At 38.2% G+C, this 144,179-nt stretch overlaps 4 protein-coding genes and 2 long non-coding RNA genes across 9 annotated transcripts in view; 4 read left to right on the forward strand and 2 right to left on the reverse strand.

Annotated features, from left to right (window-relative positions):
• Positions 1–11,681, reverse strand: part of LOC104608182 (putative E3 ubiquitin-protein ligase RING1a) — a 12,206-nt gene extending 525 nt beyond the window's left edge. Inside the window, exons 1-9 of one of the 2 annotated variants that reach the window (XM_010274085.3) lie at positions 11,286–11,681; positions 11,111–11,153; positions 8,905–8,963; positions 3,390–3,471; positions 3,103–3,223; positions 2,965–3,006; positions 552–1,067; positions 338–445; positions 1–228 (exon numbers count right to left, since the gene is read on the reverse strand). The exon at positions 1–228 is cut by the window's left edge and continues 6 nt beyond it. In XM_010274085.3, the coding sequence (XP_010272387.1) occupies positions 1–228; positions 338–445; positions 552–1,067; positions 2,965–3,006; positions 3,103–3,223; positions 3,390–3,471; positions 8,905–8,963; positions 11,111–11,153; positions 11,286–11,421 (1,335 nt within the window). In that variant the 5' untranslated portion in view covers positions 11,422–11,681. Of the gene's footprint in view, positions 229–337; positions 446–551; positions 1,068–2,964; positions 3,007–3,102; positions 3,224–3,389; positions 3,472–8,904; positions 8,964–10,856; positions 11,064–11,110; positions 11,154–11,285 lie in introns of those variants that run through there. The other variant, XM_088894263.1, reaches the window with a different exon arrangement.
• A 27,314-nt stretch (positions 11,682–38,995) lies between these two features.
• Positions 38,996–83,236, forward strand: DEG15 (protease-like protein). 3 transcript variants are annotated; one of them, XM_010274086.3, is made up of 14 exons: positions 38,996–39,264; positions 39,354–39,400; positions 39,493–39,679; positions 39,815–39,862; positions 39,989–40,063; positions 71,479–71,625; positions 74,005–74,127; positions 74,302–74,405; positions 80,417–80,502; positions 80,589–80,683; positions 80,771–81,491; positions 81,595–81,817; positions 82,512–82,603; positions 82,700–83,236. In XM_010274086.3, the coding sequence occupies exons 1-14, from the start codon at positions 39,199–39,201 to the stop codon at positions 82,963–82,965; spliced, it is 2,280 nt and encodes a 759-aa protein (XP_010272388.1). In that variant the 5' UTR covers positions 38,996–39,198; the 3' UTR covers positions 82,966–83,236. The 3 variants fall into 3 exon arrangements, with proteins under 3 accessions (XP_010272388.1, XP_088750390.1, XP_088750392.1); XM_088894264.1 differs by having other exon boundaries at positions 39,062–39,264; positions 39,815–39,856; XM_088894266.1 differs by lacking the exons at positions 38,996–39,264; positions 39,354–39,400; positions 39,493–39,679 and adding an exon at positions 39,718–39,739.
• Positions 83,237–90,583: 7,347 nt separating this feature from the next.
• LOC148803837 (uncharacterized) lies at positions 90,584–101,650 on the forward strand. The gene is made up of 2 exons (XR_016080155.1): positions 90,584–97,897; positions 101,527–101,650. It is a non-coding gene; the product is annotated as an uncharacterized LOC148803837 (long non-coding RNA).
• Positions 101,651–109,241: 7,591 nt separating this feature from the next.
• Positions 109,242–113,704, forward strand: LOC148803838 (uncharacterized). Its single transcript, XR_016080156.1, has 2 exons — positions 109,242–109,465; positions 109,659–113,704. It is a non-coding gene; the product is annotated as an uncharacterized LOC148803838 (long non-coding RNA).
• LOC104608184 (squamosa promoter-binding-like protein 13) lies at positions 113,503–115,920 on the reverse strand. The gene is made up of 2 exons (XM_010274087.2): positions 115,065–115,920; positions 113,503–114,033 (listed from the first exon to the last, which is right to left on the reverse strand). The coding sequence occupies exons 1-2, from the start codon at positions 115,394–115,396 to the stop codon at positions 113,802–113,804; spliced, it is 564 nt and encodes a 187-aa protein (XP_010272389.1). The 5' UTR covers positions 115,397–115,920; the 3' UTR covers positions 113,503–113,801.
• A 21,059-nt stretch (positions 115,921–136,979) lies between these two features.
• Positions 136,980–139,414, forward strand: LOC104608185 (dof zinc finger protein DOF1.4-like). Its single transcript, XM_010274088.3, has 2 exons — positions 136,980–137,459; positions 137,652–139,414. Exons 1-2 carry the CDS (start codon positions 137,382–137,384, stop codon positions 138,627–138,629), a joined length of 1,056 nt encoding a protein of 351 aa, XP_010272390.1. The 5' UTR covers positions 136,980–137,381; the 3' UTR covers positions 138,630–139,414.
• The last annotated feature ends 4,765 nt before the right edge of the window (positions 139,415–144,179 follow it).

Raw genomic sequence — 144,179 nt, forward strand, 5'->3', positions numbered from 1 at the left:
GCCCTGACTAGTGGTACAGTTAGCCTGAATCCCTGCCAGAGTTTCCTGTTCTTCCAATATTTGCAGTTCATCTTTGCAAGGATCAACCAGGAACTTGGGAATTGAATGATCCTTCGAAGTCGAAGGTTCGAGCATGGACCCACATTCATCGGCAGTTTTATAGCAGGGTTCTTTTACCACCAGTATTTCAACTTCCTCTGCATGCATTGGAGTCTGGAGAGCAACATACTGTGTACAGACATGCATTACCAGCACCATTGTTGAGTTAAGTAGGATAAAATCTCAGTAAATTTAGAAAACAAAATGAAATTACAATGAAGATGGTGGAGGTATTTACTTGGCATAGGTGTCTAACTGACAGTGTTGGCCTGCAGCAAAGGTAAGGACGCTGCAAAATTGGTGTACTTTGTTTGTCTAAAGGAAAAAGCATGAGATGTACATCCAACTGAATAAAGAAACCACAATTGTGATTTGTGAGTAATCATGCCAGTGTGAAGTGTAAGGTGAGAACCCAAAAGGCATATAACCAAACAGTTTCCTCTTATACCTACCTCATCTCCATTTTCATCCAAATTTCGCAGGTAATCTACCAATCTAGATAGGCGGCTTCTGGCATTCTTACCATTGCTACCACTTATACTGCCATATCTCGTGTGGCTTCGTACACCACCCTTACCCCAAGCTAGCACTTCAGGATTCCCAACACGGCCAGGAGATGCACCTGTGCTTTCTCTGCTCACTTCTAAATCATCATTTTCATCAACTCCATCTGCATTGGCAGCTGCTGAAGAAGGCTGAGAGAACCGAGGTCCTCCCCATCTCCTGCACCTTTTTGGCTTTAACCGCTCATCAGAAGAAGATGAATCTTTTCCTCCATCACCATTTGCATCATCATCATCATCAGATCCTTGAATTTCAGGGCCACGGGAGCTTCTTCTCCCTCTTAAATTTCTATAGTTCCCCTGAGATCTCCTTGCAAATGCAACTGCAGTGGCTTTAGCTGTGGTGCGTCTCCTGCCAAGTGCTTCTGATTGCCTTCGAAAAGTTTGGGCAATAGATGCTTGGATCTGTCCAAGAAACGCAGAATATAGTTTACTCGTTTCTGTGCTCAAAGGTATCCCTCCAAAAATAATGAGCATCTTCTCTATTATGATAGGGAATATAACAAATACGTAAGCATACATGCATTTTGTGCCTGAGGATGTGCATATGTGCATGAGAAAAGGTTTTCCAATTTAAGGTCATGTATGTTCTTAGGCAGAGAACTGAAATTGTCATTTTCCAAGGTCAAAAATAAAAATCGTTGTATAGGAACTTTTCAATTGAGGGATTGATATAATGTAATGATATATGCATATCATTGAAGAGAAAAAAAAAAAAAAAAAAAAACATCATGCCGCGCACAACAAATGGCAGCAGGCCTATAGGCTATAGGTACATGAAGGCTTTTCACAACATAACCTCAATACAACAAAGATAAGCAATAATAAGCAAATTTAACAAAGATAAGCACTAAAGCAGGAAATTAAGAGATGGAAGAAAGAGAACTTCAGAAACATCGAGAATAGAATGACTGAATGTCTGGATCTGGGAACAATAAAGGAGATGGATCAAGCAAATTAAAGAGGTCAATTATTGAGGGAAGAGATAGATGTTCACAGGGAGAACATATGGAAGTATAATAAATTGGGAGATCAAGAGGAAATCAAGTGGAGACAAAGGGCTCGGGTACAATGGATGAAAGAAGGTGATAATAAAACAATATTCTTTCATAAATCTTGGAAACAGCCTCTCTGTGTATCTACAGGGGTATGGCTGCATACATCTATCCCTCCCCAGATCCCACGTTGGCAGGAGCCTCGTGCACAGGGCTGCCCTTTCATAAATTTGCAGATGCTAGAATAAGGGAGAACACCATTAAAAGGTTAGAGATAAATGAAAGAATGGTGGAGGATAGGTTGAGGGTGGAGATTTCCAACTACTATATAGATCTGTACAAAGAAAAACGGAAGGTGACAACACATCTGGATGGGCTGAATTTTGGTTGTATCTATGATCAGCAAGCAATGGGACTCAAAACAACATTTCCTAAGAAGCAAATTGGGCTATAGATGGTATTGTGGAGACAAAGCACCAAGTCCTGACAGATTCACTATGTTGTTCTTTAAGAGATGTTGGCATTTCCTAAAGGAGGACTTAATGAAGGTATTAATGGAGTTCCATGAAAATGCATCCTTAGAAAGAAGCTTGAACTCAACATTTATACCCCTCGTATCTCAAAAAGGAGGGGCAATGAACATAAAAGACTACTGGACAATAAGCTTAATTGGCAGTGCTTAAAAGATTCTGTCAAAGGTGTTGGCTCTGTGGATGAAGAAAGTAATGAATAATGTCATCTCTTATTCTCAGGGTGCATTTCTGGAGGGGAGATTGATCCTTCAATTAACCATCAGTCCATCCATCAAAAATAAATAAAACATCAATCTTACAAAAAGAAAAACAAGTTGCAAACGTACTATTTTTAGCATGTTGTTGATTTACTATGAGGGATGGCCCAACTATGCATGTACATATTCCATGATTGTAGAAGATCCTAAGAGAAGCTAAATTTCATCACTATAAAGGTAAAACTATTACTACTAGAAATAGAATTTTTAATATCAGATTTGCAATAATATTCTTTGGTTCACTCATCCTGATGTCCAATTAATTTACCCACCAATCCAAGAATGGCATCTTTTGCATCAAACGCATTGACTTATCAGATGGTAAGATGGTCTGTACAGCTTTTTTTGGACATTGTCTTGCACAATTTGGGAAGTTAAGAAATACAGAATTCATATTTCAAGAAACAGTGCTCTTCATTCACAATGGAGATGCACATAAAGACATACATGTATACATACATATGTAATAATAGTTAAGCGTGCGCAAACATGTAAAGCTGCTTTGTAACCATCTCACCTGCTTATTGCGATTCTTCTCCTCTTCGTGAAAAGCCAGTTCCTGAAACCAGATGTTCAGCAAAGAATGGATTCTCATGAGATGAATGGCATACAATGAGAAATACAACAGAGAATAAATACTGCAGTCAATTTTTACCTCCTCTTCATACTTATCAATATCTGGATATAAAGCTGCAATTAGAGCATCATAATTTGGGTCATCCCTCAGAGAACGACGACTAGCACAATGCGTGCGGCAAGCAGGACACTCATTGTTCCTGCAGCAAAGACCAGGTGGCAATCCACATAAGACTAAGATCCATGTCAACAACTAGTTCTTTTTAAGATGCAATCCAAATAAAGACATATAAGGAAAATGGAAACTTTAATTCCAGCATGCCATTGTATTGAATAAAGACAGAACTTGGTAGTTTCATGGTATACCCCAGTCGCATTGATTTATCAATGCATTCTCTGCAAAACCGATGCAGGCATTCCATTACGGTTCTTGTCTTCCGAATTATTCCTGACCAAACAAATAGAATAATCATTAGATTTTTCTTCTTCCAGAATATTGTCATTAAGAGGGAAAATAGGAAAACAACTCAAGGAAAATCATCTGGTAGTTACAGTTCCCTACAGTCCCACTCCCACAATAGAAACCAACTAGCAAACCAGCTTATAGAATTGTCAGATCATCAAGATTGCTCCTGACCTTGATTCAAATTCCTAGGGATGGATACAAAAGATCTCAAAATACTAGCAATTCATTCTACTAATATTGAGGAGATCAGTAAATAATAAGGTCTAGCACCTGAGTTCTACATTGAAATTTTGAAAAAAAAAACAGCAAAAGAGTTGCTCACTGAGTTCTAGATTGCTTTTCAAGCATTTGATTAAGATCAAACATAGGAAAGGATTAGCTATTCAACTTTCAGCAACTAAAGCTTCATTCAAATTGGAACATCAGCCAAATCCAAGAGGGATTCTTTGAGTTGGTTTTATAAATCCTGCGAGTTGGTTAAAAACAAGTTCAAACTCTTATCATTTAACTGAAGACTTCAGAGGTGTGGCACTTGCCTGATGAGCCTACGTTTTGTCCATCGTTTGACTTATTTTGATTTTACATTTGTTTTCATATATACAGATGGACAAAGTCCATAAAGGGTTTTGTTCCATGTAAGTTCTAGTTCAGAGTATTGAGTCAAGTTTAAGCAAGGGTTTTAGAAGAGTTGTGTCTAGTTATTACTAAGACTAACCACATATAAACACTGATATAGGCAATATGAGAGTGACCCTTGACTTCTCAGTATCCAGGCCATGGATACGAGTAATTTGTCCAATATACTAATGCCTATACCTTCAGTTTTTTAAGTTATATACCCTCTCCAATAGCTTGTTAAACACAATGACATTTTTAATAATTATGAACTTGCTTCTATAAAGTTCTCTTAATATGTAGCATTTAACATGGTAGTATCAGCATCTTACATAATCAAGAACCATCCCCTCCCTCTAAAAAGAAATCCATCAATCCAGAATTCCTTCAGATGAAGAAACAACCAAACAATAGAGAAACTACATACATTATTGTCAAATGCCGACTAGAACCTTTAAAATTTTTTTCAATCAGTAACAAAGCAAATTTTATTAAATATAATGTAATGAATGATGTACAAAGAGATAAGCTAGATCTTCCACAGTATTTGACCAAACCCAGCCCCCCCCCCCCTTTTTCTTTCTTTCTACATTACAAATCCCTTCCTTGAGGGATCACCCCCCAAAATATTTTCCCTACCCACTCCTTGTCTCACAAGAGCATCAGCTAAACAGTTTATCATGGAGTCCACATGTAAGTAATTCCCAACTTTCTCTCCAATTTCTTTATTTCTCAGAACTCATTCCTAAACTGCCAGGATCCCAATACTTTTCCATCCGGCCAATAAAAACATAAGCATCTCCGTCCACTAGTAAATTCCAGTAATTTAGACTATGGGCCAGCCTCAGCCCTTGTTGAATTGCTAACAGTTGTGCTCTTATGGAGTTACCAAAGCTGCCAATGGAGCCTGAGAAAATAGCCATTCTATTTCTCAACTTCATAAACCCCAGATATTAGATTATCCCCTTTTACCCCAATTTATTTCCATTTTTAAATAAGTCATTAAGAAAGTGCACAATCAAGGGTTGTTGCTTGGTGTGACAGTAGAAGTCTCAGGTTGACAAGTGTTAAAACACAGGTTCAAGTCAAATAGCTGTCAATTCGTGCTAATGCTAGAGATCAAGTCTGCATCTAGTCCACCCTTCCCAAGACACTGGATAGCTGGGACCTAAACTAAGTAATGGCCTTTTTACTAAGAGCATAATAGATAAATTAGATAAAGTAAACCAATATATGCATGCATGAATCTGTACAAAATTGGAGAACTTAGAGTTTTGTAGTGTTGTACATTATTTCTGTATATCCAGATGTGTTTTATCACTTTATTTTGACTCTTTGTATGTGCTGTAACCAGAAGGGTAATACTATAGTTTCCCCATCTTTTAATATAAAGAATCTCTTTTCTCTTGGGCTGGTTGACTTGACGATAGCCCTTTCCAATCATGAGCCTCTCTCTTTCTACTTTCTCTTCCAAAACAGCTTACAGAGTATCAAAGCTATGTTATAAGGGTCTTTTATCTGATCAGACATCAAGTATATGTTTCTAGATATCCAACTGTGACAGAAGTAATCCTTGGTCTGTACAATTTGAAGAGAAGAGAAGACAGCAATCTAAGGCTTGGAGTTTGCCTTCTGTAAGTGATAGCAGGCAAACATGAAGCCAAGAACATGGATGGGAATCAAACACTTCCTTGGAACCATATGGCTAAAGTGTTTGGCATGGAATTACTAATCAATCCATAGATCCTCAGAAGACATATCTTTTGAGGTTGACAATGGAAGTCATGTTACCTTTTCGGGGGATAAGTGGTGTGATAGCCATGTTTTGTGGGAATCATTCCCTTCATTATAAGAAATAGTAGTGAATAACAATGCTTCTAAGCAGGAGTGCTATGAGATCATTGGAAATCATGTCATTTGGAGCCCCTGGTTAATGGTTGGGAGCATAGTTATCAAGATGTATGGGTCAATCTTATAGTGGAACACCTAGCTGCCTAGATGGGTACTTGGACATTTCCTGGGTGATAGAATTTTACAAGGAAAAAATAAAATATTTAATGCAACAATTGCATGTTGAAAAAATAATAGTGACTAAAGAGGGCTATAATTTTGCAGTAATAAAAAAATTTAAGAGAGAATAACAAAAATGGAAAAAGGAGCAAAAACCCTATTCTATTTAGTATAAGAGAGTAATTGTATTAGAAAAGAAGAAACACTTTTTTACCCTTATCATCTTTCTTTCTTTTTCCCTTTTTAGAACTCTTGGATCTTTCATGTTTCAATAGTAAAATTTTAAAGCAAAGCATATTTACTATATATAAATATATGATAGGATGAATCAACACGCATTCTAATAAGATTCAGATATGGTAATGATATTATAATAAAGAGCTCACCTTGTGATTTTTCTTGCCTAGGTTAGAGCCTCATCACTTAAGTGGGTGTCTGGTCACTTAGACAGGAACATTTTCACAACTCATGGTGTTCAGGCTATCAAGGGAGCCTTGTTGCCAATCACCAACTGGGAGGCTGATTTCCTGATTGCATTTTTAGATGATTTTCAACAAACTATTGATTGGGAAGATAGAAGAAATATGGGGGTCCAGATTCTAATGACATGTTTTAGGGGCCATCGTTTGGTGTATGGTAAAATCTCTGGTTGACAAGCGTGAGAATAAGGGTTTGAGATTGAAAGTGGCCACCCCACAAGAACCCAGATAGCTAGGACCAATATAGAGTAGTGGCCCTTTATCCCAATGACCTGTTTCTAGTCAAATCATTTTATGCAGCATTGCTAGAAGGGGAAAAATAAAGATCCTCATGGCACTAGATTTGCTTTCTCCACATTACATGAAAGGTTTGCATCTTCATACGATAGCTTATCTGTATAAAGCTTTGACAATTGATGATCTAGTTTCAAGGGGTCATGATATTAGAAATATTCATATGCCCTATGAAGCATTCTAAGAATCAGTTCCACATATATTAATCCATTGTAGTTCCTCAACCCAAATATGGAGGCACTTTATCAAATTATTTGGAAGGCAATGTATGTACCCAGGTGATTTAGTTGGATTGATAGTCTTGGCTAGATTCCAGTTAGGTGATTTAGTTGGATTGATAGTCTTGGCTAGATTCCAGTTAGGTGATTCAGAAAACAAGGATGCACCTTATGAATTTAAGACTATTTGCAATATGTGGGTGTTATTGAGAGAGAAATAGGATAATTTCAATGGGAAGAGAATCAAAGGTTCAACAAGTGACAGAAAGATGAAACACCTAAAAATTCCTCGGTCTTCTGCTTTAGCTGATTTTGATAGATTAAGCTTTTCTAAAATGATTGAAAAAGCATGAAATTTTTATTCTCAAGTAGGGGTTAATTTTTTATGCTGTATAGGGATAAAAGCCATACACGTATCCTGAGTCCTGACGTATAGGGGGAGATGCCCCTGATTTCATTAGGGGGTCTTACAACTTTAATATTTGGTGGCGAGTGTTGTAAGGTGAAGGAAGAGAACTTAGGTGATTAATGATGAAGAATAGAGGTGTACAAGCAAGTGCAAAGGTAGCAAAGAGAGAGGTTACTTAGAGGAAGAATTAAGAGAGAGAAAGACTTGGCCACAACCAGAATTCACTAAGGCCATGTTTGGTTTGCTGCTCTAGACCTCATTTTTTAAATTCTTGCTCATTCTGGGCAAGAATGAATAACATTAGAGCGTTTGGTTATTTAAAATTTTTCAGAAACAATACTGAATTTTTTTCCATAATATGTAGGTTAAAGAGCCATTGTACACCAGTTATTTGACTTAACGTCACACTTGAATACTTGATTATACCTTTTCAGGCTTCTAGTGTACAAGTGGTAAACTCTATTGTCCATGTAGTAGCTTAGTAGGTGGTGTAATACCAGATACATATCCCTAGGCTTGTCCATGTAGTAGCTGGTGTAGTACCATAAAGGCAAAAACATGTCATGACCAACAACAGATAAATATGATACAGGTATCAAGTAATCAAATTTTTTATCATTGGGTATCAAGTCATCGTAGTTGTATCAAGTTATCATGGTAAACAGAAATGGTTTAAGCCAAATAAGCAAACCTGCAACTATTTTCTATCTTGTGGATCTGAAAAAGAGCACAATGATAGGATTTTATGAAAAGGAGCTGATCCCTAAATTCTCCAAGACACAAGAATCAAGTACACATTACCAGGAATAAACTAATCTTGTAGAAGAGAGCAATGAATAAAAGTATTGCTTGACCAAATTCCAAAATATAATTCTGTAAGCGAAGAACAGGTGCAGAGACTAACTGGGTTTTCATTGCTCATAACTTATTAAAAAATAACTGGTTTAGAGGTTCTAATGTAGAATTGTAGGTTATACAGTCAAAATCCATGTGAGTTTCAAATGATCTTACTGTAAAAAAAAAAAAGAGTTGACACCGTAATTACCAAAGAAGAAGTGCTTAAGCAGATGAACAATACCATGAACAGGTAACTGGTATCAGAGGCTACCAAATAATGTACAAAAAAACCATATCAAAAAAAGGGGAAAAAACTCATCTTCAAAGAGTGAAGTAGAGTTAGTACACATTGATAAGTTATGGTGTATCTTCCTCTTCCAATGTGTACGATGCAATGTTTCCCATTTATATTTGTGAAATATCTAAGCATGTCATCATATAGAATGAAAGTGATTACCATTATTCTTAGTGAAACATAAATTGAGCACTTCTATGTTTACCAGTGCATTTGTTGGCACCAAATTTTATCAAGAAACTACCCAAATAACCATACCTAGGCATATCGGACATTGTACTTCTTTGCGTATGTCTGACAATTTCACTAAAACATATCTGCAAACAAGCAGCAAGACACAAACATCAATTAGGATAAACACGTAATAAAATATGATCATCGGTTGTTTAATTGAATAGAAGAAAACCAACGAAAATTTTAGCAATCTTTTCTTATACTTGTGCTAACCATAACTTTAATCTCATTGATAGAAGAAAGCTCAATGGAAGTGGAGAGAAAGAAGATATGTAAATGGCCCCCACCAGACAACAAGCTAAGCATCTAAGGAATGCCTTTACATCAGAAAAGAGATTTCCTTATACAAATCCTATCTCAAAATCCCCTAAATTGATTGTAAATTTGTATACATTCATACAGAAATACAGATCATGCATGAATACATACTAGTAGCATATGATTCCATGAAGCATCAATAGGTGAGAGAATATAAGTTAAATTCAATTACTTGGTCAAGGGTAACAAAATAAAACAAGGACAACAAGAAGCAAGTGCTAAAGGACTCTGGAAAAAGCCAAAAGAAAAGATCAGAATGAGGAAGTAAGAAAAGACTGCTAGATTCACCACATTAACAAAGTGAAATGGTGGAGAGTATTTAATGCATCTGGCCCCAAAAATGTTGGGGTAAGGCTTGAAGGCTTGCATGATGAAGAGTAATGAAGTTGAATTGAACGATATTTTACAAAAATAGATTTTGAAATAGCCATATCTTTTGAACATACATAAAGCAAATAATCTACCTTTTATTCATTTTTATACATTCTAGAAAGACAATTATTATAACACACGTCTTTACACATAAAAGTGAAACTAATGTAAACTATAAATGTAAATAAATGGTAAAGACCACCACTCAGCATAGACAAAAACATGTATAGAATGTTTTGAAAAGACACTTGACACCATTTCCCTGTGCATGGCTTTACGGTTACCAATGATGACACATGCAGAGATATGTTATATGGACCTGGACTACCATCTGGAAACATGAAGTGATTTCCAAAGGCAGCACACACAGTTCTCAGAGCAGTATGATCCTCTCGTAGTATTAACCGACAAACATACAACTGACGCAAACAAGCCGAAAGAGAACACAACTGAAACATTTGATCACAGAAAAAGACCATGTACTGAAGCCAGTTGAAGAGAACAATGGTTTAAAGCAAGCATTGTTTCAGATAATTGTGTTAGAGATGCATAGTGTGAAAAAAAAGATACACATTCCGGTTCATATTGCATCAAATATTGATACATTTAAAACAACAGTGAGTATATCACTGAACAAAACAAGAAGTGACCAAGCAGTAAATCTTGTTTCAGTAATTTAAGTTGAAAAGCCAAGAACAAGTTGAGCAGTTAGATGATTCCCCTTTTATCGAATTTCTCTACATTCTCTTTCAATAAAAAAGAGAAAAAAATAATATATCCACAGATATATGTATAAAGACAAGCTCCCCGTATGAAAAGCAATATTGTGCTTTAATTAAAAGGGGGAAATGAAAATAGTAAGGAATTCCCATAATTGTCGCATAAGACTGTAACTCAGTCCATGAAAGATCCGCGCAAACACATTCACCAATTTCCTGAACAATTCAGCCAGAACAACGATGGGTTTATATGAAGCTCTTCGTGCCATAAATCACTGCAACCGTCCTTAACAGAATTACTGAAGACAACGTACTTCAAATGGGCTACTCCTCCGTGCTCAGTTTGATGCATAACTACCCATGACATGAGTTCGCTCGAGCATGTAGCTCAATTGGTTGACAACCAGTATCGTAACTACAGGGTTGAAGAAAGGGAAGAAACCTTAAAGACTGGGCTGTGAAAACAAAAAGAAAGTTCCGAATTGGAAGCATTCGAACAACCAAATATAGATAGATCAAAGCATGCAATCAAAACAAACAGAGTCAAGACGTCAAAACGAGAACCACCGTCGACAAGATCCAAATCCAGACGAAGATACCACCCACATTCATCACAAGCTAACATCTTCCCGCAACAGAGGAGATACGGAAAACTCAAGTCAAAGGAGCTATGAAAAAGAAAGTTGGTACGAAAATCCAAAGACGATAAGCAAAACAGTAGCACATCGAGATCTCCATACGCACCCTCCACCCATACAACACAAGAACAAAAACAATGGACACAAAAGAGAATACAAGGGGAAGGAAATGAGAGAACGTACTCGTCTTTGTCCCCGCCACTAGATGAAGGACTTCCATCGGAATCTGAGAAATAGACAAGATACCAAACAATATGAACGAAAATAGCAACCGGAAAAACAAGCTTTAATTCCTGCGTGGAAACCAAAAACAATCGAAAGTTGATTGTTTTTACATGAGATGAGATGGAATACGTACCCTCTCCTCCATCCTCATCTTCGTCCACCGGTTCTTCCTTCTGTGGCTGGTTATGGTGGTGGTTCTGCTGTTGATAGTGATGCCGCTGTTGGGTTTCCTCCTCCAGATTCTCCGAAGAACGCTTTTGGGCAGGCATTGCGTCCTCCCGTAGAAAGAACACGAAAATAGAAAGGCGAAGTCTCCTCTCCTTCTTCCGAGCTTTCGCAACTCTCTACCTCGTGTTCATGGCTTCCCTTTCGCAGGAGGAAAGGATGCAGAGAGAGAGAGGAAGAGAAGCAGATGAGGGGAGAGAGAGATAGAGAGAAAGAGAGAAGATGGAGAGAGAGAGAGAGAGGGGGGGAGTTCGCGAGCGAGAGAGCGAGCTCGAGCGGTCTTGCCGGAATTATATATCAATTTATTACGGCGACGAGCACATGCACTCAATTTCTTGCTTCTCTCATGCCCTTGGCTCGCTGGACGGCCTTGTCGATTGAGGACAATTTGGTAATTCAATACAACTTGCGTCTTCAGATTAGAATCGTTTAAAGATGAGTCACCGGCGGCCTTGTCTTTTTGCTCTCTTTTTCTATTTGTTGTACGTGGGTTGGAAATTTAGGATGGGTGTCTTTTTTTTTCCAATTTTGAAAAAGACGAGGGTAGATTTGGAATTGTGGTTGTAGATGACACGCACTGTGCACGTGACATTTGGGTTCGTAATTGTACACGTGGCAAGGTTCCTGGTTGAGCATCGGTGGAGAGTTTGGGTATTGGGTGAGAGCTCGACTGCTTGAGCTAGACCGGGACAGCAACGGCTATTGTGCTACCATGTAGTCTCGTTCTTTTGTTTTTCCGTTTTTTTTATTTTTAATTAAGCCGTTTGCTTCGTATTGTGTGCTGTTGAAATGTTCAAGTTCAACCCATTCTTACACCAAGTGGACTTTGGACAGTCTTTGAGCCAATTTGGTAAATATCGATTTCTTCACGCGTCACTTTGGAGAAGGCCCAATGGGCCTAGCTGTTAAAATGATTTCAACCAAAAAAAAATGAAATATCTTGAAATTTTTGGAATATTTCCAAAGTAACAGTTGACAAAATGCATGGTTGAGACTCGAGACTTTAGACTTGAATTCAAGACCCGTGTTCAGCCCACCACACCATGGACCTGAAGATTAATACAAATCCAAGCCCATTTATTCAAAGACATTGATTCACCCAACAAAATGGAAGAATGGGCCAGACATGGGGCAAATTCTTGTTGGCTGGCACTCACTTTCTTCTGACTGTTCTGGTTGGTTGGTGAAAACAAGGAAATGAAATTCTAGAAATATGCTTCTAGGGTGTTGATTTCTTGTTGTTTGGTTGAACACACGAAGCAATCTCTATTGTTTGCATGACCACTCACAGAAATGCTGGTTGATCTAAAGACAAGGTAGCAGGAGAAAACTATTTTATTCACTTTTTCCCAGTAAAGATGGGTAAGTTAGGAAATGGGTATCCCACAAGAACTTTGTTTTCTACGTTCCAAATAAATGTCATTTTCCGTGGAAATCAGTTTCTAAAATTTGGTTTTTCTGCCCAACCAAATAGAGATGACATGTACTTTCTCTAAGAAGTAGTTTTATTTCCTTTTTTTTCTCTAATCTTATGACTATGTGAGGATGGTGTCATCCCATGTTTTTATTATAGGGAAGTTGGGTTGGAGACACATGAAGCCCACTAGGATAATTGGCACTGCTGACTGCCCTTGTTCTGAGATGGGTTTATGCTTCCGCAAGGTGCCATTTGCTAAGGTTTTCAGCTGGTAGTAGTAGAGACTTGGGATCAAATTCCGTCTATATCAGAGTTGAGGGATTAAGGGTTTAGAGGATGAATGATCACATTTTATGGACCCTCCAATTGTTGCTCGCCACATCATCTTAAAGATGGGATCAGGACTTAACTGCCATTAAAGGTGGAAGATAGAGAGGAAGGGGGAGGAGAGGTAGGTGGCCAAATTGGAGTTGAAGGTTGTTGTCGATCATGGGGTATGATGAGTGATGACTGGTCACTAGTTACCCTTTCCGGTTGAAGGTTGTTGCTATTGCGCTCCTAGATGACATGGCGAAATATGAGTGGAGCCCATTTATAAGGTGGACTACTGAAGGGTCGGAGATGGATTATCCCCTTCTCTTTTTTGTACCCCGTGGAGCCAAAAAAAATATCATGTAATCAGGATTGTTAAAAAGATAATAATAATTTTTCATAATATGACTTTTTTCTTGGTTTTATAATAATAAATTATCTTTCATATTAATAATTTTTATTGGGAAAATCTATGATATGAGAAAGATATGATATGGAAAGAATTTTGACCAATCAAAGCCCACCCATGAATTTTCATAAATGACACCTGATTTACTACCACGTTTTTTATTCTAATTTATTGATCAATTATTTTTCCAATATCATATCTTTTCCATATCATAGTCGAACCCATTTTTATTATTATATATTTTTACATTAGAATACATGTGCATAACACATGCCCTTCTACTTACTTTTAATTAAAAACAAAATTACCCAAAATCTATGAAACTTGTCACATGCTAATATAAACTTGGACCTTAGCCCTAGGCTTCAAAGTAGGAGGTTACTAAAGAATTAAAAAATTAAAAGGTTTGAGATGAAAAGGATTTCAAGCTGAATTTGACCCGAAGTAAACCCAAACTGGACCTTATCCAACTTGGTTAAATGAAAGAGTATAACAAAAACGAGCTTAACCGCCTATAATACACTTGTACTCAAACAAGCATGTAGCATATGCATTTCAGTGCTGTAATGTCTACCGGTTGGGTACTTCAGCTTGAACCCATCTCAACCCTAACCAAATAGGGAGGTTGGATCAATGGGTCATGAGTACAGGTTTACTACTTAACCAGACTTCACAAACATTCCTACACATAGTATCTCGATTAAATTGGGCCAATAAAAGTAAGGGTGTCAATGGACCAGTTTTGGATTGGACCCCGTCCAATCTAAAATCAATTTGGACGGATTGGACAGACCAACAAGACATATTGGATTAGACCAATTAGGTTCAAAATATTTATTAGATTGGATTGGACCCGATCCATCCATAATAAATTTATATTGAATTGGGTTGGATTAAGCCAATATCTGGTCCATTAATATAAGATAGGGTAAATTACAAAGACCTCTATACTATGGGGTCTGTGACAAAGACCCCCCCCCCTCTACTTTGTTTTGCGACAAAGACCCCCTTGTACTATGACCGTGAGACAAAGATCCCCTTCCGTTAACTTTCCATTGAAATCCACGGTTACAATATTTTTTAATTCCTATACTACCCTTTAAGAAAAACACTGTTCATCTTCCCTGACCTCACTATACAGGAACAGCAGGGCTGAATTCCTTCACATTTTCTCTCTCTTCCCCTTCCCCTTAGAAAGGAACTCCGTAGAAAGCAACGACAGCATCAACCTCAGGAATCAAAATAGAACTTGCAATTGAGAGAGCACCGCCCATGCAAAATCCTATCACACCTACCATATGTGAACCATTTGCCTTGAGCCAACTAATTGAAGCACAAATTTCCTTAGCAGCACCTTGCCAATCAAGACCATCCATTAAATGTTGTGCTTCAGCAACATCTAGACCAACCTCTTCACGATACATATCTGGGATGAGTGCTTTAAAACTAGGATTCATGTGGGAAATTTTCAAACCATGGTTCTTGACCTCATAATCAACCCCCCACCACTCTTGCAACACCACTATGCCAGGAGCACCTTCTTTGTCCACCGCATAAGCATCAAATGTAATATCGTCTCTCTATATCTGAATTTTCTTCAATTTGGAGGTCGCAGAACCTGCCATCGAGCGAATTTGGAATCTTCAACGAGAAGAAGAAGAAGATGAAGCAAAGAGTGGTGTGGGCCCTCAGGCAATGATGGAGGCTGTTGATGCTGGTGCTAGATCTGATGAACAAGGTGAGCCCAGTTCGGTGTCACCTGTTGATGTGCTGAAGTAGCTCGATCGTTGCCCGAACAAGTTTGTGCTTTACGTTTGTTTTGGTAGTCAGGTGCTACTGCCGAAACGGCAGCTGAGGCCTTAGGAGCCGGGTTGGAACGAAGTGGGGTCAGATTTATTTGGACCGTTATGATGACGATGTCGAGACAGGAAGCGGATGATCGCGAGGTTATCATTAAAGAGATAGAAGACTGGGTGGCGGGGAGAGGTTTGATCATAAGGGGATAGGCCCTACAAGTCCCAATACTGAACCATGGAGCCACGGGCGGGTTCCTGACTCACTACGGGTGGAACTCGGTGATGGAAGGGATTACGGCTAGGGTGCTGTTGCTAACCTGGCCAAGAGAGGCTGATCAGTTCGTGAATGCTGAGTTGCCAATGGTTGAGAGGTTTAAGTTGCAAATCCTTTTCTTCTCTTCTTTTTCTGACTTTTCTCAGCTTAGCACAGGCGGTGGAGAAAGAAGGCCAAAGAGAATCTGAGGAAAGGGGAGGAGAGAAAGGGGAAGGGGAAGAAGAGAGATCCGGAGAGAGAGGGAGAGAGAAAGGGAGAGAGAAAGAGAGAGAGAGAGAGAGGTGTGAAGGAATACCGCCACTACTATTCCTCTATCCTAGGTTGGGGAAGATGAACAGTATTTTCTTACAAGGGTAGTATGGGGATTAAAAAATATTGTAACACAAATTTTAACAGAAGCTAACAAAGGGGGTCTTTGTCTCATGGTCATAGTACAAGGGGGGTCTTTGTCGCAAAACAAAGAACAGAGGGGTCTTTGTCACAGACCCCATAGCACGGGGGATCTTTGTAATTTACCCTATAAGTTATGAATATAGGTGTCAATGGACCAGATTTGGATTGAAACCAATCTAAATCAAAATAAATTTGAATAGATTGGATGGTCCAGACATTGAATTGGACTAGGGTTGTTCATAAGAAGACCAACCCGACCAACCCGGACCGACCCAACCCGAGTCGGCTGGGTTTTCTTCAGCATCGGTCGGTTTCAGGTTGTAAAAAATCATAAACCGATGGTTCGGGTCGGTGGTTTAGGTTTTCACACATAAAAACCAAAACTGACCCGAACCAAACCGACTTAGTAGTTAGTAGTTAGTTCCTAGTTAGTAGTTACAACCTACTTAGTTCCTACTTAACTAAGTTGTCTCTATCATAGTTACAACCTAACTTAATTTCTAGTCTTCTAGTTAGGAATGACATTAATGGCAAGTATTGTAAGACAACTAGATAAGGAATTTTTTTGGAAAACTTTAAAGAAAAAAATCAAAGGATCCTAGTTTCTATGGTCTTTTACACCAAATAGGCAACCAATTACAATTAGAATTAGGTGTCATTTTTTACTTAGATTAGAAGGTTTCTTGAAATATACAAATTTCAATTTTCTTTCTCTAATACAGTTTGACTTTCTATTTTCTTGATAACTTGATTGGGGGGTGCTCCTACTTCACAAAGTTATTGGCCTGTTTTCTCTTAATTTATGTGCTTTCCTTGCTGGATGATGTTGCTATCTACTTCTCTGATGCCCAATCTACCAATTTATTATCATGGTTGAACTTAGAGCCGAAACTGACCCAAACCGACCCAACCCGACTCAAACCGACCAGGTCGGTTTTGCTTAACATAGGGTCGGTTTCGATTTCAATTTCAAGTAACCTGACCAGGTCGGGTTGGTTGGAAAAATCTCAATAAACCGACCCAACCCGATCCATGAACAGCCCTAAATTGGACCGATCCATAATGGTCCAAAATATTCATTAGATTGGATTGGACCTGGTCCATTTATAATGGACTGGATCAGATTGGACCAAATCCAGTCCAATTGACACCCCTGAATAAAAGTGTCATGGCCTGAATAACTAGATAATGCTAACAAATTCTACACATGATATCATACATAGATTAAACTGCAGAATGACTAAAACATTACATTTTTATTAATAAAACAAATTATAAATTACTTAAACACTATTTATTGTTAAATGAATTAAAAGTAACTTTCACCAATCTGAATTTATAAGCCTTCAAATAAGAATGTATTCATTTTATATAAATATATCCATATATTTATATATACATATAACATATGTAAAAAGAGGGGAAAATGTAAAAAGAGACAAATTCGCGTCCCACCTTTAGGCTCGATTTGGGAAGTGTTCAACTACAAATATTTACGACGTAAATACAAGGTTTAGAAATATCATATATAAGGTTTTACAATAATTAAACATATTTGTATTTGAAATAACCTCAGTTTGGAAAGAGTGCAAATACAAATGAGCACAGTGTATACATACATATATATATATATATATATATATATATATATATATATACACACACACACACACAAAAATAATACAAAATACAAGGTGTTGCACTCTATATATTTGTATTTGTACTCCTTCCATATTGTGCCTTAGGGGGTGTTTGACAATATCGTTGGTTTTGTTTTGAAAACAAAAGCAATTGCCATTAAAGAAAAAACAAAATAATTTTGTTGATGTGACAATTGTTTTTGTTTTCCAAAACAAAATCAATCATGTTGTTAAATACCCCATTACTAGTAATTAAGCACATGTGTTGCACGTGAGAAATTTTTTTTCATGTTAATTACTTGAATATTAGATATATCATAGTTAAGATAGAAATTCAAAATTAACAAAAATAACAATATGATTAAAAATAAAATTAAATGCTTGTAGAAAATAACCATTACTATTATTATTATTAGTATTATTATTATTATTATTATTATTATTATTATTATTATTATTATTATTATTATTATTATTATTATCATTGCACTTTTATCATAAATAAAAAGAACTTTATTTTAACAATTATTTTTATTTAATATAATGAATATATAACATCATAAATGTTCTCAAATGTTTTTGACAAAATTTTGTACATTTTTATTTTTGTGTTCTATCTTTTTTTAAATATTTATTATTCAATTATGACATCATGGGTTTCTTTGAAAAGTTGGATCATTGACCCACCATCTAGATAAGAAAATAGCTTTGCTTTTGGATTAGTTTTAAATTAGGGAAAATTATAGTTAGAGCCGGTTGTACATTTAAAATTAGACTACAAGTTGATCCATAAACCAACAAAACTCTAACAACCAACTCTACATTTCAAATTATAAAAACCCTTTCCATGTCATTGGAGGCTTATACGACTAATACCAACAAGGCACTCTTAATCCATATTGGACACAACAAAAAGCTTATACTGAAATTTCCCTTTAATGTTGGATGATTGGAAAATAAAAAATGGGTTTTTACTCTCTCTCTCTCTCTCTCTCTCTCTCTCTCTCTCTATCTATCTCCCTCTCCTTACACTCTCTTACCCTCATAGTCATCTTTATCTGCTCAATGATTGTGTGATTTGAAAATAAATAAAAGTGGTTTTTGATTTCTATGTTTATGTTCTCTATGCCAATTTCTCTTATTCTCTCCCTCTCTCTCTACCTACTGTTCTTCCTCAATCTTTCTTAGTTGATTTCTCCTTTTCCCTTAACTTCTATTGTTCTCCCTCAATTTCTCTCCCACTCCCTCTCTCAGTCTTTTTATTTTTAATTTTCTTACACACTTATATGGTATTAATCAGATTGTATAAAAAAACATCAGACCAACTTGGTATGGTTCAAAAATCATTACACCAATGTGATAAAAATTCACAAGAAACTCTTGGCTATGAAATTTACACCAACTGTAGAATGATAGAGAGTGAGGAAGAAGAAAATCAGAGATTAAGGGAGAATGATAGAGAGAGAGAGGTTTTGATTTGGCTACAGGCCAAAGATGAAAGAATGGGAGAGATAGAGAGAGCGAGAGATCAAGAGATGATTGTGAAAGTGAGAGATAAGGGAGGGAGATTGAGAAACAAAGGGAGTAAGAGAGAAACTAAAAATCTATCTTTGGTATAGGCATTTTGATGTGTCCAACATGAATTAAGAGTCCCACGTTGGCAATGGCCACATAAGCCTCCGATGATATGATAGGGGGTTTTTATAATTTGAAATTTAAAGCAGTTTGTCAGAGTTTTGTTGGTTTCTAGACCAATTTGCAATCTAATTTTAAATGTACAACCAACTTTGACTATAATTTTCCTTTAAATTATATATTCCATTTATATTATATAAAATATTTGTTACTTATCGCACTTAATTTTTATTTATCTATGGTATCATTTGACTCAATACACAAATCCACCATATTTAAAAAGAAAAATAGTTTGATTTCTAGGTTGACATTAAATTTGTATTATATTTCCATCATTAATAAAATTATTTCTTATGTATAAACTTATTTTGTTCAATATAATGAATGCATAATATTAGAGATGTACCCAAAACTTTATTTTTTATAAATATATAACATTAGAAATGTGCCCAAAATTTTCTTTATCCTTTTTTTGTAATTCTTTGTATTTTCTATTATAAAAAATTTTATTATTTGAATATGAGATCATTTCATTTTTTAGGTACATTTTAAATTTGACATTCCATTTTCATCATTAATTAAAACAATTCTTACATTTCATAGTTATTTATTTTAATTTTAATTTTTATTATTTAATTATGACATTATTTATTAATCCATTTGAGCCCAAATGGTCAAATTGCTTGCCCACCACTGGGAAAGAAGAAAATGGTTTTATTTTCAAATTACTTTTCAAAATATTTATTTTTATACTGTTAAAATTAATATCATGAATTTAATTATAAGAATTTAATGATGAGAAAAATATATCTTAAATATAGGATTTCATGAGGAGAATAGGAAAATATTTTTTATTTCTAATTGGTTTTAAATTTTACATTCCATTTCCATCATTAATAAAAACATTTGTTATTTATCATACATATTACTGTTTAATGTGTGTGTTAAAAATATTCCCAATTTTTTTTTAATTTATATTTTTTTCATTTTATCTATTTTTGAATTTTATTATTCAATCATGGCAACATTGATTGACCCATTTGGCCCAAAATGATTTAATTTCTTACCATCACCTAGATGAAAATACTATTTTTTCTAGGTGGACTTTAAAAGTATAAGCTTTTATGTTATTGGAATTATTAATTTATTAAGTACGGATTTGATTAATAGAACTTAATGATGAGAAGAAACAAAAATGACTCAAATATATGATTCAGTGAATAAGAATGCAAGTTAATAACTTAAATGTTGGATTTAATGAGAGAGAATTGAATGCAATGAATATAGAGGGGTAAATTTTGTACTTAGAAAATTCCAAAAATATTTTTGAGGCCATTTATGCCTTTTAAAATAGTATAGATATGCCCATAATACACTTGGTATTTAATCACTTTTCATTTTTATCCTCATCTATTATCTCCCCACTCTCCTCTTATTGGCCTCTTACACATGCACTTGTAGATTCCACTAAGCTGGTATGTTGTTGTTGTTGTACTTTGGGCTCAGTTTGTGAAGGGTGCAAATACAGATATGTACTCATCCCAAACTTTGTATATTATATTTGTATTTGTACTTGTCCCAAACTAAGCCTTGAATTTGAATATCATTCAAATTAGAGTCTCTACAGGTCTATAGGCTATATGTGGCAAAGGAATTAACTAATTTCAAAAGGCCTTTTTGGTAGTTCAGATATTGGGTTTTACTTGACATGTTGCTTTGCATGGCCTAGATTTTTTGGGATGACAGGATACATCATTTAAATAGGCATAACTAGATGAAATTTTGGTAAATTATTATTATTATTATTATTATTATTATTATTATTATTATTATTATTATTATTATTATTATTATTATTATCATCATCATCATCATTATTATTATTATTATTATTATTATTATTATTATTATTACACATGTTCATGGGTCGGGTAGCCCGACAGGTTGGCCAACCCAACCCATTTTATATCAGGCTTGTACAAAATTTTAAGCCCATATGCTCAGTCTCAAGCTCCAAACACTGGGCCTGACTGTGTTTTGGGTCAGGCTCAGGCTTTTCCAAATAAGCCCGGGCCGAGCCCAAGCCTGACTTGATAATACTATATATAATAAAAATATAATATATGTTATATAATATTATGTAATAATATTATTAGTAACAAAAAAGTTTATATATAGAATATTATATAATACATAATGTATTATTAATAAAATATTTTATAATTTTTTTGTTCAAATTAGGCATGGGCTTCATGCTTTATATAGGGTGGGCTCAAGCCCAGTTATTTGGGCTAGGCTCAGGCTTTTCCAAATAAGCCCAGCCCGAGCCCAAGCCCAACTTGATAATACTATATATATATATAATAAAAATATAATATTATTAGTAACAAAAAAAGTATTATATAATATTCTATATATTATAATATATTGAATATTATATCATACATAATGTATTATTGATAAAACATATTATAAAATTTTTGTTCAAATCAAGCTTGGGCTTCATGCTTTATATAGGGCAGGCTTGGGCTCGAGCCTAGTCATTTTTTGTTTATAAAGAGGTAAAACCCAACTTGAACCTGGCCCCATCCCATCCCATGAACAGGTCTAATCATAAAATTATTTGATAGATTTTGGGGTGCCATTTTTGAAAGCCTAGATTTTAGATGTGACTTGTGAATGGATAAGAGATCCATCATATGGGTAGCTGAACCCTACAGGTAGGTAGGGCGAAATTTCAAAAGTTTATCTCTCTCCCATGTGGGAATCACATTCCCTGTTTTAGAAAATCTGCATTTTCAAAGATCAATCTTGAACTTAAACCAGATCAGATCTGAAACCAAAAGGTAGGAGAGGTATATCTGATACGGGATATACCTGTTTTAGAAAATCTGTCACTATGATCACCCACTCAGATGAATTCTCGGACTGTCCCAACATACCCAGGTTTTGATCCCCTCTAAAGATCTCATTGATTGGCATATCAAAGACAGCCCAATCCGACACCTAGTGCAGTATCATAATCGAGTCTAGGGGTCAGGTGTAACATTCCAGTTTTGCCCATCAATCTCCAAGGTCCAGGGCAATACTGGAATTCTGGTCCAGTTCAGGGTTTCGAGAAAACCCACACTACATGTACCTCAGTTCTCACCCTGGCAACTGAGACAAGCCACCCCAACCAACTTGGCGGCACATCAGTGTCAGCCTTATCAGGATAAATCTCCCAGATCTATCCAACGGCTGTGAACATTCTAAACTAACATGAGTCTCATATGTGTCCAGTTTAAGGGTATTACACAGAAACACACCATAATAACATGAATCAAATATGTACTTATATTCATTTACAATAAATGCCATAATGTACATCATTCTGATTGGAGCTAAGGGCATACACTGTCTAACAGCTCCCACTTGCACTTAGGTCCAATCTAATACAAGCCGGAGGCCCAGACTTTCCACGTGTTTCTCAAACACTTTCTGTGTCAGTGGCTTAGTCAATGGGTCTGCCACATTCTCCGCTGATGCTGCCTTTTAACATCAATCTCCCGTAGATCTAGTGTTGCCACACAACAGTGGAATGGGTGATGTGCTAAATTCCAAATTCCAGAATGAACACCTTCATTCATAAGGCAGCCTCACTTACAGCAATGTGTTCGGCTTGGGTCGTGGACTGTTATTCTAACTACTTAGGACCCCTGTTTGCTGACTTTCAGCCAATAGCACACGATCCTATCATGAAGACATACCCAGATGTAGACTTTCTATCATTTGGATCCGATTGGAAATTGGCATTAGTATACCCCTGGATCTGTAGTGAGCTACCATCGAATACCAGACAAAACTCTTTTGTCCTTCGAAGGTACTTAAGTATATTTTTCACAGTAGTCTAGTGCTCCTACCCTAGGTTGGTCTGGAATCTGCTTACCACACTCACTGTCTGAGTAATGTCAGGAGTGCACAGCATGGCATACATGATGCTCCCTACGGTTGAGGCATAGGGAACGTCCTTCATGCCTTCAATCTCCTCGGGAGTCTTGGGAGACATCCCCTTGGAGAGAGTGACTCCGTGCCTGAAAGGAACATTTCCTTTCTTAGAGTTCTGCATGTTGTGTCTCTTGACTATTTTGTCAATGTAAGTAGATTGGGATAATCCTATTATCCACTTCGATCTATCTCTATAGAGTCGAAGACCCAGTATATAGGAGGCTTCTCCAAGATCTTTCATGGAGAATTGCTGTGAAAGCCATACTTTCACCGTAGTCAACAATCCTACATCATTCCCAATGAGCAGAATGCCATCTACATACAGAACCAAGAACGTAACCTTATCTCCACTGGATTTCCTATAAACACAGGGCTCATCCGGGTTCTGCTCAGAGTCGAACCTTTTGACAGTAGAGTCAACCCCATCAGGGGTAGTAAAGTCCTTACCTCGCCTTGACCTTGATTATATATTAAATATATATTTATATTATATTATATATAGTATTATCTATACTATATATATCAACATATATTTTAAACATTATTTATCTTTTAAACATTTCCCTTATTTTGAAGTAAATTTATTTTCTAAAACATACTTTTAATTAAAATTTCTAGGGCTTTGAGTCATCGTGGGGAACCCATCTTTGTCGTAACTTAGGGATGGAAGGTAACTTTTATCTTGGGGGATTGAGGTTGAGGACATGGATTTGCTTCAAAGTTAGGATTGGGGATGGGGAATATGGTCCCTGCCCATTGCCATTCCTGGGTGGCAACAAGATTTGATCCCAAGTATCCACTATAGTTAGCCACCATTATTTGGTTGATAAAAGATATATGATTTATGGAGTCAAGTATATACCACCAAAGTTACATGTCACCCCATATTTGGGGGGTTTGTAACTTGTGTGTGTGTGTTAAATTCCCTCCTCTTTGAACCAGAACTGCACTATTTTATCATACTTGGTTAGCATTCTATCAATGAAAGGAGCGTAACATATGTTCATATGCCTTGCTAAATATTTTAAATTCCCTAAAATTTCTTTTTTTTTCTTTATTAATTATAGGATGATTTTGCTCTTTCCCATTAATATTACTAGTGTGAGGACATATGCTATGCATGTGTGCAAATGCAAGTAAGGTAAAAAGTACAAGGTAACAATATGTTTATAACCTTCACTAAAACCAAGGCAAATATCTTCTTTATAATAGTATGTTAAAAATTAAATTTCAGTCATAATAATGTAAGAAAAATATCCAAACCATTAAAATGTTATGTTTCCTCCAAACTAGTCAACTAATTTTGAAAATCCAATTGATCTGTAGAAGGTTCAACTAAACTAGGCCATAGAAATGGAATGATAGATGAAATCTTGGTGTAATGGACAATTTCGTAATTGCCCACCTATTGTTAACACCCTTAAGGTGTATAAAATTTGGGGGGAATCATATAAAATTAATTTAAGGAGTTGAGTGATAGACACTCCCCCAAACTATTAGGGTGGCAAACAATATCTAATTGTTCAAATTTGAATTCAATCCTATTAAAGGTGACCTAATTTCAATTCGTTATGATGGTGTTCAAGCAAAGGTGGACTAGCAGTCAATGAAGTGTCTTGATGAGCTGGACAAATTGAGGAGAATTTAATGACTTGGCAAAGATAGAAGCCAAAGACCCTAAGGTGGTTTCTCAGGGAGGAGCACTTTGACAATTAAGTCAGTAAGGGATACGAAGTGGTTGGCTAGTACAAGTTAGTCGTAGCTGAGTTGGAGAACTGAAGAGATTAAAAGAGGTAGAGAACAAGAGAGCTGAAATGTTGGGGATAATGGAAGAAGAAAATACCTTGGATGGTGTGCCCTTAAATATCTATAGGGGAGTATCGTTGTGCCCCTCACTATGTGAGACATATGGAGTGTCCCAAGGCTTTAGGAATTCGTTCCACACTCCTCGAGTGAAGGAGGTAGGATGAGCATGGTATTTGCCACGTGTCCCTCTTCATCTAAAGTCCACGGTGAACTAGTTATCATGTGTGGCAAATGGTAGTGTGCCACGTTAGTAATACTGATCGAACAATTTGGCCATACCGAAGTGGTTTACGCCCCAATGACGTTCACAGTTGGATCAAATATGAATCCACTCCAATTTCATCATATAATCAAATTCAATTCCATTTAAATATATACACTTGTATATAATTAAATTTATATTATATATTAATAAAGTTGGTGATATTGCGCGATCTTGTTGCTCCCTCGTGTCAGGTGATTCGGACTCTGACTTGAAAGGTTTCTTGTCAGGGCCGAGCTAGAAGTTGTCAAGCTGATGTGTTTCTGCAAGAGAGAATGTTAGAGTGCCCGGGTTGTCTTTACCTAGCGAGGGCACTCCGATGCTTAAGTCAAAAGGTGTTTAGAGAATTCTTGAGAGAATGAGAGAGCTTGAGAGTGTATTATCGCGCATACCTTCTCAGGTAGAAATGAGTGCTTTATATAGGTTTCGATGGTCAGAGCCCTTTACAACGGGTTTCACCTTCTTGCGGAGCTGTTTCCACTTAGTTAGGCGCACTAATATGTCGATTGTGAGATCTGTGCGGAGGTTACGAACTACTCGAATAACTCTGAGGCATGCGATGTGGTAGGCTAATCTAACATTCGAGGTATTAACGTTTAGAGATTTTGGGCTGGTTACGCGATATCGGTCTAAGTCAGTGGGCTCTCCTCGCAGGTTGTTGTGGATTCCTACAACTCAGCCAGTCTCTGAGACAGGTTGCCGCGAGTTAAGGGCCTGTCAATTCGTCCCAACCGAGGTGGAGGTCGACTTAGGCAAGGTGCTCTAGGCTAAATTTCTGAGCTAGCTTGCTTACTCAGCGCTAAGGTGTTACTTGAAAGCCACGTGTCGCAAGGTGATTAGGAGGACCGAATTACCCTTCATCAATTGCCCCCACTCCCGAGCCTACGTCAGCTCAACAAAGAGAGTAGCTCTCAAATAGGTAATTGGTCAAACTAGTTCATAGGTCGCCCGACTTGCTTTCTTGATCCAGCCTGAGGTCGGGCGAGACCACGGAAATCTTTCAAATTCAAAATTTGGAATTTGAAATTTTTGAAAAAGAGGCGCACTCAACGAGCATGTTGTTTTCATATTCGAAAAGAGGCGCACTCGGCAAGTGTGCAAAATTTGAATTTGAAGTTACCCGCGCGCGCCGCCAATCGTTGACTTGCTGTCAAAGCATCTCAGCCATTCACTCTTTTGTCCGATGGACTATAAGTATGGGGTCCCCACTTGCATTGTTTTTGGAGCTTTCTAGGGTGGTGTCTGATCGGAGGAGGTCATTGTCCGAGTTCCTTGTCCACTCCATTGAGGTTCTATTAGCCGTTGTCCGGTCTCCTTTATCCTTTCCAGTGAGTATCTTACATCTTCCGATGTCTCACAGTCCGTCTAGTAGTAGGTAGTCCGACCAAAGGTCGGATGACAATGTGAGTTCCTTAGGGGAGGACTCCTTTGGGGAGTACTGTGTTGGGTCTTTAGTAGGAAAGAGAAGTGAGGTTGAGTGGGCAATAGCTGTTTTCAGCCTGATCGAACTATCTGGGGAGCGAATTGTGGAGTTGTGCCATATTTATCAAACCCCTAATGAATATAACTACATTGAGTTGCATGTTGATCAGTATCCAAAAGGCATGACCAGGATGTTGTCTGCGTTTATGAGGAGGCACTGGTCGCTGGTCTTCGATTTCCTCTACACCCTTTCATTCTTTTGGTGTTGAGGTTCTATGGTGTCTCTCTGGTTCAGCTCGTCCCCAACACAATTCGGACCTTGGTGGAGGCTGATCAATTTGTGCCACTACTATAACTTTCCTCTGAACCTAGACATCTTTTGTAGCTTGTGTAATATGAAGAGATCCGTTATTCCTTTCTGCTTCTATCTCCCTTTCCGAAGTGGTTACAAGGTGTTGGCCGATTTTCCTAATAAAGTTAAAGAGTGGAAGAGTAGTCTTTTGTTCTTTTCTAAGGATGGTGGTCAGGGCACAAGCATCGCTTATTATAGCAATTGTCGGAGCTTCAAGGAGTGTTAGGATGAAGAGCTGTGTGCTGCGGTTCAAGAATTTGTCCACCAAAGAGTAAAGGTAGAGAGTGTTATGGCCGAGCCCATGCTTATACAGGCTAGCCTGAGTTACGTAGGTAGGTCGCCCATTGAGTCCTCTGCATTTTCATTTGGTATTTCATTGATTTTTTATCTCGGCTAACTTTTCCTCTTCTTCAGATATGGCGAGCATGGCTTTAATGTTGTCAACTTCTAAGGAAAAAAAGGCTTTAAGGAAGAAGCGAAGGGCGGATCGTCGCTCCTTGATGGAGGAGACCTCGACCAGTGTTGAGGTGAGGTTGCCACACCCCACTCCTCCTATTGTCAACCTTGAGGGAGGCAACGAGCTGATGAGCACTTATCAGTACTCAATGGGTCCTGCTGCCTTCCAACCTTAGGTTGGCTAGGAGGGGTGTAAGGCCGGCCCTTACGTCTTCTTAGATGCTCCTCACTTCATTCCTAACGTCGATGTCTCTGTACTAGATCGTGTGTTTGATCCTCGTGTAGCTATTTGGATGGCTAGGGGTACGCTGCATCCTAAAGATGTTCGTTTTTACCGTCGCTTAGACCCAATTGACGTCGGAGCTCATATGGCTCACCACATCATTTAGGTTCATCTCCTTCTAATATTTCTGTCTTTTTTATTTTTGAAGCATCTATTATGACCATGCTTTTCTTCTTTTGGTAGGTGAGCTCCATCGGGCATGTTTTACTAGACCATGTTCATGTTGAAGGGATGAGAGATCCATCATATGGAGGGCCGAACCCTGCAGGAAGGTTGGGCGAAATTTCAAAAATTTATCTCTCTCCCATGTGGGAATTACATTCCCTATTTTAGAAAACTGCATTTTCAATGATCAATCTTGAACCAAAACCAGACCAGATCTGAAACCAAAAAGGAAGTGGAGGGATATACCTAATACGAAGTAACAATAACCTCCAATGAAGGTGTTCACGCCCAAGGAAAAATCCAAAGACTACTTCCACCGAATATGACATGGTGCAGGATGAAGCAGAATCAGTAGGGTGGTTCTTCAGCAAAAACCGAATTCTTCAGCAAGAATCTAATGGAGGGCTAGTGAGCACGACTTCAGATTACCTTTTTCTGCCAAAAGGTAATATCAAGAACCTTTCTTGATCGCTCCCATAGGTGGAGATCGAACTGGTATGGCGGCAAGAATTGGAAAGAGTAGAAGACAGGAGTAGTCGAACTGCAGATTCTTCTCTCTTTGTAATCTCTAAAGTAAGAATTGTGTATTGGAGGTTCTCCCTGCTCCTCTATTTATAGCCTTTAAAGAGAGCATCTCCTAATCCCATTAGGAATTTCCTAATCCAAATCTTGTATTTGGATATGGACTCTCTTTAAGAGATAAGGATAATCCCTTATATTATCTGTAGATAAAAATCAGCCTTCCTAATCTAATTAGAAATTTCCTTATCCAAAAATTTATTTGGATCTGGACTCTTTGAGTGGATAAGGGTAATCCCTTATCCTATATGCTGATCTAAATCCCAGAACTGCCATCTTTTAATTAATCTCATTAAGCCAGCTTGAATTGGGCTTTAGGCCCATTAAGTTCATCTGCTCACTTAGCCTCCTAACTGTTGCCTAGTTGGTTATCCTTGTATGGCGTAGGACCCAAACATTAATCTACACATCAGCCACATGGGTTAAGCCCAGCCTTTGTTACAAGGCCTGGCTGAATTCACTGTAGAAAACAATGAACCCCCGAGTCCGTCACCATGGGCTCTTAATGGGCCCAACATTTACACTAAATGATCATTGTGTCAAGCCACCTTATAAAAACCCAAGGACTGTGGGCAGATGCAAGATTAGCCCATCAGGTATTACCCTTAATGGTCTTACACTTAACCTCTCAGCCCATAATGATCAAACATTGTCCGACAAGAGAGGACATCTCCCTCGGCTGCAAAGTACAGTACTACACTCTCTACTCACATGGATCCCGGGAATTAAAACCTTTTGCAAACATTTTGAAACCATAATATATATATATATATATATATATATATATATATTGCAAAAACAAATTTCAATGGTTGAAATCAACTGCCGGTAGTTTAGGATTCCATCAGAGAGAGTGCATCTCCGATCATTCACTTTGTCTGACAAAGGGGTTGATCATGTCACTATGATCACCCACTAAGATGAATTCCCGGACTGTCCCAACATACCCAGGTTTTGACACCCCTCTAAGGATCTCATTGATTGGCATATCAAAGACAACCCAATCCAACACCTAGCATAGTATCATAATCGATTCTAGGGGTCAGGTGTAACATTCCAGTTTTGCCTATCTATGTCCAAGGTCCAGGGCAATACTGAAATTCTGATCCTTTTCATGGTTTCAAGAAAACCCACACTGCATGTACCTTAGGTCTCACTCTAGTAGTTGAGACAAGCTACCCCAACCAACTTGGCAGCACATCAGTGTAAGCCTTGGTAGGATAAATCTCCCCAGATCTATCCAACGGCTATGAATATTCTAAACTAACACGAGTCTCATATGTGTCCAGTTTAAGGGTATTACACAGAAACACACCGTAATAACATGAATCAGATATGTACTTTATTCATTTACATTAAATGTCATAATGTACATCATTCTGATTGGAACTAAGGGCATACACTGTCTAACACATTCGAGCCTGAAGGAGGGAGGTGAGATACAGGCGAACATTAGTGCACTGCAATCCGAGATGTAGAAGGTTTAGCTCAATTCGGAGGACCGCCGGTGCTTTTATGAATTGAACCAGAAAATGCAATGTGAGTTGACCGAGGCTCAATGCGGACTATTTGAGGCTTAAGACAATATTGTTGTTTAGGTGTGCCAATTGAAGGAAAGGCGGTCGAAGTATACACAAGACATTTGTCGGGCTGAGTAGGCAGTCGTCACTCGCTTTTTGGTGTCCTTGAGTATGAAAAGAAGAAAGCGGATGACACCCTTCCTGCAATGAAAAAGGGTTTCAAACTTTGTCGCCACTATCTGAAGATGTTGCATCCTCTCTTCGACTTCAACTCTCTCTCTCTCTGTGAATGATGTACTAAACGAGCTTGCTAGATAGGTTGATGAGGAGCCTTTGACTCCCAATGAGGATGAGCAGGAAGATGGCGAAGAAAGGGACGAGGAGAGCGATGGTGTCGATGACGAGCTGGAGGGCGGCTAGGAAGAGTAGCTTGACTTGTCTGGTGGTTTCTGTTTCTTTGATGATTATGGGGGCCTATGTGCTCCTGTAAGTTGTTTTCTTGGGCCTGCATGCCTGTTATCTTTGAACTTAATGACACTAAGCTTTTTTTAGATGTGCGGTCGTTGGGCTTTCTTTTCTTAGATTATAATGAAACTTTGGCTTTTACATTTGGTGCTTTTCCTTTGGATGGAATTCTTTCCTGTTGATTGGTCGAGAGGTCGACCCAAATGCCTTAGATTCTTTTTGTAGTTGTTGTTTGGAACTTATCTTCTGCATTCTTTTGGCCAAGCTGTTGGTAGGTTGGCTCAAATGCCTTGGTGAAGTTAGATGCAGCTCAGAACACTTCTTCTCAATGGTAGTACTTTTGCAGGTTGTCTATGCTCCATGCTTGGGCTACCACCTTCCCCTTAGGTGTTTCGAGTTAGTATGCATTTCCACCTATTATCTTAGAGACTCTGTAAGCGCCTTCCCAGTTCGAGCCTAGCTTTTCTACACCAGGCTCAAGCACTATAACTTTCTTGAGTACCAAGTCACCAACTTTGAATTGCGTGTCTTGACTCGGGCGTTATAGTATTGAGCCACCTGTTGTTGGTATGTTGTGGTCCGAATGTAGGCCAGGTCTCTAACTTCTTCTACCAAGTCGAGGTTAGCCAATAGGTTGTCTTCATTGGTTTCTTCACTGAATGCCTCAGATTGCAAGGTCGACACTTACATCTTTGTTGGTATCACTACTTCGGTTCCATACATTAGGTTAAAGGGGGTTTCACCCATCGCCGTTTTGATGGTTGCTCAGTAGGCCCATAACACACTGGGCAGCTCATCTACCCACAAACATTTAGCTTGGGAAAGTCGAGCTTTAAGGTTGTGGAGGATTGCCTTGTTAGTTACCTTAGCCTGACCATTTGCCTAGGGATGGGAGACCGAGGTGAAGTTTTGCCTTATACCCATTTTTGTGCACCAATTTTGAAACTTAATATCCTCAAACTATTTACCATTGTTTGAGATCAATACCCTTGGCAACCCAAACCTTCATACAATGTTTCTCCAGAAAAAGTTCTGCACAATCCGAGTTGTTATGGTAACTAGTGGCTCGACCTCTACCCATTTTGTGAAGTAGTCGACTGTTACAACTAAGAATTTCTTCTATCCTGTTGCTGGTGGGAAGGGGCCTAGTATGTCAAACCCCCATTGTGCGAACGACCAAGGACTAATCAAATATTTCAGGTCGACCGTTGGTTGGTGTAAAATGTTGGCATGTCATTGGCACTTGCTGCATTTTTATACTAGCTCGATTGCATTTGCTTTCATTGTGGGCCAGTAGTACCTTTGTCGCAAAGCTTTTTGGGTGAGGGCTCTACCCCAAAATGTCCTCTACAAAGTCCTTCATGAATTTCTGGTAATACTCGATCTGTTTCGATTTAGCATAGACATCTCAGTTAAGGTAGTGTGAAAGACCTTCTATATAGATGCTTGCCTACAATCATGTAGCAGGCTGCTTGTAATTCTATTCTTTGAGCTGCATTATGCTCCTTTGGCAATATGCCTTGGCGTAAGTAGTCGGCAAGTGGATCTATCCAGCTCGGCTCTATTGTTGTTATTTGGGCGACCTCCTCCACTACCTTTTCTATGGAGGGGCAATGTAGGTATTCTATATAAACTATTCTTTTTGTTGAGTCTATTGTGCTGACCAACCTAGAGAGAGCGTTGGCCTCTGTGTTTTCCGATCTTGAAATTTGTTAGATACCAAGAGTGGAAGCTGGGCAGGAGTTCTCTTACCTTGGCCAAGTAGGCCGACATGGCGGGTTCTCGAGCCTCATACTCTCCATTCACTTGGTTTACTATGAGTTATGAGTTGTTGCAAACCACAAGATGCTTGGCCCTAACTTCTTTTGCTAGTGCTAGCCCAGCTATAAGTGCCTCATACTTGGCCTCATTATTTGAAGCTCAGAATAAAAACTAGAGTGTATATTCCAACTTCACTTCGCTAGGTCCGTAAAGTATCAACCCAGCCCCACTCCCACTCTGGTTGGACAAGCTATCCACATGAAGAATCCAGGGCTCCTCGTCTCAAGTCGGTATCCTTCAAGCTGAGGTAGGTACCACGCTGGTCGAAACTTCCGAAGTGGTTACTAGCTCGACAACTTTAGGGGTCAGTGAGTTGAAGGTGCACTCGGTGATGAAGTCGGCCAGGACTTGCACCTTTATTACTAGTCGTGACTCGTAACAAACGTCATTTTCGCTGAGCTCGATTTCCCACTTCATTAGTTTCCCCGAGACCTCGAGCTTCTGAAGGATCTACCTCAAAGGTCAGTTGGTTAGGACTATGGTACTGTGGGCTTGGAAGTAGGGTCTTAGTTTTTAGGCTGCTAGCACCAAGGCAAAGCCAACTTTTTTATGTCTGGGTACCTTGTCTCAACGGCATGCAAGACTTCACTCACATAGTAAACAGGTCGCTGAACTTTATCTACTTCTCTTATTAGGACTGAACTGACTACCTTGTCATTCGCGGGGAGGTGGAGCTTAAGCCCATCCCTAGTCTTAGGTCTGGTTAATAAGGGAGATGAACTAAGGTATCTTTTCAGCTCTTCAAAGGCGAATTGACACTCTTCAGTTCACTCAAAGTCTTGGTTTTTCTTTATTTCCTTAAAAAAAGGTAAGCACTTCCTAACCGACTTAGACGTAAATCGGTTGAGGGCAGCTATTCGACTAGTTAACTTTTGGGTTTCCTTAACCGAGGTAGGAGGTCACATATCTAATATCGCCTGGATTTTTTCTAGGTTGGCTTCAATGCCACGTCGGCTAACAATGTATCCGAGGAATTTACCCGACGTCACACTGAAGACATACTTGTTTGGATTAAGTTTTAAGTTGTGTCTTTTCAAAACTTTAAAAATGAGGTCCAGGTCGGCAATTAAATCATTTGAAAACTAAGTTTTAACAACTATGTCATCAACATAACACTCAATTTTATTACCAATTAAATATGAAAATATAGCGTTTACAAGTCGTTGAAAAGTTGCTCTAGTGTTTTTCAGTTCGAATGGCATGACTTTGTAACAGTACAAGCCCATCTCAGTTATAAAAGCGGTTTTTTCTTGGTCTACCAGGTCCATCGAGATCTGGTTGTAGTCGGAGTATGCATCCATGGAACTCAACAGCTCAAACCTTGAGGTTGCATATACTAGGCGGTTTATCTAGGAGAGAGAGAAGTTGTCTTTAGGGCAAGCTCAGTTCATGTCAGTGTAGTCAATGCACATGTGCCACTTGCTACTAGCCTTTTTCACTAACATTAGATTCGTGATCCAGCTCAGATACTGGACTTCTCTCATGAAGTCCACGATGAACAGCTTCCCTACTTCTTCGTCTACAACTTTCTATCTCTTTAGGGCGAGGTTCCTTTTCCTCTGTCGGACTGGTTTGACTATAGGGTCAATATTTAATTTGTGAGTTATTAGTTTAGGGTCTATTATAGGCTTTTTTGTTGCTGACTAGGTGAAAACATCTAAATTATCAAGTAAAAAACTTACCAAGTTGGAGTGCATTAGTTTTTTCAAGTGAACTTCTATCTGAATTGTTTTTCCTGGCTCGAATTTTGAGACCGGTGCCATGATGGTTTCTTCAGTTGGTTGAGCTCACTCATCTGTATTTTCCAAAGGTGGCTCTAGGTTAATGTCGACAACAATTTTTCCTTTTGCCTTTAGGGTGGCTACATAGCACTTGCGGGATTCCAGTTGGTCACCCCGCATAACTCTGATGCCTTCATCAATGGGGAACTTTACAGCCAAGTGATATGTTGAGATGACCGCCCGGAGGGCGTGCAGGATGGGTCGGCCTAGTATGGCATTGCATGGGGAGCTGTGATAGCTATAAATATATAACCCTAGCAAGTGCACTAGTTATCAAGTAGTATAAAAATATCGTTCCCACGGGGATTTAACAAAATAAGTATTAGAACCACCGTCTTCCCTAATTATCTGGACAATCGAATTTCATATTTGAGCAAGATCTATTGAAAATAAAAACTAGAGAAAGATAATAGAAACAAAGGTGATCACTAACCGAATATGCAATGGATGAAATCGCTAGGGCTTTTGGTCCACCTAACCAATGTAATGAATATTGATGGGTTCGATTAACCAAGATTATTTGTCACTCCCATAAGCTGAGGTCTTTCCAAATTTATTTAATATTCTCTCTCGAGATATACTAAACCTACGCCCATCACGTAACCCTTCGATCTCTCGAGTAGAGCTCTCAAGATGGGAGTGCATTAAGTCCAAGAAAACCATTAAATTTAGATGAATCATGTATATATATCTCTATATACCATTCAATTCACACTATGAATTATTCAGTCAATTATGTGAATTCCTCTCTCGATTCATTCACATAACACAAATCAATTAAGAGGTGGCCAAGCTCTTAATTGCATTAAGCACAATAAATCATAGACTATATGGAAATCATAATCTTGGATAAATCATAAAGATAAAAATATATTCATTAACATGGTTAGGCTTTCCACAGTCCTAGCAAGAAACAAATCGGTTCATGATAAAAGAATTAAAGCAAACAAAGGGAAAGAAAGAACTCTTGAATTCGCCCATGGTGTTGAGATATCCTCTTCTTGCCGCCACCTTCTTCTTGAATTCTTGACCCTTTCTTGATTGATTGCTCATTTCTTCTTGATTCAATCCCCAAGATTGAGTGATGCCTCAAGCTGGTCCGCCCCCTCCTTTATATAGCTTAAAGAGGAGGGGGTGGTCTCCTACTTCCTCTTGAATTTGATCTTACAAGAATAGAAAGTCCTATCCTAATTCTACTCTTATCTCCTTATCTAATGAACTCAATCCCTTTATCTCTCTAAGATTACATCAAGAATTTAGATCTGGAAGGACTCTTCTCAGTTTCTTGTTCATGGATTCGTATTAGACCTCCTCTGCGAATTGGGCTTCAGCTAGGCTTTTCTGCAAGTTGGGCTTCAGCTGCGGATTGGGCCTTCCTATGAATTTTCCCCAACTTCGGGCCCGGATTTGACTTTGATGCAGGCCGAATCTACGAAATCCCAAAACATGAAAGTTGCGGATTTTTCTCTTACCAGTGGGTCTTGAATCAGCCCAATCGGGGTTCGGATACGCAAGTTAGGCCCATATTACTGAACGATGTCGAAACTGTGAAAAATCATCCGATTTGTCTTTCTTTGCTCCTAATGCCTTCTTTCGTGCCCTGAACCGAAATACAAGAAATATTATTCCAATTAAGTACTAATTCAGTATAAAAGACAGAATATTTGGGGATAAAAATATGATAAATTCTACTCTCATCAAGCTGGTGGTGACCACTAGGAAATCATGACCAAACCAGACTGTGTTAGGAGGCGAGCCTGCCTCAACTGGTACCCTCACCTTGCCAACGAGCCGAACTACTTCTCCGCTAAAGCCTACTAGGGGTATGTCGACGGGCTATAAATCTTTTTTTCCAAGTTCCACGCGCTCAAAGGCTTCTAAAAATATGATGTCAGCCAAGCTGCCAAAGTCGGCCATAATTCTTTTTACCTTGAAGTCGTTGACTAGTAACCTTAGTGAAGTAGATTACTTCTTCTTTTCTCAAGTGCTTTGGTGGATTATCATCTTTGTGCTCCAATTCCCTAATTGAATTTTTTTCGGCCGAGGTGGTGCACCCGGCTACAATTGACCCCCTCGGTGATCATGTTAATGACCCCCTTAACAGGTCGCTCCTGTTGATGGTTCTTGGAGTTGTTTCTTGCTCTCTACTTGTCTGTTGTGCTTTCTTGTTTTGCTCTACAGGTCGGCCATCATCCTTGACGAACTACTTTAGGCATCTTCGTTGAATGAGGTCTTCGATCTCATTTTTCAGGTTCCAACAGTTTTCTGTATCATGACCGACGTCACGATGGACGTGGCAGTATTTATTTGGGTTTCTAGTGGCTCGGTCGCCCTTCATCCTGGGCGGCCACTTTACGTAATTGGTGGATTTTATTTGCATTAAGATTTCTCCACTTTTTGCATTCAGGGGGTGAATGTCTTATTATACAAAGGTGGGGTGCCAGATCGCTGGTTCGAACCCTATTGAGGTGACTTACTCCTGATTTCTTCACCACTTTTTGCATTCGCTTGCTTTTTAGTGATCTACTTCTCTTTGGAGACTTACTCCTTTTCTTGGATTTGCTGCTACTTGCTTCTTCTTTAGCTCGCTTCCTTTTCCCGAACAGCTTGGACTACAACCCTAGGAATTCTTTCGCCTTCATGAATTTGTCTTCCACTGCTAGGAATTTCTCCATGGTGGTCAGAGGGTTCAGCTCGATCTTCCAATGCAAGTCAGGATGACGCACATCGTTTTTGGCTACGGTGAGTTATACAACTGGGTCTAGGTCAAGAATTTGCAAGCGTTCCATGTTGAATCTTTTTATGTATTCTCGGAGCATTTCATTAGATCTTTGAATTACATTAAGTAAGCAAGTTGCAAATATTGAATGTCTCTTACTTGTTGTGAACTAGTTGATGAATAGGAAGGCGAACTGGTTCCAATTTTTAAAAATACAGGATCCAACCTTGAGTACCAGAGCCAAGCTTCTTCCTTAAGGGTGGTTGGGAAGGTGATGCACATGCTTGCATCATTAGCCCCATGAAGCAACATTAGGGCTTGAAAGCTATTAGCGTTCTCAATCGAATCGGTTGCACCCTTGTAGGTATCGAGGGTAGGTGCTTTGAAGTTTTTTGGCCTCGGGGCCGTGCCAATGGAGATTCCCGAGTTATGAGTGGCTACTCGGATAAAGCACCTACCTAACTCACTGCTTTGTTGTTTGCCCTTTTCTGCGTCACGCTCCCTGTTGGAGTGAGCTGACTTTTCTTCATGGTGCGATGCCCACATCTCCTGCACTTTCTCTTGGACCCCTCAAACAAGAAACGAGTTGGCGGCCTCAGTTCCGATGGGAGTCGTAGGTCGACTTTCCACCAACAGCTGGTTCTAGTTCAGTTCAGGGGTCGTGTTGTTGACCTGGGGTTGGTTGTTAATAGGTCCAGGTGATCTGTTGGAGACCTAGGCTTGATTGCGAACTCAAGGTGGGGTTGGGTTGTTGCTGATTTGATTCAAATCGGCGTTCTACTGAGGTACCTATTGGTTCTGCTGGCGATGGGCCTGGTGTTGCTATTTTTGTTGCCCCCCCCCCCCACCATGAAGGCAAACTTACTTTCCCAAAACTTAAGCTAGTCACTCATTCCCTTTACGCATTGCACCATATCATAGAACTGACGCGTGTCGACTGCTACAAGAGACGCTAGACGCTGCGGGTTTGACCATGGTAGGAGGTGCATTCACATTATTTGGTACAACGGTTGGGTGCAGAGGGACATCTATCTGTCCAATGGTCATAGTGGGGATTTGATTGTTGTTGTTAGCATGTTGGTTGCTTGGTGAAGCCATTGGTTTCTTAATTCAGAAAAAATATAAAGAGAGTACTTGGCTTTTTGTTTTAGATTTCCCACAGACAACGCTAATTAATATTGCACGATCTAGTTGCTCCCTCGTGTTAGGTGACTTGGGAGGTTTCTTGTCAGGGCCGAGCTAATGTGTTTTTGCAAGAGAGAATGTTAGAGTGCCCGGGTTGTCTTTACTCGGGGAGGGCACTCGATGCTTAAGTCAGAAGGTGTTTAGAGAATTCTTGAGAGAATGAGAGAGCTTGAGAGTGTATTATCATGTGTACCTTCTCAGGTAGAAATGAGTTCTTTATATAGGTTTCGATGGTCAGAGCCCTTTACAATGGGTCTCATCTTCTTGCGGAGCCATTTTCACTTAGTCAAGCGCACTAATATGTTAGTTGTGAGATCTGCGTGGATGTTACGAATTGCACGAATAACTTTGAGGCATGCAATGCAGTAGGCCGGTCTAACGGTCGAGGTATTGTTTCGGAGATTTCGAGCTGGTAATGCACTATTGGTCTAAGTCAGTGGACTCTCCTCACAGGTCGTTGTGGATTCCTACAGCTCGGCTGGTCTCTAAGACAGGTCGCCACAGGCTAGGGGGTCTATCAGTTCGGCCCAACCGAGGTGAATGTCGACCTAAGTGAGGTGATCTAGGCTAATTTGTCAAGCTAGCTTGCTTAATCAGCGCTGAGGTGTTACTTGAAGGCCACATTTCAAGATGTGATTAGGAGGACCGAATTACCCCTCATTAGTTGGTATTACTGTTGAATTTTCACTAATAAATTGTCACATGTTCAAATTTTATAAAATTAATGTTCACTTCATTTTTTCATAAAAATATAATATTAAAGTAATTTTTAATCAATTTTATTAATAATATATAAAATTTTCATAATTTTTAATCTATTTAATATTCAAATTTGATGCGAATTCGACTGGAAATAACGGTTTAGCCCAGGTTCAGAATTTTTAGCCTCAAATTATGGTTGGGTAGGTATTTTACATTTTAAATGTTTATAGATTTGCCGTGGAATTCAGAAATCTTTAAGAGGCCTATCCGTACTTTTCCGAAAGGCGAAGAATGAAAGAGTTGTACGAACTATGAACAATTGAAAAAAAAAAGAAAAGAAAAACTAATAAACGAGTCAGGCAAGTCGCAAGCGCAGGCTCAGCTTTTCATGCTCATGCTCCCGAGAGAAGATCAGAGTCTCCCGCCACACATCCTTGCACATGGAGTTGCCGGAAATCGTTCAATTTGCTAGGAACTTCGCCGTCATGGTTAGGATCCAGGGCCCGGTAAGTTTCTCTCTCATGGGTTGTTTGTTCAAGATGGTTTGATTTGTTATTTTATTATATTTCTAGTTGTAATATTTGATCAATTCCAGGACCCAAAGGGTCTGAAGATGCGGGGGCATGCTTTCCACCAATATCAGTAAGTAAAGCAATGAAAATTAGTTAACACTCTGATTATATGAGCTTTGGGTATTTGATACAGTTTGTTGAATTATCTACTATTGGGCTCAGGTCTGGCATCACTACCCTTTCGGCATCTGGAATGTTGTTGCCGAATTCCTTTAGCGAGTTTTCAATCTTTAAGCATGCCCTGGGTGGTATTTACCGGAAATCTTCGTCTGGGTTGGCGCTGGTTGTTACTGTTGCATCAATCATGGAGCCTTTCCTATCTTTACAGTATCGAGAGAGCGCTGCGCAGGTTGAAGTCATTTCTTTTCACGCCTTATTGGTGCTTTGAATGTTTTGTTGAGGTTAATGGGTGAGGTTCTTTTAATTTGGCTTGTTGAGTTTTAGCTTCAGTTGGGTTTATTGACTTGTTGTCAATTTTCTGCAGGCTCCCCCTGAGTTGATTCCTGGTGCTCAGATTGATGTTATGGTAGAGGTATAAAGTGCTATTTGTATTTCTTTTGAAATGGAAGGACTTTATCCTTAATCCTTGTTTTTACATAATTTCTTCTGTTTTCTGTCTTTGGAATTTTAAACTAACACATTCTATTTCTGGTTCAAGACAAAGGTGGGCGAAAATCTTGGTGAAACGGACAAGGGAACTCCTCTTTGGCTCCGGTCAGAACTTTTAGCACTGGTATTCATCAAAGATTTGTAGCTTCATCTGTTTTTGTTCTCTGTACAATCTATGGTACAGCTTTTCATTTACGATTACTTGGATGCCACTTACATTTTCTGAGATTTATCTTTGTTTCATCTATTCTTGTTTTGAGTGCAATCTGTGATATAATTTTTCATTTACTATTATTTGGATGCAACTCACATTTTTTCCTAGAATAATCTTTGTGAAATCTCAGCAAATGGAGAGATTCAGATCTCAAGTGATGGGCATGAAGTTTAACAACCTTGATAAAAGGAAATTTACATGTTTCAGACGTATTCTTTGTCCATTTACAGTCATGAGAAAATTAAAATTATTATATGTGCAGGCTATTAGACAAAGCACACATTTTTTTACTTGAAACTGCAGTAATTCTGATGCTTGTGGCCATCCTTACTATTTCTGGTGCATTTGAAATTTGAAAACTTTTGGCATGAGAATTTTCTCACAAGTTTACATGTTTAGTGACTAGTTGTGTACTCTATAGACTTCACACCTTGAATCTTCTAATAAGCTTTCACATTCTTTTAGGGTCCTATCTAAATTAAATTTACCACTTTTTAGGGTATATCTTCTCATATATTTAAGGGTCATTGCTTGGTCTAGTAGTAAAATTTTAGGCTGACAAACTTGAGAAATAGGGTTCAAATCTTACAGCAGCCACTTGCTCCAAAATCGTTGGAGGTAAGGTCTATACCCAGGATAGTTAGGACCAATACTTGGTAATGGCCTTTTTATATCTTTCATTCTATTTTCATACCTTTTTGGTAACGGCCTGTTGAGTGTCAAACTGGAATTGGTGTATAATGTATTGAAATGCAATTAGTTCAGGGTTCAAAATGTTCATATGGTGAGACGACCTCAAAATTTCCACAAAGACACATCTTTTTTTGGATGAAGGGGACATAGATGTTTGACATATCTTTATGTTAAAATTAGCTTACTTAGATTTATATATTGTGCATTGACTTGTAAGTCGTAATGGTGACCCTTGGAGGCTTGAGCACTATTTTAACATGATTAGGGAATCCATGGGGCAAATGTTAGTTCAAATTAGGCCAATTCCAATGGATTTAAATGCTACGGTGGATGAGCTCTTTTTACATATTGCTTGTTTCCTTAATTTTAGTATTGGAGGAGGTCTGTTTATGTTTTTTGTATGGTAATGTACATCTCTTCATAAACACCCTTTCTTTTAGACTATCATATCGTACATGGTTTGGCTTCTGCTTCTTCAAAACATTTCTTGTTTGCCACTTTTCTTCTTTGGGTCTTAGATTTAAGAAATATTAACTTCTTTACTTGCCTTTTCTAGTTTGATTTCCAATTAACGAGTTCTTTTGATCTATTACTGATCAGAAACAAATAAAGATAAATTCTTTATTTTGATTTGACATGAAAAAGTGGAATTATGGTATTTTATCGAGTCAATTACATTACTAATGGTTAATCATTAAACTCTACCCATTTATTATATAACAATAGAAAGGGCAAGAGCCATCAACTTGATGAATAATGGATATGTGAATTTTAGTAAGTGCTCACCTTTTAGTTTAAACTAGCTTTCCTAATATTTATTAGGTCTTATGTTTTCTAGCATAAAACTTAGGTCTTTGTTTATTGTTTGGATATTAAAGTAAGAGTCAAAAGCCATCACAATATTCAAGAGTTGGTTGGGTTGTAAGATAACTCATTCTCTCTTGTTTCTAGAGCAGAGAAGTAAAGGGCTGATAATGTGCTGAGGTAGGAGGAGAGTCTCTTTGTATTCTGATTTTATTGAGCTTCAGTGTTAAACTCCAACTCTTGGGGTGTTTATCATACTTTTTCTTCTGTTTTCTTGAATATCATTAAGAGTTTATTTTACTCATATTGGAATTACTCTAATATGTCAATGTCAAGCTTTTCTTTTGGGAAGATAACCATCCCACCGATGGGCTTATTATAAGCATGGTTCAAAATATCACAATATATTGGTCTGTATTGACCAATATGTATTGCTTTTCTGGATCACCGTTACTCTCAATAATAGGGGTTAGGTGATTTCAATTGTTTTACACCTTATAACTGATGTGACATGTCACCTGTCGAATTATCAAACCAAAAAGTAAAAAAAGGAGTTTTGATTAAAATAAACTCTTGATATGCAATGTGTTGAGAGTATTGATGCTTTGAACCTTGATTATAAGCTCACATCTTGGTTGTTGTCATTTGCATGGTCAAGTGGCTGTTATTGGCTATGCCTTTTTTGCTAGTCATTAGTGGACCATGTAATTTGTTATGTATTGTAACATGTAATGTACTAGCGTAGGGGTATTTTTGCTTTTTCCTCTTTTATTTTGTTATAAGTTGTTGCCCTAAGTATAAATACAAACTTAGGTGCCGCCAGCCTAGAACTACAGAATAGAACTCCTTCTTCTTCTCTCTTCCTTCTCTCTTCTCTCTTCCTTCTTCTATTCTCTCTTTTATCTTTGCTGGACTACATGGTATCAGAGCTCTGATCTGGACGCAACCTTCTCAGATTGTGTTCTCCATCTGAAACTGGGTTATTTGATTGGAAGAGGAAGTGAAGACTCCATTGGACTGACCTAGCCTTTCAGTCTTCGTTTTTTCTTTTTCCTCTCTTGGTCATTGTACCAAGAAGAGGTTTGTGGTGGCATCCGAATGCAGTAAGCAGTATTTCTAGGGTTTTCTCCTGGTTTTTTATGGACTGTAGGTTGTGGAATTATTACTGTACTCCAGGTATGTCATTCATATTTAAGTGTATGACTACTGTGAATGTCACAGTTTGGGGTTGTAGGGGCTGGTTGTCTCCTTTTTTTATAAGCTGAAGTGTTTCGGCTAGGGTTTACTGACCTACAGTCCAGCTGAACCTGTTTTTTGGAGCCTTCTTAAACTACAGTGCTGTAGAAGTACAGAACTTCTGTCTCAGTCCTTTTTTCTTGGAAAATCAGCAGTAAAATATTGGGAAAAATGGCTACTGAGGATTCAACAACCTCTGGTATTACTTCTCATCAAGGAAACCTTAATGGGGGAATGGACAGCATAAATTTTTCTTTGTCTACTACCCCCTTTGATGGCCTAAATTATCTGGAATGGTCCAAAGGCATCAAACTTTATATCACAACTAGGGGGAAGGCTGGTTACATAAGTGAAAAAATAAAAAAATTAAAGAACCAAAGTCTAGTACAGCTGAATATGATAGATGGGATCAAGAAAACAACATTGTTATATCATGGCTGTTAGGTTCCATGCTGCCTCATGTAAAGAAAAATTTCATATGGGCTGATACAGTTTGTGAGATTTGGGAACAAGACAAGACAAGACAACCTATTTTGAATAGAGGCATTTTGCCAAGATTTATCAGCTCCAAGCAAAATCATCTACTTGTAAGCAAGGAGACCGTAGCCTATCTACATACTATTCAGCCCTTACTTTTGTATGGAAGGAGTTGGACTATTATCAGATTATTGAGTGGAAGAATGATGAGGATGCAAAGGCATACAAAAAAACTTGTCTCCCAACAGCGAGTGTTTGTTTTCTTTTGAGGCTGAATCCTATTTATGAACCTCTTTGGGTACAAATTTTAGGAAGTAGGGAACTTCCTTCAGTTCAGGAGGTATATGCCTTAGTTCAATATGAAGAGAGCAGAAAAAATCTAATGAATGTTTTTGAGGGGGAGCAACTTGTTGCCCTAGTTGCAAGAGGGGGCAACATTGGAATGAAAAGGGAGAATCAAGGAAAAATGAGGACAAGGACAAACTGTGGTGCACTCATTGTCAAAAGCCTAGACACACTCGGGAGACTTGTTGGGAGTTAGTGGGGAAGCCCAAGTGGGCAACCAAGAATCAAGACACTTCAAAGAAGCCTTCTCAGAAGAAATTTACTTATGCAAATCTGGCTGCACAAGATTACCAATCAAATAATCTGACTACTGGAATTTCTCAAGAGCATCCTAGTGGTTCTGATCCCAAGGAAGACATCATTAACTCCTTCAGAGATCATTTGGAATTGTATGATAGGACTCTTGGATAGATGGATAGGTCGGCTCCTACCCCTTTTACTTCATTTGCATCTACATCAGGTAAATGTGCTTTTGCATTTTATGTGTGTACCTCTTTTCCCGAGTCATTTTGGATCATTGACTTAAGGGATTCAAACCATATGATTGGTAAGTCAAATTTATTTCAGACCTACTATCCTCTCTGGGAGGGATAAAATGAGACTTGCTGATGGGTCTCTATCCACTATTGCTGGTCAGGGATTTGTATCCCTTCCTAATGGCCTTGTTTTACTCCTTGCCCTTCACGTTCCCAAACTTCCTATTAATTTGTTGTCCATAAATAGTATTACTCAATCCTTAAGCCATTGTATGACTTTTTTTCCTCGTTCTTGTGTTTTTCAGAATTTAGCCTCGAGGAGGACGATTGGTAAAGGAGATATGGTTGATGGCCTCTACATCTTGGAGATCCTGTGAGTCTTATGAGTCAGTCTACAAAATGTCAATTGTGGTTGCGGCATAATCTCCTTGGTCATTTGTCCTTTGAGTCTTTGAAAGTTATGTTTTCTGAACTTTTAAGTCTGTGTCTATCATTAGTTTACAATGTCAAACATGTCAATTAAGTAAGCATTGTAGAACAACTTTTCCATCAAATAATAAAAGATCCGCTTTGCCTTTCCATGTTGTCTTTTTTGATGTTTGGGGCCATGTGAACATACCTACTGAGGGTGGGTACAAGTATTTTATCAGCTTTATTGATGATTATTTGAGATACACTTGGCTATATCCTATGCATTCTAGAGAAGAAGTACCCAAAATTGTGAAAGATTTCCACCGCATGGTTTTTGTTAGAGTCGGTTGTATAAGGGTAGTACAATCCTTTTATATTTAGTTATATATATACTGCTCAGCTGATGTGGCTCTCACTTAAGTGAGGGCACAATGGTAATCCTTGTATATCTTAGAAGAGTATAAATAAAAGAAGGGTCGACTAGAGGGATTTGATTTTTCTCTCTAGTTCGGCTGTGACATTTTCTCCTTTTTCTTCTCTTTCTTCCTCTCATTCTCTCTCTTCTGATCTGAACATATATGAACATCTAATCTGAGTTTTATCATGGTATCAGAGCCACGATAATCAGTTCAGATCAGTTGTCTCCTTTTCTCTTTGTTCTGTGCATTCCTTTCTAGGGTTTTGCAGAATTCTCATTGATATTTAGAGTCTTCCAGAAAGAAGGAAAAGGACTGGTCGTTTTCTCCTTTTGGGGGTTTCCATGCCTCTAATGAGTGCAGTTGTTGTGGTTTTGTGTGGTTGGTAGAAAACCCTCTACTCGCAATTCGAAGAGGGCTGGTTTTGTGATGGTGACAATGCAGACTTGGTATCCTCTACTTGACAAGTACATGATCTTCAAATTAAGTTGTGGTATGTAGCAAGGTTCTTTTATATGTTGTAGAACAAAAAATATTATTCGTGAGGTGTGTTGTGAGGGTTTCTAGTGCTGACAGTAAACGACAATAGTAGTGTTGTTGCTAAAAGTGGTGAATAGTTGTGAATATTGTTGCTGAAACAGTGGTGAATAGTTGTGAGTGTTGCTGCTGAAGCCTGGTACTAGGAACCCTAGTGGTGTTCAGTCATTTGTGTGGAGTGTGGTGATTTATTAGGGTAGTAGAGTAACAATTTAGTGGTACAACTTCCCCCTTTTTTGTGCAGTTATGGGAGACAGTAGTGAATACAAATCAAGTGTGATGGTGCCTTCTGATTATCTGAATGTGCAGATGACATCTATAAAACTGAATGGTGAGAATTATGTCCCTTGGGCTAAGTCTGTTGAAGTTTTCCTGAAAGCCAAAAAGAAAGTGAAACATGTGAGGGAAGATAAACCCCCAATTGATTCTCCGGGATATGATGAATGGGAGCAGGAGGATGCTCACATTATGACTTGGCTATGGAACAATATGGAGTCCAAAATTAGTGTGAACTTCATGTTTTTAGATACAACCAAGGAAGTCTGGGATCATGCAAGGAAACTATATTCTGGACAAGATAACACTACTAGGGTTTACTAACTGTACCAAGAGTACTTCAATCTACAACAAGGGAATCAGAGTCTTGAGGACTATTATGCCAGTATGAGAAATTTACGAAATGAATTGAATGTTTATCATCCTCTTACACCTGATGTCAAAATTCAGCAACAACAGAGAGAGCAGTTGGATGTGACCATATTTTTAGTAGGGCTGAAATTTGAGTGTGAAGCCGTATGGGCACAAATATTAGGTGGATCTGCTCTTCCCTCTCTTGAGGAAGTGTTTGCTCGTCTTCGGAGAATTTTGGTTGGACCCACAGAGACTTCCACTATGTCAGATAGGTCTGCATTTGCAATTACGAGAGGGGGAGGTTGTGGTGGTAGAGGAGGTTAGCATGGTCGTGGTAGTGGTGGTGGACCCATGTATGGTCGTGGTGGTGGTGGAATGTATAATTGTGGTGGTGGTCGTGTTGGAGGACGAGACTCAGGGGGAGCCCGTGGTAGGGGATGTGGTAATACTCAAAGAAGGTGTACTCATTGTGGTATGGAGGGACTTTACTATCAACTTTTGCTACGATCTACATGGCCCACCTTCAACTTGGGCGAATCATGCAGTTGTAAATGGTGGTAGCTCAAGACAAGATTCTCAAGTCACTGATCAGATCCCCACTACATCTACAGATGCTTCCAGAAAGGAGATGGTGAGTGTTTCACAGGATGAGTATGAGCAGTTCATTCAGGGTGTATCTCAACAGAACACAGCTACTCATGTACACATAGGTACGACTTGTCTGGCATCCACATCTTCCCGTTGGATTATAGATTCTGGAGCTTCCGATCATATGACTGGAACTCTAGGTGTGTTTTCATCCATTTCTCCATCCTCACTTCCCAATCTGTTACTCTTGCCAATGGCTCTACATCAGCCATATGTGGTGTTGGTAATGTTGACACAAACTCATTATCCCTCTCCTCAGTTTTATATGTTCCCAAGTTTTTCTTTAACCTGATGTTTGTTAGTAAATTGGCTCAGTCTCTTAATTGCTCAATAACTTTTTACCCTTCCTCTTGTGTGTTTAGGATTTCAAGACGGGGATGAAGATTGGTGTAGGGCATGAAGCTGGTGGACTGTATTATCTTAATGGAGGTGGTTCGGCAACAACTCTTCAGTCATCTCTCTCCCCTCATCAGTGGCACTGTAGATTTGATCATCCGTGTCTTAGAGCTCTTCAGTTATTTGTTTCGTCGTTGCGTCGTCTTTCTAATTTAAATTGTGAGTCGTGTCAGTTTGGGAAACATCATCATGTCTCCTTTAGTCCTAGAGTTGATAGTCGTACTTCGAGTCCTTTTTTTTTAGTTCATTCGGACATTTGGGGTCCAAATAGAGTAGTGTCTTATAATGGTTATAAAGTACTTTGTAATTTTTGTTAATGATTATTCAAGGATGACATGGCTTTACCTTATGAAAGAAAATAGTGAATTGTTTTCTATATTCTAGAAATTTTATGTTGAAATTCGCAATCAATTTGGTATATATATTAAAATTCTTCGTTCTAATAATGACCGTGAGTATTTTCCCACACACTTTCAAGAATATTTGGAACAACATGGCATTATCCATCAAACCTCATGTACCTACACCCCTCAACAAAATGGAGTGGCTGAAAGAAAGAACTGTCACCTTTTGGAAACTACTCGGTCCCTCTTACACCAGATGAATGTCCCTAAACCCTTTTGGAGTAATTCCGTACTTACATCTTGCTTTCTTATTAACTGCATGCCCATGTCTATCCTTGAAAGTCAGTCCCCTTTCTCTGTTCTGTTTCCCACGTTGTCTCCTTTTCCCCTTACTCCCAGAGTTTTTGGATGCGTGTGTTTCGTTCATAATCTTGGGCTTGTAATGCACAAGTTAGATGCTTGATCCACTAAAGTGTGTCTTTCTTGGCTATTCCAGGACTCAAAATGGGTATAAGTGTTATAACCCTTGTTCTCGGCGTTCTTTTGTGTGTTTTGATGTTACATTTTTTGAGTCTGTTCCTTTCTTCTCCAAGTCGGATACTTCTTCTCCTCTGTTGCCGTCACCCCCTCTCCCAGTTCCTATTGAGAATCCCATTCCTCTTGTTCCGGTTGTGTCCCAGTCTTCGCCTCCAGTGCAGCTAGCTAAGAGAGGACCACCTATCCGGCAAGTGTATACACATCGTCAGGCATCGGCTCCTCCCCTAGCTTTGTCACCGTCGACAGATCTGGCAGTTGATCCCACCCCACCCCCAACCCTAAGTTCTGACCTTGATCTTCCTATTGCTTTGCGGAAAGGTAAACGCAGTTGCACTCTCCATCCCGTTTCCAATTATGTTTCGGTATCTCACCTTTCGGCTTCCCTTCGATAATTTGTTTCTATGTTATCCTCTGTCTCTGTTCCCAAGGATGTCTAGGAAGCCCTCACTTCTCCAGGGTGGCGCCAAGCAATGGAAGAAGAACTCTCGGCCCTGACTCGTACTCATACGTGGGACCTCACCACTCTTCTTCTTGGTAAGAATGTGGTTGGCTGTAAGTGGGTGTACACGGTTAAATACTTACCTGATGGGAGTGTTGAACGGTTGAAAGCTCGGTTAGTTGCCAAAGGTTATTCACAGTAGTATGGTATTGATTAAATAGACACCTTCTCTTCGGTTGCCAAAATTGGGTCAGTTCGTGTTCTAATTTCTCTTGCTGCTATGTTTGATTGGCCCTTGTTTCAGCTTGACATCAAGAATGCTTTTTTGCATGGTGATCTTCTTGAGGAGGTGTACATGGAGCAACCACCAGGGTTTGTTGCTCAGGGGGAGGGTGAGAAGGTATGTAGACTTAAGAAGGCTATTTATGGACTTAAACAATCTCCCCATGCATGGTTTGGGAGATTTAGTGAAGTGGTGAAGAAATTTGGAATGAAACAGTGTCAGGTTGACCATTCTGTATTCAGCTATGAATTAAATGCTGGGAAGATTCTCTTGGTGGTATATGTAGATGACATTGTCATCACAGGCAGTGACAAACCAGGAATTGACAGGTTGAAGAATTACTTGCATGATCACTTCCAGACAAAGGATCTTGGCAAATTAAGATACTTCCTAGGGATAGAGGTTACATGGTCCAAGAATGGTATTAATCTGTGCCAGAGGAAATAGGTTTTTGATTTGCTAGAAGAAACAGGGTTGTTGGGTGCTAGACCAGCTGAAACACCTATGGAACTGAATGTTAGATTGGGTAGTAATACAGGTGAGGAGTTTGAGGATCCGGAAATGTACATAAGCCTGGTGGGTAAGCTTAATTACCTAACCATCACTCGACCTGATATCTCATTTGCGGTCAGTGTAGTGAGTCAATTTATGTAAAATCCTAGAATCCCACATTGGGAGGCAGTCCTAAGGATTGTGAGGTATTTGAAGGGTGATCCAGGTCGCGATTTGTTGTATAAGAGTGGAGGAAATCTTGAGATAGAGGGATACACGGATGCTGATTGGGCCGGGTCCATATTTGACAGAAGGTCCACTACAGGGTATTGCACTTTTCTTGGTGGGAACTTAGTGACATGGAAGAGTAAGAAGCAGACAGTGGTAGCAAGAAGCAGTGCGGAGGTTGAATATAGGGCTATGGCTCACACGACATGTGAACTAGTGTGGTTGAAGCATTTACTAGAAGAGATGGGATACTCGATTGACACTCCTATGAAGCTATACTGTGATAATCAAGTTGCAGTTCATATCTCCTCTAATCCAGTGTTTCATGAAAGGACAAAGCACATAGAAGTGCATTGTCACTTTGTACGTGAGAAGGTGCTTAGTGGAGTGATAAGCACAACATATGTGAACACAGGGAATCAATGGGCAGATCTGTTTACCAAAGGGTTGAATCGGGGAAGAGTGGACTACATATGTAACATGTTGTGACTATATGACATATACTCACTAGCTTGAGGGGGAGTGTTAAGAGTCGGTTTTACAAGGGTAGTACAGTCCTTTTATGTTTAGTTATATATGTACTGCTCAACTGATGTGGCTCTCACTTAAGTGAGGGCACAATGGTAATCCTTGTATATCTTAGAAGAGTATAAATAAAAGAAGGGCCAACTAGAGGGATTTGATTTTTCTCTCTAGTTCGGCTGTGACATTTTCTCCTTTTTCTTCTCTTTCTTCCTCTCTTCTCTCTCTTTTCCTTCTCTTTCTTCTGATCTGAACATATACGAACATCTAATATGAGTTTTATCAGTTTTTACTCAATTTCATGTTGAAGTACAAATTTTCCAATCGGATAATGCAAAGGAATACTTTCATCATGACTTAGCTGAGTTTTTCTTCTCTTATTTCTTCATAGAAGCTTGTGTGCCAGAACACCACAACAGAATGGTGTTGCCGACATCTTCTTGAAGTTGCCCGTAGTATGATGCTTCACATGAATGTTCCAAAACGATCTTAGGTTGATGCTATGATGGCCACAACTTATGTTATCAATCGTATGCCATCACACCTCTTGCAATACAAGGCCCACATCAACTTCTTTTCCCTCAATCCTCCATATTTTTTATTCCTCTACGTGTGCTTGGTTGTAAGTGTTTTGTTCATGACCTATCTCCAAACTGGGGTAAGTTGGACCCGTAGTTGGTTCCATGTGTTTTTTGGGTTATCCATCTTTCCAGAAGGGCTACAAATGCTTTAATCCTGTCACACATAAGTATTTTGTATTGATGGATGTCCTTTTTTGAACCTGAATCCTTCTTCCAAGCCTCTCCTCAGGGGGAGAATAGTGTGGAGGAGGAGAGGCAAGCTCCACAAGTTTCTCTTCCCTCTATTCCTAACTCCTCTCCATTTCGTGTCTTCTTGAGGCACCGTAAGGGACAAATGAATTCAAAGGTTGTGGAGTAGCTAGAGACTATACATCCAACACCATTTGACTCCTTGAAGGAAAATCTAGGTACTCTTGTTCCCTTTGACATTACTGAACCTATTGCTATTGATGATTCTACCAAGGATTTTGATGTCCCAATTGCTCATAGGAAAGGAGTTAGATCATATACTACTAAGCATCCTATTGCTTAGTTCTTGTCCTATGAAAACATCACACCCTCATTTCGTGCTTTTTTGATTGCCATTGATTGTGTTTCCATTCTCAAAAGTATTGTAGAAGCTTTATCTATACCTGAATGGACATATGCAATGAAGGAAGAAATTTGTACTCTACGCAAAAAAAACACTTGGGAGTTGGTGAATCTTCTTGTAGCAAGGAGCCAGTGGGTATTCACAGTAAAGCATAGAGTAGATGGGTCGATTGAGAGGTATAAGGCCAGATTAGATGCAAAAGGGTATACACAAGTGTATGGGGTCGATTATGCAGAAACATTTGCCCCAATTGCTAAAATGAACACTATTTGGATTATGCTATCCTTGGCTGTTAACTTTGATTGGGAACTCCGACAATTAGACATAAAAAATGCGTTCTTGAATGGGGATTTGGAAGAAGTATACATGATTCAGACTCTCGGATTTGTAGCACAAGGGTGTGAAGGGAAAATTTGCAAACTAAAAAAATCTTTGTATGGTTTGAAACAATCTCCAAGGGCTTGGTTCAACAGATTTCACTTGGCTCTTCAACAAATTGGGTTTAAGCAGTGCCAATCTGACCATACTTTGTTTGTCAAAAGAAACCAGAAGAATGTTGTGGTATTGATTGTCTACGTTGATGACATTGTGATTACAGGAAATTGGGACTCTGAGATTCAAAAAGTTAAAGAATCCCTTGCTGTGCAGTTTGAGGTGAAAGATCTGGGACAACTACGTTATTTCCTTGGTATTGAGGTTGCCTGCTCTAAAAAGGGCTTCTTCATTTTTCAAAGGAAATATGTCCTAGATCTCTTGTAAGACATTTAGGAGCAAAGCTTGTAGATTCCCCTATTGATGAAAACCATTGATTTGGTGATTGTAATGGAGAACCAGTGACAAATGTCAAGAAGTTTCAAAGGTTGGTAGGAAGACTTCTCTACCTATCAATGACTCGGCTAGATATAGCTTATGTTGTTGGTGTCCTTAGTTTATGCATGCACTAACATCTTTCCATGTAGAGGCACTCGAGAGAGTACTCAGATATCTAAAGAAATATCCAGGAACTGGGTTACTATTCAAGAAACATGGTTGTATGAAAGTGGAAGTCTACACAGATGTAGATTGGGACGAAGCAGTTGATGATAGAAAATCAACTACTGGATATTGTGCCTTTGTTGGTGGAAATTTGATCACTTGGAGGAGCAAAAAATAAAGTGTAGTGGCCAGATCTAGTGTTGAGGCCGAGTATAGGGCCATGGCGCATGGAGTTGCTGAAGTGCTATGGGTAAAACATTTGATTGGGGAGTTGGACTTCTCTATTGATGGCCCAATGTCTCTCTACTGTGACAACAAGGCAGCCATTAATATTGCAGCCAATCCAGTTCTTCATGACAGGACCAAGCATATTGAAGTTGACAAGCATTTCATAAGGGAACAACTTGAAAAGGGGGAAGTTTGTAATCCTTACATTAGTTCCAAGGAGCAATTAGCTTATGTCCTTACAAAGGGTCTTCACTATTTGCGGCATAATGAATTGTGTGACAAGTTGGGCTTGATTGACATATATGCTCCAAGTTGAGGGGGAGTGTTGTAACATGAAATGTACTAGCGCCCTAAGTATTTGCGGCATAGGGGTATTTTTGGTTTTTTCTCTTTTATTTTGTTATAAGCTGTCGCCCTAAGTATAAATACAAACTTAGGCACTGCCAGCCTAGAACTACAGAATAGAACTTCTTCTTCTTCTCTCTTCCTTATTCTATTCTCTCATTTATCTTTGCTGGACTACATTATGCATCACTTTTCAACCATGGTTATGGTAGGTATAACCAATAATATGTTTCTGCAAACATGTATAGCAGTGTCGTCATGCAAACAACAGATGTACATTTGTGCATACCATGTGATGCAGGACCTCCCAAACAGCAGCTAATTAAGTAGTTTGGTGCATCCTAGTTTACCAATAAAGTAGGCTGGAAAGAATTAGGAGAGTTCAATAATCAGCAAACTAGAAAAACAAAGCCAGTAAATTGGTGAAAAAGGGATTTCAAACAAGGTCTGTAGGAGGCTTAAGTGAAGCGAATGTTGATAGAAGTCTAGAGGGTATGTGGAACATTAAATATGTAATCTCTAACACTCTAAGAGAAATGCAGAAAGCTTAGAAATAGAAGTAAAGAAGGAATTGGAAAAGCAGTAAGAGAATAAATAAGAAATAAAGAGAAGAAAGAAAAAGGTAAATTGGTAGAAACAAGGCAAAGAAGATAAAGTTTAAGACTAGTGACAGAATGAACCAACATTAAGATAAAATCGTTAAAATATCTGTTGTAAGGATAAATTAGATCCTAATGGAGTCAGCTCATTATATTTCTCTAAGAGTTAGCTCCTAGAGATGGACTCAGCACCAAAGTATAAAATTGCAAGAACAATTCAAATTTCATTCATTTAGTCATCTCAAAAGAGTCTTTACAATAATATGTATAAATGAACAGATCTTTTTGAGATTTATAAGATATTTTTTTTTTGATCAACAAGTGGTTTATAAGATGATTATCTTCCTAACAAATGTAACTAAGCAAAGAAACGTTTCTATATATACTAGCAGAAGAGCACGTGCTATGCACATGTATCTAATGTAAAAATATATATAGTAGTAAAAATGATTTAATATGAAAAAATTTCTTAAAATAGAATCAAGAAAAAATTACATTATGAAAACTTAGAATTTTTTGTAACCATAATGTACAAAGATTATTACAGCTTTGAAGAAAATTGATTACATGATAATTATTCTAATCAATAATTATCAATAATATACAAAAAAAGAATCTAGAGAGTGCATAATCACTTTTGTTAGTTGGGTAAGTATTATTTGTCTTTTACTTTTTACTTTCTCGTAGAGCTTTCCCTTGGAAGCTACAAAGGTACAAATGGGATCGGTTAAGAATAAATAAGGATAACAACATATACAATGAGGAAATAAAGATGTTATTTCTCTAGGAAATTAACAATATAGCAATGATTATTAGGGATGGCAACTTTCCTTGGGGCCCCTAGTCCCCGCCCCTTGGAGATCCCTGCTTATATATGTTTATATATGTTTAGAGAACACTGATGTGGGCCCCACAGCTGTGGTCCCACTCTGTCCGTAGGGTAGAATGTACCTAGTCATCATAGGGTTAGCTGATGGTCAATCTGTTATTGTAGTTGTTATTTATTTTTCAGTTTTATATTGTTATGTGTTATGTAAATACCAAGGGCAAATGTGTCCTTTCATGTAACTAGCATAACCTATAAATATTAAATAGAAGTGGCGGCGACAGAACATTGAGATTCTGTCCTTCCTTTCAAAGTTTGTGTTCTACTGCTCTCTCACTACTCTTTCTCCTCTTTCCTCTATACTTTCTCTCCTTTTCGAACCTGAAATTTATTAGTGCTCAAGACTGATAGCAGTCTTGAATAACTACATGGTATCAGAGCCAAGTTAGGGTTTCTCATGTGAGTCTTGTACCAGCCGACCACATGAGAATCTCCTAGGACTGGAAGCTGAAAAGGTGGAGTTCACAGACTGATTCTTGGAGATTGCCAGAAGGGCTAGCAGCTGTTGAAGGCTTGTCACGGTTGCAGAGTGTTGGTGGTCAGGAAGAATCAGAGAAGACTAGGGTTCGGGTAACCTTGGAAGGCAGCGGACATTTTTTCCTTGTAAGTTATTTACTTTCTAAGAGAAGTTCTATCAGAGAAGATTGGTTGGACCTATCTGGAGAGGGCGGCCGAACCATTCTAGGGTTTTCTCCCTTCGATTCTCTAGGGTTTTACAGCAAACCCTACTGTTGGGTCGAACTGCCATAGCTTTGTTTCTCTTTGCTCTAGGGTTTGAAAGTGATCTTGCGGCAAGCCCTAGTGTTAGACTGAACCTTGCGATCTACCTGGAGTTGTCCTCAAGTTTTTTGTTGGCATTGATCAGATTTTAGGGTTTCATATTAACCCTACTGCAAGTCTATCTATACGGTACTGATTGGATTGTGCAACTGAACTGTTCACTTTAAGGACTGATTAAAACCCTAATTCTGCCAAGCATATCAGACCTACTTCTAAGCTGTTTTTTTTCAGAGTCTTTTGGGGTTTTCGAACTCTCTTAAGGGGTGAGAACTCTACGGACAGCTGCTGTTGTGTTTGCTGGTTGGTTTCAGATCAGAGTTATACCAGTTTTGTGCACATACACTGTGAATATAGATTGGTCCTACACTGTTTTTGATTGTGATTGGTAGTCCAAGTGCTGTTTTTGAGACTTGACCGAGATGGAGTTTAAAAATCAGGCAGAAGGCAACTTTGGGAACATCAGTTATGGTAGTGTTTCTGAGACGGGTGGTCAGATTACAACCGTAAAGTTTGATGGATCAAACTATTTGGGATGGGCCCAATCAGCCGTGATTGGGGGAAGAGGTAAATTAGGGTACCTCTTGGGAGATGTGAAAGAACCCCCCAAGGGAGACCCTACGTATACCAAGTGGATCCAAGAAAACTACTTGGTTATGACATGGCTGTGTAATTCTATGCAACCTCATATTAGCCGAAATTACTTGTGGGCAAAGACAGTTAAGGAGATATGGGATGTTATGAAAGAAACTTATTCCCAACCCCTTAATGTTGCCAGAGCATATGAATTGAAATGTGAAGTGAAAAATCTTAAACAAGGAGAGAAACCGATTTCAGTATACTTCTCTACCTTGCAGTCCCTGTGGCGTGAGATTGATCACTTAGAGACTCTTGAGTGGGAGAGTCCCAAAGATGCACAGATATATAGAAAGCAGGTCGAGACAAACCGGGTGTTTGAGTTTCTGGCGGGCCTAAATTCAGAGTATGATATTGTGCAACAATAGATTTTGACTAGAGACAGTGTGACTCTCTCTCAGGCATACTCATTCGTACATAGTGAAGAGACCGGAAGGAAAGTTATGATGCAACATCAGCCCCTTACACCAGCCTTTGTAGCGGTCACGCCCAAATCAGGGGGTGATTCAGAGAAGGACAGGAGGAAGGAAGACACGAAGGATGTGGTATGTGAACATTGTAAGAAACCCAAACATACAAAAGAAACATGTTGGAAACTACATCCTCACTTGGTTCCTGCAAAGTTGAGAAGCAAGAAGGGCACTGCTCATGTGGCCATGAACACTGATTCAACATCCTCATCTGGCACAAGAGGAACACCTTTAGAGACCTTAGCTGCAGTTCAGGCTTCCCTAATACAGTTAGAAAAGGAAGTTGGAAATTCAGCTCAGCCACTGCAGTCACCATCAACTCCTGCCACATCTGCTTTCGCACATTCAGGTACTCGAGCTTCAGCCTACCATGCCTCAGCTCCAGGTACTACTGAACCTTGTTGGGTAATAGATTCAGGTGCATCCGACCACATGACTAGCATGCCTTCACTGTTTACCACTTACCATTTGTCTTCTGGTAGGGATAAAGTATCTATCCCCTGTCATCTGTTTTGCATGTTCCTAAGCTTGATACTAATCTTCTTTCAGTCAGTAGTATTACCAAGCACATGAACTGCTCAGTAACCTTCCCTGACCGATGTGTTTTTCAGGACTTGGAGACGAAGAAGGTGATTGGGACTGGCCGTGAGACGAATGGGATCTATCTGCTCGGGGAGAGGTTTCGTCAGGAAGAGTCAGTAGAGAAGATGTCTTTTGTTTCTCAGAGTGTGAGTCCGGTTATGCTTTGGCATAACCGATTAGGTCATTTGCCCTTTCGGTCTCTAAAGAGTCTGTTTCCAGCTTTATTTGAGTCTATTGAGTTGTCTCAGTTGCAGTGTGAAAGTTGTGAGTTTGCTAAGCATTGTAGAAAGCCTTATTTATTGAGCAATAAAAGGAGTAATAATTTTTTTGATATTGTGCATACTGATGTTTGGGGGCCCTATCACATCCCTTCCATGGGTGGGTACAGATATTTCTTGTTATTTGTTGATGAGCATACCCGTTTTTCTTGGGTTTATCTCATGCGTTCACGAGATGAGGTACCTGCCCTGACCCAAAACTTTCCCCAAATGATCCTAACCCAATTTGATGCCAAGATCAAAGTTCTTAGATCTGATAACGCAAAGGAATACTTTGCTAAACCATTGACATCTTACCTTCTTAATCATGGGGTTATCCACCAGAGCTCTTGCCCTCATACACCTCAGCAAAATGGAGTTGCAGAAAGGAAGAATAGGCACATCTTGGAGGTGGCTAGAAGTCTCATGTTTACTTCCAATGTTCCTATTCGCTTTTGGGGTGATGCTATCCTCACGGCGGTATATCTTATTAATCGGGTTCCTTCCCGGGTTCTTGATATGAGATCTCCTTTTTCCCTTCTATACCCAAGTGAGGAGTTGTTTTCTATTCCCCTTAAAACATTCGGTTGTACCTGCTTTGTTCAGCTTCTCGGACCCCATCACTCCAAGTTCGAACCCAAGGCCTCCAAATGCATTTTCCTTGGTTATGCACAAACTCAAAAAAGGGTTATTGCTGCTATGATCCTGTCTCAGGGAGGAAGTTTGTCTCCATGGATGTCACTTTCTTTGGGGAGACACCCTATTATCCTCGGGTTTCTCCTCAGGGGGAGAGTAGTGAGAGTGGGGGTTTGAGTCCTTGTCTTTAGGGGGAGAGCAGTGAGAGTGGGGCAGTTCCTTTACCTATTCCATTGGGTGATGAGAGCTGTAATGGTGAGGGTGGTCAGAGGGATCAGGAGTTGAGGGAGAGCTGCAATGGTGAGGGTGGTCAGAGGGATCAGGAGTTGAGGGTCTATCACAGGCGGTGCAGGCAGGTTGATCCCGATCATTAGTAGTCCAGGCCAGCTCCAATCTCATCTGCAGCTCCAAGTCCAAGTATTACAGTCCCAGGGCCCACAGAGACTTCCTCTCTTGTTGCCATTTCACCTTCTACAGATGACCTTGACCTTCCGATTGCCATCCGTAAAGGGAAACAACATTGTACCACATCTACAGCCCACTGTATTTCCCAGTTTTTGTCCTATGATCGCCTATCTCCTACCTACAGGTTCTACCTTAGTTCCGTTTCCAATGTCCCTATTCCAAGAACAGTGCAAGAAGCCCTATCCGTCCCGGAATGGAAAGATGCAATGCAGGTTGAGATGGATGCCCTGTTGAAAAATAACACCTGGGAGGTAGTTGATCTGCCCTAAGGAAAGAAACCGGTTGGATGCAGATGGGTATTTACTGTGAAGCATTATGCAGATGGATCCATTGAGAGGTATAAAGCTCGGTTAGTTGCAAAAGGGTTCACATAGACTTATGGCATAAATTACTTGGAGACCTTTGCCCCGGTAGCCAAGATGACCACCATTCGAGTCCTATTATCCCTTGCAGCAAGTCACACTTGGCCTTTATACCAAATGGACATGAAAAATGCTTTTTTGAATGGAGACTTGCCGGAAGAGGTTTACATGCGTTTGCCTCCTGGATTCTATGATGCAAAAACAGGTAAGGTCTGCCGACTCAACAAGGCTTTGTATGATTTGAAGCAGTCACCTAGGGCTTGGTTCGATAGATTCAGACTAGCCCTTGTGAAGTTTGGTTACGTACAGGTCCAGTCAGATCATACTCTATTCATCAAGAGGGTAGAGTCCTCCTTGACACTACTGGCAGTATATGTTGATGATATTGTGGTGACAGGGAATGATAGCCATGAGGTTGAGTCCCTTAAACAGCTCCTTCATCAAGAGTTTGAGGTGAAAGACCTTGGTGTACTCCGGTATTTTTTGGGTATTGGGGTTGCTAGATCCAACCAGGGGATCTTTATCTCTCAGAGGAAATATGTCCTAGACCTGTTGGCAGAAACTGGAAAGTTAGGTCTCAAGCCTACGGATACACCTATTGAACAGAACCACATGATTAGTGCAGAGAGTGGGGAGCCTCTTGAAGACAAGGTTATGTTCCAGCGATTGGTAGGAAAGCTCCTATATCTCTGCCTCACTCGGCTAGATATTACTTATGCTGTTAGTGTTGTCAGCCAGTACATGCATTTTCCTAGAACCACACATCTTCTTGCGGCAGAAAGAATTTTAGCCTACTTGAAGAGATGCCCGGGTAGGGGTATACTGTTCAAGAACAATAACCACATGAAGGTGGAGGTCTATACGGATGCCGATTGGGTTGGGAGTGTTGATGACAGAAGGTCTACCTCAGGATATTGTGCCCTTGTGGGAGGTAATCTTGTCTCTTGGAGAAGTAAGAAACAAAGTGTTGTCTCCCGGTCTAGTGCTGAAGCAGAATACTGGTCCATGGCTAACGGAGTGGCTGAAATCCTATGGCTAAGATCTCTACTTGAGGAGTTGGGTATTGAGTATGAGAAGCCCTTGATGCTGTATTGTGATAATCATGCAGCTATTAATATAGCACATAATCCAGTGCAGCATGACAAAACCAAACACATTGAAGTTGACCGACATTTTGTACGAGAGAGGGTCTCATCTCAAGAAGTATGCCTCCCTTACATCACATCCAGTATGCAACTAGCAGATATCCTCACTAAAGCCGTATCAAGAAAGAAGCTAGAGGCGGATCTATCCAAGTTGGGAATGATAAACATTTACTCCCAACTTGAGGGGGAGTGTAGAGAACACTGATGTGGGCCCCACAGATGTGGTCCCACTCTGTCCGTAGGGTAGAATGCACCTAGTCATCCTAGGGTTAGCTGATGGTCAATCTGTTATTCTAGTTATTTATTTTTCAGTTTTATATTGTTGTGTTATGTAAATGCCAAGGGTAGATGTGTCCTTTCATGTAACTAGCATAACCTATAAATATTAAATAGAAGTGGCGGCGGCAGAACATTGAGATTCTGTCCTTCCTTTCAAAGTTTGTGTTCAACTGCTCTCTCACTACTCTTTCTCCTCTTTCCTCTATACTTTCTCTCCTTTTCGAACCTGAAATTTATTAGTGCTCAAGACTGATAGTAGTCTTGAATAACTACAATATGTATGCATGTATCTACATACATATGTATATTAATATTTTTAAAATATGGTTGAATATGTTTAAATATATTTGGATCTTTTTTAATAGGAGATTATAAATTTTAACTATTTTAATTCATTTTTTATAAATTTTAATTATTTTATTTTAATTTTTATGAAATAAAATAAAAAACAAATTGATTGACATCATAAAAAAAGCACGAGGAGTGGGGATGCTTGTGGGAACAGGGGTGGGGATAGCCTTGTCCCCGCTAGCAGGGATGGGGATAAGGTAATAATTTGTTAGTAAATTATTTCTAAACATTTTTGCATAAAAATTAACAAAGTTTGTTGAATTAGCAAAATCAGATATGTTTCAAAATAAATTGCAAAAGTAGATAGTGAGAAGAAAAAAGTCTTTACTGGGACCAAATTGCCCCTGGTTTAAAAGTATGCCATTCCCTCTCTCTCTCTCTTTCTCTCTTTCTTCTCTCTTCTCACTATTTCCTACACCTTTCTCTCCCAATCTCCGATCTATCTCTCCCATAAGCAAACCTACTTCATGCCTTTATTGGCATTTCAATCTAAAAGAACGAAAGCAAAAGGGGAGTCTGTCATTTTTCCATGCCTTTGTTGGCCCTTAGCTTGCCTTTGTAGGCTCAAAGGACCGTTTTCTTTGAAATAACATGTTCTGTTATTTAGGGTGTTTTCTCTTTCTATTTGTGCGTTCATTGTTTCTAACTTTTTAATGGAATATAAATCCCACACCACTTTGTATTGATGGAAGTCCCATCTGACATGAATTCATTGGTAAAAACCAAACGTGTTGGATTCTACTCTTAGCATAAATTCTTGTAGAAATCTTAAAAATTGCATCAATACAGGTCAAACAATTCACTAAAACTTTGGTACAAGAAATCACTTCATTTGTGCATTATTGTGTGGAAAAAAATTCAAGCACCCAATTAACAACTTAACAATAGGTAATGCTTCAAAGGAAAAAAAATTAGGCATAATCCGACAACCAACAGATTGAATGGTGTTTTACAGGCTTGGCGACTATCCGGTATTATAAAGATTGGATGGTTGCTTGTAGTTTTGAATCATCAATTGCAGTTGCAAATATCTATCAGTCAAGTGACAAAATAGTATTTACACTCTCAAATTCATCTAAAACCCAATAGGCCACAAGGTTTTATATGATTCTCACAACTGTACAAACCATTTGATATAGTGGAGACCGGATGGTGTTTTACAGACTTAGAAACCATTTGACATTACACAGGCAGGATGGTTGCTTACAATTTTGAGTCATCTATTATAGTTACAATCATCAATTATATAGGTGATCTAACACACTCAAATTCCTTTAAAACCAAATAGACCACATGGTTTATGATTCTCATAGGTGTATAGACCATCCGGTATGGAAGATCGGATAGTGCAAGGTTCAAAGTATCGACACAAGCTGATATGCTGGTAGGGCGTATCGGCCTGTATCGGTACTTTTTTTTTAGGTTTTATTTTTTTTCAAAACCGCTTCAGAGGGGTCGGTTTAAGGCTCGACTACCCTCTGAACCAGTGTCTAACCCAATACAACCCCTGGAGGGGCATATCGGGAAGCCATTGGTACGATATGTATCGGCCGATACCGGCTGATATGTATTGATACTTTGAACCTTGGGATAGTGTACTACAAACTTAAAAACCATATGATATTGAAAAGATCGGATGATTGCTTGCAATTTGTAACATCATTTATAGTTGCAAACATCTATCCCCCAGATGGTCTAATTGTAGTTGCACCATCAAATGCACCTAGAACCCAATAAACCATAAGGTTCTGTATGATTCTCACAAGTGTATAGACCATTCGGTATAGTGGCGATCGGATGGTGTTTTACAGATTTAGAAACCATCCGGCATTACATAGGCTGGATGGTGTTTCACAATATCAGTTGAGTGAGCGAGGAAGCTCCATTTTCCCCAATTGTTTGAGATGAGTAGTGTATGCCTTCACGAACTCATGGGGTAAAACATCCTTCACTGTTTTAGCAGTCTCCATGACTACAACAACATGTAGAGTTGTGAAACAACGACCGGGGAAAAGAGAAATAAAAAAGTTATAGGGGTTAATGTTGGAAAAAGCAAAATTACATCATGGGTGAAACAAAAAATGTGAAACTGTCATTTTTATTATAGGTATATGGATATATCTAAAAGGTTTTCTCACTCTATCAAATTCTGAATTGATTTTATTTTCAGCAAGAAGGAGAAGAAGAAGAATGATGTGAGAGCCAAAAAGAATTCCTGCTGGTGGCACCCAACATTGCTATTTATATGTTAGGGCGAACAAGACAAAATAAAAAAAGGAGGAAAAGACAAAAATGCCCTTCTGCGGCATATAATACAGATTTCATCACTCCCCCTCAAGTTGGGGCGTAGATGTCAATCATCCCCAACTTGTCACAAAGATCATAATGTCGTAGTGAGCATAATCCTTTAGTAAGAACAACTGCAAGTTGTTCATCAGGCCTAATGTAGGGAGTGCACACTTGCCCCTTCTCAATTTTCTCTCTGATGAAATGTTTGTCCACTTCAATATGCTTGGTTCTATCATGGAGAACTGGGTTGGCTGCGATGTTGATGGCAGCTTTGTTATCACAATAGAGTGACATAGGATCATCAAAAGGAAATCCTAATTCACTCAATGGGTTCTTGGTTCATAGCAACTTTGCAACTCCATGTGACATAGCCCTGTATTTTGCCTTTGCACTTGGCCTGGCCACCACACTCAGTTTTTTGCTTCTTCAAGTCACAAGGTCTCCACCAACAAAGGTACAATAATTGCTGGTGGATTTTCTGTCATCCATTGAGCCGACCTAATCTACATCTGTATACAACTCTACTCTCATGTGCCCATGTTTCTTAAAGAGTAAACCTGTCCCTGGAAATTTCTTCAGGTACCTAAGAACTCTATATGTTGCCTCTAGGTATGCCTCCTTGGGTGCATGCATGAACTGGTTGAGGACACCCACAACATATGCTATGTCAGGCCTGGTCATGTATAGGTAGAGAAGCTTACCTACAAGTCTTTGGTACTGCCTTGGATCTTTCAAGAATTCACCACTGCAATCCCTAAGTTTGTGATTTACATCTATAGGTGTGCCAGCTGGTTTAGCTCCTAACTTCCCTGTATCCTTTAGGAGATCTAGGGTGTACTTCCTTTGGGAAATGGAGATGCCTTGCTGAGAGCGAGCAACCCCAATACCAAGGAAGTAACGCAAGTGTCCCAGGTCCTTTACCTCAAATTGTGTAGCAAGAAATTTGTTTAACCTCTGAATCTTTGAGACCCAGTCTCCAATGATGACAATATCATCTACATAGACAATCAAGGCTGTTGTTTTTTCTTGTTCCCTCTTTACAAAAAGTGTGTGATCAAATTGGCACTATTTAAAACCCATCTGTTGAACTGCTTGATGAAACCTGCTAAACTAAGCTCTCAGAGATTGCTTTAGACCATAGAAAGATTTCTTCAATTTGCAGATTTTCTGTTCATTTCCCTTAGCACAAAAACCAGGGGGTTGAGTCATATACACTTCCTCTTCCAAATCACCATTCAGGAAGGCATTCTTTATGTCAAGTTGGTGAAGCGCCCATTCAAGATTTGCAGCTAAAGATAAGAGAAACCCAGATAGAGTTCATTTTTGCAACTGGAGCAAAAGTCTTGGCATATTCAACTCCATGCACCTGTGTGAAACCTTTTGCAACTAGCCGAGCCTTGTACCTTTCCATAGACCCATCTACCTTACGTTTTATAGAGAAGACCCATTTGCACCCTATAGGTTCCTTTCCCTTAGGAAGATCTACCAGTTCCCACGTACCATTCTTGTGGAGAGCATTGATCTCTTCTTTCATTGCATCTGTCCACTCAGGAACAAGTAAGGCCTTCGCAACACTCTTGGGAAGGGGAATACTATCAATGGAAGATAGAAAAGCACGAAAGGAAGATGAGACATTCTCATAGGACAAAAAATGAGATACAGGGTGGTGTGTGGTGCATGATCTGACACCCTTCCTTTTTGCAATAGGGAGGTTCAGATCACAACTTGAAGTGTCAATATCAATAGGTTTAGGAACATCAACTGGAACAATAGTACCTGGGTGGGGTGAAGGATCCAGACCTTGAGATTCTGATGGCATTGGTGGCATGGTTTTGGTGGCTCTGTGGCAATTAAACTCTGTTGGCCTTGATTTTTGTAGTGCAATCTCTGAAAGACACAAAATGGAATAGGATCAGGAATAGAGGGCAACAAAACTTGAGTTTGACTCTATTTCTCCTCAACTCTACTCTCCCCCTGAGGAGAAACAGGGAAGTAGGGAACATCTTCAAAGAAAGAGACATCCATAGAGACACAATATTTTTTAGACATAGGGTCAAAACAACGATAGCCTTTCTGAGCAAGGGGATAACCAAGAAAAATACACACAATAGCTTTGGGGTCAAGCTTACCACGAGTAGGAGAGAGATCATGAACAAAACACTTACATCCAATGACCCGCATAGGGATAGGAAACAAAGGAGCTTTAGGGAAAAGGAGTTGATGAGGGGACCTATATTCCAATAATCGAGGTGGTGTTCTATTGATGACATAGGTAGCAGTTAGAAAAACATCCACCCAAAATCCTTTTAGGAACATTCATCTGTAACATTAATTCTTGAGCAACTTCAAGGAGATGTCGATTTTTCCTTTTTGCAACCCCATTTTGTTGTGGGGTTCTAGCACAAGAGCTCCTGTGTTGAGAGCCATATGAGGCAAAGAAATCTGTGAGGTCTCCATGGAAATATTCCTTGGCATTATTTGATTGGAAGATTCGGATCTCGGATTGAAATTGGGTGTAAAACCATACACTGAAAGTCTTTCACAATTTTAGGAACTTACTCCCGTGAATCATAGGATAAATCCAAGTGTAGCGAGAGAAGTCATCAACACAGGAAATAAAATACTTGTAACCATTCTTAGTTGGAATATTAACAGGTCCCCACACATCTGAATACACAATTTGAAAAGGAAATTCTGATCTTTTATTGTGTAAAGGGAATGAGGTTTTACAATGTTTACTCAGTTGGCACACTTGACACTGAAAATCACTAACAGACAAAGACTTAAACAACTCTGGAAACAAAACTTCAAAGACTCAAAAGAAACACGGCCCAAATGGTGGTGCCACAAAATAATCTGACTCTTATTCGACGAACTCAAAGACTCTGAAACTGTAAGACCAACTTTGTTCTCCAGCACGTAGAGACCATCCACCATGTTCCCTCTACCAATCGTTCTCCTGGTAGCCAAATCCTGAAAAACACAAGAATGTGGAAGAAAGGTTACTGAGTAATTCAAAGCATGAGTAATACTGCTAATGGATAACAAATTAATAGGTAATTTTGGAACATGTAGGACATTAGATAAGGAGAGGCCAAAAGGCAAAGATATAGATCCTTGACCAGCAATGGAGGAGAAGGATCCATTTGCTAGCCTCACTTTATCTCTGCCTAAGAGAAAAGAATATGTTTGAAACAAGGTTGACCTACTAGTCATGTGGTTGGATGCACCGGAATCAATGATCCATGGGGATTCCAGGTTATCAGTAGACACATGGAAAACTGAGGCAGAATTACTCGAGGAGGAGGCAAAAGAAGTAGAAGGTGTGAGTCCAGAATCAACATTGCAGAGAGCCCTACCATATTGCTCTAGGTGGTCACGGAAGGAATTGATAATATCTTCCTTTGGGTCAGAACAAGGGGGGCAGCCCTAAGAAGTACTCTAATGTTCATGAGATGCTAAGTGAGCCGAAGTAAACTTCTTCTGGTATGGCTTCTTGCTTGGCTCTTGTGCTGATTTCTTACCCAATTCATGTGCCCATTTCGGTTTCCCATTCAATTTCCAACAAGTTTCACAGGTGTGCCTAGGTTTTTGACAATGAGTACACCATATTTTGTCTTTATCATCTGTCTTTTTTTGATTTTCCCCTTTTCTTGGTGCCCCGGTGTTACCCCTTGCAGCAAGGGTCTCCCCCTAAGGAGGATTCATGGTAGACTTCCTACGCTCTTTAGACTGAACAAGTGCATAAACCCCTTGGACAGACGGAAAATCCTTGCTGCCCAAAATCTGAACATGAATAGGTTCATACATGGGATTCAAACCTAGAAGGAAAGCGAACACCCTTTGTTGTGAAACTAACTTTTTATATGCTTTAGCATCCTTTTCGCTTTCCCACTCAATGTTCTAGTAATAGTCAAGTTCTTTCCAAACTGAAGTGAGGGCAGAATACTATGTCGATAGGTTCCTTTCTCCCTGTTTACATGTCGAAGATTCCGCTTGTAGCTAGTAAATTCTAGCATAATGCCTCTACTTTGAGTAAGTTGCTTGTGCTTGGTCCCATGTTTCTTTTGCTATCTCGGCCCACATAAAATTCTGTTTGATAGATGGTAGCATGGATGTCAAAAGCCAGGACATAATCATGCAATTTTCTTGGTCCCACTTATCGTATTCTGTAGTACCAGCCCTAGGTTCCTTTATTTTCCCATTAATATATCCTGCCTTACCCCTGGCTGTGATATACAGCCGCATCTCCTTAGACCAAGCCAGGTAATTCCTACCATTCAACGGGGTGATAGTCATTGGGAAATTCATGGAGTCATGACCACTACCATCCATCAAAGCCTCTTTGGCAAATTTGCCCACATACTATCTCTCATCCTTTAGAATGCCAACCAAATTTGTCAATCAGCTGGAAAGACTTCAAAGAAATTTTCTGTGGGAGGGAAGTGGGGAAAAGGGATCCCATCTTGTGAATTGGTCCCAGGTGTGCAACTCTAAGGAGGGTGGTGGTTTGGGAATGGGTCATTTGAGAGAAAAAAACACAACTCCTTTGAGTAAATGGCTGTGGGGATTCCCTCAGGAACCGGATGCCCTTTGGACTGAGATCATCAGCAGCAAGTACGGGAAACATGCAAACGGTTGGGATTGCAGGCTGCACTTGAACCGGATCAAGGACATAAACCCTTGGAAAGGTATACTCTCAACCTACTAAAATTTCATTTCCTTTATCAGGTACAAAGTGGGAAATGGGGATAAAATAAAATTCTGGACTGATGTTTGGTCGGGTCACTCTACCTTGGCTGAATCCTTTCCTCGTCTCTATAGCTTTACCTGAAACAAAGAAGCTCCCATCTCCCTTGTCCTATCCTCTCATCTCTCCCAGTTCAACTGGAACCTAGACTTTAGAAGACCTCTGAGAGAAAATGAACTTGAGGAAATATCTAGATTCTTTAGAGGTGTATCTTTCCCCAAACACCCGACACTCGAGTCTGGACCCTACACCCAACTGGTAAGTTCTCAACCAAATCTTTCTTCAGGGCTCTAATCAAGAAAGATCAGGTATCTGATATTTTCCCGTTTAAGACAGTTTGGTGCACATACATTCCCTCCAGAGTGCTTTTTTACGTGGGAAGCCAGTCTGAAGAAGATCAACACTTTGGATCTTCTCCAGAAAAAGAACCAAGGAAGGTCCTGTTTATCCCCTCATGCTTGCTGTGTGTGTTTAAAAGCCGGGGAATCAGCCAATCACATTCTGATACACTGTGAGGAAACCAGAAAATTCTGGAGTTTCTTCCTCAACTTATTTAATTTTAGTTGGGCTTTCCCTGAAAATTTGATAGACTGTCTCAGACAATGGACAGCAAGAAGGTTAAGCAAAAGAGGAAGGATCGTTTGGATTTCCGTAGTACATGCCATCCTATGGAGCATTTGGGAAGAAAGAAACAACTGAATCTTCAACAATAGAGAAAGGAACTTCGAGGAGCTTTTGTCTATCATCTCCCATAGAATCTTCGTTTGGACCTCCAGCTCAGAGTACTTTAAAGGGGTTCCATTTTCTGACCTCCAAAGAAATGCTGCAGAATTTCTGTTCTCCAAACACCAATCCTTAATCCTCCCTACCCCACATTCTTCTGTGACGGGAGGGGAGATAACCTTGTATTTTGATGGAAGTGCATTTGGAAACCCAGGCGCAGCAGGAATTGGTGGAATTTTCAGAAGAAGAGATGGTACAGTTATTTGGGCTTTCGGTGGACCAATAGGGATAGCCTCTTCAACAAAGGCTGAAATTATGGCTGCTCTAACTGGAATCAGGATAGCAAGATATCTGGGTTTTCAGAACATCACCATAAAAGGAGATTCAGAAAATACAATCAGGTGGCTAGCTGACCATGGCAGTGGGCCATGGGTTGTAGCACGTTTTTTGACTGAAGCAAGGGATATCCTTCTCAACCTAAATGTACAGCTGGGTTAGATCCCCAGGGAGCTAAACACTGAAGCGGATGGTCTAGCAAAAGCTGGTGTTCACAGGGATGTCTTATTTAGTGATAGTTCTTTCCCTACTTAATTTCTGAGTTGTAATTTCTGTGTACATCTCCTATGTACATTTTTTCTTTAAGGAGACTGCTTTGGGCTTGATTGTAAGACTTTTATTCTGTTTTTCCACCCATCCTTTGGGTGGTGATATCTGTATTCTCCTTTTTATCTTTAATGAAAGTTACCGTTTCTTATAAAAAAAAAGACCACTACTCATTCCTCTGTGATTCATGGTGGTTCCCGAAGTTGCAGACTCTTCAGCGTTCATGGTTTCAGTCTATACACACCACAAGAGAAGACACAGCCCTCACTTTGAGTAAATAACAATCAAAGAACCAACTTCTGCTGCGATACTGGTTACCTGAACATTCTCACAGGTGTAACAGATCCTCCAAGGCTAATATTAGCCACAAACATCAGTAAACAGCTGCTGTACCAGTCAGCCGAACCAGGTCACTCATGACCTACAGATTTCTTCACAAGGAAAAAAGGGTTTTCTGGATCATCCGACCCACAAAGGGATTAAACCCACCTTATATCATTCGGTCAAAGGCAAAAGAACCTTAACCTGTTCTTGGTATTAGCACCAAGAACCAAAAAAAATTTTACAAAGTGTCCCTGATCAGTCCGAGAGAATTCCTGCTGCCGGTCCCTGATCAGTCCAATCATCAACAACTCCTGGAATCGCTTCAGTTGAGTTTAAGCCCAGAACAGACAAAGGAGATGCAGTTGAACAGTTCTGAGGTCCAGAACATCAGTGTGCTTCCTTTGTTCTCAGTCCAGAAATCACAGAACACTCAGTCGATAGAGAAGAAGAAGAAGAAGAAGAATGACGTGAGAGCCAAAAAGAATTCCTGCTGCCGGTGCCCAGCATTGCTATTTATATGTTAGGGCGAACAAGACAAAATAAAAAGGAGGAAAAGACAAAAATGCCCTTCTGCGGCATATAGTACAGATTTCATCAGATTTGTTATCAAACCAAATCTTTGATTGAGAGAATCTCCATGGGCCCCGCTTGAGCTGCCCAAAACTGCTGGATTGGGCCCAGTGCATACTAGAAACACATAATGCACTTTAGAAAGTTCCCATGTAAAATTCATACCTTAGTAGTTAGTGGAACATTTTAATATGAATGTCAGGGAAGGATTGAATACATTGTTTAGAGCCTCAAAACCTAAATTTATGTTTCACCATTCTGTTCCATTCAATGCCATATCCATTGTTAAATTATGAGTGCTTAAAATCATTTCTTACTACTTCAATCAATGTCCTTTTTGGTTTGCCCCTATTTCTTCTACCCCATGATCTTGTAATGGATCACTTCTTATGGGTGCTGTAGATGGTCTTCTATGTACATGGCTAAACCATCTCCATCTTCCATAGGTTCTTTCAAATGACTTCATTTCTGGTCATGTTCTTTTTAGTTTTTCCACTCATTAATCTCAGTATTGACATTCTGTCACACTTATTTTTTTGGACATGTTGTTTATTGACTACCCAACACTCTACTCCATGCAACATGCAGCCATAGAACTGTTTTATAGAACTCTATTTAGCCTATTTGGTATTTGCCCATCCTGTTCTAATTCTATGGGCGACATCCTCCTCAATCTCTCCCTTGTTATGAGTTATTGAATCAAAGTAAAGGAAGAGATCACATTGAGTTATCTCATGGCCTCCAATCTTAAGTGTTCCCTGATTTGCACTCCTATGCACATATTCTGTTTTAGTCTTATTTAAAGACTCTTGTTTCAAAGGTAGTTGTCTATAAACCTAATTTTGCATTTAATCCTTCATTGGTTTCATCAATCAATTCTATGTCATCAACAAACAACAAGCACCATGGGACCTCATCCTGAATGTGTTTAATCAATTCATCCACGACGAGCATAGATACACAAGGACTAAGTGCTAAGCCCTGGTGAAGACCCACTGTAACTGTAAAATTTGATGTTTCTTATCAAGAATAATTTCTTAACTTAATTTAGCAACTTTCAAGTGTTAAGTTCTGGTATGGTTATTATGAGAATACCACTAAATCCTTAGCAAGATTGGTAGAGAGGTTATGTTAATCCAACTCATCAAGGGCTCAGGTAGTGTTGGTACTCTAATTACAACAAGATTGTTATGGAAAAACTGTATTTGTATGTTTTAGAAAATTACTGTTTTTACTTTAAGTGAAGAGTTGGTGGTTATCGCACTTATGTGTTTGTAATTTGTATGGCTGTGATTGATAATCTATAATGTCTCTTTGATGGATGCATCTATCTCCAGCTATGATTGATAATCATACAACTTTCAAGTTGTTGGTACTCTAATTACAACATGCATCTATCTCCAGCTATGATTGATAATCATACAACTTTCAAGTTGTTGGTACTCTAATTACAACATGCATCTATCTCCAGCTATGATTGATAATCATACAACTTTCAAGTTGTTGGTACTCTAATTACAACAAGATTGTTATGGAAAAACTGTATTTGTATGTTTTAGAAAATTACTGTTTTTACTTTAAGTGAAGAGTTGGTGGTTATCGCACTTATGTGTTTGTAATTTGTATGGCTGTGATTGATAATCTATAATATCTCTTTGATGGATGCATCTATCTCCAGCTATGCTCTCCAGTTGTTTCTGAACTTGTTAGACTGGCCATATTGCTCTGTATTGATGGTTTGAAATTTTCATACTTCTATAACGAGTGGGGGCATATATTATTATTTTTAGTCTTATAAGGTTCAGTTGTATATGCTGCAGATGAGCCACAGTGCTTATATTTGTATTTTCATGTAAATAGGACTTTTCCCTTCCATGCTTTCGATATTAATATGTAACAACATGCTTTACCTATCCAAGAAAAAAGATCATTGCATGGCTTAAATTATTGAGGTATAACTCAATCATTGAAATGTGTTTTGTATAGATTGGTGTCCCTGCATCTTCCCTTGCTCTCCAGTCACTAATTGAAGCTCCTACTGGCTCACCTGAGAATAATTCATGGGAAGTTGGTTGGTCCTTGGCATTTTCAAATGGTGATTCTGAAGCTATTGTGGACGCCCTTCAAAAACAGGTTTGATCCAGTTAGGTTTACTGATTGCTAATTATCCTCACAGCATAATCTTTAAGAGTCTCATTGCTTGTATTACTTTAGTTTTTGATCCATGATTCAAGGAGCTAACTTTCTTAAGCCTTGTGAAATAGAAAACAATTACTTGGAGATGAGGAGAGCCTTCCCTTAAAGTGGAAAAATGAGAACTAATTACCACAATCTAATTGACTAATTGGCCTAGACAGATTGGTTTACCAATTTTCAGAAACAGCCACTTGTTGGTTGGTAAGGGCATAAGTTAACTAAATACCAAATTGACTCCTCATATGTCTTTTTCCTCTTTTTTTATCAGCAACACAGAAATTCATTCATTCATTAACTTAAAAAAAAAGAAAAGAGTACAACAAGAAGTTGTGAAAAAAACTGTCAAAACCAATACAAACAGGCCCAGCCAGCTGTATTACCAACTATATTACAATTGAGCCCAGTACATATGTTTTCTTTGAACCCCTTGTTTAGCTAAGCTATCTGCCAAACTATTAACAGACATCCTAACCCACTTGATTTGAATTGTCATATCTTTTGATAGCCATTTGAAGCACCTAAATTCATTTCTAAGCTTCCAAATCACCCCTTCACCTTTCTTGAACCACCCCACTACCAGCTTCAAATTACCTTCAAGAACCAACCTCCCAATTCTCATCTTTAGCCATCTTTACCCCAAATACTGCAGCAAAGAATTCTGCACTAACAGAACCAGTTTTCTCAATTGGGCCTGAATACAAAGCACATATAAAATTAATACCACCCTCGTCTCTTATCACCCCTCAAATTCCTGAAGGACCTGGATTGTCCAGACTACTACCATCAAAGTTCAATTTCAACCACCCACCTATTGGGGGAGACCAATGTTTTAAAACACAGAGCGTGATGCGAGGTGTTCCACTACTTGGAGGCATGAGGTGTAGTTCAGAACATAAGAGGTGTAAGCCTCCTGAACACAAGGAGGTGTAAGCCTCCTTAAGAGGAGGGAGATGAGGAGGAAGAAGAAGGAGGATCTTATTTTTCTTTCTTTTTAATAAAATCTTTTATATTAAGAAGAATAAAGATGCATAACACTAACTGAAAGGGGGGTGTTGTCAAAGCTGAGGCGAGTGAGCAAAGCTAGCGAGCTGGAGTGGAGCAAGACCCCCTAGCACAAAACAACCAAATTGACCTGCACTGAAAAGAGGCTGGGGGGCTTTGCCCCTGACCCACTTTCTTTCCCCTTATATTTCCCTCCCTTTCCTTTCTTTTCCTTTCCATTCCTTTCCTTTCTTTTTTCTTTCATTTTTTTTTGTCTTTTTGTATGAGGTGTGCGGGTGCACGAGGCATGCACCTCGTGCACACCTCATGAAAAAGGTGTATTAGGTGTACGCCTTAGAGGTATCAGTACCTTTGACATATGCCTCAGGGCGTTTTGGGGGTGCCTCTAGGCATATGCCTCCTATGCCTTTTAAAACACTGGGGGAGGCCAAACTTCAAGTGGTTTTTGTTTCCTAGAGGAGGACCCAGATATTGGCCCCCAATTCCTAAAGAAATCTTCCACCTTAAAGTCAGAGAATAACTTCAAGGTCTTCAGCTTCACCCAAAAAGCTACTCTTAGCGTTATGATTTCTATGAATGCCTCCTTGCTCCTCTCCTACTCAAAAGCTCTTGAGTTTCTTTCTCCCCATACTGTCCAAATCACCGCTGCCCGAGTGCACCTCCATAGAATCCTGCCTTTCCTAGATATGCACCTCAACACAAAAGGGCTAAGCAACCTTTCCAAGCATGCAGGAGGATTCCACCTAAAACCAATAAGGGAAAAGAACCATTCCAAATACAACAAACAAAGGGACAAGAGATTAAGAGATAGAAAGCAGTCAGTTCTTGAAGGTGTTTTGAAGATCGAGTATTAACTTTTTGACCACTTAACATCGCAATCTAATCATATTGTTGATAAACTAACCAAGTAACTAGTCATATTGTTGATTTACTTTAATACCATTTGATTTCATTATATTGAATATTGTTCTGAAGATTGAATGAATCAAACGAGTCCTTGAGAGATGAGGTAATGCATTAAGGATCAATGTACTGTATGCCATGAATCATGATATTACTCCAATCAAATTCTAATAGCTTTCTTTCCTTGACTAGATGTTAGGTATGCTACATGTAATCTATCTTGGATCTTAAGACAAAAACATCAGTCTTCATGGCAACTTGGAAATATAGAACTCGGTATACTTGATTCAGCATTGCTTTCATCTATATAATGAATATTGGAAGTTATGGTGGATGCGTGTTTTTTTATGAAAATGGTAATTCTTCTCTGATGTTTCTTGTATCCTGTAAATCAAATTTTCACTGATCCAGGTCAAGCATGATATTGGATCCTCATTTGAGGCTCTTGGATTGCGAGAATTAAGAAATCCAACTCGTATGGCCACCTCAGCCACTAGAATTGCTTTTCTTGGAGTTCACTCAATAACATCTGAGGTAAGATGCTCTTATCTATCTTAGTTTACTATCTTCTTAGCTGTATAAACATGGTATTACCAAATTTATTTTGCTGTTTTTTGGTGCTTAGTTATCTATTCTATATTTTCCTTCATGCCTTTTAGATTCAATTATATGCTCATCAGCATGACAAGGTAGATATTGGTTATTCAGGATTTGCCAAATATGGTTATATCACCACCAAGTAAGAGGGGGGATCTTCTTCTGGCAATGGGCTCTCCTTTTGGGATCCTATCACCGGTTCATTTCTTGAATAGGTATTGCCGTTGTGTCTTTATATGTTGATTAGTACTTCCAGACAGGAATTATTACCTAGCTGTCTGTCTCTATAAAACATATAGTATATATTTTGGGTGTTCATTAGTTATATCAACTATTGATGTGTTTGGTTAATTAATCTTTATTGGCGCACTAAGACATGACTAGTAATAGTGAACTTTGGGTGCATGTCTGGTTGGTGGGTAGACTTTCTAGGTCTTGCCTTCTCACAGAAGCAATCCAGTCTGTGCTGTGTTTCCCAGGTTCAGGAGCTTTTCTTCTTCTTTTTGGTGTCTTTGGGGTGGGGGGGGGGTGTTGAGTCTTAAGTGGGTGTTGTTAATGGTATTGGATTATTTACTTTAGTTGGTTGATGGAAATGCTTTTGGCACATTTGAGGACTGCTGTTGGCACAATTTGGTCTTAGGTGGGTGTATTTTTTTGATGAATGGGGTCTTAGGTGGGTGTTGTTGATAGTATCAGGGTAGGTTTACTTTAGTTGGTTGATGGAAATGCTTTTGGCACATTTGAGGAGTGCTGTTTCTGCTTTTTGTAGGGGTTGTCCTTTTCCCTCCCTTTTGGTTTTTGCTTTCTCTTCTTTTTTATTTATTATGTTCACCTTGTTTCGTTTTAAGCATCATGGTTGCCAGCACATACTAGTCCATCGTGGTATTGGTCAGTTTTGCTATTGAACATTTAGCAGAGATAAACTCTTCTGTAAGAAATATTGATACCTTGCTTTGTGGGAGGAATTGCTCATTAAGTCTCATATTTTTGTCCAAGTATTTTGAATTTCACAAAGAAGAGAGAAGATAAGACACTTCTCAGATTTTCTTCTATGGCTTGTGTTAAAACAGGTTTTTTTATTTTTTTTATGTATTATGGACCGCAGGGCTACTGTGGTCCTTTTACTCTTTATTATGTAATTAGTGTGTTGCCCTAATATATAAGAAAAAGCTGGCACTGCCAGCAGAACTTTTTGCCTCTCCAATTTTTGTTTCTCTCTTCATATCTTCTCTTCTTCCTCTCTTCCTTTCTTTGCTTCTTATCCTCTTTTTTCTTCCTTTTCTACCCAGAAAACATGGTATCAGAGCAGGTTCTGTGGGCCTGAAGACAGATCGAACCTTGTTTTTCTTCCTCCATTGCTGGTTTTCTAGATTGTTCAAAGGAAAAATCACACTAGACTAATCTGAAAGGAATTTCTACCTCTTTTTGTTTTTTTTTTCTCTTAGCGGTGTGCCAAGACAGAGCTGTTTGCTCGTGGTGACAGAATGCTGTGAAGTTTTTTAGTGGTGTTTGACACCTGTTTGGATTGTGTGATCCTTCCTGTACCCAGATGGGTGATGTTTACTGGTCAAGAATGATTGGTGATGACTGCAACAGCAGAGGTAAGTCCTGTTTGGTGGCTGTGGTCATTGTGTGACCTTTTTTTTGAATGAATGATTGTGATTGAAGGACTTGTTCCTTTGTACTGCGTCGATTTGGTGAATAACCTAGCACTGTGGCTGCACTTTTTTTTTTTTCTTTTCTGGCCATATTGGTGTTGGATTGCTGTCAAATGTGTGAATCTTTTCTGATAAAGGTTTTCCTCAGTGCTATCCTATACCAGAACCTATATTTGTGTGTTTGAGACATCTGGTCTGTAGTTGGAAGTGTTTTCCAGCTATTTTTTTTTTCCATGACCTCTGAGGAGACAGCCACCTCGGGTATGTCTTCCAGCCATAGTGAACTAGGTGGGAGTGTTGACTTGCCCTTCCCCATGGCTGTTGTTCCATTAGATGGCCTCAATTATTTGGAGTGGTTGAGAGGAATTAAGCTTTACATTACAGCAAGGGGAAAAAGAGGGTATATCAATGGGAAAATTAAAGAACCAAGATCTGGGAATGCTGAACACGACAAATGGAACCAAGAAAATAGTGTGGTAATGCCGTGGTTACTTGTATCTATGCTCCCACAAGTAAGGAGAAATTTTATGTGGGCTGAGACTGTTGTTGAAATTTGGGAACAAGCAAAAACAACATATTCAGAACAGAGACACTATGCGAAAATATATCAACTGTAAGTTGCGTCTACTACATGTAAGCAAGGGGAAAGAAGTCTTTCCATATACTACTCAGATCTGACTTCAATTTGGATTGAGCTGGATCACTACTAGAATATGAATTGGAAATGTGAAGATGATGTCAAAGCCTACAAGACTCTAGTCTCCCAACAGAGGGTGTTTGCTTTTCTATTGGGACTGAACCCTATGTATGAATCTATTAGTGTTCAAATCCTTGGAAGTAAAGACCTCCCTTCAGTCTAAGAAGTTTATGCTTTAGTGCAGTTAGAAGAAAGTAGAAGAAATGTGATGAATAGTTCTGAGGGGGAGCCAGTTGCTTTGATAGCTAGGGGTGGTACTAATGTGAATGGCGACAACCTTTTTAAGAAGGGTGATTCCCAAAAAAGGGTGGAGGATAAGGATAAACTGTGGTGTACTCACTGTTAGTGGCCTAGGCACACTAGAGAGACCTGTTGGAGTCTTCATGGGAAGCCGAAGTGGGCTCTAGAGTTGAGCAAAAAATCAACTGATCAAAATAAGAAGCCAATCCAGCAAAGCCAAAAGAAGTACAATTCAGCAAATGTGGCAACTCAAGAGACTTCATCCCCCATTGTACTTCAGGATCGCCTTATTGTTTTTGATCCGAAGGAAGAGATTATCAATTCCTTCTATGATCATTTGGAACTGTATGGTAGGACACTTCGTCAGATGGACTCGGGTCCTACACCATCTACCTCATTTGCATGTGTCATCTCACTCATCTGAGTCTCCTTGGATCATTGACTCTGGAGCCTCAAACCACATGACAAGTCCAATTTGTTTCAAACATATAACCTCCTCTCTGGGAGAGACAAGGTGAGACTAGCTAATGGGTCCCTCTCTACCATTGTTGGTCAAGGAACCATCTCTCTTCCATTTGGCCTCACTCTCTCTAATGTGTTGCATATATTATCAACTGTATGCCATCTCGGATGTTAGGGTACAAGGCTCCACATCAGTTGTTGTTTCCCAAGGCTCCTTGGTTCTCCATTCCTATGCGTGTTTTTGGTTGTCGACGCTTTGTCCATAATTTGTCTCCTACTCGTGGTAAATTTGACCCCCGTGCTATCCCATGTGTCTTCTTGGTCTATCCTTCCTCTCAAAAGGACTATCGGTGCTTTGATCCGGTTTCTCATAAGTATTATGTTTTCCATGGATGCCTCTTTTTTTGAGAGCATTCCTTTTTTCCCTGTTTCTCCTTAGGGGGAGAGTAGGGTGGAGGAGAAACGTGCTCAAGCACAAGTTCAGCTCCCTCCTTTTCCTGATCCTCCTTCATTCCGTGTCTTCTTCCTCCATAATAAGGGCCAACAAAGTTCAACAACTATAGAAAAACCTGAAGCTATGCCACCAATACCATCAAACTCTCCAGAGGCAGATCTTCCTCACTCAGGTATTCCGTTCCTATTGATATGTTTGATCCTATCGATGTTGATGATTCTTCTATTAATAATTTGGATGTTCCTATTGCTAAGAGAAAAGGTGTTAGATCTTGTACTACTAAAAATCCTATCTCCCATTTTGTTTCCTATGGTCATGTTTCACCCTCCTTTCGTGCTTTCTTACCTCCATTGACAGTGTTTCTATCCCTAAGAATGTGGCAGAAGCCTTATCTATACCTGAATGGACAGATGCAATGAAGGAAGAAATTGGTGCCTTACATAAAAATGGCACTTGGGAGTTGGTAGATCTTCCTAGAGGAAAAGAACCAGTGGGGTGTAAGTGGGTTTCCAAACATAGGGCTGATGGTACAGTTGAAAGGTACAAGGCTAGATTGGTAGCAAAAGGGTTTACTCAAGTATACGATGTGGACTATGCAGAGACTTTTGCGCCTATTGCCAAGATGAATTCCATTAAAGTCCTTCTATCTTTGGCGGCTAATTTTGATTGGGACCTTCATAAACTAAACATAAAAAATGCTTTCCTGAATGGTGATTTAGAAGAAGTATGCATGATTCAACCCCCATGCTTTTGTGCAAAAGGTAGTGAGCAGAAGGTATGCAGGTTGAAGAAATCTTTGTATGGGATAAAGCAGTCAAACCACCGTGGGCTTGTTTTAGCAAGTTTCATTTAGCGGTTCAACAAATGGGGTTTAAACAATGTCAGTTAGACCACCCATTGTTTGTGAAGAAAGGTGAAGGAAAAATTGTAGCCCTGATTGTGTATATTGATGACATAGTAGTTACTGGTGACTGGACAGTAGAAATACAAAAATTGAAAGAGTTCTTAGCCACACGATTTGAGGTGAAAGATCTAGGTCCCTTGCACTATTTCCTTGGAATTGAAATTGCTCGTTCCAAAAGGGGAATATTCATCTCTCAAAGGAAATATGTTCTTGATCTATTGGAGGACATTGGGAAGTTAGGAGTGAAGCCAGTTGATTCACCTATTGATCAAAATCACAGGTTGGGTGACAGTCAAGGAGAACCTATAAAAGATGTAAAGCAATTCCAAAGACTTGTTGGCAGGTTCTTATATTTGTCCATGACCAGACTCGACATTGCTTATGTTGTGAGTGTTTTCAGTCAATTTATGCATAATCCCAAAACTATACATCTTGAGGCTGCTGAGAGGATTCTTAGATACCTAAAAAAGTTCCTAGGTGCTGGTTTGTTGTTCCAGAAACACGAGCATTTAAAAGTTGAGGTGTACACAGATGCTGACTGGGAAGGGCAGTAGATAACAGAAAGTCTACAAGTGGATATTGCACTTTTGTAAGAGGAAACTTAGTCACATGGAGAAGCAAAAAACAAAATGTGGTGGCTAGGTCCATTGTGGAAGTGGAGTATAGAGCTATGTCCCATGGAGTTGCTGAGGCTTTGTGGATAAAAAGCTTGTTAGGTGAAGATAATCCCATGTCACTTTGTTGTGACAATAAGGCTGCTATTGACATTCCAGCCAATCCTATTCTCCATGATATAACTAAACATATTGAGGTTGACAAGCATTTCATCAGGGAGAAAATCATAAGTGGAGAAGTGTGTACTCCATCTGTTAGCTTTGAAGAACAACTTGCATATATCTTCACAAAGGGCCTTCATCATCTGTGGCACAATAACTTGTGTGACAAGTTGGGCATGATTGACATCTATGTCCCAACTTGAGGGGGAGTGTTAAAACAGTTTTTTTTTTTTTTAATGTATTATGGGTCATAGGGGTACTGTGGTCCTTTTACTCTTTATTATGTAATTAGTGTGTTGCCCTAATATATAAGAAAAAGCTGGCACCGCCAGCAGAACTTTTTGCCTCTCCAATTTCTGTTGCTCTCTTCATCTCTTCTCTTCTTCCTCTCTCTTCCTTTCTCTGCTTCTTCTCCTCTTCTTTTTGTACCCAGAAAACAGCTTGGTTTCAGTTTGGAAATAGTGAATTCAAATTACATGAACAATATTCCCTTTGGAATTATGAAACCAATATGAATCATGCATTCGTAAAGGTGCCTCTACTTCTAGTTCTTACCCATGTACTCTGCTCTTTGAAGGGAATCTCATACTCATGGACTATTCATGAGTGGAGTATTTGTGTGTCAGGATGCCTAATTGGGTAACAGCATTGGGTTTTTTGTTGGGTAGGGCCATTATTGCCTTCCATTGTGGAATGTGGGGTTTGTGCAGCATAGGATGATAGGAACAAACTGAGATACCACTCTAATATACATGTTCTTCTGAAATCAGTCCATCCAGTGTGTCCAACATTAACCTCCAGATATGGTTCCAAGTTTTAAAGTTCTGAATTATTTTGGAATAGAATAGACTTGCTGATATGCTTCACGGAGTAGTATTTAATTTATCGACAATCTTGAATCTTGGTCTGATGTCTCATCAAGACTTTACAGCCTTAACTTTATTCAGGGGCTTTCCTTTTATCATTCTGTATCTGACCTTTTATTCTCTGACCATTGATTCTTGGTAATTGATCCCTTTTTTGTCCTTGAATCAGCATATCTGCAGGATCTGTTGCAAACTGCTATCCACCCAATACATATAATAGCTCATTGCTGATGGCTGACATTCGGTGCCTTCCTGGTAAGATTATTTTTTTTAGTTGCATCACCATTAAATTCCTTTCTTGCAACTATATTCTTGTACCATTTTGATTATTCCATGTGCAGGAATGGAAGGTGCTCCTGTTTTTGGTGAACATGCAAATCTTATAGGTATCCTAACAAGACCCTTGAGACAAAGAGCTGGTAGTGCGGAAATTCAGGTAACTGGAAGCATTTGTCTCTCTCCTTGTTTAATCTTCTTTTTCTCATTGTTAACATATTATGCACACTCTAGCTCTGGATAACAGCTGGTGATTCCATGGGAAGCTGTGGTTACTGCTATGAGTGACTCACTGCCAAATCAACCTCAAAAGATGAAGGGGATTATACATTACAAGGAAGATGGAGATGTTGTGGGGAAGGGATGTTCAACTAACAGTTGTGACACCAGTGGATTTTTTAACCCTATTTATGAACATCGGTATTCTCATTGCTCTCCACCAGTGCCAGTTGAGAAGGCGATGCCTTCTATTGCTCTTATTACCATAGATGATGGGGCTTGGGCGTCAGGTGTCTTGCTAAACAATCATGGACTGATACTCACAAATGCTCATCTTTTGGAGCCATGGAGATTTGCTAAAAGATCTGTTAGGGGTCATAAAGATGGAAACCCATCAGCAGCACTGCTTATGTCCTCTAACAGATCGATGGCTACTTGGCATGAAAATTGTGATGGGCTGGAGACAGTGAAGATTTCAGATGCTTCTGTGGGTGACAAGTATAGTGAATATAAGTTGAGTTCAATTTACAAGAGGTATAGAAGAATACGTGCCCGCCTGGATCATATGGACACATGGATGTGGTGTGATGCTAGGGTAGTGTATGTTTCTAAAGGACCCTTAGACATTGCCTTGCTGCAGCTGGAGTCTGTTCCAACTCAACTATGCCCTATGGTTCCAGACTTTACATGCCCATCTCCAGGATCAGAAGCACATGTTATTGGACATGGACTCTTTGGACCACGGTGTGGTAAGGAACTTGCAGACCTTTCATTTATGTTCTATTTTACAAATCAAATAAATCTGAAGATTTCTTCTGAGTTGCTTACTATTTCTTCCTTCTTTTGTCTCAGACATCTATCCATCTGTTTGCTCTGGTGTAGTTGCACGGGTTGTCAAAGCAGAGATTCCTCTCCATTCCTGTGAATCAAATCTACCAAACAGCATAGCAACAATGCACCATAATGCACCAAAAGAGGTACCAGTTATGCTTGAAACTACTGCCTCTGTGCATCCTGGTGGTAGTGGTGGTGCTGTTGTCAATTCAGATGGTCATATGATTGGACTTGTAACAAGGTACTGCTGAGCAACAATCATTTGACAGCAAACATTGTCTTGTGAAAATTAATAAATCATGTTAGTTGTCAATTGTCATGTTCATATTTTGTAGTTGCCTGTTGAGGTTTAAGTCCCAAATAAAATATGGCAGTCCTGAAAAAGGTGTCACTGGAGCCAGCAACTAAAATCCCTGTAAAAGTAAATAAATTATTTTCATCTTGGGAGAATTCACTTACTTGAAATTGTCATAAATGTTTCCATTTTTTTGTTTTACCTCTTTGTGTGTTCATCTTTTTTTTGTGTGTGTGTTTTGTTTGACAAGTAGGTTGGTTATCGGTTGGTTGAAGGTGGAGACAGTTTTGAACCCAGGTTTATGGTATTAAGCTCCATGGACTTGACCAAATTAACAAGTTGGCATCTGCAAATGTTACAAGCCAATTATACTCTATTCTTGGTTACCATATACATAATGGTTCCATTTTATCACATTAGAGTTAGAAACTAGCATAGACATTTTTTGCACCTGCCTTGACACAAAAAGATTTTATTGCTTAGATGATGTAATGCATTTTGGCATTCTGTTTTCAGAAATATTCTCTGAATGAACTTGATCCTTATCTTGTCAAAATTTCAAAGGTATTCCTATATTTTAATATATTCTGCATTTTCCAACTCAACCTCCATAACCAATGAGTTATTTTCTTTGGTGCAGCAATGCAAGGCACAGTGGAGGAACAGTCATACCCCACCTAAACTTCAGCATACCATGTGCAGCTCTTGAGCCCATCTTCAAGTTCTCAAAGGGTCAGTTCTTCCCCCCAACATACATTGCCTTAACATTATTATGGTTAATGATAAATCTTACAGCGAATCTGGGTAAACCAAATCAAAATCTTCCAGACATGCAGGATTTATCAATCTTAGAGAATCTGGATAAACCAAACGAAAATCTTTCTGCTGTATGGGCATTGATGCCACCTCTCTCTCCCAAGGTGAGGCCCCAATTTCCTCATCTGCCAGAATTTCAGCCACCAGAGAACAAGGGAGGAAAGGGTTCTCGTTTTGCCAAGTTTCTTGCTGAACAACGCACCGAGGCTTTTCCAAGGCCGAATAAGCTTGTCAGAGTAGAAAAGGTTTCTAATAAGCTTCTTCCTAGCAAATTATGACCCTACAGAAATCTCCTATAATCAAGCCAAATCTCGTGCTTACTGGGAACTGGGAACCGCAGAGGGCACTTGATACCAGGGACCGAGCTCTACCACCCAGCTTATACCATGACAGGCTTCATTCTCTCTGAACTGAACTCTTCTACAACCAAAGTGATCATTACTAGGGAACTTGGTGTTTAATGGAGATAAAATTTGTTGTAACTTTTGATATTTATCAAGAAGAAAAATAAAAACAAAATGCAAGTTGATATGTATTAGATTGTTTCTCTACTTATTTCTTCTGTTATTTATTTTGGGTATGGGAACATGGCAATATACATGGTGGTACAACTTCAAAGTAGCCAAATTTCATGGGTAGAAATCAAAGTCATCATCGATGTTCTCAGACCATTCCTGACCCGGATTGTCGAACCAGTAGCAACTGACCTGGGCAGCTACTTGAGCCCTGCTCTTATTTTGGCAGTGTTGAGTTGTTGACTAATAACTGCACAATCGGGTGAACCACCCAGTTGAAGTGCCGAATCTGTGACCTGGGCATGGGCAACTTTCTGGTTTGCCCATGACAGTGACTCCGAGGTACCTTTGGTAGGCCTGGACCTTGATCTGGAACTGGACCTTCCTTGGGTTATGGTTAAGGGTTAACTACCATCACTATGGCCTGTGGGCTACCCACCTATATTGTCCATATGAATAAAGGTAATTAGTTATTTTGGTTAACTTCAATTAATGACGTGCGTCCAGAAACCTGAAGGCTTGCAATCAGATTCACAGTGTTCACTGTTCAGTTTATTTATGTATCTTGACGCCTATTGTTGGATTGATATCTTAGACCCAGCAGCCAGAACGGACTAACTAGTAACGAGATCCTTGATCAAATATAGACCTCCAACTCCCAAGTTCCAACATGGGTTGCAATAACGATCAACTTTGGGGGCATCAAAGATCAAACCGTTTCAAACGTACACCAAAACTGTTTCCAATAGCCGAGAGATGCTTTCAAGTTCCATAGTGCCATTCTTGTTGATTGGATTCGATATTGGTTCCCAAACAAAGCTAAAATATGATTCTCCACGCTGCTGCTGCTGCTGCTGCAGCTGCATTCAGTGTTATTTTTGTTTTTTAATGCCGAACCTTTACTTGGTTCCTCGGGAAGGGACTTTCCTTAGAGACCTGTGACTGAGTGGATATAGAAAGTACGGAAATAGGAAAGAAAAAGGGAAAAGTACAAACAGGCCCATTGCAGAAATCTGAACACCAGGCCAGCCCATACAGAATTTACAATGACTATCGAATTCAACTTTTGAAATTATAAGACTGACTCTCACGCCATGTAAGCGTCACACTTCTACCTATGCTTTTCCTGTGAGGTGGCAATCCAATTCGGATTACATGTTACAATAATATTTATTTTGAAATTTACCCTTAAATTGCAAAGACTAAAATGATCCTATTAGGGCCCACGGCCATTGTTCTCTCCCGCCCTCCCTATTCTCTCTCTTTCGTTCTCTCACACTCTCAACTCTCTTCTCTTCGACTACAACTTTTCCCTCGACGACTGAACTTCGGCTGCTCTCCCTCCTCTCTCACTATCTTTCGTTGTTCTCACAGTCTCAGCTCTCTTCTCTTCGGCTGCTTCCTTGCAACTGCAAGTTCTCCTCTCCAGTGGCGCCCCTCGTTCTCACTCTCATTTTCTCCTCCTTCGCTCCCCCTGTCTCCAATTCTCAGTCTCTCTTGCTCTCACTTTCTTCCGTTCTCGCTATCCCTTTGTTGCGTCCTCACCCTCTCCCTCTATCAGTCTCTCTCGCTCTCGCTTTCTACCGTTCTCTCTCTCTCCCTCTCTCCTGCTCTCCCTCCCTCTCGCTATCACTTTCTCCTGTTCTCCCTCTATCTTGCCCCCATTCTCTCTCTCTCTCTCTCTCCCGGTTCCCTTCCCCTCTATCGCTCTCCTGCTCTCCCTCTATCTCGTTGTCCCTCTCCCTCTATCGCCCCCACTTTCTCCTGTTCTCACTATCCCTTTTTCACACTCTCATTTTCTCCTCCCTCGCCCCCCTCAGTCCTGCTCTCCCTTTGTTGTGCCCTCACCCTCTCCCTCTATCAGTCTCTCTCCCTCTCTCCTGCTTTCCCTCCCTCTCGCTATCACTTTCTCTCATTCTCCCTCTGTCTCCCTCTCCCTCTCTCCTGGTCTCCCTCCTCGTTCTCACTCTATAACTCTCTCCCGTTCTCCCTCTGTCTCGCCCCCATTCTCTCTCTCTCTCCCGGTCTCCCTCCCCATCTATCGCTCTCCTACTCTCCCTCTGTCTCGTTGTCCCTTTACCTGCAAATTTTCAGGTAGCATTGTTGCTTTTTTCACTTCTATTCCTATCTCAATATATACCAGGTGAAGGCCCATCTTAACCGTTTTTGTTTCTTGCGCAACATTTGTCACTGCTCCATCATTTTGTTTGCCTTATCCATTAGACTAAAGTTTTGGCCAATACATTGAGGCCTTCCCTAACCGGAGGAAGTTATCATTTTGAACATTTGTGCCACTAACAGGTATTTGACAATTTCTTTGTATGATAGTTTAATTTGTTATAGTCAATCAAAAAGTCCTTTCAAATAAATTTGATTTTTGGTTCTCTTTGAATTTCTATCACAGTAAATAGATTGCCGTTTTTATATACAAATTTTTGTTAAGTTGTGTTTGATGCTGATTCATTCCTGTTGAATGTGCATTGGAGAACGAGTGTACATTAGTTTACACATGGAAAATAAGATCAAGCAAGTGTGTGTTTGTAAAATTTCTTCTATGGAAGGTCAATTTACTTTGGTTATGAAAATGTCTCTCCAAAATTAAGATGATAGTTTAGTGATAATCACTCATATCAAACATTAATAATCACATATTGTTTTGTTGTAGAGTCTAGGAGGGTGTTTGCCTTCTCAGCATGCTATTCAAATTCTTCTTATAAAGAGCCAAATTGAGTTAATGAGAAACACTAATTTGTAAGTTGAATGTCCTCAAATCAAAGAAACCTGAATTTGTTTACCTAAGGTGAGAATTAAAATAGTAATTCTGGCTAAAATTAAAATAGTAATTAAAATGAATGACAACAAATTGACAACAATAAGCATGGAATAAAGCAAACAAACATGTTTTGAATAGAGGAAAAGAAATTTATGATAAAAATAAATTTATAACAAATAGGCAGTAACTGTGGAACAAAGCAAATCAGTGGAAAAAAAAAACAAACAAATCACACCATTCATAACCTATTGTCATTTCAAAACCACAACCAAAGAGTGTGAGGCAAATGAAGATAAGTTACAGATTGAGATTGAAGACACATTAACATGAAAATCCAGAAAATTGAGATATGTGACTGATGAAATACCAATGTTAAGAATCTCCTCAACCCAAACCTTACCATCCCCATGGGATACAGAGAACTAAATAAGGGAGAGTACTGCAGTGTATATTACACTGAATTGAATCCTGGTTTTCGTATTCCAGACATAAGTTCTTATCCAACCATCCAATAAAAGGACTTTACCTTACAATGATCCCAATGATTGGCATTCCAGAATTAAGTCCTAAGCTTTGGCAGTTTTGGACAAGACTGAAGCCAACATTCTCTTGTTTGGCATTCCAGGACATTATCATTGCACCGCCAATGGTCCCCTCATACAAATATATTCAATGGCTTGGACTAAGCAGCAACTCTTAAGTTCAATCATTTCTTGGAGCTAGATTTTCTACAAAGTAAATGAAATAATATCCTAGATGATGGTTACTGGGTTAGCACATTTGGCCCATATCTGCCAATGGGCCATTAAGATATTTTTTTTTTTGAAAAATAAGATAAAATTCATTTGGAAAAAGAATACATTAGGAAGGTGATAAAGCATCACCAAAAGTGGAGATAAACACAAGAGCCCAACTTTGATCTCACAGATCTCATACTAATACTAGTAGAACCGAATGACAAAATGTTATAATCTTTTCTCCAAATAACCTTTATCACAGTCTAATAAAACAAACTGAGATAGTCCTTTATTGCCAACTAATATTGCTTGTTTGCAATGGATTTTGCAGCTCCTTATGTTAAAAATTGTCATTTTAATTGCATCTTGGTAATTTTTTACCAAGTTAGATGATGCTTACTAAGTTGGCACATTTTGCCCTACATTTGCCAAGGGGCCATTAAGATTTATTTTGAAGAATAAGATAAAATTCATTAAGAAAAAGAACACATTAACAAGGTGATAAGGCATCGCCCAACTTTGATCCCACTGGTCCCATACTAATACCCCTAAACCGAATGACAAAATCTGATAATCTTTTCTCCAAACAACCACTATCACAGTCTAATAATACAAACCAAGGTATTATTTTATTGTCAAATGATATTGGTTGTTTGCAATGGCTTTCGGATGTCTTTATATTAAAAATTGTCATTTTAACTCCATCTTGGTAAATTTTTACCAAGTTAGTAGATGGTTAACAGGTTGGCACATTTGGCACCATATTTGCCAAGGGGCCATTAAGATTTTTTTTTGTTGAAGAAAAAGATAAAATTCATTAGGAAAAAAAAATATTAGGACGGTGATAAGCCATCACCCAAAGAGGTAATAATTCTAAAAGCCCAACATTAATCTCACAGATCCCATACTAATACCCGTAGAACCGAAAGGCAAAATCTTATCATCTTTTCTCTAAACAACCTCTATCACAGCCCAAAAAATAAACTGAAATATTCTTTTATTGTCACATGATATTGCTTCTTTTCTATGGCTTTTGCATGCCTTTATATTTCAAATTGTCATTTTAATTCTATCCTGGTAAAGTTTTACCAAGTTAGATGATGCTTACCAGGTTGGCACATTTGGCCCCGTCTCTGCCAATGGGCCATTAAGATATCATTTTTTTGAAAAATAAGATAAAATTCATTTGAAAATAGAATATCTTAGGAAGGTGATAAAGCATCACCCAAAAAGGAAATAAACCCAAGAGCCCCACAATCATCCCACTGGTCCCATACTAATACCCCTAGAACCGAATGGAAAAATCTGATAATCTTTTCTCCAAACAACTTCTATCACAGTCCGATAATACAAACCAATGTATTATTTTATTGTCAAATGATATTGGTTGTTTCTAATGGCTTTCGGATGTCTTTATATTAAAAATTGTCATTTTAACTTCATCTTGGTAAATTTTTATCAAGTTAGGTGATGGTTACCAGGTTGGCACATTTGGCACCTTATTTGCCAACGGGCCATTAAAATTTGTTTTTTTTTTTGTTGAAGAATAAGATAAATTTCATTAGGAAAAAGAATACATTAGGATGGTGATAATCCATAAAGAATTCCAAAAGCCCAACTTTGATATCACAGATCCCATACTAATACCTGTAGAACCGAATGACAAAATCTTATCATCTTTTCTCTAAACCTCTATCATAGTCCATAAAACAAACCAAAATATTCTTTTATTGTCACGAGATATTGCTTCTTTTCTATGGCTTTTGCATGCCTTTATATTTCAAATTTTCATTTTAATTATATCCTAGTAAAGTTTTACCAAGTGGCAAGAAGCATGTTTTGTTGAAATGTGTTGTATAATGTAAGCTCACGCTATTAGCATGAACCTTCAAATCACCACACACTTCATCAACAAATTCATTAAAATCTGTTTGGCTATCAACACGAACCCCAATTATAGTATTCTCAAAAGTGCAATAACATAATAAGACCTTGCGTGGAGTTGTTTCCATTTCTACACAATAAACAATATGAAAACCTTGTCATAAATCAGAATAAAGACATGAACATATAAATTTAAATAAAGAGGCTATGCGATCTTGTAAATATTACGAATCATGTATCTAATTTTATCACTGTGAATTATTCAACCCATATTAATCTTTTATCCCATCATTTTCCTCTATACATATTTCATAGTACACTATAAAATGTGTTAATTATGATGCTCAAACATCTATTGGACAACATGATGATGGTTGTAGGAATGTGAATCATTAATCATCACAATATATATGCTTAAACTATAATTCAATAAAAAAAAGGTCACATACTCTACATTTAAGCATTTGCATTCTCTTAAAATATGATTTCTAAGGTAGATAATTTATAAATTGGAAAAGGAAAAGCATTATCATCATTTTCTTCATTTCTTTAATATATAATTTATACATACTCTGTATTTCAGCATTTGCACTCTCTTTATTTTCTGCGTTTTGCTGATTTAATGTGGGATTATTGGAATTCAAGCAAGTCTGAAACAGGAAAAAAATGTTGCAATCAAAATCAGTCTTGTCCAATCTAAAACTTAAGTGTTGAGTGTGAATTCCATATCTGGAACCTTGTACAAGAGTCTTGTACTTATATGGTTCGGAGTTTTTGAGAATGCCAACCTTGGAATCAACTGGAATATATTCCAGAAAGTTGCATTGATATCCTAACATGTCCTTAGGTACATCATTATTTGTAAAATGACCATAATGAGTTGTGTCATTGTTAGTACCAAATTTGGTTCTGAATGGTGAGAATGATAATAAAATTTCTATAGTTACAGGATGCAAGTTTTAGTGAAATTCCATTTTTTAAGAGTCCCTTTATAATTTCCTAAATTAGCTATTTCTTATTAACGATGACAGAACCTAGCTTTGGTATTTACTGTCATCTTAATTTGACATTTGATACAAATTATTTTTATTCTAAAGAATACTTCCATTAGAAAGTTTGGGTCTTCCAAGGACATTGCAGCTCTGTTCATGGAGATCCCATGTAAGTTTCATTTCAACATTCTATTGACATTTCAGAGAAATATCATCAGTGTTTTAATTGGATTTGTGCAATTAATAGAAATAGTTATTTTAGGAATTAACAAATCTTTCAGATTAAGGTTTGTCATTGGATAGATTATGCTAATATATATGAATGAATGGTACAAGTTTGATAGAATTTACTAGCTCTTAAACTCATTGAATTGATATATTGAATAGGTTTATCTAGTGGTGGATATTAGTAGCTCTTTAACTATTTGAATCAGTGCATTAGATAGGTTATAGAAATCTGTTCAACTTTAAATTCACCCACTTCTAATGTAAAAATAGTTCAGAAAATGGTGTTTCCCAGATCACTTGAAAGGAGATTTTTCTTTTGTTTTCTGGCCTTTGAGTCAACTTATTCAATTGAAGTGACAAGGATAATCTATCAAAAAAGTAGCGGCACGTATTCTATCAAATAATTTAAAAAACTTCTATATAGCATCTAGCCTAGGTCCTCAGCCTAGGCCTTTGAGTGGAGCTTCTAGTTAGTCAAAGGGAATAGTCTCAAAAAGAGAAGTTTGCATATGTTTATATTATTAACCTTAAGACTTAATTTGAAGCATTTAACAATAAGAACTTTCCATTAGGATCTGTTTGATTGCTGATAAAGGGATAAGAAAATAGAATATTCCTAAATGATTCTTCATTTCTTGTGTTTGTTTACGGGTAAACAATGTTTTGGGATGAAAAACAAGAGGGACGCGGATTCCCAAAATTAAGTGAGCAGGATCGCACGTGCGACCCCCGGTGAGAAAAGAAAAAACTAACAAAATATCTCGAGTTTGTCGGAGCAAGACGTTGACAACCTCCATTCCCTTCGAAGTAGCAATCCAACGGCCATCTCTGTGAAAGTTAACACAAGATCCATCAATCTCTCTCTCTAGCGGTCCTGTTCTACCCTTTTTTATGTTGTTTTTCGGTCCATGGTTCTTGCTCAGCGAAGTGTGTTCTAATGTCATTGTTTTGGCTTTCTTTTGGATCTACTAGATCTACTAGAGAGATCCTCGAGCAGTTTGGTGGATTCAAATTGGATAGTATCTGATATCAGTGGAGCATAAAGTGCTTTGGAATTTTTGTTGGTTAAATGGCGTTGCCAGTGATGATATCAGTACCCAAAATACTGATATGGGCTCTACTTTCATTCCTCTACTTTTTGTCTTTCTGTTCTTTCCATTAGCCTTTAGAGTCTGATGTGGGCTCTTGATTGCTCCTTCTCTTCTTCTATGAAGAGCTTTGGAGTTCTGTCATTTGGACTGATCATGTTCCTGTTAAAGCTAATTGGGAATAATCTCTGCAATTATTACATCTAATTGCTGCAGGGCCATATATTCAACCCTTCTCTTGGCTTCCCTGTCAATTCTGTAGTTTTCTGTTGTCGTTTTCTCAGAATATTATAATGTGCATTGGTTGCAGTTCTTTGTTACAGGTTTCTTATGTCTTTTTGTCTTTTTAATATTCATCTTATTTGCATTTGCAATGCATCGGGCTTGATTGGTCAGCGCCAGTCATGTATAGACAAGGTTCTTTCTACTTTGTCAAGATTCTATTCATATATTTGATTCAGAATGCTGGTGGAGGTTCTTGATAGAGCAGAGTGACAGGACATGATTCATATAGACGATCCTACATGGTTGGGATTATGGCTGAGTTTAGTTGGAAAGTGTGTGTGGGCTTTGTCCTGACCTAAGAATGTCTTTCTTTTTGGTTTTTAATAAGCTGTTACTGTTATTTGCATGATAGACATGCCTAATCCTTCTTTACATGTTGTTTAAGGCCAAGCTTCATAAGCATTTCATGAGTCTGTCTTTTGATTTTTATGATATTTGATGGAGGAGTCTCTCTTATTATTTATATTTTTCTCAAGGGTGCAATCACCTGTATTTATAAACACAAGTCAGTTTTTAACTGACTTCGTATTTTCAGTAGTTAATGCCATAGAAGGGCATAGAAACATAGAAAGTCTTCATTTTTTTGGAATTCCTCTATCGATGTGCTATATTGTTGCATAATTGAGTATGTTTGCCATAAGTACCTCTTGGCAATGAAAATGTAGTCTCTTATTGTTTTTTATGGTATTACTTTATAGGATACATTTTAGACTAAATGGTTCCTTGAAGTTCTCATTTGGATTCTTGTCTACTTACCTTTGCTCTTGTATCCACTTTATTCTACAGTTTTACTGAACCTATTATTGAGGCAGAACCTACAGTTTAATAAAACTATCATGCCACATGGCAAGTTCAATCATATGTGTCATACATTTGGGGGGTGCAAGTTGTCATAAAAGTAAATTACATGCATTTTTTTAGTTTAGCATGATTTTTCTCCTATAAATTTTCTTGCAAAACAAACACTAGAAAGTGGATTTTCTCACAAAAAATTTCTCAGCAAACAAAACATTATAACTAACTGAGAAAATAAATTTTCCTCTTCTCATCCCAACATTTCTCATCCCATCCTTTCTCAGTCCAATTTTCTCAGCAATCAAACAGACCCTTAAGGAGGTTAGTTAGACTTAGGTACTAAGAACAAATGACCATACAGTGAGAAAAAAATAGCATTAGAATTAAATTATAATGTCCTGCTCCTAATTATATCACAAGCTTAATAATATGCATAGTGTCAAATACTTCAAAATTATTTGGTTCTTTCCAGGAATAAGATCATCTTAATACTTGTGGAATTGAAGTTAGTCCTTTTCATTTACATACTAAACTCCATGGCTTATGCCATCAAGATCAGCCCTAACCAACCCACCATGCTTGAATTCTAAATCAGGCCTGAGAAGGTGGAGTCTTCTGGTTAACAGTACTGGACAAGATCCTAACAAAGTAGAATCTAGTCAAAATAGGTCTACAGGTGGAAGATTTGGATTGCCTCTTATGCAATGGTAATGTGGAGTCTTCTGGTCACTTACTGATTCAATGAGAACTGAATTTACTCATTGGAGTTGGCTAAGGATATTAGGTGTTTTTGATGCCAAATGGTGCTTCCTAGCAGCAGTGAAGGGTCTCATTGAGACATGGCATCTAGAAGGTTTAAGTAGAGCTGGAAAGGTAGCATGGAGCATACTTCCTTCAGTAGTGTTATGGACTGTGTGCAGTGAAAGAAACAGGAGATTATTTGAAGGGATTCAGGCTTCAAATGAAGAAATCCTACGTAAAATTCTGGGGATGGCTCATTCTTGGTTGGCAGTTCACCCTTTGTTTAGAAATAGACATCCTAGTTCTTTCTTTGATTCACCCTTTGTTTAGAAATATACTTCCACATTGTAATGTATTATACAGGGTTACTTATAATTTTTTTTTCAAAAACAAAATCAACGACGTTGTCAAACACCCCGTTAATTTATTAATGACTTTCTCGGAATGCGTCATGGTGACTTTTTATAACCTCCAGAACTAAATCATTGGTGGTTTAATTTTTTACACCACTTTTAGGATATGACCCATTAACCAACAGATTGATGTGTCCATTAACCTACTTTTTCTCCTATGATTTCAGATCTGTTAAAGAAGTAATTTGTTCTACTTATTAGGAAGATGGTAGTTGCTGCCACACTTCAAAACCCATTGCTGAGTATCAATCATGAAAACAATGGTTTTTTTTTCACACGTAAAAGAGCTCAGATAGTAAAAAAGGACATGGGCAGAAGTAGTAAGAAATGATTTAAACACCAATAATTCAATAGTGAATATGGATTTAAATAGAATGGATTGACAAAATGGAATTCATATAGCCGGTCTCATATAGTTGGGATAAAGCATGGATGATCATGATGATGACATTGAAGTAGAGCTCCCTGTCACTGAAAATCTGAACTGGAAATAAAGATTGGTTGTTTTGGTTTGAAAACAGTTAAACTTGCAATGCCCCTGAAGCTGCCATACCTCCAAGGATAGGGGTTGATGGGTAGGCTGGCCCGAGGAGCAGTGTTTTTCATTTCTGGCCCTTTTATTACCTCAGTACCTAATTCCATTCTCAATTTACAATTAAAAAGTATACTTTCTTGGCTGTTCTTGGGTGCATGCTCAACATTTTTTCCTTTTGTTTAATGTGATTTTTTCCTATTATTCTTTTCTTAGGTTAGGTTCCATAGACTTGGATCAATATTATAGGTTACTTGTTGTTTTGCACTATATCTGAATTATCAATGCCTTTGACTTGAGATTTTACTCTTAATTTGTGGTGCCTTTTATTGGATTTTTGAAGCCTTGTGGTATTCCTGTAATCTTAAATCAATAAGATAGTTCAAGGGAATAAATCAGTTTTCAAATCAACTGAAAATTGTTCTATAGTCATATATTTGCAATTTCCCTTCATCCATGTTTTTGCTTTCATGAGTCATGACCATTTTGATCAAATGAACCCAACCATTGAAGATTTCAGGTTGGGAATTTTGTCTGATGAAATCTAGAAGTATGAAATTGTGAAGTAAGAATCATCTTTATGTCATCTGTAACTTTTCTGGGCAAATGATGGTAAGGCCTTATTTAATTCTGGTTTGCAGTTTGCACCGCTTTAAATTTAGTTGATTTTTTCTTCTCAGCATTCTGGTTCAACAGATTCAAAACTGGGTCACACCAGAAATATTTAATGTTTAAGGGCGTCAAAGGCTGGGATTGACCTGGTGGGTTCAGAATCAAAGTGACATGTGCAAGGTTTCATAGTAAATCTTCACAGCTCTTTTAACTTTTTCTTGCTGTGTGTTCATGTGCTTGTGGGACTTGGATCAAAGTTTAATGCTTTGTATTTGTACTGCTTGAACACGAGACATATAGTGTAGAGTTGTAGACTGATACTTATGTCATCTAAATTGGATTGAAGACACCATGAATTAAGTTTTAGAGACAACCTAGTCCTCAATGTTCTGCTAATAATAGTAAAACAAGTTAGTGTATTTGGCTTCACAATTAATAAATGAACAATGATTTGTCCCGTCTAGCCTGAGAAAGATTTGAGGTTTCACAACAAGGAATGAATAATTTTTAAATTGAAGAAGGCAATATGTAGTTGTTAAGTACATGGAATATTGTTTGCAACGTATGCTTCATGCAGCACTCCAGTCATTAAAACCCATTTATTCATTGAGGTGGGGTATATTATAATTTTTACTTTAAAGACCAATGTTAGAAAATGAATAATTTGGGCATTCAATGTTAGAGACAGTGTATGCCCTTAGCTCCAATCAGAATGATGTACACTATGACATTTATTGTAAATGAATAAAGTACATATTTGATTCATGTTATTGTGGTGTGTTTCTGTGTAATACCCTTAAACTGGACACATATGAGACTCGTGTTAGTTTAGAATGTTCACAGCCGTTGGATAGATCTGGGGAGATTTATCCTGTCAAGGCTGACACTGATGTGTTGCCAAGTTGGTTCGGGTGGCTTGTCTCAGCTGCCAGGGTGAGAACTGAGATACATGCAGTGTGGGTTTTCTTGAAACCCTGAACCGGACTGGAATTCTAGTATTGTCCTGGACCTTGGAGATTGATGGGCAAAATTGGAATGTTACATCTGACCCCTAGACTCGATTATGATACTGCACTAGGTGTCGGATTGGGCTGTCTTTGATATGCCAATCAGTGAGATCCTTAGAGGGGGTCAAAACCTGGGTATGTTGGGGTAGTCCGAGAATTCATCTGAATGGGTGATCATAGTGACAGGATCAGCCCCTTTGTCGGACAAAGTGAATGATCAGGGATGCACTCTCTCTGATGGAAACCAAAGCTGCGGGCAGCCGATTTTAATTGTTGAAAATTGTTTTGCAAAATATATTTATATAGAGATATACATATATATTATGGTTTCAAAATGTTTGCAAAAGGTTTTAATTCCCGGGATCCATGTGAATAGAGAGTACAACACTGTTCCTTGCAACCGAGGGAGAGGTCCTCTCTTGTCGGGCAGTGTTTGATCATTATGGGTTGAGAGGTTAAGTGTAAGACCATTGAGGGTAATGGCTGATGGGCTAATCTTGCATCTGCCCACAGTCCCTGGGTTTTTATAAGGTGGCTTGACTCAATGGCCACTTAGTGTAAGTGTTGGGCCCATTAAGAGCCCATGGTGATGGGCTCAGGGGTTCACTGTCTCTTACAGTGAATTCGACTAGGGCTTGTAACAGAGGCTCGGCTGAACCCATGTGGCTGATGTGTAGATCAATGTTTGGGTCCCACACCATACAAGGATACCCAATTGGGCAGCAGTTTGAAGGCTGAATGAGCACATGGACTTAATGGGCCTAAAGCCCTATCCACTCAGAGAGTCCAGATCCAAATAAAGATTTGGATTTGGAAACTCCTAATAAGATTAGGAGGGCTGATCTTTATCTACAGATAAGATAAGGGATTATCCTTATCTCTTAAAGAGAGTCCAGATCCAAATAAAGATTTGGATTCGGAAACTCCTAATAGGATTAGGAAGACCTCTCTTTAAGGCTATAAAAGGAGGAGGAGGGCGAACCCCAATTCACTCAATTCTGATTACAGATTCAAGAGAGAAGACAACTCCAGTAAAACTGACGTCATCTTCTGCTCTTGCCTCCTTCTATTGCTGCCGCCATTGCCAGTTCATTCTCCACCACTAGGAGCGATCAAGAAGAGTTCTTGATATCAGTTTTTGGTGAAAAACTGATCTAAAGTTGTGCTCACTCACCCTCCATCGAATTCTTGCTGAAGAGTTCGGTTTTTGTTGAAGAACCACCTACTGATTCGGCTCAACCCTACGTTGTGTCATCTTCAGTGGGAGCAGTCTTTGGTGTTTTTCTTGGGCGTGAACACCTTCGTTGGGAGTTACTGTTACTCCGTATCAGGTATATCCCTCTCCTACCTTTTGGTTTCAGATTTGGTCTGGTTTAGGTTCAAGATTGATCCTTGAAAATGCAGATTTTCTAAAACTGGGAATGTGATTCCCACATGGGAGAGAGAGAAATTTTTTTGAAATTTTGCCCTACCTACCTGCAGGGTTTGGCTATCCATATGATGGATCTCTCATCCATTCATTCAAACCTTAAAAGACCAATGTTAGAAAATGAATTAGAAACAGAGTAAATATCTTCTACTTCCCTAAACTGGTAAATAGGTACCAATATAGGTTAGCTCATGTCATTGTCATGCATCCTCACTCATACCTAACTTAACGAAACTGTTAGATTTGGGAATTTGGCCCATTTCAGATTTGGTAATTCCACACCAACTAACCAATGTTAAAAAGTGAATTAGAAACAACTGTCCATTTAGTACAACAGGCATGCAAGGAGAATCAACAAACGAATGTATTGAATGGACTTCTTCATAAATTAAAACAAAATGAACTATGTACAGAGAAATTGTCAAATACCTGTTAGTATGCTTCTTCAGTAAGGATTGTCTTCAACGCATTGGGAAAAACCATTGAAGGAGAGGGAGAGCAGCCGAAGTTCAGTCAAGGGTCAGTCAAAGGCCAAGGGAAAAGTTGCAGGGAAAAACAGTAAGAGAAGAGGAGCGCCGCTGGGGAGACTGAGGAGGAGTGAGGGAGGAGAAAATGAGGGTGAGAAAGAGGAGCGACGCTGGGGAGGAGAACTTGCAGTTGCAGTTGCAGAAGCAGTCGAAGAGAAGAGAGTTGAAAGTGTGAGAGAACGAAAGTTGCAGTTGTAGATGCAGTCAAAGAGAAGAGAGTTGAGAGTGTGAGAGAATGAAAGAGAGAGAATAGGGAGGGCGGGAGAGAACAATGGCCGTGGGCCCTAACAGGGTCATTTAAATCTTTGCAATTTAAGGGTAAATTTCAAAATAAAATTTTAAATAAATGTTATTGTGACATGTAATCCGAGTTGGATTGCCACGTCACAGGAAAATCATAGGTAGAAGTGTGACACTTACATGGCGTGGGAATCGGTCTTATAATTTCAAAAGTTGAATTCGAGAGTCATTGTAAATTCTGTATGGGCTGGCCTGGTGTTCAGATTTCTGCAATGGGCCTACTCGTACTTTTCCCAAAGAAAAAAAGGAATGGCTCAGACCACTTTCACCGTTCCACGTACAAGGAATATGTAGCAGGTATGATCGCCGGAGTTGCTACTGTCATTACAGGTCATCCTTTGACACCATCGAGGTCTGGTCTCTTATTAATTCCTTTTCTTGTTTTCTTTTAATTAATTCTCCTTCTGTTTCTTCTTCACTGTATTCAGATCACCTCCTTGCCTTACTAGATCATTTCTGATCTTATAGCGCTTTTGTTTGTTTAAACAACAAAGCTACTGAGTAGGCCGTGAGATATATAATTTGCTATATTAATCAACTGAACTCAACTCGCTCAACTCAACTCAAGTAAGCCTTGTCCCAATTATATCAGCTACATGAATCCTGTTCTGCCATTCCACTCTGTTCACTGCTAGTGCCCTTCAGGCTAACAACTGCAAATATTGAAATTAGAACATGGTTGCTTGAGATATAAACTTGTAGAGTTATGAATGAGGGCTAAGAATGAACGAAAATTCACAAACTCTACCCCACAACCTCAAACTCATCGAATTGATCAAACACCAGATATTGAGAGTTCACAAGAAAGTAAATGAGAGCAACTATCCTTAATGTGGTCAAGACGTACAGGGATCTAAATACTTGCTAATGATATAGTAGCCTTCACTAATGGTTCTGACTGCATTGCTTCCGTCCACCAAAAGAATTATACCTTTGGAGTAAACCTTTTTCGATTTGGTCTTTTTCTGTCCTATTTTGCAATTTTACTCCTTCAACGTCATGATTGCAAGAGCTTTCCTCCAAACAAAATGGAAATCCTAATAATGACAGCATTTAGGAGTAGAAAAATGTTTCATCTGCTGTTTATCATGGCATGTTGCCGACAGACATGCCTCAACAAAGGCATGCACCAAAGAGTGTTAGCTGAACCTTCACTAACAAAGCCTCATCTTGTTCTTGTTGATGTGCTAGATGTCATGATATGCAACTTATTGTCCTCTTCACCTAGATCTGTGCCCAAGGCATTTTTATAACAATGACACTTGAAATTTGTCATGCCACCGTTTTTGGTAGATAACTTTATCTTGTGCCTCTGAAATTGAATTTATTATTATTTATTCTAGTACCTTGTGTCTCTCTTAAATTACATGAAATATATGTATGACAAGTAAAGCTTCAAAAGATCAATACTGAAATACATGAAGTACAGGAATGCATGACACTGCACTACTGGGATTCTGAAGAATGAAGGAGCATGCTTCTTGCATTTGTTTAACTTATGAGACATGAATCAATTCAGTTTTTCTTTATAGATGCATTTTACATTTTATTCATTATCAGGCAAGATGCAGGCTAACAATTGACTTTTTCACATTGAATCTTGCTGATTCCTCCCTACTTACATATACCAGAGATGGACTTTAAGATAAAAATACCAAGGGCAATTAGTTTGATTTCTATTTAGAATTAAATGTCAGTTATAGCTAACTTAACCATGTTTTTTATACAAGCAAGTGCTGAATTATGGATGCTGCATTTCTGATCTCAATAGACTGCTTAATGGAGACATAAACTCCAGTACCTTATTTTAATGATCTCATATGTAGAACGAAATTACATTTTCTGATATACCTATCAAACTCCCTTGTTAAGAGCTGGATTTAAAATACCTCAAGAAATTTATCCAGTAAGAAGTAAAACTGCAGTGTCCTACTATATTAATGACCCTATACAAGGTGCATGCAAACATGTTATGGTTTTTTTACGCAACCTACCAAATGGAGCTGAAGTTGTTGAACTCCTTGTGGGGATAAAGCAGCATCATTTCCACCCACTTTCCATAGAAGAAGGTGACTCTTCAAAAGAAAATAAGGTGGAATAGGACCTTTGGTAGTTGGCCTTGGGGACTAGCTTATTTCCTTAAGAAGATTAAGGAATCCTTGGAGATATTCCAGCTCAGAGAAGTAGGATTCCAAGAGAACTAAATTTAGTGGCAGACAAGATTGCTAAATTAGGGCAAAGGGCCTTGTTTTTATAGTAACAGTGCTTTACCTCCTTAGTTTGTGAATGGGAGGAGGGATGCCTTCAGCTTTTTTTTTTTTCTTTATAGCCTCATACATGATCTCATGCACACCTTTTGTTCAGATTTGATATAGTGTATGTTGTTACTCTTTCTCAAAAGCAAGATTCTTTTGAGGCACATGCTACTACTTGTCCACAACTTTTTTTGCCAAGAGTTGGTCCTGCCTGGAGTGGAGTTGCTTGTGGACGACATTTAAGTTCTTAGTTTCAGAAATAGACCTTTAGGCCTGTAGCATGGACCACAGTACACAGATTCTCTAGCTCACTTGCTTGATCACATACACATGGATGACAAGAAATCTATAAAAATGGAGGCCTAGTATGAAAAAGGCATCCTGAAATAAGAAGCTCACCAATTAGTGGAACAAGAACCAGGTTATTTCACCTTTTAGTGATTATTCTATGTTGAATTATTCTTTATGTAGATTACTTGGAAGATCAAGCAACCATTTTCTGATCAAGAGAAAAAAAAAGAGTGAAGCAATCACTCGCATAAGGGTCAGAAACATAGTAATATTATTGGTTTATGCTGCTTGTTAGTCTTTTAGTGCAGTAGAATATGTTTATATGAGATTGGATTCTAATCTAACTTGAACTGGAATTCTGGTAATGTGTCTTAATATTCCGGCATCCAATTTAATTGTGTTTCCATACATTTCTTATATATCCTAGTATTTCATTCGATTTTAAAAGACAAATGACTTTTTTTCAGCTTCAAAGTTCACTCCATGTTCAATTTCTACTCTGGATGAAGGGTGTGTCCACCCTTGGATATTATAAAACTTGGAAACTTCGCAAAAAAAAAAAAAAGAAAGAGACTAGCTTACCAATCAAAACACTTCATAGGAAAAAGGAGATTGAGTTTCCTTGGAGTAATGATTTTATTATAGAGAGGGTTAAAAGTGTGTAAGTTTCCAGTCCTTTTACTATAACCTTGTATCGCAACTGTATACATCTACATCCTTGTCAACAAACCGCTAGGTGTGCTAGGGGTGCTATCAGGAACAGTGTTGATTTCAACACATTCTGCACAAAGATGAAAACAGAAAATCATCTAATCCCTCCCTCCTGGTTTGATCAAGATCCCATTTCATCCCTAGGGATTAGAGCTCAAAGGATTCTTTGAATCTATTCGTGACTCCTCCAAAATGAGGTTAGTACTGTTTAGCAACACATGCCCGCTTTACAAAGCTCGGTAGCCATCCTGTTGAAGTTGCATAAGCAATTACCATGATATCCATTAGAAAAGAAGCAATTACCCCTCCATTGGTCAAATTAGGCTCCTCCTTGTTTCGAACACATTGAGTGCTGGAGTGAGACTAGTTTTTATTGATTATTAGTGCATCTGTGTTTAAATAGTTCTGCTGAGCTAACCTGATTTTTATGGTACTTCTGTACTTGCAACTTCAAAATAATCTCTCCCAATTTTCTTATTCAAAAGAATGAAACCATGGTTATGATATTTTAGAGGTCAAAGGACTTTACTGAGGTGCAACTTTTTGTTGGGATGGGATTTGAATGTTCAGTTCTTTTTGGCCTTTATTCCCAAACAAAACAATTACTTGAGGTTTTCCACAAGTTACTGCCAGTTATATTCTTGTTAACTGTTATCCCATACAATTTTCTAATACAGGTATCTTGCATATGCCTTTACAGTTGTATTGTGTTTTTCTTGTGAAGGGAGAAGTGCATATTATTAAGCCACCGCTTCAGCTCATCATTCCTTCAGCAACCTATGGTGGAGCTGTAATCAGCTTTGTACTTTGTCCATCAGAGCTTGTAAAAGGAAGTGAATTATTATGCATGTGACAGTTTTTCCAGTGTAGGATGCAAATTCAAATAACTGATTTACTTTTTTCAGAAAGTTTGATAGATACAGTAGTCCTCTTGATTGTGCAATTAAAACCATAAAGAGTGAGGGGGTATGATAAGCTCCAGCTGCTTTAGCAACATGGCACATAATGTGATTTTTTCTGATAGGTATCTACCTATTCAGGTTAGGGGTATATTTCATGGAGGTCTTTCTGCTTTATTGAGGAGTCTATTGGGAAGCCAATTTTCTTCAGCATATATGACTATAGCCATTTCTACATGCATGTGCATGTAAATTCTGCTTTGTATGGTATATATATATATATAAGAATCGTATAGGACTGGTATTACAATTTTCACTCTTCTAGACAGTTCTGGTCCACAGTTTTCCATGTGATGTCACAATAAACTGTTGTTCAGATTGCACCAGATACAACTTCTGCTTCTAGTAGAAAACCGTTATGTATACTGAGTTTAGTAATATGAGGTCACCTTCTAGTATATGCTTGTCAGATATTTATTTTGTAGATATACAGGATAGGGGGAATTAAAGGATGCTATACTAGTATTGGTCCCAAATTAGTAGCGGTATTTCCCTCAAATGCTGCTGCAATTGTCTCCTTGGAGCTTACTGCAAAGCTTTTATGGATTAAGCATGGCTGAATACTATTTGATCTGATTATAGTGACTTCTATTACATTCCCTTGTGCCCTGTAATTTGCACATCTGCATCATGCGGTTGCAAGTTATTAAGCCATTATTATTATTTTTTTTTTGACATGGCCTAATTGGGAGGCTGCTTGGTTTGAGTTTGATTACTTTTTCAAAATAGAAGAGGTTTGAAGTAACTTATTTTGTTATCAAATTCCTATCCTAGTACTGGTAAGCTTGAGTCCAAAGCCTTGCATTATCCTGAAATACACAGGAATTGGAAAACTTGTTTTCTACCATTAAATACTTGTCACATTGGTGAAACTGGTTTTTGATCACATCAATTGTGGTCGGTCTTTGGAGAACCTTAGACTGCCAGGGTTGATCATTCATGTGGCGTGACTCCTTTAATACAATCCTGTTTCTTTCAGATTTTGTCATTGTCAGCAATTACATCAATTTTGAATTGCTTCAAATTTGTTAGTAAGTGTTATTAAACAATTCATAGTGAGGATTTTTTTCTTCTACACTCAGATGATTTTTTTAGCAATCCATACTGATGAAGGTGCTCTGTTCATTGGCTTGGACGATTAAATCATTGTCATGGAAACCAACTTATAGATTGAATTGAAAGAAAATCATGCTGGGTTTATATGGTAAATCAGTGAGTTGAAACATGAAACAAGTTATTTCAGTGACATGAATTCTAATAAAATGTATTATAAAAAGCAAAAGTAAATGGTTTTTGAGTGCTCTTCTATTTCTAATTGAAGGGTAAATTTGTTCAATTCTTCTGCAGCAGAATTTGGAGAGGTATTTATTTATTTATTTTTCATTCTTCATTCCTCCCACCAACTTCTTGTTTGTTTTCCTGTTGGGTGTTTTGTTTTTTTGAGGGGGGTGGGGTCATGTTCAACTGTTCTTGCCATGTTAGCCCTGGTCCTTGCACTGCACCATTTGCCCACTCATAGACGTTTTGAAGTTTCTTTGATTTTTATTCTTTTTTCCAGAGAAAAGAAACATGAAGGAAAAAGCATCTTCTTCCATGTGGCAAGGGGCTACTGGTCTGAAACTTGCCACATTATAAAAGAAATTTATTCATGGTTGCCACCTTTGCTTATTGTCTAAAGTCTAAATCTTTTCATCTAATTGCAAAGAAGACACTAATACTGTAATACATATTTCTCTTTGGGTTGCCATAGACCAATGCTGTAAGACTTGGACCGGACATAAAGCTAGAATGCCCACTAGGTCGTGGTTTTACTGGTTGATCAGCCAGCTAGAGTTAGCCCATTCCAACTGTGAAAATTGTTATTGAATCAGGACCCGGAAAGTTCATTGAATCACCGGTTCAACCTCCTTCCCGGTCCAAGTCTTACAACACTACATAGATGACAGAACAGCATCGCCAACAATGAGAAGGCAATAGAACACTATTTAGGGTACTGCTATACCAAAGTGTCCTTCCTTTACTGTCCTATCAGAAGTGGTACTACTCTGATTTCCCTTATTTGGTCAAGAAGGTAGTAATCTAACAGTTTCACTCCTTTTTTCCTAAATGACTTCTGGGTGGATTAATGGATAGTGTATCAAGTATCAACCGGCCAACTGGTGGTAAAGGAGTAAAGCTGCATATAGTTCAATCCGAGTGGCCTCTAGCATCTGTCCAGAGAAAGAAGAAAAAAAAAAAGACTAGCTTCAGCCCTAGGTTCCTATATGGTAGGAAACCTAGCACTTTTTGGTAAAGTAGTTGCAGTATTTTCCGATGACCAGCAATAAGCAGGCACATGATCTTTTTGTTTTAAATTCAAAACACTGGGTGATCTACTATTTGGTTGGATCATCAATGTCCAAGTTTTAGAGCTCGGACTGTTACCACAAGACACCAGAGCCACACATTAGGAACATCTCTATTACTTTGATGTTGTCATTCATGGGGAGATGTTTATATTAGGTAGGGCGTGGGAAACGCCTTGTGGTCAGTAGATCTGAGTCCTGAGTCCGGATCTGCTGACCACAATACATTGCTGGCCATGCGTATCCAGCTATACATTGGGAATATTGGTGTTTTAAAGTGCAACCAATGTTCCTGATGTGCAGAAGGATGCACGTGGCCAGCAATGTATCATGGTCAGCAGATCCAAACAGATCTGGACTCCAAGTTATATTGTGGTTACAATAAATACTGTGATCAAGGATCAAAATATCGATGCACCCAATACTCAAAATTGGGTATTAGTGTGTATCATTATTGCCGATATTTATTTTTTTTATTTTTTCTATAATTTTATAATATCAACTGTGACCATATTTGCTGATCCTATTAAAGGGAGGAATGCTATTAAACTATCAATTTATGCTTTTCTTATATTTTTTGCCCTTTAGACCATGGTTTAAAAAACTGGACTGGATTGGACGGTTGGACCAATTGACCAGGAAACTGGTCATGGCTCCAGATTCAGTTTTGGACCCATAACTGTCTAACCGGGATTCCAACCAAATGGTTGGACCATTTGACCCGAGAACAGGTGGTCAAAACAGTTCCATTTCCGGGTTGTTATTCAAAACCATGCTTCAAGTCAAGGTGGAAATGATCCATGAACTCAAACTGCACTCACTTTTGATGCAGCGCATGCAGATTTACTGATTCAAGCCATTAAAGAAAATGGAGATGTGGGATTAAACCTGCATAACTGCAGGCTCTGACCCTTTAACAATAAGATCACGTTCGTTTTTCAGTAAGTTATTTATCCAGGTAAATGCAGTTACCTGGGTAAGTTTTTTTTTGGAAAATACTTACTTTGGTAAGTGTATTTACCCATATTCTTTTATTTCTCGTGTAAATAAGGCAATGGCCAATTTAGCCATAAAAATCTATTATTAAAATGGGCATTTCTGTCCCATTTAAGTGTTGACAACTTTCCCCCTAAGTGGAAAGTTATTTACCCACCTAGGAGATGGGTATCCATCATCCCCACGTAAATCTGAAAAAAGAACATGGGATTTTTGGTCAATGGAAACCAAAATCCTATTGACCAACTTCCCCCCTCTCAAAATCCGAAAAAAAGAATGCCCCCTAAAAGAAAATCAAAATGATAAGTTCAGACATATTCCATCTGATGGTGAACCTTTAACGTTTAACTTAGAAAAGTGCGCCTCCAATTCTGTCATTTCCTTGGGTCTTATTATAATCAATTACAGTAAATAAAAAAAAAATATAACATTAAAGCATTAATCATGTATGCAATATGATTAATCATCATCATCCAACATTAATCATGTAAGTAATATAATTGCTAATTAAGATATAAGATATTTTGGGGGTGGGGGATGACCCGGTGAGTAACCTCTGGCCCGATGTGACTGATCCAATTCAAAATTTTCGAGTCATTTGGGTTGGGTCACTAAATAGGGTGGGTTAGGGTCGGGTTCACGGGTTGGGTCGACTATTTTTCCAGGTCTAATTCTGAGTCTGAGGTTTATTTTGTGGGCCTGGTGAAGATCTTCAGTCCAGATACTACTTGGTGGGCTCGGGTTTTAAAATGTCCATGGTAGATCACAAACTTTCCATTTTATAATCCAATGACTACAGTTGAAAATGACTCTCAATATATGAAAAGACAGAGATGGATTGGGGCCATGGGCTGGTTAATGGGTGTCGGAAGCCATCTCCAATGGAATGGTTGGGGCCACATAAAGTGACCATTGTTGCAGGTTAAGATGATAGCGACTTCATCCAATAGGCCCACTCAAGAGAATAATTGGGGCAAAAAAAACAACATAGACAGCCTGAAGCTAATGTCTGGACCAGATGATTCCAACTTCAAAGCCACATAATTGATTTTAGATGTAGGCAATTTCTCAGCTGCCCACTGTTTTTGACAAAACGTTTTTGGATTTTAGTTAATGTTTCCAAATGGTGCCCTAGTAGCAGGCCAGATCCCTGACCTGTAGGACATGCATTGTATTCCTTTAGCCACATAGTCTGAAGCTTATGACATATTAGGTTTTTTTTTTTTTTTTTTTTATCCCTTTCTCTTAGGTCCAATCCTGCTGTTTGGCCAAATTTATTTTTAATGATTTTGTTCAATCTGTGAAGTATTTTTGTGCACGGTTCAAAATACCAAAGCTCCCAGTACAAGATTTTTGTGTATTCAGAGTTTTAACAATCAATACTCTATTTTTTTTTTAGTTAGACAATTTCAAAATGCATAAATAAGAATAGATATTAATGTTTAAACCCATTAAACAGCCCTAACCCCCAGTATTTAGCGTTTCAATGACTGAAAACTAACATGTTGCCATATTTTGAGGAAAGAGTAAAAATGCAAATATAGAGTGCAAAACTTTGCATTTTGTATTATTTTGTATGTATTTATACTCTTTTCAAACTTAGCCTTAGTTTGCATTTGGTTGCAATGTAAATAAATTTGTACTAAAGCAAAACCATGACAGTGTAAACGATTTGAGTGTAAATTCTGATCCATTTTTGTTTTAAATTTTATCTTATTTTGTTTGATTGCAATACAAATAAAGTAAATTAAAACATAAAGCAGAATAAAATAAAACGGAAAAAAAAATAAATAAGAATTTGCATTTTTTACAGTTGCACCCCCATACACATTTGTACTAGTGCAAATAAATATGCACTGCAACCAAACACAGCCTTACGAAAAAATTTCGGCAGAGCACATTTGCATTTGCACTATTAAGGGGTTTGCTTATGGAGTTGTGGTTGTAAAGATTTGTGTAGCCAACTAGAATTGCAGAACAAGATTTTGTAGCTAACCCCCGCATAGTTTGGAGAAGGCTTAGATGATAGAAAATTAATGAGTTACGGTTGTAAAGATGCCATTTCCAAAAATAAAAAAGCCATTTCAGTATAGTGGTTGGTGTCAATGTCCCAGCTAGCTCAAAGTTCAAAGTATCACTTCAACACAAAAATTGCATATTTAAACTGTACAATACTATATTTAATTAATTATTGTTATTTTTTGGATATATGTTTCAGAGTTGGGTAAGATAGGAGGGGCCTAATGATTAAAGTAATGACCCCCTTAAATCCCTCTTAATGGAACACAGATTTCCTCAGAATCCAAAATGGTATTACTGCAAGGTTCAGAAAATATTACATATTGTATCCTACTATGCACCCCGATACGTTGGGGTATTTTGAACCATGATTTTAAATTGCCATTGACCAAGATGGTTGGACCGTTTGGTCCAAGAACTGTGTAAGTAATTAGTTTTGTTTTACCTCAAATCTGATTTTTGGCAAAAAATTATTAAATCGATCAACGATTTGTTGATTCAGACAGTTAAACTGTCGACCTGTTCAATGGTTTTAACTATTTTTTTTTATTTTAATTTTTTTGTCAGAACAGGCTATCCATTTGAACTTAGGGGTGTAAACGAATCGAATTGGAATTGGATAAGGCAATATCCGAATTCGAATCTGATTAGAAGATTCAATATCCGAATCCGATTCTATACCCGATGGATATTAAAAATTAAAATCCGAATTCGAATCCGATTAAGTATTCGGATATTCGATTTGAATTTGAATTCGAATTCGATTAATTAATTATTTTAGATAATTAATTTATATTATTGATATAAAGTATATAAATATATAAATTATTTATATAACTTAATTATTATATATAAATTGCATAAAATATTTTATATTATACATAAGAATTAAATAATCGGTCGAATTTGAATATTTATCGAATCGAATCAGGTCATATCCGATAAACTATTTCATATGAATAGGACATCCAAATTTGACCGATTAGATATTCGAATTATCCGAATTTGATTCGATTATTTCAAATATCGAATTCGAAATCGAATTTTCGAATACTATTGACACCCTTTAAACCATCAACCTAGAAACCAGTGGCCAAAACAGTTCCAATTCCGAGTCATTTTTAAAACATTGTTTTGAACTTTGAGCAGTCGAGCATATCGTAAAATCCCACCATCAGGTTGGGAAGTTTGGAAGAGGGTTATTCCCTGGCCATTGTGTAGCCCATTGGTCTAGCAAAATAAATAAATAAAGGTTCAGTGGTTAATATCACTTAAATCCACCACATTAAACTTTGGAAGACAATTTCTTAACACACAAAAATGGGTTTATTTATGTTAATTCGCAATTGTTTTATTCCTGATATGGCAGTTGTTATTGTTTTGTTTCAAGGAACAAAATTATGCAAATTGGCAAACACCCATGAAGTAATTTCTTCATCGACCTTGAACCTATTTTAGCAGATAAATTTATGCCTCAAAATGCTGCTAGAGAGCTAAAATGGTTTTCAAAACCAGTCACCAACTGCCCTTTGGAATCCACATCCACCAGTCACCCACCTCATTAATACTCATCCTCGCGCGGTGTCCTATTTTTAAGCACTAGAGTTTATTTGCTTTTGACATGTGTACCAAATACAAGAAGGATGTCGATGATGATGACGACGACGACGACAATGACGACAATCCACTATCAAATTGGATCCAGTGCAGAAATCACTTGTGTGCCAAAATTCAGCACAATCAGACGAGACAGCAAAACTGGGTACCCATCACACGTCCAAAGTATTTGTGATGCTGACGGTAGGGATGGCCTTGGGCCCTTGGCAGCATCCAGTATTGCAGTTCTATCTCACCACCCATTCAATGGACGTCATATGAAATGGAATGAAATTTGTTATGGTTTCCTTTGACATTTTTAGGGGAGTTTTCTGAAACTGGGTCCTTTAGTTGTGCATCTGTAGTCTTCTGAACCCCACAGATTGTTGATCGGGCTCCCTTCCCACGTAGAGGGCCCATAAAATAAAAAAAATAAAAAAAAAGGAAAAGGAAGAGAGGGGGGTTGGAAGTTGAAGAGGCTGCCCTACGTGTCTTTGCATGAGAAAAGACAGTTATGAGCAAGTGATGCTTGCTCGGTTAGTGGGGTGAATAAGAACGGTTCGGTGAAGTCTTCCATCGAATACAAAAGAGAAAATTAGAGAAAAAATAGAGAGAGAGGGAAAAGGAGAAGAGAGTTTCTTGTGGGCTTTTATGGGCAAAGAACATAGAACTTGCGTGACATCCCTTTCTGCGATCATCTTGAGATTTTAGTATGTAGTTGTTGGCGCCTCAAACTGCATATCTACTGGTTTGATTTGCTATTCCTCTTCTCTATTATCATTTTAGTGATACTTATTTTTGTCTCTGAGTTATTTGATCGATATTGTTTAACTTGCATTCTCATTTAATTGCACAAAGAAGAAAAGAAAATTATTTTGCTTCAGTTCAAATATATTTTATTATTTGATTATTGTGAGATAGTAGGCCTTTTCCCAATACAGATAACATCAAGAAGAAAGAGTGAATACAGCCCATACAGGGAGATCGTTTCAAGTCACATCTGGAGGCCTAGACTTCCGTTCCCTTTAGCATTTCAGTGAGAACTGAGAAGGGAAGAGCAAAGGTTATATTTTTTGACGGACTGACTACCACTTGATCCAACTTTTTCCATCATATCATTAAGTACTTTGTTCTTTACTGAACCCTCGTTTACTCATGCAATGGTGCAATTAAGGAAATGTCAAATCCTAACTGGTTTTGTTGCAAATCACAAAAAGGATATTTTAGCAGATCCCAATTCTATAAAGAAACAACCATGTTCTTACAAGCCACAAGCCAACACCCAGTTCAATAGTAGAGTAAGTACTGAAACTGTTGAGGCAACTGACTAAGTGTATGAGCTAAGACAAGTACAGTCAGAGAATCAGACGCATGCCTAAGTTTGGTGTTTCAGCCTTTCAGGGCCTACCCTGTAAAAGTTGACAACGCAACAAGCTGAACCAATCATTCCAAAATAAAGAAAAGGTCCACAAGGCAAAGATGCAAATCCCCATTTCATCTTTTTGCATACATAAGAAGGCAAGTTCCTACATGAATGATTCAGCACAATATGGACTATGGAGAACTGTAAAAGCCATTACGGGGTGCTGACATACACCAGAGGTCCAAAAGTGTCCTGAAGTTCAGGATCCTGAGTTCACGAAAGCATGCACCGTTAACAGAAAGTTGTGTATGAGTGCTTTATATCGTCACGGGTAACAACTAACAATACCTAGATTCCATAGATGGAAGTCTGTCAACTGCGAGAAACACTAGAAGTCTGGAAGATGATACTGGGTATTGATGGAAAATTTTCAGTAACTACTACAAGAATCGCATATCATGATCCTTATGTAATTGAAGACCATCTTAAGATGACCAAGCCAGTTCTAAGTACATAAACTGATAATCTATACCGCAAATAACTCCACCTATGTGGGACCATTCACTATTCTTCCTGCAATCTTGTTATTACTTCCGCCTGGTTACACTCATCACCCATCAGGCCCTAATCCTTGGTGGCCCTTTGGGAATTGGGACCAGTTTCAGTAAGAGTACTAAAGACAATGCCCTTTCCAAGTTGGAAAGAGAAAGAACAGATAACAAATAATAGATACAAAGAGAAGTAATGGCAATATACTAATAAAAGTGGACCTCTTCTGAAAAGAAAAAATCAAAAACTCATCTGCAAGTTTTACTTGATTTGAATCAAAGAAATAATTATGAAGCAGGAAACGCAATGTAAATGGGATCTGAATCCTGTTAATATTGCTGAGGGCATCAGAATGGTTGCTAATAGACTATAATGTAAGGCATGGGAAGCTGTATGGATTAACAGATAAGAAACACCTCTGGTAACACTCAAAAGAAAAGAAAAATAAAAAAACTGGTATTACTGTGTTACAAGTCCTCTTAAACAGCTCACGGGGAAAAAGAGATAGGAACAGGAATGGTGGCAATTAGACTGTTGTCCCACAGCCCATAACTGCATGGATATTTAGGAAATCTACATAGATGTCAGTGCTTGGACATCTAGAGAAGGTTAAATAGGCAATAATTTCAAGGAGATTTACTTTTATAAAGCTCTTGCTCAATTGCTTGAACTCGAATATGACTTCTAACAAAGCAGAAGCTTAATTGTGTATGCTTTGTACTTGAGGTGGAATAAGAAGAGATAAAAATGCTAGTAGCAGTTGAAGCAGCATCAAGCCCCAAAGTGGGCACCCATGGAGGTCCCAGCAACTTTTGATTGAAAGTTGGACAAGTCTTTCAGCCTTTGGTGATTACATCCGAAACTACCTCACTCCCTAGAGCAGCCGATTGAAGTAAATGATCTTATGATGTTGCTCTGTGGTGAACAGGAAATGTATGGCAGGCAGCACATTACTTCTGATTTCTACATAATATAGCCTATGACTTTTTGCAACCTCAAGATGTAGTGTAAGATAAGCTAGTAACTAAGAAGTTTTTGTTCATAAATCCCTATTATGAGACAACTGGCATGATGAACTGAGTCCGAAAATTATAATGGAACCTCTCAAGAGGGAGGGTAGGTATTGTTCAACTTCCATGTTTCATCTCAATCTGAAGCATCTTCTCTGCATCCTCTCGTGTGTTCAATGCAACACAGAACTGAATGAATAAGAAATGGATGGCCAGCAGTTGGTTAGCTAGTCCTGTTTTATGTACGAAATTATCCTAAATAGTAAAGGGACTGTATAAAAAATTTCATTGTTATCTCAAATGCATCAGATAATATCTTCACTTCACCCAAGGTATCCATTTATACTAAAGGCATTGGATGTGTTTCAGATCCATTATGGAGCTAATTTGGCATCCAGTAGCTAATCAACATTGTTAAAATGAACTATAATTAGAACGTTAGGTGTTAGCAATTGTAGATGTGCAGTACCAAATGCCCAGTAAACCTAACATGGTAACAGTTTTTGAACTGTTACATTTGAATATGTTATTATCATGTTGGAAGTTACATTATTGCATTTCTGTTCATTGGATATCAATAACAGAATGCATCTCATTTTATATATGACTTGCTTACTTGGAACATTGGTTTAATAATGACTTTCATGCGCCCTTATCAGAGTGGTGGAACATCTTACCCAACTCTCCACCTTAACTGCACCTCACACCAACTTTCCCATAATATAGGTTAACAGGAATATAGATAGAACTAACGAATTACTTCCAAAATCTGTGGAGAAGTTGGCGTTAGAAAAGGTGAAGGTCTTGATGCTTGGCAAACCATGGTAAGATGTGCTAATACCTCTATATTTTGATGTGATAAATAAGAAGTGGCAAGATCACCATGAGCACAAAAAGTGGGTTCCTTTTCCTACTATCTGGATAGAAACTCATAATTCTCAGGTGAGTAATCAACGACATATGGCAAACAAACTTAAGATAAACATAACTAATGATTATGACTAAACAGAAAACTTCAGAAGGGCCAAAAGCAAAAAAAAAAAAAAAGTCTTGTACAGAGCTGAGACTACCAAGTAAGAAGGATGCAACTTGGGTTGGCTCAACCTTATTTTCAAGTGGTTTGGTTTTACCTCGCCTTGAAATCAGGTTGAGGTACTGGGAAACTGCCTTTGTAATTTGTAGGGTTCTTCCCCTGCTTTGTACATCTTCTCATGTACCTCCTCTTCATTTAATGAATTCTGGTTAAATTTTCTCAAAAAAAAAAAAAAAAAAGGTACTGGGAAACTGAATCATACCCAGTATTTGTATTTCTATGTGCTTAATATATAAAGATTAATGTTCAGGATCATGTTACTCCAACTCCAACTTTGCTACTTGAGTAGCCCAACAAATAAGTGAATTGAAATTTGAAACCATGATCAATCAACTATTGGCTCGCAATAAGCAGTAAACTTAACATGCAATTAGATCAAGTACTAATTAATGAAAATAACAAACATAACAATAAAAAAAAATACTAGAATATATAACCAGAAGTTTCAGAAGGTCATTAGAAGAAAAAAGAAATCCAGGATTCAGCTGGCTAGTGCTTGACAAAGAGATCCAAAAGCATAGAGACATTTCCACCCTCCTAATTTTCTAAAACAGGCTTACACTGAACCAAAGAGTCAAAAACTTGAAGAAGAAAAAGAGCATCATGAGGTATTATAAGAGCATGACCCAAAAATGCACCTTGACCCTTGACTTCGAAACTAACACCATTCTTAAGTGTTTACAAATTTTCAGCAAACCTCTAATTGTAGGAACTAGGAACTAATCTTTCCCCTTAAAATATCATGGTTTTAGAACTAAGTACTCTTAAGATATAAAAGGTTGCGAATATTCACTGATGTGAAATTTCTACATGAACACTAACTTAAAAACCACATTGAATAGTTTATACCTACTGCTGCAGGTAGCAATTAAGCACATCAAATAGTTGATACCTACCACCGCAGATAGAAATTGAGCATGACCATAAGATAGACCATGCTGTGGTTTTTTTTTTTGTGACTTAGATACAAATCCTCAAGATATAGGCATACATAACATTGTAATCAGTGCATAAAAGAACCAGAGATGACAGAAGAGAGAGAGCATGCTTGGGAGCAAACAATTAGATCTTATCTAATCTGAAAATGTTTGTAATTGGCAGATCCTGTATGGGGTATCTGCATCCTCCCACTTTGGTCAGCCTGCCTGCAATGGTTTTCCTTCAGCTGAGTTGCCACACCCTTCCTGCTTGAACCTTCTCCATGAGATTCTGTAGAGTTCTTCCTTCGGCGTTCATTGTGCCCAGCCAATCGCCTACGGCAACTCCTCTTAGTTTCATCAAACTCTGATAGCTCATGGAACCTGTTCAGCAGGATATTAAATAACATACATATAAAGAAACATAATATCACCTCATACTTTTTACTTTTTCTTCACAATATTAAGAACTCCTATAACCACTGAAGACCGAATAGTGAGTGCATCAGGATTGATATCAAAATTATCATTTTTAGGAAAGATCTTCAAAATAACCAACAAGATGGAGGAACAGGAAAAAGATTGGACTTCACTTTATGCGATGAGAAAAAATACCCACGCCATGACGTTAAGAATCAGATTACCATAAAGAAACATCCCAATCCCATTACCAACACGCAAATCTATCTAATGGTTTGAAATCAAAATTAACTAGAACCCTACACAGGAAATTCTTAGAACTTGTCCACATGTTGAAGTTTCTTTTCCTGTACATATGCAATCAGAACTAGTGGCAAGTTTTACTGCCATTAGTTCTTATTGCCAAACAGTACTTTAATTCTCTGAAGTCGAAAACAAAAGATGTTTTGGTTTAGTTGCTTTAAAAGAAGAAAACTCATCAAAGCTAAAAGGAAAAGAAACTCTCTAAGTAAATTAATAAAAAAAACTGAGAAGATAAAAAGAATTGAAGCCTTTGCTGCAGAAATAAACCAAGATACACCAACTGAAAACTGAAGCTCACAGTCTCATGAACACAGAATCAAAGCAAATTAAAGTAAAATGTGTGGGATGTTTTTCATCTTCTACAAGAATTTATAATGCCCCGTTGACCAACCAGATAACAGCAGTAAAGGGAATTCCTAGTTGTATGATCTAAAAGTTCTTCTTTTTTAAGTATCCTGGCAGAGTAGTTTCTCTCTCTCTCTCTCTCTCTCGCTCGCTCGCTTTTTTTTTTTAATTCAATTAATTAAAAACCGGAATTCAACCAGATTACTAAGGTTACAACCTCAAACGTCTTCTTCCAAATTGAGCAAAAGCGTTTAGTAACCACCCCACCAGAAGAGCCAAGAAATTGTTCAGACAACGCACATACATAACAAACTAGATATGTGGAAGCAGATATCTTTCATTTTAACCTGCTGCATTGCTGGCAGAAGCGCTGTTTGAGACCGGCAACAAGAACAACCGGAGCCTTAGAGTGCTGCTCGCAGACCTTATGACGCCGATGGTAGCGCTTCGCCTCACTCAGATCAGCAGTACACTTCTCAGCCTGACAACAAGGTGGGGAAACCCCGCCACCTCCGCTTGATCCTCTCCTACAGGCGGGAGACACGATGGTTCTCTTCTTCTTGTCATCTTCGAACCCACCAATTTCTTCCTCCTCCTCATCAACATCCTCCACCACCACCTCCCTCTTCCCCTTCTCCTTCATCAAGCCTTGACTCCCCCCCTGCCTAATTGTTTCCATTCTGTCGGAATAATTGGCTGAAACAGAGCAGGACAACAAGAAGAAGAAGAAGAAGAAGAAGAAATAACAGAAAGGTGGAGAAGAGAAGAAACTCGTAAAGAAGAAGAAGAAGAAGAAGAAATAACAGAAAGGTGAAGAGAAGAAACTCGTAAAGAAGAAGAAGAAGAAGAAGAAGAAGAAGAAAGCAGTAGAAAAGGTGAAAAAGGGAGGGAGAGATGTGTGAGGACCACAAGCTCCATTTTTTTCCTGTCAGTATAGGGGGTGATGAAGTAGTGAAGGGTAAAGAAACCAAAAGGGTAGGAAGCAGCCGCTTAAGATTGGAGGGTAACGCACAGTAATGCTTCATTGCCTAATCTAATCCTCCTTTTCCTTTTGTTTCTTTGTGGGGTGTTATCTGTTGGTGGGTTGGTGGTCACATGATCCAGCCTTGAGCATGCGTGTTGTTTCTGTTGGTCCAAAAAATCCAATCTCAGACATCAAAAACAGTGGCAAGTCAATACACCCCAGCACTCCCAACCAATTAGTTTGTGAGATCACTCATCTTTTCTTCCATTTCACTGTGATAGTGCTTTGCTGTGTGGCGGTGTTGTTCCATACACACACACACTCTCTTGCACGAATCGTATCGAGAGCGACCATTCTGTTTTTTTTTTTCCAAGTCTGAAGACGACCTCACATTTCAAAGCTTCACCTGTCATGCTTTGACGCGTGTTGTACTCTCTTTCTGGTTTTTCTCTCTACTCTTTGTACTGACCACTCTCTTCCTTTCTCTTCTTTTTCCCCTCCTTTTTACCTAGCTAAGAATAGCAGCATTCTGTGTTACAACTAACAGTAAAAAAACAAGAGGAGAGAGAAATGGTGATGCTTGCTTCTTGTACTACTCTGTTGAATTACTTTTTTATAAAGAAAGCAGGATATGGGATGTAAATATGTAATTGAATTAATAGTTGAATGAAAGAAGCAATAATGGGGTGATATTAGCTCCCATTCCCAGACTCTAGGCCTCTAGAGTTGTATATGTTGAATTATTGATGGCAAAGGTAAGCTAACATGATCCTTTTCATCATGACTTCAGTTGGGAAATGGGAATGGAGAAGTTTCTACTGTTCTCTTGGTGAAAGAGCACTAATCAGCTTTGGCAACTAGCAGAGATCTGCACTCCCAGAGGCTCCAGATTCTTCTTTCTTTTTGGGTGGGGTGGGTTGGGGATTGAGACTTTGAGGGGGAATTGGATTTTGGAATAGGAAGCATTGAGCAAGGTTTGACAGGTCGTCGGCCTTGGTCCCGGGGAAATAGCAGGTGTGTGGTGATTATTGAACTAATGCTTGTTAACTGGAAGCTGGTCCAGTCTGACCAGTTCTAGGTCATGGACTGATAGTGTTATATTACTTATAATGCAGCATGGAGCCATGGGCAGCACTAGGCTTCTTACAGTAAATGCTCAGAAAGCAGCCCCTCATTGGAGTCCTCGCTGGACCGTACCCTAAGAATCAAGGGCTATCCCCCCTCCCCCCTTCCCTTTTTTCCCTTAATGTTGGCACTCTTCTGTCTTTCTCTCTGTATCATAATTCCGTGGAATGGTGGTCCTTAGTGGCTTCTTCCTTTTCTTTTTATCCTTTTGTTAAGCTTAATTGATTAACCACCCCACTTTGTTCTGTAATCTAGATATCCAAATTTTAGCTCTTGATTTATTTGAAAGAGCATCTCAATTCAGATGTTCACCATTAGTCCATTAAGATTGATGGACCACATCCACAATTGGTATATAATCATATAACTTGAACAATACCCTTGACAACATGTTACGCGAGTTCAGCTTATCTGATGATTTTATTAAATAACTGGCTAGTCTTTCCTTGATTCCAGAGTTTTTTTTTTTTTTTTTTTTTTTGGCATGCTAAATGAGATTAACAATTTGAGTCATTTAACCATGGTTGGTAAGAATTAGGATTTAGTTGGCCTTCTGAAAATTCTATAGAAAGAGATTTTATTAGTTACTAGGGGTTAGTGGTATTGACTGTTTGCTAGGAAAAATTGCTTTTGTGGCTTTGCATGCAATACCTATTAATAACAATTTTCATTTAGGCTGCATTTGGTTTGATAGAAAATAAGAAAGAAAAAGTTGAGGATAAATTTTTAAGGCTCAGTTTGGGAAGAGTGCAAATACAAATCTATACAGTACAAAACTTTGTACACAGTATTTCTAAACCTTGTATTTGTACCGTGCATATTTGTAATTGCACTCTTTCCAAACTGAGCCTAAGGCCCAGTTTGGAAAGAGTAGAAATACAAGAGGCTCAGTTTGAGAAGAGTACAAATGTAATATGTACAGTGCAAAGAATGCAAATACAAATATGCACAATTTAGACTCAGTTTGGAAAAAGTACAAATGTAAATATGTACAGTGTAAATACATACAAAATATAAGGTTTTGCACTCTAGAAATTTGCATTTGTACTCCTTCCAAACTCAGCCTTATGAAAAATGACAGCATATGTATTTGCACTGTACATATTTGTATTTACACTCTTATCAAACGAAGCCTATAAAGAATTTTACAAATTTTATTAAATATTTTCCCCTCAACATTTTGTTTTTCTCTTATTATGTGTCAAACCAAACATAACTTTAAAGACATCCTTGCATTATATTAATCTTTATGGTTTGTTCAATCAAAACAAATAACTGCTAAATAATTAACATAAAGACCAAAAACTGTCTATCTAGATGTATCCTCAACCAACCTGAGAAAGAGATTAGAGGCTTGTTGTGGGGGATGAGATCCTCTTCCTCTATTCATTTGAAAGAGGAATGCTTTTTATTACTTTATTTACAATGCCAGTTTCATTGAATTAAAAATTTAATTTTATTACTTATAATGTCATTTAACAAATTCTGGTGTTTACTTAAAGATATTAGATAGTACAAGACTAGTAGCTATAAACTAGGAATTAAATTTCTAGAAGTTATCTACCTTATACAATATTAATTAAAAGGATGCCTATTATACCATGGAGTCATGGACAAGTTTAACTGATTTCTAAGTAAAGAGAGGTCCTGTTTGTTATAAGTTTCTTTCTTTTTGTTGATTGTTAGGACACTTTATGTTTGTCTATTCTAGTTCTACTTCTATACGAGGATGATGACCCATTACTCCAAAACAGGTTCATATGTGCCTCATATTGCCCCATTTCAAGATTGCAAGTTTGATATAAGAACACCATTACCAGGTGGGAAGAGATCATAGTCATTCTCTCTCTTTCTTATGTATTAAGCGTTGTTAGTAGGGGAAAGTAGGGGAGAAATTGAGCTGAGTGGAACCGAATTTTGGCATGTCTAGGCTTGGTTCGATTAAAATACGTCTATATTTGAATTTGAATTCAAATTCAATTTAACTCTATAAGTTCGAGCTCAGCTCAATATATATTAATTTAAGTAGGCTTGCAAGTTTTCCTGTAAAACATTTTATTAGTTAAGTTTGAGTTTGAATACTAATCAAACTTACTCTGAGATTTAAACTTAATTAGAATTGAACTCAAGTCTAAACTGTTTGAAAAGCTCGATTTGATTGCACCCCTAGGGAAAATGCAATATAGGCTCAGTTTGGAAAGATTACAAATGCAAATACATATAAAATAATACAAAATATAAGGTTTTGCACTCTACATATTTGCATTTGTACTCCTTCCAAACTGAGCCATAGGGTGACATGGAGTTGAATGCGTTCGGATTTTTCCCACTCTTATGCCACTACACTTACGTGTATACACCCAAACAAATTTAGATGCACCATCTACACTACATGGAATCTAGATTTCAAATGTGTGAGAGGATGGAAGGGGGTGAATTCCGTCTCTCTTTTATTTTTTATTTTCAATTTTAAAGATAATTGTTGCTACCAAAACTGGAGCTGAGGGCAATTTAGTAATCTCCGAGGTCCAAAGGCCAAGGGTCCCACCTGCTAAGATTGAAAAGATGCCAGAGGCCCTGAAAGTGTTTCTAGGGGTGAGGGCTTCGACAATCAAGTTAGTCGAGGGTTGAGGGAAAGCCGAAGTCACAGCAAGAGAATAAAGATTAGCTCAAGTATGCATTAGCGTACCTTTAAATTGTGATGACCCTTTTATGGTTAGAGTCGCTCGGAAGAGGAGTGATGAATAATAGGTAACCATCCCATAAATCACACTTATTAATAGAGCCAAAGAGCCATCGGCCGATCACTACCCCTTCATAAGTGTGTTGGGAGTAAGTGTGCCGAGAACATGATGCTTGTAGTAAATGCTCCATAGTGATGACTTGTGGGAGTTACGCTATGAGGTCGAAATGGTAGAAATACCCTTGGGTGGTGCCACATATCAACACTTAGTGAATCGACCGAATATGCCTATATCAATAATCAAGTGAAAAATTAGCATAACTTACAGACAACCACCCTATACTTTTGTAATTTTCAAACCACAAAAGCATGAAGCTTGTTTCATGTTGTTACTGTATGTTTTGAAGTTTGGTATTAACTTAATATACTTTTAAATGTGAAAGCACAAATAATTTGGTAGTGGTATATTGCTTTTATCACATGTGATATGAAAAATTCCATGTGCGCCATGTTCATCTTGCCACGTGGAAAATTCACATGTCTAGGAGTCTACCTTGCCACGCAGCATCAAATTAGCCATGAGATGTGGTTAACAAAATAGTTGTTAAAAAACCATAGTTATGATATATTGCACAAACTAATGCCATGTGGCACTTTTTGTCACGTGGCAACTTATTTCCAACTCAAAACTTTCACAACGTAGAGATGTGGCATGGGAAGGCGTGTATGTGTAAAGCCTTCCACAATTTGCAAGAAAAAGCAAAAACTGCCCCAAGTCAGGTGGTCCAAATATGAAGCATTCTATTTTTGCTTTGTCATTTTTATTGCTAGTGTTTTTGCTTTGGAAAACATACATCGCCTTAGTTTCAACTCCCTCATAATGGTATGGATGTAACTATGTTTAAAAGTTTAAGTCCTAGGCCCTCTGTTTGGTTTATAAGAATAGGGGTCTGGAATCGGAATCGGAAGGACTATTCTGATTCTAAGGCCGTGTTTGATTCACTGCTGTGAGCTTCATTTTTTTATTTCTTTCTCATTCTAGGCAAGAATGAATAGCATTAGAGTGCTTGGTTACAAAATTTTTGCCATAGGCCACATTCTTTTTAGAATGAAAAATCAGCCCATAGCACAAAAATTGAGGTAGCCTACAACAAGAAAAATAATCATATTCCATTTTGCTCATTTTTATTCTTTGAGGAAACTATACCTACAAAAAATTGCTTCTATGTTTATTAGTGGACTGTCGTGGAAGTACTTTTACGAAAGCACTTTTACATGAAAGCACTTTCATAAAAACACTTTACATGAAAATACTTTTATGAAAGAACTTTATTAGTGGACTGTCGTGGAAGTACTTTTACGAAAGCACTTTTACATGAAAGCACTTTCATAAAAACACTTTACATGAAAATACTTTTATGAAAGAACTTTTACAAAAGTACTTCTATGAAAGCATTTTGTAAAAGCATTTTTATGAAAATACTTTTATAAAAACATTTTTACGGAAGTACTTTTGTGAAAGCATTTTTTGTGAAAGTACATTTATAAAAGCACCTTTGCAAAAGTACTTTTGTAAAAGCACTTTTACATATAAAAATACTTTTACAAAAGTAATTTTACGAAAGCACTTTTATGAAAGTACTTTTATCAAAGCACTTTTACAAAAACACTTTTACATAGGACACTAGTCAATTTGAAAAATTTTCAATTTTAGGAAAAAATGTGTTTGGTTCATAGCAATATTTTCTCCTTATGCCTATTTTTACCCATTCTTGTCTATTTTAGAATTTCATTTGGGTAAGAATTAGAAAGAATGAGAATTAAACCAAACATTGCCTAAATGTTTGGTTGGGCAGAATTAGAAAGAATGAGAATTAAACCAAACATTGCCTAAATGTTTGGTTGGGCAGAATTAGAATTTCATTCTCATTCCTTCTAGAATGGTTGGCATTATCCCATTTGAGGGAATGGCCATTCCCTGCCCCTCCTTTGGGAATGAAATCCCATTCATGCTGATTCCAATTTTCATTACCATTTCTACCTGAACGAAACAGACTATGGGAATAGATTATTCCAACTCCAACTGTGAACCAAACAGACCCCTAATTTTCACATGTTTCCCTCAACTTTCTTTCATCAAAATTTATATTGAAAATGCCATAAGAATGATCAGTTTAACACCTTAAGAAACTATTTGTGATTTAAAATGGTTATTTTCATCATTTTAACATTCATTGCTGACAACTCCATAAACTCAAATGGGCAATTTAATATTTTTACTTTCACTATCATCCCCGGTCAGGTGCAAAGTGCTGGAACCTAAAAGTTTGGAGGGTCTTTGTTGCAAAACAAAGTTTAGGGGTTATATGTGTTACCACCCTGCCAAGTAGGAGTGTAACTTGGGTCGGTTGGGTCAAGATCAGGAATGGAGCCAAGTATACTGGGGGGTCCTTGGCCCCTCAAACTTTTTGTTAAATCATTATTTATATTGGGTTGCTAATGGGAGGTTGGGTAAAAATGTAATAAAATGGGTCCTTGGCCCCCTCAAAACTTGAATTAAAATGTAAAGGATCATACTCTAACTCTCTTCCAACCCCCAAAATAAAAAAAAAAATGAAATTGTTAATTTTTTCTTTAAAAAATATGTAATAGATTCAAACTATTTTTCCCTTTATCCTACTTCTTCTACTCCCTATCTCATTTTCTTGTTCAACTTGGCTCTCTCAAAATAAAATTCCTGGCTCTGCCACTAGTCAAGTTGAAGGTCAACCCAAACCGAACCCTAAAGATGCAAACCTCAATTTAGGGCTTGGCGCAACCCGAGGTCAAGCCCAAGTAATCAACCCAGGTCCAACTCGAGTTTAAGTCAACACAATTCAGGTTGGGTTTGACCCAATTTCAAAGAATTTATGTATACTTTTTTTATATGGTCATCTATCATTTTGCTTTATGGCCATTAAGAGTAGAATTGGTTGAAAATATGAACAAATTTCTTTTTACAAACATAGATGTATGTATTTTGTTTACATATACATGTACATATAATTAGTAAAAGGATGATTTTATATAAATATAACGCATATATGCATGTATTTGTTTGAGTAAACTCGGGTTGGGTCAGGCCTAGAGTCGGGTTTAGACTACCCGAGCCCTAACCCAAGCCCAAGCCAGGCCGAGTTTTTTGGCCTAAGGTCATCCCACATCCCAAAAATGCAGGCCCCACCCATCCAAATAAACTCAGGTTGGGCTCTCGGGTTAGACCTGCCCAAGTTGCACCCTTACCGCTAAGTATGAAATAGCTATCTGTGATGAACCAAAAAAAGAAAAGAGAAATCCTATGGCCCCCTGCTTTTTAGGCCCCATGAAACCAAAACGAAAACGGTTCTCTCTCTCTACAACACTGCTGTGGTTTTATCAATGCCAGGGTTGAAGGAGAGAGATCTCGCAACAGAATCTTTTCGAACAACCACCAAGGTCGAGCCATCTTGTTTGGATGCAATCATTTCAAAAAATAAAATAGAATCAGTCCCTAATTTAGGTACACCTCTCCTTCAAGAACAAAGAAGGGATTGCGGCTGATATGATGGAATGGCTTTGGTGGAAAAGCGTCAAGAGCTATGTTTGGCTGATTAGGGCTTATTTTTCATTTCTATCTTTTATTTATTTATTTGATTTCTACTAATAAAGCTTAAGATGATAAAAATCAAAGTACAAGTATAGTGATGTTGTAAGCATAAAAAATTTGGTTTTCGCATTTAAAACAATTTTAAGAGATATATCAGAATACATATAGTGGAAAATTTGCATGGGAAATTAACACAAATCTCAAAAATGCATGGGTGACATTATACCAATGACATCAATAATAAGTCCAACCGTTGTGCATTTCCAAACTCAAAATTTCTATCAATCACATAAAATACATTACATGGTTTATTTATTTTTCATTAATTCATTCATGTTCCTAAAATGTATTTTCAATTAAGTCGTATTTAGCTTGAAAGAAAGTATTAAAACCAAAAACAGATTTAAAGATTATAACAATGTTAAATATTCTAACTATAACATATCAAAATTTCAGTCAATCATGTTAAATTCATCGTATAATTTATTTATTTTTCATTATTCATGTTTCATGTTTCATGTTTCACTACAATTAAAGATTATAACAAGGTTAAAGATTCAACTGTATGTATCACTCTTTATCATTAGTTCAAATTTTTACTTTACAACATTTGTGAATCGTCTACATTTTCCATTGATGGATGAACAAACCATGGTTGACGGATACTTCTCCAATCAGCAATTGACAACTCCATAGACTTGTGTTGTCGCCCTGTCATACTGATCTAACTATTGTTATTGTGCTCTCCACTTGGCATAGGCTACAGCCACAACATGAATATGGGCAGATGTCTGTCATTGATTGGATGAATAGAGATATTTAAAATCATGTGTTGACTGGAGTCACAGACTCTTTTTCTTTTGTACAACACTGTTCTCTCAGCAATTAATTGTTCTACTATTTTTATTTAAGTCATTTGCCTAACAATCTTTTTGGTACCAGTAATAGTCATGACTCATGATACCAAAATGCCCCGCTCTTATCCCATATTTCTTTCATTTTCCTTTTTAAAAAAAAAGAAAAAGAAATTTATTTATTAAAAAGCTAGACCAAGATGGGCATTTTGGTCTCATAACTTTCAATATACAACTGAATTGTTAGAATATGCTCAAAGGGGTGTGGGGCCTCATGAGCACCCTGCTTTATCCCCACCCCCCCGAGTCCCCTGCAACATGGAAAAAGGGTGGAGCTCAAATAGGACTAATGCGCTGTATCCTTTAGGGAAAGAAGAGAGATGACCCAAATAGCTTTCTTTCTCTTCCTTATTTGACAAAGTTGGGCAATTTTCCCAAAAACGATCTGAATGTATTAGGGAGAATGTTTCCAATTGCATACATATTCTCTTTTACCATTTTTTGCTACCAAGAAAGAAGCCCTCAAGTCAGGGACCAAGATTTTACTTTGTTCAATTTTTTTACCATTTTTACCATTTTTGGCATAATAACAAATATTTTACTACCCAAACTCCTACTACTATTTTGCCAGGATTTTTTTTTTTTTTACATGTATATTGATCAAATGATCAGGATCATCAAATCAAGCATCTTATTTATTTTTAATGGGGACATTTGAATTAAGGCCCATCAATATTAGGCAGTTAGACTTGGCAACTGGCCCATCACAGTCAATACATTAGAGACCACATGATGCAACAGTACAACCCCTGAAGATTGTACACATTATTATGGTACTTTCACTTCCCAGTGCCTGCCTAGTGGACGCAGAGCAGCCATGGAATTATATGTACCCAATTTGAGAATTATTGAGCTTAGATGTGTAGTGCTTCACCTGGTTGAATGAAAACTCTAATTTGGGTGGTGCTCCCCAACTGCTTGATTTAATGGCCAGACTATAACAACAATTTCTTTGTTTCAATTTTAAGCCTGAATGCTTAAAGCCATTCCACAGGTTGGTTCTTGTTTATTTCTTCACTGCATATGTACTCTCTCTCTCTCTCTGCTTGGCTGATGGAACACTGAGATGTGACTGGTGCCTGCTTTGCACCGAAATGTGTTCAGGGGTCCTACACGAAAAGAAAACACTGAACAGAAGAGGCCAGTGAGGTGAGGTTGAAATGGGAGGGAGCTCACGCCATGAGTAGATCTCATCTCTCATTGGGTGTCTCTATGTAAAAGAAAAATGCTCACCCAACTTTTTGTTGCTTGAATTGTCTGAATTTTCAAGCCAATTAGTGAGAGTCAAATTCTGGCTCATAAATATTATTGACAAGGAGCGTTGGAGAAAATTTGGGCTCACTGCCCAAGCAGTTTGAATCTGAATTGCCCCTTCATGGCAGGTTCCCTTCCCTATGTCTTCGTCAACCCAACTGAACGTATTGGCCCATTACCGCATTTTGGGATGGGAATCTTAAAAGAGTGAGGCCCATATTCCTTGCATTTGGCATGTGGATTGGGCCAAGCATATGTGGTTTATGAAAGACTAAGGTAAAGCTACCCTGGGCCATCAGCAACTATGTATGAGCCCAGTAATCACGTGGGCTGGGCTTGTTTTTGTATAAAATGGATGGAAAACTTTTTTAGGCTCAAATGTTTTTCTTATATTTTCTCCCTTTTTGTAAATTATTTTGCTTTTCTTTGTCATTTACGTAAAAGATAAAAGAGACAGAAAGCAAGTTTCTAAAATAAAAGGGATGGAAGTAATAGCTGAAACATTTTAGTCTGAAAAATTTGCATCCATTTTGTGGAGAGTGCAGCCTCCAGCAAATATATATATATATATATATATATATTAACAAAATTAAACAACTAGTGAACTAGATTTCAGTTGGGCCGGGCTATGGCATGGAACCAAAACCAGCCCATCTATAAAGTCCAGCAAAGATCCTCAATCCCTTGAACTTTAAGGCAGCGTTTGGGAATTGGGAATAGTATTTTGTCTAAACAGTCTTTTGGACAAACCACTTTTTGAAGAAAGTGCTTTTTGTTCAAAATAGCTTCATGCAAATGCTGAACCATAGAACTTTTCTTTTTTTTTTTTGACATTTTCAACGTCTTTTAATGTTTTTTTTTTTGGCTACCAACTTTTAATGGGTGTTTTACCAACTGATGGTGGTTCAGTTGGTAAGATCTCTGACTCGTCGGAGTAGAGCCCTGTGATCAAATCCCACTGCCACCAGGGTTGGGGGTTAAGGGAGGGGGATGGGCTATCCCCGTTGTGTATCACCATGAAGCCAAAAAAAAAAGAAAAACTTTTATTGGGCATTTTCATCAAATGTTTTTCTGTTTATTTTACTAGCTTTTGGCTTCTTCAATGAAAAGCTGCAAAAGTCCATTGGAGAAACACTCCCAAACACGGAAAAAATAAAAATTTATAATGAAATTTCTGGATGATGCCCTACAGGCCTACATTAACGGACTAATGGATTCTTCATGAAGGAATCAAATAATAATACTGTTCAATGAGACACAAAACTGAAAATTTTACAGTAAAATAGGAATCTTCAAGAAATTATTCGTTTTTTTCCCTTCATCATACATGCAACCAAACTGAGCCCAAACGCCTCCAACCTTCCATTATAATCTGTCTGCCCCACTTACCATGGACGTGATACTGAAATATGTCCAATCCTAATAATGAATCACATTTATCAATTTGACATTTCTAGTTCAAATTGATTCATCTTTTCTTGACAATGTCACTTGTCCTCACATTTTAGGCTCTGCTCTGTAACTGATGATGTTGTTATATCAGGAAGCAAACATGGCCAATCGGGCATCCACCCACATGGAGCAAGGACTGGAGCAGTCAGCTGGTGGAAGGAGAATGTGTTTCCACAGGGAAAAACTATCATTCAATCCTCTCTTGATACATTGAACAAGTTTGTGGTTTTTAAGTACCACTCTTAAGGTTGTATTTGGTACCATTACTATATCTACCTGAAATGTTTTGTGCTCATCAATAGAGATATTTTTCTACCTTAAACGTTTTGGGTTGATCAGAACAAATTGATATTTCTACTTTATATGTCAAATTTGATGTTTCAACTATAAACCTCAATGATCTATCATTCAACCCCCTACTTGGAATAACTCTTATATGTGATGTCACAGCATGTATTTTTCATCAATTTGTATTAATCAACTCAAAACAACAATAGTACCAAACACAAACTTAGAGAGGCTTGAGGATCAATGAACATATGGAGTATGGACGACTATTTGGGAAAGAAGTCGTGAACTCAACACTGTTTGATAAAGATCAAAGCCAAGGAGGTTGATCTGATCATAAAATAATGATTTTTTTTCTTGGTTTTTTATTAAAACTTAAAATTTCAATGGCTGGCAAATGAGAGGGAAAGTCACGCATGATAGAAAATAAGGTGACGTTGATTGTGGCAGCAAACACATAACAAATCAAAATGGTTGCATATGAAATCAATGATTTTAATTTTTAGGTTGGAAGCTTCATGGATTGGTCTCAGGCTGAGCTTTTTATTCACGCCCAAAGTGGGACCTATCCAATTAGGCTTAGGCCCATTTCAGCCTTTCTCAATGCAGCCCAAACATTTGGACCCACAAGGGGCCTAGTACTAGTTGCAAGGTACACTGGTCACTTAATTTGATGATGGGCTTATTTTTATCTTTTTCCTTTCGTAGACCATTTTCTCCAATGTGGGGTTTGTATTTCCATAAAATGGGTGCAAAATTTTCCATACTAAAATATCCCATCTATATATCATTCCCATCTTTTTTATAGCAAAAGCTTTATTTTATGTCCCTTTTAATTTGTTCTTGTGTTTAGGGCTGTAAACGGGTTGGATTGAAATTCCAAAATACAAATTTGAGCCGAAATCTGAAATGTTGGATTTGGATTTTAACCGGTTCCACTTTATTGTCAATAAAATAAAGAAAAATAAGATAAAAAATAATGAATTTTAACTTATATAAAAAATATATATATAACATCTACATATATGCATTATTATATTACATATGATATAATTGAACTGGGACGGGTCAAATCTACCCCTATTCGATTAGTAAACGAATGTAGGTTTTAACGTCCAAAACCGATAATTGAATGCCAAATCGGGAATCGGGTTTTAAGAACCCATTGACAGTCCTGCCAACTTTACTGACAAAAAAAAAAAAAAAGAGTCTCCTTGCATTCAATCAAATGCAGCCTAAACAAATAATCACAATCATTTAATGGGCCTCTAGGACTGTAGGCCCAATAACTAGGCTCAGGCTTAGATTGATTTAAGCTTCAGATAGATGAAGCTTGAAAGGACTGTAGATGGGCTAACTTTAGGCACTTCATTAATTTGCTCGTTATTTCATCTGCATTCAAATAGTATAAGCTACATGATTTTAACAATACATCTTGTAGTATGCTTTAGCAGACCAATTCATGGGCCAGGCTCAGGCTTAACTTCTGCGAACATTTGAATGAGCCCAGACCAAAGCCCGAACCCGAAGCAGTGTAAAATGTTCATGGGCCGAGCCTGAAGCCCATCCTGTGAACAGGTGTACTTTAGAGTCTTGTTTTTAATTTTACATGGAAAACTTGGAGATTGATCAAGGTGGAATTTAGAATTCAAGTCCAAAGAATGTTCTTCTTCCTTTTATAATCTAAGATTCCCTCCAACAAAACCTCATTTTCTGCTTTTTCTTTTCAAATTTAGGTAATTGAGTTTGGTTAGTTCCAACGTGCAAGTTGAGTAATTGACCCGGCTTGACCCGTAATTGACGGGCTCAGCCAGTCAAGTTCTTAGTTAATTGATTAAAGGATCAGTTCAAGAATTGATGGGTTTCTAACCCGAGCTAATCTAGCAACACAACAAAACATAGAAAACCTAATGTAAACTCCTGTAAGGCTGCTACTTTGTGTGTTTGGTAGTGTCGCATGGACTCTCTTAAATGGATCAAGTGTCGGATTCTGTCTCTACATGGATTGTTGATTGACATTATTATTATGCGAAAATTTTCTCTTCTCCTATGTTTATTTGACCTAAATGAACAGCTAATGTACATAATTTTCTCTTCCGAAAAAGATTGCTTGTCTCATGATAAAGATGGCACTTTAGGCTTTCTTTTATAGAAAATTCAAAAAATGTGGACTATTTTGTAGACTTAGTTGCAGATGACCCTCTTTTTGTCCTGCGGAATCCGACTCTCCGATGTATCAGATTTCAATTTCCGTGTATATACCCATGTGACGCTCTTGTTTAGACATCGTCATCATCATCTAAAGCATTGTCGCAATTATATAGGGTCAGCTACATGGACATTAGGAGATTATGTTGATACAAATTTTTCTTTCACAGCCGAACACCACTGCACCAACCAGTCCAGATCAGATCATAGACTAATTAACTTTATCATAGTGGTAAGAGCTGTGAAAGCACATGCCTAAGGGCTTGATAAGACATTTGTGAAGGGGAAATGGTAGCCTCAGGATAGATGTGCACAGTGCTCTTCCAGACTCATTAGATCAGCAGCTAAGGAGGGCCTGGAGGGAAAGGATCTCAGAACAGAATAACGTGTGGCTGTGGCTGTGGCTGGAGGTGATTATTCAAGTTTCATACATAAGCTCTATTCCCCATTTTCCTTTTTCTGACTGATCAAAATCACAAAATTTTGTTTTGATTCTTTGAACCGAATTAACCATATTCACTCGCACTGGAACCTTTTGTTGACCAATGACGTACTGAGATTAGATCTAATATACTTTATCGGTTCACACTTCACAGCTGATTAGTTGAGTAAATTTCAAGCGTAGTTGTGGTGGTGCAGAAATGAATATTAGTTAATATTAAATATCAATTTCAACCTTTTTCACAAGTGTATTTATTATTAAAGACTTGTGTCATTTTATCAATGATTTACATTTTTTGTTTTATCCTACAGTTTTATTTTTTTGGCTAGTGATGAGGGATTATTTGGCCCGATCAGTGATATGATGATACATGGAGCGATTCATTGATCCGGTGACATCTCAGCATTCTCAAATACCTCAGTAGTCTTAGTCACGTTGGGCACCTTGGGTCGTCTAGCTAAGATCGGGGCCCGAGCAGCTCGCCATCCAACCTGCCAGGATGCTACATAGCCTCCTTCTATAAGCAAGCCAGTTGTTTTCAAATTCCTTGGGATCATGCCGCACACCAACGAATCCTATCCCTATACTGCCCAAATCGGACGAACCTGGAGAAGTCTTATTAGTTTATACGGAGTTTATTTTCGGGTGTAGAACAGACTCCGGGTTTGACGGGCCGGTGATTTCGGACATATTTTGTGAGGCTCACGTCAGCTCGCCTATATAAAGACATTACCTCCGGCCTTACAAGATACGCACGATTTAGCTCTCACTTGCTATCACTTTCTAAGCCATCAACTCTCCATGCTAACTTAAGCATCGGAGTGCCTGCACTGGATAAAGTATCCCGAGACATTTGATTCTTTTTTCTTGCAGTTCAACCCAACCACGTAGCAGTTCGACATCCAAATTGTCTTCGAGCAAGGAGTGACCAAATCACTAGAGAGTTTACGGTACAGTTTGGTTCAATCAATGACATAGTGGTCTGACCCGGAGTATAAAATTAGGTGAGACTTCAATCAGGGAATAACTCGTATGATGGGGCACCTTGCTTTCTAATTTCTATGGGTAGCTTTGCATTGGGCAAGTTGCATTTGGCACTCAAATGGGCCAATCTAGTTTTGAGCTGCACCCATACAAACATGCTGAATATCCATATAATCAGATATGGACATCTGTCCAAATCCTCTGACGTGGCTGTACTGAATGTCTTGATGTTTCATGTTTTAGTGAATAAATCATTAAGTAGGCTTTGAGCTCTTTAATGGCTTAATGTTGTTCCATAATTGCCACATCTTTGCTGATGGGGCACCGTTTTTTAGTTTTTTAATCGGCCAACTCCTAAAAAAAGTCGTTCAATTCAGTCACTTCAGCTTAATTTTGTTAACGTAAACACGAATCATTGTGTTTTAGACAGATGTTAGAATCTGATTGAGAGTAGACCTGTTCACAACCAGATTCGAGCTTAGGTTTTGTCAAAATTTAAATGGCCCTTTAGCAAGTTATTAGTATTCTTTTATATAAATAAACTAAATACTGACTTGGGGATTCATAAATGATCAAGGTCTTCGATTGAAAAGGACAGTCAATGGTTGAAATTTCTATTTCATCAGGGATGGATTGCGTATAAGTGGTGAAGGATCAAATCTAGCTCAATACGTTCACACATAGACAGAGCTGGGCTCATCATGAGACAACTTTCAGCCCAATTTTGTGGCTTACAAGGCCAGTTCAGCCCCAAATCCAGACTTTCATTTAGGGTCCGTTTGGGGGGCTGAAGCTTTGATTGAACTATTTTTGCTAAGCCGCACCAAAACAAGCTTCACCAGAAAGCTAAATTTTCTTTGGCTGAATGACAATGCATTTGGGATTTCTGATCTTTCACCAAACATAATTTATAGGTTGTGTATGTTGGGTCACCTCGCAAAGTCGGAATCCACTCCATAAAAGCCCTTTTAAACGGGCACTAATAATGTTAAAGCCACTAGCCATGCCTCTGGTTCCCACGTTTCAAAATAGGCCTTCGTATGTGTTTGAGATCATGGGCGTTTATTCATTCAATGTTTGTATTTGATTTATTTATAAAACTGAGAAAAATAATAATAAACTTGTTTATTGATATTTAGGTACTATTAGATGCCGTTAGACACTACATTAGCAAAATAATGAATAAACGCTAAAAAGATGGAAAAGTCCATTTTGAATTGATTTCTAGAATCTCCAAATAAAGCCTCTCTGAGTCTTCCGTATTTTAATCTCATACAAAAAGATCCAAAATAATGCAGGAAAAGATACACATCTACCAAATAGTTTTGGGCTGCCCAAATCTTATATCAAAAGCTCAATATATCTATTAAGTGTCAGAACTACGAAAAAATCTTCACAAAAAAATTAGCAAACAGACCCTAAAATAAAATTTTCGGACGCTTACTTTCCTAATTCTCTATACATACTAATCGGAATAATAAGGGAAATGCTGAAATAATACCTACGTGGCAGCGTTTATTTAATACGCTCACGCTTCCAAACACACGAATCAGCCAAACCCGAGCCTGAACTCATTATTCTAGGCTTGTCTCAAGTATCAACAGAGCCCAAAGTGAGCCTAAGCCAATCTCATCACCGTCAGCATGTTCTATCAATCAATCAATCTCTTAAAAGGGTTCAATCCAATGATTCCATATTAATGACAAATGGGCAATCCTGGTAATACAATTTTTTTAAATACACGTGGCATTCTCTGACTTGACAACTCAAACTGTCAATTTATATTGAATCGGTGCGCCATTTCTATTTATGTTTTCATTCACCCGCAATTTCCATGGATGAAAACACCAGGGATCATTAGCTAATGCTGCAGACAGCTTTTGATCTATTTTTTCGTACGTATATGTCAAAGGTGATCGATTATGCGTCTGTTTGCCATCGTTGCCTTTCCTCCATAAACGATGCTACATCAATGTCATATCGGAAAAAACGATGTTTTAAGAAACGGGTGTCTGTTTGAAATCGTTTTTTTTTTTATAAAAAACGGTGTTCTAAGTCATACCTATAAACATGTTAAATTTGGCGTTTCTTGAAATTGTAACTAGTTATTGTCAATAGAGATATGAGATGGTAGTGATGTGGCACTAGATAATGGATATCAGTGCTGAAAATGTTTCTTGGAGTATTGGTACCAAAGAAAAAACGTTGTTGTTGCTCCAAGAAATGTCTTATCAGGTAGCAACGATTCCAAACAAAAAGGAAAAAAACATCATTTTTTCAGAAAACGATGCTTCCAACCCATATATCAGCAGCATCGTTTTCTGAAGCACCGTTTTTTGAAGAAACAATGTCTTTTTTTTTTTTGAAACATTGCTGCCAGTTGGACGTTTCCTATAGCAACAACAACACATTTTGTTTGATACCAGTGCTTCATATTTGTTTTAAGCATGGGTACCCATTATAGAAAGTCCACATCACTGCCACATCATGTCCTTGTTGGCAACAATGAGCTCCAAATTGAGAAAACGTTGAATTCTACGTTTCCCTAGACCACACCTTCTTGATTTTCAAGACATGGTTTAGAGCACCATTTTTATGGAAAAATGGTTCCAAACATATTACCGTTTTTTGGAAACTAATTTTTCCAACGTGATGCGGATGTATCACCGTTTTTTGGAGCAATGACATCAATACCAAACATTGCCCGAGTAATAACAAAACCTACAGACTATAGTAGGGCTGCCGTGGGATTTTAAAAAAGTTTTTGACTAATAAATTTAATATTTTGTATTTATATAAATTTAAAATTTAGATGTTAGAAGTTGCAAATAATGAATTGGATATAGATTTAATTCTGTCCAATAGGATTGACAAAAAGATAAATTTATTATATATAATAATTGTATGAAGTTTAGAATTAACAGATTTAATATTTAATATTTATATATGAATTAAAAAGTAATTATTTTATTTTTTTAATTTTAAACACAATAAATTGGACTCAAATTAAATCCAATTTTGGTTCGATATAGAATTTGGATTGGATACGAATTTAATGTTTTGGTAATTGGATCAGATCGGATGTAGCTAGATCCGACCCGATTAAAGCATTGGTTGTATTGAACTGGTCATGAGTAATATAACTAATAAAATATCAGAGGTAAAAAAAAAAATAAACAGAAAATTTTGGCTTATCACATGGATGAATCACATAAATGGTTAGCATTGGCAATGTGAACGGACTCGATATTCAATTTGTATGATGATGCATATATAAATTTTATCTTAGTCACAACCAAGTCATGAGTCATCCCATCCACACCATACTCAATAACATTGAAGTATTGTTTCAATTATAAATTATGTCATATCAATATAAATATGACCTCTCCTCACACTCATTGAGAGAGAGACAGAGACAGAGAGAAGAGAAAAGGGTTTGGTCTATTTAATTAATTAGCAGGTTTTAGTGCCCATCCAAGTTTACACTAGTAAGATATTCCAAGAATGAAGAAAATAGTAAAATAAACACATAATAGAGGAGAGAATCTCTCTTTCTCTCTCTAAGAGGTAGCAAAGTTGAATTGAATATTTCTGAAACGTTCCCTAGCATTGTAGGGGCCCACAGAACAAGCAGTCGCTATGAAAATTCCATGAGCAACAGTCCACTGTTTATTGTGAAGGGATGCGAGCCCAAGATTCTCTATCTCTAGGCCCATAACGCCGGTGCCATCTCCACAACTCCGACCTGTTCCAATCACGCCAAGCCACCTTGCACAACAATTATCCTTTAGCTTCACTTACAAGTACAGATACAATGGCCCAGCCCTTTAATAAGCTGCACTTGGTGAATGCTTTTAAGTCTAACCAATAACAATGCCCCACGTTAGCTATCAACTGCAGCCAATGCAGATTTTAGGCCAGTCATTTGATTGGAGCCTGGACGAATGCTCGGCCGGTCCAGCTGAGGGCCCATTAGTTGTTGGGTTGTTCTCATTCCCTCTACATTGAAACCTACTACGAGCTAAACTCAAGGCCCATCATCCTTGTGGTCGGTTCAGACTTCAGATGCTGGGGACCGGCCTAAAATGGTCCTTATATATGTATACACTGGGACCGGCCTAACAGGACGAGGGGATTTGCTAATCCTACTGATAGAGATCTGTCATCCATGCATATTGTCGAGTCAGGCTCCACCAATTATATTGCATGTAAATGGGGTTAACATGGACGCACCCAAGTCATCTCCAATCACACCCTCGGTTGCCGTTTATTATGTTACTGTACTTATTTTATTTTAGTAGTCACTACTTGTCCCTGAAAGGGTGTTAAGGCCCCACAAAAATCAACAAGATCAAGAGGACCCCACTAATCTTCACTCTGATATACCCCTTATGATCAGACGGTATTGATTGTTCTGATAGGGTGTCAGGTTTCTAAGTGGGGCCCAATATTAGTTGGTGTACGTCATGATTAGTGAAGCATCCATGCCTAGTTTCTACTTGTCTTTGTATTATATATATATATATATATATATCATCAGAAATGCATGGTTTAACTGATGAAGAATGGATATATATTAATATTGGAACAATCCATCCACATTCTCACACAGACATCACACATTATAAATATATATAAATGTACATAGTCTTGGGTTTTGTTATTAATTTGTTAGTAAGCATGGTATATTATATAGTCTATATACAGAGAGAACACAAACAAAAGAATAGAAAATAAATGGAGAGTGAGATTTTTGTCTGAGCTTTTTTTAAGCGGCATTGCCGTCAGCCTTTGATGGGGTACGGTTGGCGTGGATTGATTCTTTACTTCTCTCTCTCTGGTTCAGTCTCCTTCACATCTAAGAACATGTTGGGTTTCTTTCTCTTTCTTTCTCTCCTTTTCTTGTGTAAGAGAACGAATCTCGTGTCCGGTGGTGGTGGGTTGGGGATGGTGAGTGGAGGGTAGGACCCAATGTCCGCCTCTGGATTTGACCGACGCCTTACGTCCTGTTGCTCTGTTCAACGAGGACCAAGGCCTAGCTTTCCTATCTCATGCAATGCTTAGTACTACTCTATCTTTAACATTATTCTGTGAACCTGTTATAGCTAGTACTTTTATCTGAAGATTAATTCATTTCTTATAATCACCCAACCCTTCAGGAATCCGGACCCACACTCTTCACTGCAGGTTCCCACCCACCAAAGACAGACACTAACAAAATCTTCTCATCAGCCGCACACAAAATTCCATTACATGATCAGATGCCTGCCGGTGCCGGAGATGAAATGGGACCCTTGAGAATGGAGATTCTGATCAGCTCTGGATGAATCCTCCATTTCTGCAACTGAGCTGCAGCCACATTGTTACTGGGTGGGTAATAGAAATATATTGATGATTTTTGAATAAATTACGAAGACCAAAGTCCATTAAATTGGGGGAGGAGGAATAATTATGGGATGTAGGGGAGGGAGAAGAAGATCCCTTGGGAGACTACAAAATCCGTTTGTCCTCCAAACCATGCATGTTTGCTTTTTTTTTTTTTTTGGTTACTGATCATCTTCTTTTCTTTTTCTTGGAGCTGGCTGGGGGGGCTGCCTGCTTGCGCAGTGCCCACCACATGGGTCTGGCGTTTATATTATTAGTCATTCCAAAGCTATCTGAATCTGACACTCTCAACGGTTTTCTAACCCAAGCGGAGGACAACTGATGAGAGGAAGAAGGAAGTGAGAAAGAAGAAAGAAGGAGCGGCAGCTGGTGCATAAAGCCTGGTCTTTCATTCATCCTTTGAGGGGCCTGAATGAGATGTAGTGTAGACGCCCCACATGGTGTCTCTTTGTCCCTTTCTTCTTGGAGTTTGCAATATCTGTATCTAAGCTCGGGTTAAACCGGGTCGGTTCAGATGGCCTTGACCCAACACAATCAAAACCCAAACCCTATTCGGCTTGATCATTATATTCCCCAATGGAGCTGGTTAGCCCAAAAAAATAAAAATCCATGGCGGGCCACACCTATTTGAATAAATTATAACAAGTGGGACAGTCTCTGCAGTCTACCCATATGAACTGGCCGACAGTAGAATCACTTACCAGAGGCTCTGATGGTCATCTAGTCTTTAGAATCTTAACCATTCGGGTCTAGCTAGAACTAAGAGCTCTGAAAGTGAAACCTCCAAAGTCCAATCCATATCTCTAGTGGGTTGTAGAGTTGCAGCTGTGCTAATGGATCATCTTGGATATCATGTTTTAGGGTTAGGATTTGATTTGATAATTGATTATTAAAAAAAAATGCATTAAAAGAGGAAGTGGGGATTTGTGGGATTTGCTGTCTCACTGCCTCGGGTCTTGGTCCCTAGGGATTCCCTCTTTCTAGGACCCCATTAATAATGCAAGTGCAAAGGAATGTTACGTAGTGTGATTTGAATTTTGAAGTCTGTAATATTCTTTCTTTCTCCTTGTGATTTGTTCTTGGTTATTGGATTGGAGTTTGGAGCAGGGTGATCAGTTAAATTAATTAATACTAATTATAATCTCGCCTTTTGATTTTCATCCATTATATTCTACCCTTGACATCTGGTTTTGATGTAAATTAAATAATTTTAATTTCCGCCTGGGTTCTTTCTTCTGCCATTTATCACTCTTGCTCCGTTCCTTCCCATTTCAATTCAACTCGTCCTCAAGAACTCACGTCGCCAACTGCTCTTTGTCTGTTTACTCTCTGTTTCAATGATTCCATTGAGTGAAGGACTGTTGGGTCCTTGTGAGAAGATGGGCATCCCTTCCAACAGTAACGACTGGCCACAGGTCTTTCTCTCTCTCTCTCTCTCTCTCTCTCTCTCTCTCATTCATACACACAAACACGCACCAGGGTCTCAATTATTTTGTACATAACATCACTATTTTTGTTTCTTAGCTCTTGGACAAGAATATTTTGGTTGGGTTTGTTATTTACTTCTCGGACCGCCTTGTATCCTTCTTTTTTTTTCTCTGGTGCAGAAAGTGGATGAGACAGGATTGATGGCTTCAAGTGTTAGAATTATGGAGAAACCAGGTTCAGATCAGGCTCTGAAATGTCCTCGTTGCGATTCATCCAACACCAAATTCTGTTACTACAACAACTACAGCTTATCTCAGCCCAGACACTTCTGCAAAGCTTGTAAGCGCTACTGGACAAAAGGCGGAACGTTGCGTAATGTTCCAGTTGGCGGTGGGTGCAGGAAGAACAAGAGGGTGAAGAGGTCTGCACCAACCACTGAAGCTTCTTCATCATCACAAACTACTCCACCAACACCACCACCTCCCCCTTCTCGTGTCGATGTATCCACCGCTTCCAACCACATTACTAGTCCTTTATTCTACGGCCTTTCCGGTAATCCTTCTGACATGAATCTTCCATTCCCGAGTTTCCACCCGAGAGTTTCTAACATGGAGAGCAAGCCGACATCATGTGCTGGTTACGATCTCCTGCCTCAATTGAATGCTCTCGGACTGGGCTTCCCGTCGGCTACAATGAATGCTGATACACATGGCGACGAATACCGAACTGGGTTCGATCCTGCTACTCAAATCCAAGACGTTGTTACTTCCACTTCTCTTCTTTCAAACTACTCATCACTTCTTGGATCGTCATCTTCTACATCAACAGTTTCTCTTTTGGCTTCTAGTCTTCAGCAGCAAAAACTGATCTTGGGTGGTCTGAAAGAGAGGCGACCAGCTAATAATTTTCAGGCCTTGTTACCCTTTGAAGATCTACAAATGGATGGGAATGGCGATCTGGGTGTTGTATTGAAAGAAGTGAAGATGGAAGAAGGGAACGATAGAATGAACAACAAGGTGGATTGGAATGTTCCTTGTCAGAATACGATTGAACCAATTGGATCGACTGCCGATCCATCCCTATATTGGAACTCAACGGCTGTTGGTGCTTGGCCTTATCTCAACAACTTCGGATCTTCAGTCACTTCTTTGATTTGATCTGAGAATACTGATGAGACATCCTCTCTCTTTACAGTTTACAATCATCTGGGTCTTCTTAGTTAGGTAGGTTTTCTGCGGGTTCTTCTTGTAGTGAACTTCATGGCCACAACGGATGGAAATTCAGAAGCAACAAAGTTGGCATGAAAGCTACTACAAAGGGAGGAGATTGGATCGGAGCGATCATCTCAGTTGCAAACACCACAGCCTGTTATTTTTGTTTTCGTGGTTGACACAAACTGTTTGCTCTGAGAGGAACCTCGGATCATCTTCCTTTCATCGTCTCCGGCATCGCTGCTGTCATTAGCTCAAGTGCCGAAAGGTTTCTTGGGAAGGATCCTTCACAGCACTTGGATGCATTTCCTGGTCTAGTAAGTTGGTTTTCTTGTATGTATATAAGCATGACATTGCATTTCTTTCTAGTGTATCTGTCATTAGGTGGTGGGCAAGGGGCCGAGTTATTAGAGATACATTCATATATTGCAGTCCTCAAAGAAGATATATCATCAGTTGGGGAACTAATGAGTTCTCTGCTTTTTTTTTTTCACTCTTATTGTTTTGTTTCAGGGGGGAAGGGTTGGGTATATATAGTAATATAAAAGCGAGAGAGATTTATTGTTGCAAATGTGGGTGTTTAATCTCTGTGGTTGGTTATTGTTACATCTGATAGTGTTGATGAAAGCTGTGGTTTTGGGCTTTCTGTTCCCTTAAATAATTGTGCAAACCCTAAAACTGCATCTCTTGAATAAATGGAGAATTGCTGTCATTGAAGAGTTTGGAATAAATTCATTCAGACATCATTCACTCAAAAACTTTTAATTAAATTTTATGTTTAATCAATGCAGATTCAGTGTTGAGTACAGAAAACCACCTGTCTACACCCTTCTTGGTACCACTGTTTATGTTGTAGATTGTACTAACAATATAGTAACCTCTTTGCTTCTATACCTGACAAATATACTGAATCAAAGAGGTTGACATGCATCTTCTGCAGACTAAGTAACGAACATGGTTACTCTGATTTGTGTTGTGAGTGGATAGTTCCAATGGTGACTGCATGTATGTTCTTGTACTTGTTTTTGGCTGATTTTTATCTCTTTCTTTGTGGGTGTGTTTGGATAGACCCACAGTTCATAAAGGACCAATCTAGGTCTCATCCGGACGCCAAAACAACCAGTGAAGACAGAAGAAGCATGTGCACATGCCTGTGCTTTGTCCTGCTGGTCCCAGACCAAATTCCAAAAAATGAGATGCATGCAACCAAGAGTGACTGAGTGAGCAACTCCAGTTTGAGCTGCAGAGGATCAAATTTATTAACAAAGGGCTGTGAATGGCCCAGGGGATAAAAGCTGGATAAGGCTGGTATATAAGTGTAATCCCTGAGCCTTACCTTACCCAAACTTAAGTCTGGTTTGAATTCTCCCTCTTTGGGTGAGTTTGATTAAGAACCTTTGATTGGAACTTCCCAAATTTATTTGCACAAGGAACAGTAGAAATACAAGACAACAATTAATGACAAAAGTTGAATTATTGCTCAAGTACATAGTTTTTGGTTATTGTGAATGCCATAATCCTCTTCCTTACTACGTACTGATGTTCAAGTTCCATTTTGCATTTAATTAGTGATAAATGAAGTGTGGGTAGTAGATCAAATGCTTCTTATCATTGTGTATTAGGTATCTCTCCTCCTCCTTAATGGAAAACTAAATTGATTTCTTTATTTGTAAAATTTTGTTCTAAATTAATTGTCCTAATCTAAGTATATAATTGTTTTCTACTTATCAACACGTATGCCAGATCATTATTTTTGATCAACATCAATGGGATCTGTTTGTGCTGTAAATTTAGCAATATATAGGGTTTTATGATGATACATATATAGATCACTAACTATTATTAGCTTCAGCTGTACTCCCCAAAAATTAAAGCTAATGTAAGGAATGTTTTTCATGCTAAAATAAAACCTGAGTTTAGTAGTTGAACATAAGTGGAGTTTCTTCACTTAAATGTTATTTTAAAAGAGAGTTATATGTTAGTGAGAATTGTGAGTTTAGTACATAATCACATAAAATTGGATTGATATAAATGTACAATAGTATAAAGAAATTAAAGAAATCGTGATTAAAAATGGTATTGATCTATCCCAATTGATTCACTTCTTATGTCTAATGAGATACAACCAAAGTGACAAATACACAAAATAATAATAATAATAATAATAATAATAATAATAATAATAATAATAATAATAATAAAGCAGTTTATTGAATTTTTCATATCGAAACATAATATAGTGTACTAAAATAAAACCCTGTAGAGAGTTTAGTGTTGATATTCTGTCAATCTGCCGTGAAAGTCCTACAAAGGTTTTCAACTTTTTATTGATAATTTGGATGTCTTTTAGGAGGTTTTCCTTCTTATTCTTCTTCTCCCAAGTTTTTCAATAATTTAGATTGCAATATTCTTTAAGTTATTGGTTTTGAATGCAAATCTAACATAACTAGAGATTTGTTTTGTTATTAATCTTGTAGGTAGTTTAATTAAACCTATCACACAGGAATTAACCATGTTTTGTTGAGAGCCCTTTGTTTGGTATTTATTTGTTGGCAATTCTTTCACATATTTTCTAATGTATTCATTGGACTTTCTATGAAACAAAAATTGTTTGAGGAGAACTACTAACTTCCCTTAGGCCTCTTGCTATATATGTTTCAAAGTCAAAACTTCCTTGGGTTCAAGCTTCACATAGAAAAGTCCTTCCTGTTGATCTCAAAATGATAGATATACAAAATCAAGTAGTCTATTGTAATGGATTTCTAATTGGCTTATTTAAATATTATAATGAAGTTCCTGACATTTAGGAAAATGAATAATATTACCACACAACAAGAGAAAATTGTTGTTTTGAATTATTTTTTTTAGAAATAAATCTGATGTTATCCGAACCGAGATGAATGAGTGGTAGTAAAAGAAGTGCCCTAAGGAGCTGATGAGGATCTGATGACACCCTTATGAGGGAGGAGCACTCTGATGCTCAAGTCGATAGATAAGCAAGTTAGAGAGTTTGGAAAGTTGGAGAGTAAGAAAACTAGAAAGTAGGAGAGCTAGAAGGTGTGTGTAGAGAGTTTGGGAAGTGCCATTGTGCTTTTTTCTTGAAGGATATATGTCATGTCTCAGAGTCCCGATCTCCTGCCCACATTTATTGCAGTCACACATGGAGAACATCTCATCCTCTGCATAGTATTATGCAGGGGGAGATGTTCCCAATTCACGAGAGGTAATGTGTTGTGGATAGACGTGGGCAGAGTTCTCGTGGATAGGAGATCTGAACTCCATGTCTCAAGCTTGTTCTCCACTTGGGATTTCCTATTCACTTTTCCTACCCGCTCTCTATCCGCCACGAATTGGAGCCGCACATCTGTGGTCATACTATATACTTATGTAGGTTTGACTCCTTTAATGTAAAACCTAGTCGGTGTCTCCCAAATAGTTCAAAGTCTAAACAAATCAAATCAAATTTGAGTTACTGATTTCATATTTCAACCCAATGGTATATACTATTGGCCTCATAATATTCATGAGGTAGATTCTAACATTTGATATCATCGTATGATATCTTGTTGATTTATTTCTCCATACTTTTTTTTTTAAATGTAATGGAGATGGTAACATATAAGGTTTTAAAATAAATATTACTAGTTAAGCAAATGGGTAGAAATTAATATAACCAATACTGGAACCCCAATAGCTTTTGCTTTTGATATTGATGAACCATATGAAAATTACATGCCGCATCTGCCTTCCATTCAAAACAATTTGACTTCTAGATGATTCTTATATATTTTCCCTAATTATTTTAAGGTTACTTCAATGGCTTGGCTGACCTAGGGGCTAATTAGCAATCAATCATCCTTCCGTGCACCCCACCGAACACGCACCCAACATTGCATTAAAGCTTGACTTTTTGAGCTCACATATTCACAATTGAAGGTAAGGTGTGAATGGAACTAATTCGAATTGAATTATGTAATATCTGAATTTGAATTTGGTTAAATAATTTGATATCTTATGGACATTGAAAATTAATATTTCAAATCAAATTCAATTAAATATCCGAATATTTGATTCGATCAATTAATTATTTTAGATAATTAATAAATATTTTATTTATATAAAATATAGAAATATATAAATTATTTATATAATTTAATTATTATATATATAAATTATATAAAAAATTAAGTATTTTATATATTATATATAAGAATTAAATAATCAGTCATATTTAAATTCGAATATGATTAATTAATTTATATAAATAAGATATCCGAATTCGACTGATTAGATATTCAAATTATCCAAATTCAATTCGATTACATCAAATCTCGAATTCAAAATCGGATTTTTGCATTCCATTGAACACCCTTAATTAAAGGGTGGCTGGAAGGAGTGAAGATAAACTCATAAACTCCTCCTTTGCATTGATAAAAATTAACTAAGTATATGGTTGGCTCGATGCTGCAGATACAGTGCTGCTGATGTGTGGGTTGGAAACACTGTTTTTTGAGAAAACGATGTCTTTATTTTTTTGTTTGGAAATGTTGTTGCCAGGTAGAACGTTTCCTGGAGCAACAACAACGTTTTTTAGTTGGTACCAATGCTCCAAAAAATGTTTTGATCAGCACTGGTACCTATTATCCAGTGTCATGTCATGTCCCTATCACTACCACCTCATGTCTTTGTTGGCAGCAACGAGCTGCAGTTCTAGGAAATGCCAAATTCGACATTGCTTTAAGCCACGCCTTCCTGATTTTCAAAGTGTGGCTTGGAGTATGTTTTTTCCGATGTAACGCTGATGTATCGCCGTTTTTTGAAGCAACGGCATCAATGCCAAACAGACGCTAAAAGTATTTTCTTCTAATGTCGTTTTTTGATGGTCAAATAAAAATACTTCCAATGTCGTATAAGTTGACAATATTGATAGTAAGTTCCCATGTCCATTTGAAACTAGATGTGTTTTCTTCTAATGTCGTTTTTTTGATAGTCAAATAAAAATACTTCCAATACCGTTTAAGTTGACAATATTGATTGTGAGTTCCCATGTCCATTTGATTTTCAATTTGTTGGTCACAAAACATGGAATAATCGAGTGAATTAACGCGGGGAGACTGAGTTGTTTGACACACACAAGCTTGAAATTCCACTACGAAAGAGGAAAACAATATCATTTCTCCTTGTTTGCAGTGCGTATCCAAATTAAAACAGATGCTCGATTCTCTCCCCAGTTGTAAACTATCCAAAATCGTTAATTGACGTAGTGGTGAAACTGAAACCCTTTGACAGAGGAGAGGAGAGGAGGTCGGTCGTAGACTCGTAGTAGTAGAGAAAGAAGCAGAGCTGTAGATTCGATCTCGACCGGCCATTGGGTAGATACTAGATAGGCTCTGCTGTTTTTTCCTCCTGAACGCTATTTCCTTGGCTGTGATCAAAGTCGATGATGCTCTTCTTTTGTTCTGGCTTGAATGTTGTCTATGGGTTGTTTGTTTTGAT

Source organism: Nelumbo nucifera, chromosome 1, assembly GCF_055504915.1.
Source record: "Nelumbo nucifera cultivar China Antique chromosome 1, China Antique-T2T, whole genome shotgun sequence".
NCBI classification, from domain to species: domain Eukaryota; kingdom Viridiplantae; phylum Streptophyta; class Magnoliopsida; order Proteales; family Nelumbonaceae; genus Nelumbo; species Nelumbo nucifera.

Excerpts from the sequence above, each read along its gene's own strand:
- LOC104608185 (XM_010274088.3), top strand. The coding sequence starts at position 137,382 with ATGATTCCATTGAGTGAAGGACTGTTGGGTCCTTGTGAGAAGATGGGC. Across the intron at positions 137,460-137,651 it reads ACAGTAACGACTGGCCACAG|AAAGTGGATGAGACAGGATT; the intron begins GTCTTTCTCTCT and ends TCTCTGGTGCAG.
- LOC104608184 (XM_010274087.2), bottom strand. The coding sequence starts at position 115,396 with ATGGAAACAATTAGGCAGGGGGGGAGTCAAGGCTTGATGAAGGAGAAG. Across the intron at positions 114,034-115,064 it reads TTCTGCCAGCAATGCAGCAG|GTTCCATGAGCTATCAGAGT; the intron begins GTTAAAATGAAA and ends CCTGCTGAACAG.
- DEG15 (XM_010274086.3), top strand. The coding sequence starts at position 39,199 with ATGGAGTTGCCGGAAATCGTTCAATTTGCTAGGAACTTCGCCGTCATG. Across the intron at positions 39,863-39,988 it reads AGATTGATGTTATGGTAGAG|ACAAAGGTGGGCGAAAATCT; the intron begins GTATAAAGTGCT and ends TTCTGGTTCAAG. Across the intron at positions 74,406-80,416 it reads CCGGTTCATTTCTTGAATAG|CATATCTGCAGGATCTGTTG; the intron begins GTATTGCCGTTG and ends TCCTTGAATCAG.